Consider the following 143,569-nt stretch of genomic DNA (forward strand, 5'->3'; position numbering starts at 1 on the left):
GATTCTTTGCTGATCTTATAGACCACCACTCAAAGTTAAATCAGATCGTCTAAGAGCAAGGAAACAAGTGGACACAGTTTTTTAATTTCAGGTCAGTATTATCCATGCTGCTGCTTATTCTAATCTTAACTTTCACCCAAATATTGCATTGGTGGGTCAGGAAGATGAGGACAACATTGGAAAAGAAGAGCCAAAGGAGCACAAATAAAATGGACAGTCCACAGCCTAGAAGTACATGAGCATTACGCCAAATCCTGAACTAAGCCAGTACATGCTAATAACTACTGCTTAGGGGGTCACAGGAATCCTGATCCCCATTATCCATCTGAGAGATCGAACATTGCAATCACTGGCCATGAGATAATGAAGACATCTTTGATATTCGTGGCAGAACTGCAATCCAAGAACAGACTCACTGCAGTTGAGCCACTAGACATAGCCAGACCTTTTTTTTAAGAGGATGGCATTTGGCAAGCATCCAATATGTACACAGAGATCACATGCTACCTCCCTCTAAAGCTCTCTGTTTGCCATCTAGGTTAGATTACAAATATCTTTATATAATGTTTTAGGCATATGACTAAAAATGGACAGTATTTAGTTAGCCCTTACTCAGCGAATGGTGATCATATCACTGAATCACAGAAACAACGGTTTGTTCAACTGCAGTTTTGTATTTTGAAATTTCTGTATGATGGCTAGAGGCAAAAATTGACTTTATTATGACCTGAAATAGAATTAAAAGTTTCACATATTTTCCATTTAAAACTGATATAACACATTATTAATGTAGCAACATTGGCTTCCTCATCTCCCCAGGAGGAACACATTTAATTATTTTCACAGACCAAAAGGTCATACGGGATGAGAATTCTCGTAGAAGAGCAATCTTTGATCTAGCAGACAACAACAAAACTGGTAACCAGAAGACAAAGAAAGAAGCAAAGTAAATATTGAGTATATGTTTAAATTATGAAGATATCATATTTTGGGAAACCCAGTTATGTAGAACAGATATTTTTATAGTTAGGGACTTTCTGTAACAGGACCTAAAGAGGTTATGGCCAGGAAGGAGTAACTTCAAAGCAAAGAGTAAAGCTTTTTATTATTATTATTATTAAGTTCCTGCCTGATTTAGAAACAATCTGACAAGGGTTTTGAAACCTTCTGGCAAGGGTGGAAAAAAAAAAAAAAAAAAATCATCCAAAGTCCCACGGTATGACAGGATTATGTATAGCCCAGCCCTGAGTTAATGTCCATTTAATTTATGTGCAAAAAGCTACGGAGGAGATTCCACTGCTTCAGAAGGAAAGGGAAAGGCAGATTCTGTACTCAAGACTCCAGAAGTTGTAACCTGTGATATTTAATAATTGTATTTGGTAGAACTGGATCCTTAATCTGCATAATCTTTAAGTAAAGTTCATTGAAAACTGAAGCTAGAGACAGTAAGAAATGATTTAACATCTAAGTGCAGATTTAGCATCTAAGAACAGATTGTAACTGAGTGCCACATCAATTTGCCAGCAAAAATGAGGCAAAGAAAAACCTTATACACACACGAAGCATCACATAACTGGTTCAAAATAGGAACCAATTTCCAGGGGCTGCGAGCACCTCTAAATTTCCTTTCATTTCAGTTGGGCACACGTAAATTACTGATGCCACGCAAACACCTATATCCAGAAGTCAATTGATTCTTAGTCCGAAACTGAACGCCCCTCCAAAAAAAATTACAGAAAATCAGTAACAAGAGCTTCTGTTTCCCCAAACTTAGTCAAACTTCCTTTTATACAAAGAACATGAAGTACCAAATAAATACAGAATTTAAGAGCTAAGAGAGTAATCGTATTCTTCAGAAACTCAGAGACTTAATACAAAAGAAAGAAAACTGAGTCCACATATAAAAATCATGGGTTGATGATATGCTTAAGTATTTATATTAAAGCCAAAGCTGATGTCTGATATGTAATCATGTTAAAAACAAGTTCCAAGAAAGCTTTAGTATGAAAACAAAATTAAATTTGATGAAGTTTAACAAATTTCATAGCTTTAGCTGCAGTGTGAAAACATTACTTTACTTGAAATCTGGAGAATTCTTGATGTTTTAACTGCACAAGAATTAAATATTGTCATATTTATCAGAGTCCGACAGCATACTTGAGTGGCATCAGTTTTCACATTAGGAGATAAGAAGGCATTCAGTCATGCTCAGATTGTTGCTTGCTTGCATCACCATATAATTGCATTAAACATGGATTCCAAGGAAAACTCACCCTAAACCCCCAGGTTTCCATGAAAAAGCCTTTCTACACTGTTAAATAACCCAACATACACAAAGAATGAACAGCTCTTCAGTTCTTTCAGTGACTATAAAAAGAAGATTTTCTTTAAATTGATAGCTTAATAGTTATGCTAAATATAACTTTTGCCCCATTTCTTCTTTGTAATTCATTGTAACGCTTCTTGATACCTCAGTCATCATCTTGCTGATTTCGTTTCTGTCAAGAGAACGGAAGAGTTCATAATGTTAGGACACATTTATATGAAACAGGAGTGCTAGTAAACCACAAGTGTTTCCAGATTCATTGGATATCAGACAATGACCGCGTTTCTAAGCCATTTTTGAATGGCAAGAGGTAATGTTTCCAGCAAATACATCAACCCTTTCCCTCATCCTAAACTACTGGATTGCATTTACAGTAAAGAACAAGATTTGTCCCACACATTAACCAACAGAAGCCAGTAATCAAGATGAAGGCAACTTGCCCTCACTTCCCCAGCTTAAAAAGATGTCAAGTTTTCATGTCACTGCTATCAACGGAGCAAAGAAATAGAAGATATTAGAAAAGCACTAACTTTTTAATGCTTCTAAGAACTTTTTAATTTCAGCTCTTCAAAAAATACATTCCCATTTAGACTAATTTGTATTTACATTGCTTCCCTGAAGATAAAATTAAATGAAGTAAGATCAAAATGAGAGAGTGCTCTTAATCACTAAAGAAATATGTATATATGTATAAAATATACACATAAATATATATAAACAAACAAACAAAAACAACAGTACTTTGTATCATGGCTTCATATATGTTACAGGTACGTATGTAATCTATGCTAATTACAAAAGCACAATTCCAGGCACCTAGTTATATGTTGCCATTTCACAGAGATGAAAGGTGAGAATTTTTTTCAGTACTTCTTACCAGTTTAAGAAAGTCAATTAATTTGTGAACATCCTCTCCTGTAGAAAGGTCCACGAAATCTTTTGGCAGTCGGTAACTCAGGTATGGACTAGGCTGGACAGTTACTTGACTGTTCGTACAGCGGAAAACTGGATAGTCCTTTGGAAAAGATAATGGATACCATAAAAACAGTGCCTGAGAGTATAACCAGTAAAATCATTTGAACTCCTCCCATTGTCTGAATCACCTTGCCAAAGAGCTTGTTTAGCTCTCATTCAGCTAAACCTGCACTTTCTAACAACTGGTTATTTTTTCATGAAAAACTCTGCCCACTTAAGAACAATAATTTAAAAGTTATCAACAGTCAAACGCATTCATTTCCTCACTTCAAAATGTCTACAGAGTACTGATTGTTAATGTGTTTAATACATATACACATTTACAATGCCTCCATAGTAATGGAGCTATCAGGGAATTTAGGCACTACAATCTGTGTGAGATATGTGGATAAATATTTACAATAACATCCCTAAGCCCGTCTTCACAGGTTCCTTCTCTAAACCCGTATTTGCAAATATAGCCTTATCAGAATTATGATTTAAGCTTTCTGACATATTTTTGCCTTTTGTGAATATATTGCTCTACAGAACACCCAGACATATCTCTCAATTCTCACACCAGGCTTTAGGTAACTTGAGATAATTTTCTCTTCAACATATTGCACATTAAATATGCTCTAGACATGCAACCTAATTGGCAATTACACATCGATAAGTAACTTCATTTTAAGAGACAGACGTTCGGTAACTTTACAACAGATCCTGTGATTCAATTTAGGCTGAAGGATGCAGGTAAGTCATTCTACTTGACATACGGCCTTACACCAGAGAAATTATGTAAAGCACCTGGCACGCAGAAAAATAAATCCAAAATTCAGGTGTCCCGTGGACAAGTTGAGAATTGGGAATGTGCTTTTAACAAAGGAGGCAGGTTTTAGCAGAAAGGTTCAGTAAATGAATTTTCATACAGCAATAGCCAGACCATGACACTAAGAAAATAGCATGAAGAGTAACCTGAATAGCAGTTTATTTCCCTTTCAACGTATTATGAAAATGGTGATGGAATCACAGCAAAGCCCAAATGTTAAAAATAAGCTCTATATAGCATGATACTTCAGATACTCTTAATGCAGTTTAAGAGCTAGAAACTAAAGAAAAGCCCTATTTGACTAGCCATCTCTCCTCAGACAAACAGCAAGTGCTTCACAAGATCAGGTAACACTACTTAACATCTCCTATCCAGACATCCAAGGACTTGTTAAGATGCAAGAACTCAGTCTCAGTCACACGAGGAGGAAAAAGTTGGAGTAGAAATAAATGAAGACTACGCCTCCCTCTCAGTATTAATGGGAAGTTATTTGTTTTTAAAGAGGCAGCTTGCAACAGGGATAGAAAAGACCTGCTCTGCAAGTCGATGGAGTTCAATCAGAGGACAATGTTTCTTCCCTGAGGGCATTCAGTATGAGAGGCAGAAGTTAAGCTTCTTTTGCCTCCCACCAAACGCAAATCTGGAACTCAGGGAGAGTTTCTATGATGAGTATCAGAAACAAAGCAAAAGTTTAAGTGATTATACAGAAAAGTAACAGATTTTAAGAAGAAATTGAGAAGAATGGGAAGAAGTTTAAGATGCATCAAAGATGCATAAAACAAGTTTGGGGCATCATCTTCAATTGAATTCAGAACTGCAATACGGGTTCGTATGTTTTGAACTACAAATTCCCTTGTAGGCATCTAAAACTAGCAGGTAATATTTGTTGAGATTATCTACCACCTAAAAAGATAGATCAATTCTTCTTACAGAGTTTACATTTCAAGAGTCAAGGACATCCATTTATTTCAATGGGATTTGCATCCCAATTTGATCATAAAAAAGAAGCAGCAGAGACCATAAAGCCTTTTGGATTCACTCGCCAGCCTTCCTCACAGCACAGCCGTACCTGTTCTGTTGCTTCCTCCTCACTCTGGTCGCCTTTCAGATTTCTCCCAGAGGTCAGTTCGTCCCACGTAAACAGCAACGAATCCGTTACTTCTCCAAATGGGTTAAAATCTATTAGCCAAATCTTTCCCTGCAATGAAACAACAGAAGAATTAAAACAAGCCGTAAAATTTTAAACAAAACCAGAACACACACACACACACATTTCTTCTACTGTAGTATGCCTGATCTTTACAGACAAAAAAAAAAAAAAGTGTCAAAATCAAAATCACCTGTTCTAACACAAAAAGTATTCTAATGTACTTTACATTAGACCAATAGTTTTAAAACATAGAAAGCTTTCAATTAATATATATATTTATTATTATTACTGTTTTAGGCAGAAAATTAGTCAGAGCTCAAATAAACTGAACTCCCTTCTACACAAGATGCAGTTGTACACAAGGATGAGAGCACAGAAGATTTGCTATGGTCCTCCATGACTCACAGACAGCATGAATAAAGAAGGGAAAAAAAAAGAAATAGAAAAGAGGGATTTTGCATTCCATTAAGAGCTACCTCAGCACCTCTGTACTCTCAGAAGGGATTGTAAAACAACAGAGCACAGTCTGCAAAATGCTAGTGGAGATCGTGAAAGCTGCACGATAGATTTAAGAAATAAAATAGTAACTTAAATGCATTTTTAATATAGCTGTCACTAGTAGCCCAGACTTTCTCTTGCCTTGTCTTTAATATATTAATGTGCCAAACAATTTTAGTAGTATGCACTGAGAGCATGCCTATTTACAGCTGAAAAATGAAAGCAGGGAGACTAACACGACTTATTAAAGGTAACAGAAGTCTGCCAGGGACAAGGAAGAGCTTGAATTCCTTGAGTCATCTCGAGATACAACCCCCAGCGCACTGCCTTCTTTTCTTACCCAAGAAAGTGTCATCTATTCTAACAAAACAAATACTTTATGATCAATTATAATGAAATATGAATACAACTGGTAGTAAGAACTAGCAAAACAAGCATCACATCTGGAAGAAATCAGATCTATCAAATACAGAGAGAAAAAGTTTGTTGTAACATCTGGTACTGAAGGGTTTTATTGTGTTTAGTGAAGACCGATTGGAATTGGAAACCAAACCCGAAACTGTGTAGCTACTGAAAGATTATTTTGCTTTTTCTCTCCCTCGTTCCTAAAGGATCTTCCTTCTCTGAGCGGCTTCCTATCTTGATACAAACTGCACGTACCTTTAATGATTTACACTAGAGCCATCTGTTTTCTAACTTACAAAGATCCCTTTGAAGCCTTCAGTCAGAGTAACATGGAGACTTCCTCTCCCACCCACACTGCCTCAACCACCCTCACAGGCACTGCAGAGTGGGAACCGAGTAGAAACCCACCCAACAGCAGAGAACAGAAATGCTAGAGGCTAAAAGCAGCCTGCCATCCTCTGCACAGTTACTAATGCAGGTGGGGGGAGTCCCGGGCAGACGAAAGCAGCGATGTTTCCTGTGGACAGGAACCGTGCCAGCACGGTGACCTGTGACCATGGGGTTTGCACGCAGACTGTCACAGGTCTCACTCCCTCTGGGAAGATCAATGGGGTACAGCTGTCCCAAAATGAGTTTCAGGAAGCAAATACACTGCAACAGTGCTACCCAAAGCAGACAGCTGCAAAAGAAACGGCAAACTGCAGGGACATGGACCTGCTTCTTATTTTTGGAGGGGTGAGGAAGCACAAATCTGCTAAACTGCAACACCTCTGAACCAAAATTGACACCGTCAGTGCAGACAGCAAACAGGGCCAAGCTCTGCTATCATTTTCCGTCTCTGTTCCTGCCTGAAACACAGTCACAAATTCTCATTATAAGCAATGTTTTACTTTTGCTAATGGGGACATCTTGTTAGCTCCAAGGCACTGGGAGGAGGAATCTGAAATTTAGATTCATGCTATTGTACTAGAAAAACAAGCTAATGAACCAATTTAATCACAGGCAGAGGCAACGGCTGGCAAAGTTCATTGTACAGTTCAGAGAATCTTTCCTTGCATCAGAAATGTTTACACTTCATAAAGGACTTCCTTATGAAAGACTTTCACAGAGACTCTTCCTCACCCCAAATACATGAAATTGTTGGTGCTGTGTTTTTCTTTTTTAAATAGAAATTCAAGGTCGTTTCTCTAGGGAAGAGATGTACTGTAGAAAAAAAAAAAAAGAAAATTGGTTTGAGACACTACTGAAAGCAACATCTGTTTTTTGTGAGCACCCGAGCAGTATTTCCCTCTCTACAGACAGCAGCACTCCATCCACAACACCAATTGCCTCCTCGAGACTGTCTTAAATCTCTGCTGAGCTCCAGTAGTAGCAAACTGATGAAAAGTGGCAAACAAAATAAATACCTCATCTCAGGCCTTGTTAAAAGGGAATGTATACAACTCTGGGTTGGTAACCAAACCATCTTTTCTTCAGATTAAATACTCATTCAAGTCTTCTCTGCAATTCTGTTATTTAAATGTTGTTTAAGATGACATGCACTGTGTATCTGAAGAGCAGGAGTAAAGCTATTTATCTGCTGCCTTCTTACATTAGTAATCTTTGTCATGGGGACACAGAAATGCACAAGCCAGAGAAGCAAAGTTGTGCATACCTGGAGGGAGAAAAAAACATGTATTACGTGAGATTTTTTTCTCTCATCCTAAAACAGGAACCACTAGATTTACCATACCATGACACCTTCATGCTTTGTTTTACTGAAGCATTAAGCAGCACGCTGCTGAAAGGAAGTGCTTATGACAGAGACTGTTTAAAGGAAGTTAAAAGATAGATAAAACGCAAACCAAACTGTTACATTTCCCTAACTCCAGCTGCACCTTCATGCACGGTGACAATGCTCTAGAGCAGAGCCGCTAGCACTAGTTTGCATCTTAACAAGAAGAGTTGTGAACTAGGAGCGGTCTGGAGCCACTTATTTTGCTTTTCCTTGTCTTAATACGGTAACTTGTCTTGGACATGGTTACAAGGTGTAAGACTTGTAAGAGATAAGAAAAGGAGCAACAGCAGAGCTGAGTCTCAGGCTTCTCAGCTGTTGCACAACGATGCACGCTGCTAGCAGAAAAAAAGAAAGGTATCCAAATGAAGAGAGGCCGCTGGTCTTGCATTATGACTTCTTCAGGGCTAGGTTTCCAGCTCACTGGGCTTTGAAGACTGCATGATGGTTTTTCTTCCTTGAAAGATGACTGGTCTGCGAAGCCAGGTGCTAGCTCAGACGTGCTTGGTGAAGAGAGTGTAACAGGAGAGGCAGCCAGAGAAAAAGTTGTTCTCAATAGGGCAACTATCCTATGCCATCCTCTGACACAATGAGCTGGCCTTGTGGCAGAGCACTCTGCAGCCTCTCGAGTAACTAAAGAAAGCATGTGGAGGGGTTTGCTCTCTTCCACAACTACAGCAAAGAACAAGCTTGTCCAAGCTGAATATTTAGGGTTGAAAGAATTTAAAATAAGCAGACATTGGACATTTCTCTGATTCTGTAGGTGAGGTTGCCATGCAACCAGCCCAAAGAAGAGCATGGGCTCTGGAAATTAATCAGACCCAGCAACACTCAATATTCTTTTGCTGCCTGTAACTCGCACACAAAGGGAGCAATGAATAATACAGTTGCAAACCACAAAAGCATGTGTGAAAGGAGGAAGACTTGACACACGGGGCTATCTGGCAGTTTACAAGACCTGAGGGTAAAAGGCGCCAAGAGATAGCTACAAACAGATATATTTTATCCTGACACATGAAGAAACACTGTTCATTTGAGATCACACAGGCTGAAACCTTTTACTTGAATAATCTGTCTTCATGCTTCAGCTGTGAAGCAGAGTACCCAAAAGCAGAACTTGGTTAGATGCTAAAGCATTGATTCTCATTTTGGCTGACAGCATCCTAAAGTTTGATGATTTGAGTCCAGGCAGGTAGATTTCATTGCCACTCAGCATGGCTGTTTTCAGCCTGCAGCCTGATTTTAGGTACTTACATGAAAAGCTGTGCTGAGTAACAATACGGTAGTTACTTTTCACATGACATATTCTTATTTTCTTTCTGTTCTGCAAACAATGGCATGACTTACTATTACACTATTAAAAAATACCCCAAGCAACATTCAAAGTCATAATCAGGACTTACTAAAAATACTCCTAACTGACCTCAAAGACTCTTCTCAATCCCTTACCTGTACACGAGCCAAACAATGAGACTTTAAAAAGTATATAGCATTTGCTGTCATCATTTTCTGCATTTCCAGATAAGGATTTGGAAATAAATTTCAGCTAAAACAAATATTTAATTCTCAGGTATTAATGTTAATCCCAAAATCAGGTACTGAAACTTAAGGCTATATAATGCATTTTTTGGTTGTGGTTGCTTTTAAGATATATATATATGTGTGTGTGTGTGTGTGTGTGCGTGTGCTTTAGAGCACAGTTCATATGACCTACTCCTCCATCGACATTAGGAAAGGTGCAGGTGATTAATGCAGCTATCCGCATGCAAAGTTAAGGTAGGACTTTTCTCCCTGCTCTGTCACTATCCAGATGTTCAGGGTTCCAATTTGTTGAGCACTTGGAACCACGGCTGGAATAATTTGAGAAGAAAAAAAATTAGCTTCCATCTGCCTCAAACCAAGCGCACAACACTCATACTTTTATAGTGATCATCCCTTTGTAACCTAGAGGAAGAGTTATTTGCTAACCTCTGAAGGACAGTCTGAAGAAATGATTAGCTTGGATCAGTTCAGGTGCTATAGGGCTGACCACAGGACAAAACACTAAAGAAATCATTTTTGGAAGAAAAAGTGGTAAGAATCTCCTGCATTTTTTTAGTGAGCAAAACATCCTCCTTTTCCCCTAATTTTTGAAATATCCCAGTTATTCTGGCTGAGTGTTCAGATACATTTCTGACAAAAGCACCTACAGCAGGCACTACACAGAGGGAGCCTTAATAACAAGTACTGCTTCACTACAACTGTTTAGTGATATTGTACAATATTAAGTATCTATCTTAAAAGAAAACTCAATTGCCTTCAGTAGAAGGCAATTCAGACAGAATTGCAGCTGAAGCCAAAGGTATGTTCTTTAAAACAGATTACTTGTCTGGAAGAAGATATTTACTAAATAATTACATCACTGGCACAGACATACTTGCACCCCTAATCCTATCATTCTCTTACCGTTGACAGCAGAGAACATTGAAAAGGAACTGGGAAAGAGAATGATAAAACTAGGTAATGGGTTTTGACGTTTCTTGTTTTTACTTTTTTTGCCAGGACCACTTCTAGGAAGATGAAGCTATTATTTGCTTCATCTCTGTAATGTTTCAGGTGCAGTTTCCACAGAATAAACAATTCAATACCAAGGACATACATAATCTGTTGTTCACTTACCCTGCTGTCTCTGTAGACATCAAAAACAACTGAAAAAGAGAAATACATATGTTAATCTTTAAAGATATACAATTCCACAGAAGATGTCTAAAATTAAACAGATACTTGTGTACACGGCACAATGTGCAAAGTCAATACATCCACAGAACTGCGTGCCAGAATTAGGTTCATTTCCAAGAGGAAGTTGAAAAATTTCAAGAACTACTGTTAATGCACTGACAGCGCGTCTGCCAGGCTTTTCCATTTAATTCTGGTTTGTTCTGCTGATTTTTCCCCCAACGGAGAACATTTGATAAACTCTTAGCACCAAGAGAGGCTTATCTTCTGCATTACTGCTGTTTGTTTTGCAGCAGTACTGAGAAATTTCAAGGGAAGATCAAGACTCCATTGTGCCAGACGTGGCACAAACATGTAATAAGAGAAAGTTCCTGCTTCAGAGAGATTAGGAATTCAGCAGATAAGACAAACAGGTTGTAGGAAGGCAGAAGTCAGTGGGCACGCTGAAGATGAGGTGGCCCTGAAATGGCTATATTTAAAATAAAACAGAGCAGATACTGCAGATAGATACTGCACACCTACTGATTATCAACAGCTCTTTCAAAGAGACTCTGCTGCTCAGTGATTTAAGTCGAGCTGTCTTGCGTTGTTACATTGTTGTCTGTCCCATTGCTTAATTAAGCAGAAGTCTTTGTGGATGTATCTACCTATTAGCTTCTGTACTGTATGGTTAAACAAATCTTTGTCTTTCCATTCAGCTACAGAAAACAGAGAAGCATTCAGGCATGACCACTTGCAGAAATTGTACCAGTAGCAGGGAAAAAAAAAAAAAGCCAAATTTAGAAAAAACTCAGACAAAGCTATACTGTCACTTCCTTCGCTAATAAGGGAGGGAATAGTTCAGCTAACTAAGAGATTTCCCAATCCATGAGATATAAACTAAACTCAGGATATGACTGCAGAGCACTTGAGCCTCAGCAGCTCCTCAGGAAGCTGCTTGTCAATAGCAGACACGTTGATTGATCACATCCACACACGTAAAGCTACTCCGTAGCTTAACCTACTGTTTTGTGTGAAGTTGGCTGCGCTAAGGGCAAACCACAAGTCCGAGCTAAAGCCAATCACGTAACTGTTTTTTGGCCATATGGCCTAGAAATCCACACAGCTTTTTGCACAAGCTCGGTTATGTCAACTTAAAGTGATGCTGTAGGATTAATTGCTGTGATTTTCTCACTAAGACAAGCCCTTGGTGGCTAAGTCACCGATGCAAAGAAAAGCACAGCAACCCTAGATTTCTTCCCCAGCTGTTCAGCTGAACTTGTTGCTTTGCCACACACTCTCATTAGCCATATTTCACTAATGGAAAAACTCTCATTTCAGCTTTATGGGTGAACGATGGCTGTCAGCTTGGGGCGAGCCTATGGCAGCAGTGAACGTTAATCACCGAGGCTGACCACATTTAGTGGGATTTACATCCCCATTAAGACTGACTGCACGTTGGTGACTCATTCGGGACTTTCACAAACAGTAAACAGAGAGGAAAACTTGAACTGTGTCCCTATTCTTTAAGGAACACTTCAGAACAGGCATGTTGTGTGCCAGTGAGACGGTACCTGCAGCTGCTCAAAACTGAGGGTAAGCTAAGGCTTGACCCTACAGCAAGCATCAATACCTCTGTAGGATTGGTTTTAGTGGGCTCTTATGAGAGGATTTTAAAGGGTTCTATCACCATTTAGAAGTATTTAAAAAGCACTCGCCCATCTGTTATCTTACTGCTCTGACTCCGCAGTGCTTCAGCTGCTCTGACTCAACTCTTCCATCTGGAGATGCTACCAGACCAACTGGAAAAAGCAGAGCAAACAGCTCTGAAAGCCTCAACAAAGCAAGAAGTCAGGGAAAGAGCTGTAATACCTTTCCTTTTAAAAGCAAACAAACAAGTAAACCCAGATTTTCATTGTTAACAACACATATGCTACCAGACAGTGGATCAAGGAAGACACCAGGGGATGAATGAAGGTATGGGGGATAAAAAGAGGGCAGAAAATGTGTTCTGCATGGCATTTCTCTGCAGAAGGACAGGTCACTCATTTAGTGCCCAAGACTAAAAGGTTAACAAACCTCCATCCCAGTAGGTGACCCTGAAACCTCTTTTCCCCAGAAGGTAATTCAGATGGCACAGTTTTACTTTGCACAGGACAACACTTCAGATCTTTCAGTTCACTAGGCAGCCATTTCAGAGCCTAAATCTAGGCATCGATTTCTAAAAATAGTGCCCTGAATTCTTATCTATCAGTTGATTACATACGAGCTGAAATTATGTTGGAACACAGAGGAAAATTAAAACAGTAATCAGAACGTCAGATCTGTGTGATTGATTTTACTTCAAAATGTTAGGGCTAAAGATCTGTTAAATTAGTATACTAATTGTACGTATTATGTCCAAACTGAAATAAAGGAACTGCGCAGAGACAAATTTTTAAGAGTGTTTTAAGAATGTCAGTAAAACAGACTGGCATGAGAAGGTATCCTTTCTAAAAAAGTCCAAACAGATCTATTTGACTGTCCTGGTTACTCGGCAAAATAGTTTACCATGCTCAAAACTTACAGGTCGGGTGGTCAAAGCTTTATGAAAGACAATACAACTGACAGACAATTCTTATGTTTATGCATTTTATTAAACCGAGGCTTGGTTCATGCCAGACCAATTTAAATTCTTTCATCATATTTTTCACCAGTCCTGATCACACATCATGACAAAAACATTATCTTATTCTCACTAAACCATGTCAGGAAACTATTTCCAATAAAATTTGTAAAGGACTCTACATAAGAACTGAAACAATTTACTTTGGCTGCTCAGGTGTAGTAGAATCTCATCAAATACAATTCAAAAGTTTGAGCAGATAAAGTTCTGTACATCAATATTCTAGAAGTCTGTTTGATTTCTTGAAAAGAAACTTCAAATCCTTTCCTTGGAAAATACAACAATAATAAAGCAGCAAACATCTTTAAAACATTTTTTCTTACTTTTCCTTCTTATTTAATGTCTTGTTAAGTATTTCTTACCCATTACTCAGACTTTGATTTTTTCTTATTTAAAAACAAGTATAAGGGGGAAATACCTTCAAAAACAAACAAAAAAGCCAACAAGCAAAAAGACAAATGAACAAAAAACACATTATGTCCTCTGACGGATCTTTCACTCCTTTTTTGTGTTTTTCTGAAAAGCTTGAACCTTTTCCTTCAGGGTTTTTTGTTCTCAGTTCTATGGTCAGGCAAGAACAACTCCACTCTGAATGTACGCTGTAGCCACTAGAGATATAATACTCTCCCAAGTCAAAAAGAACCAAGCCCTGTGAGATCAATAGCTATAATGAGAGAGATGCACATCCACAGACTTAAAATATTGGGGATATCATTTCTTATTGACGTGTACCACTTTTTCCTTTGTTCTCCAGCAGTGAACTGAAGTTTAGCACACTGCGACTTGGTGCACCATGGAGGAAACAAGCCTGGCTCAGCAGGGGGACAGGACAACAGGTCTCATTTCTATAGAGGTAGTCCTGCAAGCCCTTGCAATTACAAACCTCCCAGTATCCTGCAAAGTAACTTCAAAAAGGTAGACTCTTCATTTTTAAGTCTTTGTAACCACGAATGCAGTGTCTTCTTAAAAACCTTTATAAATGCCCTTCTTCCCTGCCAATGTCCCCATAATTGAAGTGTTAAGATACTTACAGTCTTCATCCAAGAATTTATACTGTATATGTTTCTTGAAAAACTCCTGTATTGATCGACAGATCTCCTCACACTGCGTAGAGATATGATCATAGTATTGCGTGTAGTCCCTCTGTGATATACCTGTCAAAAATTTTAGTAGATTATGAAGAGCTTTAGATGTGAAAACAAACTAACAAACAGAAAAAACCCACCCCACAAACAGTCAAAACACAATTGTCCCAAGTTTTAACCATTAACAGTGACTTGCTGTTTGGCTTTATTCTCCAGTACTCGAAACACTGTCATTGTGACCTTTCTCCTTGAACAGTTCTGCCCTACATTTTGTGAGTCTCATTTTATATGTACACGCTTTGACTATTTTGTGAGTCTCATTTTATATGTACACGCTTTGACTATTTTAAGAGAATTTCAGGAGGAATCTTTGCCCGAGTTTAAGTTTCCAGTAGTTGTCCTGTCTTTTCAGTTTTATTCACCCTAGTTACTCTGGTCAAAAACCTTTTCTGTTCAGCACATCAATTGTAGAAAACAGAGTTTGGAACCATAAAATGAAAGGAGGAGAGGCCAGGTTTGCATATTAGCAAAGATGATAGAACTGAGTGTACCATAAAGATTCTCATTTAAACTATTTATTAAGCGTGGAATAGAGCGTACCTGTTTGAAAAGACACAAGAGGTGAAGCCTCAAATCCTAGAATCAACAGACTGGCATACAGCTTAATATCTTTGCCCTCCCTCACTGAGGGCTTTCTTGCATCTGACATTAGGTAAACTATTCCAATTACATCACAAGTGTTTCATTTCAGACAGTCAGACATATGTTTGTCTACAACACAATAGTTCAAGTTGACATCAACAGGATTATACACTTGCATCTTAAATGACATAAGTTCTTGTACAGGATATATCAACATAAGCCACTGCAATATCCTGCTGGACAAACGTCAGATCAAGACCTACACCATCACTGGAGAATGAGTAATGTATGCTATTCATGGAGGAAGAAAAGCCAGAAGTCCCCACGGAAGATGTATCAACGACAGCAGTTCACTATTTTAACCATACACAAAGCACAGAGATCAAGTTGTACTGTAGGACAACGCTGATTTCCTTCTGAGATCTGCCCTTTAAAGAAGTTTGTATACAGCAAAGTTAATGAAGTCAGTGGAACTTTGAATTATTAATATCACTGCAAAGCTTAACTCAGGCCTAAAAACAAACAAAAATCAAAAAAAACAAGAGATGGTGGCATCTCAGGGGATGCAGATGTCTAACTGGAAAAGCATTCACTACACTCTGCAAGTATCACTCCTTTGCTTGACTGACAGGCTCATTAATTTTAAGAGCATGGGAACATATTGTGAAAAAAACTTGGAAGGGTGCTCAGAAATGCAGCTGGAGTGCTAGCTGAAAAACCCATACTGGTAGATTCCCAAGGTTTCAAAACCTACTAATGAAATGTGCAGAGCTTTTAATTAGCCAGAGTACAAATGCGTTGGGGTATTTGAAAGTAAATATCACTCACTCTCTCTCTTGATTACGGATACATACACTCTATGATAAATCTAAAGTCAAATGTTTTAGAGGTTATTACAGCAACGTGTACCTCTGCCAGTTGTGTTCCAGCAGCAATAAACAGGACAAGATTCAGCTTTTTCCTACTTCTGAAAAGTTACATCAATACATTTAAGCAATAGTGGATTAATGGATAGTCTTCACTATTAGCGAGACAAAATCTGTTACAGAGAACTGCCACAAACCCTGCAATTGGCATGAATGGAGAGAGAACAGGAAGATGAGTGTGGAAGCACAGCCATATAAAAGGGTTTTGAGAACTGTAAGTGCTGACAGCACCTAGATTAGCAGATCCCAAAACTGAAAATGAACCTGAAACTTCCTGTGAAGCTTCACAGAACAACCAGACCAAGCGACAAAGGACAAGAAGTAAATTCCTAATGGTGGGACAGGATGGAGACAAATGGCTGACAGCTCCTAAGAGGTTCAAAACGGCACAGCCAGTACCAGCACGCAGTCACTGTGCTGAGAAGGTGCCCGGAGAAAGAATGAGGATTAAATACCTTACACCTCTTCACCTCTGTATCATCACATGGAATCCTGGACAGACCACGTACATGCATGTATCTTGGTGCTTGTGAATACGTAGGTATGAGACAAAAAGTGCAGAAATTTGTTCTTATTTTAAAGCAAAAGTCACCTTCCTTCCTATGAAGGATATTCCTTGGTTAGAGTTCAGGCAGAGTAGTTAGGGACAGGTGTGCATCAGTCCTGTGCTATTCAAATTTCCATTCATCTTTAAAGATTCCGTGGTAGACCACACCAAAAGGGAATTCAAATTGCAGAATGGTACTAAGGCTGAAATTAAACCCCTCAGTTTAAGCAGCTGTACGTGCAACTAGGTGTCTAAGCTCCAGTTATAGTCAGGAGAGGATAGTCAATACGTCTAGAGGAGCACAATTCAGCTAAATTCACCCGAAAGCTGCCTAACACACATGCTCTCATGCAATCTGCCTGTCCTCCAGTGTTCACAGGGCTTCTGATGCATCCTCCAGCTCTTTGCATGCTGTGGACACCCTAGTTGTTCAGTGCCATTTGAAACATTCTATATCTAGTTTGTTTTGTTGTTGGTTTGTTGTTTTTTTTTCCAGAGTAATAGATCAATAGATTTTTTGCCTAAGCTATGCTCCATATAATGCAAATTCAGACACCTGTGGACACATTCTGACCTCCACAACTTTCAGCATATAATATCCAAATTTGGTCACATTTTATCAGCAAAATACCCAACTGCCTCTGTATTCGTTCTGCAAGTTGGGTACAATTCAATAACCTCCTGGATATAAAGGAATCCCTTACTAAACAGCCTTCGGGTGAAGATTCTGAATTAGCAATTAGAATCAAGAATATTCCCGCTGTAATTTTGGACAGACTGTCATCAGGCCTTCAAATACCGTGAAGAGAGAAAATTGGCATGACACATTTTAAATTAGAGAAAGAAGAGAAACATTAATTCCCTGAAATGAGAGCAATAAGGAAGAAACGTCTTCAGATTTAGCACCAATCCAAGTAATCGGAGAAACTCGTTATGAACTTCATCTAATAATTTCATCACTAAAACAATTCTCACCAATAAGCTTGTTTTCCTTGACAAAGCATCTGAATTCTGCACCAGGGATTAGTTCGCACCATTTGCGAAGAACGAGCTACAAAGGGAAACAAATGACAGAGTATTGTTTCAGAACGGTCATTTTTTGTCAACACGCACAGCTTGTAGATCTTCCAACAGTTTGGCTGTAAGACAACCTCTGACGTTAATTCAGATACAAGAAAACAGAACAATCTTAGCTCACAGTTCATATAGTTATCTTAGGAAATACTTCAAAGCAATTTGACTTAATACTAATTTATACATAATGAGAATGTACAAAAAGAAATTGTCCTAATAGACTAATTTACCACTTAGAGCCCTCTTTTATGAAGCCCAACATATCTCAACACTGGTGGCCAGAAAAAAAAAAAAAAAAAAATCTATGTCTCCTCCTTCCACATTTGGAGCACTCGGTGTCAGTATACATTCTTAGAGTTCCATGTTTCAAGACCCTTGAATACATCTCCTGTGTTCATAAGCCCTCTGCCCCCAGCACTGACTCCCTAAGACGGTCACCACAACTTATCAAAAAGTATCTTTTCATAGCTTTCTATGGCTACCCGAAGGAAGGAGGCAGACACTTTTTTCTAACTCATCTACCATTAAATTTTACCTCAGCCCAGATTTATATTATGTTAATTATTTATGCATATTCTTCTCAAATTTTCTCTCTCTTTTGGCTGCAAGGCCAAGCAACACTACCAAGCCCTTGGCAGTAGAATGAGAAGTTGAAGTTGTAAGAAGAAAGGTTCAGACTGGTCACAGGAAGAAACCTTTTCACCGTGAGGACAGCCCAGCATTGGAAAAGCCCCCTCACAGAGGTGGCACAGCTTCCATCCACTGATGTTTTCAAGACCAGATTTGAGAAAACACCAAGCAACCCAAATTGATCTCAGTTTACCCAGCTTTGAGCATGAGAATGGATTGGAGAACTACAGAGGTCTCTTCTCACCTTAATTATCCTGTGCTTTTCCTCTTTGTCCAGTATTTAAATGAGAAATTATTTATGAAACAACTTCCAAGTTACATTAATGATACAGCACGGAAGACAAAAAGTCCTGCTGTACAGCACAACAAATCTGTCATGGAATTGGCAGAAGTGGCTCTCTAGTAAAAAGAGCTGATGAACAGAATTAAATTTAACCAACTCAACCTCTATTCTGGTACACACCCAAGCGCAATTCTGCAATGCCTTTGGAGGTACAAACTGGTTCAGATAAGGACGTGAGATAGAAATAGTAACCAAACTATTATTGCCAATAGGACAGAATGCCTGGTAATTAAAGCATCTCTCTGGCACTTCATCAAGTTTCTGCTTTTCCTAAGCTGAAGCATTCAGATGAATCCATTCTTTGGAGGGCTCAGTTACTGCTCACGGGTCCTGGAAACTCCCAACACCTATCAACTGCAGTAGAAAAACCTCAGTAATCAAAGGTGACACTCCTAAATACAATGTAAACATGAAACTGCTGCAAGTTTCAGAGGCCTGTCTTTAAAGCACATTAAGATAGTGCTTCAAAACACGAGGTGCATTCGCTTTTCTAAAGCCCTTTAAGACTATGGGATGATGACGAATGTTATTTTTACATTAAAATTAGAGGTATGAGTAGACGCCATCATAAAACCGACAGCACCACAAGAAGAGTTTAAAGCATTATTAATATCTAAGTCACTAACTTACCATTTTAATGCAGGAACAAGCAGATATATAACAAGATCTGATAGACCACCTCAGTTCTTAGCAAACAGCTACAAGCCCCAGCCTCTACAGCCAGCTTCTCTCTCAGCCATGATGTCCACAAGAAGCACATTACAAAGAATATATGACTTTCAGCTACTGAGCTTGTCTTTCCTGGCAAAACCTGACAGACCCTACAGGGAACTGCAAGGAAGCTTCAAAAGTCTGCACTGAGCTCATCTCTGACCTGTAGCTAAATGAACTCCTTGTGACCTGTACTTCTTCACCAGACTTCCCCCACACTGCCCAAGCAACACAATTAAAACAAACAACAAAAAGTATTGTGGGCACACGCCCAAGTACAAGTGGCAGCCTGCCCGTGCGTAATTCACTTAAATTACCTAGAAGTCATACAAAGAGTCTTACCTCATAGTCTAAGGAAGGGTCAGGGGAATCATCAGTACAGTGAATAAATCTGGAAAATAAGTCACAGGCATCAAAATCTGCTTTTACATACAAGATTTTAGCGATAGAGAGGAAAATTAACCCCAAAACGTTAATCACAAAAGATACAGATAAATTACCCCTAGGATGTATAAAGCAGGTAATTTCCGTATGGCAGTAACAAACCTCCTTTCCACAATTACCATGAAAAAAAAAAAAAAAACATCTTTTTTGATCTAGCGTAATTTGGAAGTGCTTAATGGACAGGGACTTGGCTAGTGTAAGTGCTTATTCACTGTTAAGTCCTTTGTTTGATTCGACAGCGCTGCTCCTTTTCTCTTTATTGTTATGTTGCCATCATCGTATTCTCCAAGAACCAGATAAACATTAAAAGTACAAAGGAAAACATGCTGCAATGAAACTTGATTAGGTTGTTGAAGTTTAACTTCCTAAACCAGACAACTGAGAGGCATCACTCTATCTTACAGCAGCTCAGGATTATTTTCATTTCTGTGAAAAAGGGATGCAAAACAGTGCCACTCAACACTTCTGATTCCACAGCATGGTATTCTTCTAAATTAAGAGCCTTAAGAAATGCTCTTAGAAATCTCCTGAGAGTGGGAATAAACAAAACTATTTCCATAACTGCAAGCAGATGCCAAGGTTTTGTTCCCTGCGAGTAGCTCACTCTCTGTGCCACCATTCAGCAACTACCAAGAATGGAGGCAGCTATATCCAAGACAACTTCTATGTACGTTTTTGTTGCTATACAGCAAATCTTGCAATAAATCCCGTAACTGTCCAAGGGAATTATCGGAAGAACATGCATTTTCCTTCCAGGCAGACTCCCTGACCTTATTGGCAAACGACTTTGATGCGCAGAAGAACTGTGTAAAGGGTCAGTGCTGAGCACTAAGGATAAACGCAGCCATTTAAGACATCTCCTTTTGGCACTCAGCTCAGTTAAGCAATCCAGAAGTCTCACATCTCTTCACATCTCTCCTACAAGCGCTGCATCGCAAGACACGGCTGCCCAACGTCTCTGCTCTTCATAAGAAATGCAATGCTTTGCTTAGGACACGGCTGCCCAGCCTTCAGTTTGAAGCAAAGAGCTATCATCACAGTTTTCTCAGCATGCTGCCAGAAGAAATAAGTTTTTAGATTAGGCTTTAATATCCACCACACAGAGAAGAGAAGGGTGATAGCAGGCATGCTTTCCAGAAGTACCGTAATCAAACCGATCGTATAAATCTGTAAGCCTATGTAAACAGATAACTTCCTTCAGCTACAGTTTATATCCCAGCAATTTAAGATCTGTCAAGGCAATAGAAACACTCCTAAGTGCCTGCAGTTTTGCTAGACTCAAAATTCCTCCATTACGATCGTATCTGCTTACCGTGCTCAAGAAAATATTCCCCACACACCAACATAATCATAAACTAGAGGTAAAAAGGCAGCTGAAGTCCAACACATGGTTCTGCAGCCCCTGCATTATCTTTTCAGGGTCCTCCATGTTTGAAATGGGGCTATCTATAATCTGCTCCATTCCTGTAGGATGCAGACTTTGCCATTTAGCAAAAAAAAAAAATCAAAGTTATCTCTTGTTCAACCCTCAAATATTTTAGGTGGGGGCTAAGTGGGGAAAGATATTCTCTCTTTCCTTGCCATTTTATATCTTTTACCAACTTATTCTAGCATTAACTGCTTGGACACGGCTGAATTCATCCGTTACTTACAGCATTCTGAACATCAGAGACAGAAAGCTAGCCAGGGTTTCTTTAACTTGCATCCTATTCAGGTTTTCAGGTAGCTGAAAGAGCATTCAGAGGGACTCAAGGACCACAAAACAGAAAGATCTCCCAGCTCCCTTTTCAAAAGCCTTTGACAATTAGAATTTTAAACACTAGGAGGGTGAAGGAATTAAGCTTCATTGCTTGTGCTGTGGTCAACAGCTTGCCTACAGATTTGTACTTAGATGGCAACAAGAAAAGGATCAAGGTCTCTTACTTGTAGCAGATGTTAATCTCTAAATGCCTACGCGTGACAACAGGACACACCACGTGAAGCTGTTATGCAGTTCAGCTTGCACCACAGAGACAAGTGATTTGAGGTTTGTGAGATCTCTGGTACCTATCCTGCTATAAAAACCATCAACTCATTCGCCAATAGCTGAGATTATTATTCACAGAATGAGCTATTACAGGTATAATGAGACTTGTAAAAGTCATTTTGTACCAGACAGTTCCCCTGCTACTGTCTCATAGCTTATTTTCAAACCTTAATAAAATAAAATAAAATAAGTCCAGTTTCTAACAGCAAGAAATACTCAACTTTAAGGACCACAAGCAAATACGAATTCAGGCACCACTTGAAAGAGGATTTTGAACTATACGCACTGTAAATTCCTAGGAAAAATGGGAGTGTATGTAAAAAGTATCAAAGGCCTTATTTTCCACATGAGATAATGTGGAACTGTTTACCTTGAAATAGGCCATATTAAAGTCTAAACCAACAGCTACCATTCTTACAGAAAGTATCCTGATCGCCAAGTCACATCTTTATGAGCCAACACTGCCTCCTACGTTCTGTTAGGAGAACACAGTCTCAGAAAGAACTTTGTAACTTCCTATTAAAAAACAAAAAGGATAGTTTAACTGAATGAAGTTTAGATGCAGGCAGAAACAGAGTAAATATGAAGCCTCGACTATTTTTCAGTCTCCTCTCAGAGAATGAAAATTGGAAAGAAAACAGAACAGACTGAGAATAAGAGGCAGAAGAAACACACCCAACCTGCACCTCCTGGATCGGGTTCCTCCAAGGAGATTTTGTCATATCTGACTCTTTGAGTCAGGCATTTCATCGCTCAAAAGCGAGCTTTCATGCCATGAGCGTTTCGGTAAAGCAGAGAACTTTGTGGTTCTACATCTTAAAGAGTTAAGTCTGATTTCAAAAATAAAGTCTGAGTGCTATCTTAAAGGAAAAAAAAAAATGTACTGCTTAATTTCAAAGCCTTGTTTCAGTGTCCTTATGAGCTAAACCTTACTTCACAACAGACTTTCTCAACGGCTCTGAGAAACAGGCACTCAGATGTAGGGCTTAAAAAGCCCTCCTATAAAATCCTGTATAGGAAAAGTGCATCCCCCCTCACGTTCCTTTGTGTCTTGCACATTAATGCATTTGGAAGCTTGGCTCGCTGGGAGCTGTTTCACCTGCTCCTTTAACCTAGTAGTCATTCCCTAACTACTAAAGGCCTTGCAGGTGATCCCTTCCCTCTATTTCACTTACAAAGTAGCATCCTGGGCCCAGGCAGGGTTCAGTGGCTACCCCTGGACTCTTCACCTCTCTAACAACCTTTCCAAAAAGGTTTTAGGAGTGAACATTTCTAAGCAACAGGTCCACGGGACAAGCTGGTCCAATAAAATACTGAAAACTTGTTTACAACAGTTTGAATGTGCTCAGCAGAAAACAGCACCTTCTGGCACCTAACTGCCCCTCCATGCCAGGGCAAAGGGCAGTCCCTGCAGGGAACATCTTTTGCATCAGGTTGCTTTTGGACAAGGTTGAATTTACAGGATTTCTTATTTCATCTCTACAGTAATGATTGATAAACAGCCAGAAAAATAGGAATGCTGTAGGCTTCAACATCCCAATAGTGACACCTGCAGATTTAAAATGCTCAGCACTGCAGAATAGAAACGATCTCCAAAATTCAACAAAAATTTCCAAAGTTTACATCATGCTTTTTAGCAACAACAAGCTTATCTTATAATTGAAAGGGCATTATCATATCACTAGAACTATTACTACTATTTTTAGCTGTCTGAAGGTGAGTATTCAAATCTTAACAAAACATAGCCAAACACTCTAATAACGAACAAGAAAGCTACTTACTAACACAATACACTCAACAGGATTTCAAAGGAATTTTTGTTCAAAAGAGGAGTGTTAATCGTTTAACAGAAATCCCAATTAGAAAGGGGGTTCTTTTATCACATATCCACATTAAGTTTTTGAAATCCTAGATTAAGAAATGAAAAGTTAAGGGTCACACCACCACCAAGTATTCTGCAAACTCAGCTAAGTTAAATGCAATGCTTACTTGAAGCAGAAACCACATCAGCTACAGTAACAAGCACATTGCTCTGAAGTCTTTGCTAATTTATTCCTGTTCCAAGAGGAAAGTTAATTCATTATTCTGAGCTTGAAACCTAACAAGTGTCAACATCATGAGAAAATCCAAACACTTAAATAGTTAAAGCTTATCTCGTCACATATCTGCAGTTCAGGCCATATTTTCTGATGGTTTGTATTGAAGTATTGCGTAGCTGAAATTTTCTCAGAACTTGAGCCAGTTGAGAATTACAGCAAGGGCAGTTCTCTGACCTGACCAACGTATAGATCAGTATCAGATAAGCAGACAGGAAACAGAAGAGGAAGAAAGAAGCATAAGAAGTGCTTTAAGTCCCACATCACTGGCAGAGTTGCATTAAGAAACGGATCTTCAAATTGCCAGTGTGAAGCTTTCATATTACAGCTTAGGAAATGGATTTTTAAATTAATACCATTGAACAAGAGAAAAAAAAAATAAATAAATATATATATGTGTGTGTGTGTGTATACACATTTCAGCTGTTACTTATGCAGGACAAGAAACTTTTAGACCACACTGAATATTAATGAAAGAAGCAGAAATACATTGCTTTTATCCCTTCTCCTCCCTCTGACTAGCTCTGAGTTGGGTACGTTTCCAATTTTCATTTGTTCAGTACTTCAGGTTCTTATGCCAACTGCATTTCCAGTTTCTGCTTGCTAAGGACGAGGGAGCTGGCAGCTGATTAATAGAATAACTAAGACCACCTCTGTGATTCAGCAGTAATCATTTCTGTGTTCGGATGGGGACATTTTGTATGAATAACTTAGCAATTTAGAAATACCACGCACACACTTGTCCATAATATGTGCTATCTTCAGGTACAACACACTCATAAAATATAAGGTATGCAGAAACTGAAGTGTTTTTACACTTTATGTTCACCTTGTCACATACACAACTTGCATGCAGTATTCATGAATTTGAGTGGATGTGCAAGGCAGCATTGCCCATATTAACTCTACCGTAACAAAACATCAAAGGCTGTTCTGGAGAGAAAAACAAAACAAAAAACACACTGATTTTGTACCAACATTACTTTAGACTTGATGGGAACGGAAATAAATACAATACTTCTCAAATGAAACTTCCCTTTAACTGTTAGGCTAGGTGATAATCCCACGCTCATGACACAAGGTTGGTTTATTTGCTACTCACATGTTGAGCTGCATTATCCAACTGCATCCATCTTAACCCTCAGGAAAGGAGCACAAATGGACTGAACTAGTGCAACTTCTAACCTCCTGCCTTTCTGCTGGAGGTTACTTCTCCCCCAGCAAATCACTGGAGAGAACATACCTGCTACAGGCTGCTCAGCCACTACCGCTCTTCATCTGGTGTGAATTTAAGGTGAAATTACTGATGGTTCAAGTTATCACCCATGCTGTGAAATTTCACAACAGAGGAACACATTCACTGCCTCCCCTCTAAGTCAGTGCTGTCTGCAGCGGGCAAGCTGAATAAGCTGAGGCATTAAACTTTGCCTGATATGAGATAAAACTCAGGAGAAACACACCAATTTAGATCTCAGTCATCAAACCGACTCATTCTACCATACAAACAGCATAATCTAAGAGCACAAGACCACACACACATTCATCCCCAGCTGCCACACCTTTTAATCAAACAGTGCTTGATAAATATTTGATTGTGTCCCAAACTCATTAGAATATGGCTATCCAAACAGGAATTCTCCATGGAGCTTGGGGTAGTTTTTTCTCAACTTCTTTATGCATGGGGACAGTAGAATACAAAGAAAAAGTATTCATATTCACAAAGGGCTTGATATAAAGCGTACAGATATTTTCAGACCCACACAACTTAGTCCTAAAAGCAGCTACAACAAAGGTCACATTAAATGTAAGTGTTCAACCCTTGTAGCCAACTGTCCTCAGGACACCTGGCTAAGTGGCCTGGCCCCCCATTAGCAGAAATCATGAAGAAGAGCTCCTTAGTAAGGCATCGAAGTTTCCTGAGAATCAATACAAACTGAACTCTGAATTGCAGACTGCAGACTTCTCATCTCCCGCAGCCCATTCATTCTCTACGGTCCCAGAACTTCAAATTCTCAGTCCTTAAAACTGTTTCCCTTCTCCAATATGCTTTTCAAACCATCATTACACTCCACCATCTCCTCCTTAATTTCTCACTCTCCTCCCCTTTACCTCATCATATTGTACATTAGATATACTGTAAAATCTATCATCAGAACGGGACTGACAACACTGTTAGCACTACATAAATGCAGAGATAAGGATGAAGATACTGTTACCTACTCATTTTTTTAAATGCACCAACAAACTGGGAACAAAAGTGCTATTAGAGTTGCAGGAATAAAAAGGAAGGCAGTTGCATGGCATTAATATAATTGGTTTCACGTTTTAGACAACACAATTCTTACTGGTTCATAAGCTACTTAAGACAGGACTGTTATGTTTGGTACGCCTCTACAAAGCATCTAGAACAAGGCCCCTGCCTTGGAGTCAGTCTCCTACATATTGTAGTAACATAAATAAGCATTGAATAACTACTGGAAAACAATCTCTCATGTTGAGGCATGGATTGCCCTCTCTTTGAAATTGTGTTGTTTTTCTTTCTTTTAAATGAAAAATAATAGTAGTCATAAGAAGAACATTAAATTTCAACAATTGTGTTTTCTTCCAGAAAGCCAGTATTTTAGAAATTAGTTACACAAATCAGATCCAGTTACCACAGGAGGAAACTGTTCCTATGCAATTGAATATTCCCTTTACGTATGCAGATATAATAAATACCAAGCACATTGCATTTATAAAACTTTAACTATTATCCTTAGTCACAGTTCCTGGAGTGCAGGAACTTCAGGAGCTTCAAGATCTTGGATTCTCAAGGAGCTCTATCAATACTTCAGAAGTCTCAGGTTCCTTCTAGGCAGCCACAAACTTTAATGTGTCCAAAATTGGAAGGGACATGGAAAAGTCATGCTGTATTACCATGAAAACCGGCAGTCACAAGCTAACTATCAAGAAGTGCAAAGAAAGGTGGGATGGAAAAGAAAAAAAAAAAAAAAAGTAACATTAAAATACCATTTGCCTTGGAAATCAACTCAATAAAAATGGACTTAGTCTATAGTGTCATTTCACACGCAGCACTTCAATATGACATCTCTGTGTTTTGTTTTTCACTATGTATAAAAAAAAAGAGATAATTAAGAATAAAATAAAGCTTGCTTCTCTATTGTTGATTGTAACTAGGTAAACAATTCTGCTTTACTAGAAAAATTCACTTACAGTTAAGTAACACTGAATATAATTTGCCTCACAATCCTCTGCACTAAGTTGAGCCTGGAATTTATTTCTGTGTGGTGCAAAGACAAAGATGAAGGAGAAAAGAGATGGGGTAAGTTTCAAAGAACTAACTTCCTACTGCTCTTGAAATCCGTTTGATTCACAAATTTTAGACATAAATAAGAATCTTTGTATCAGGTATTTGATGTTCTTCTGCAGTAAAGAGTGAGATCTTTCACAGGAACTGAAAAGTTACTCTCTGTGTTTTGTTCTTTTTTGACAGGGTAAGAATAAGATTCTCTGTTAGAAGTCTACTTACGGCTGAGTGAGGTCACGAGTAATGAAGTCTGAACTTTTGAAGAGGAGGAAGATGTCGCTAAGAGCTTTACATTTCAGTGAGCTATTCATTGCTATCCAGTAGGCATCCTAAAGAGGAAGAAATACATCCAAAAATTATCTTTTCTAGCAGGATCTAGTAAAGATAAAGCTACAAGATACAAGCTACAGATCTATCAGATCAAAATATTATGCAACATTAGATATACATGCAGAAAATGATTTTTGGATTTTGAGGCAAGCTTCATCTGCTGTTACAAGGATGTAGAATAGCTGTTCCTTTTCTTATGAATAGTATGCTGCAAAAATCCATTTGAAAACTAAGGTTTTGCTTCCAGGTATTTTCCTGGAATGCTTGAACACTAATTTTCCTTGTGACCATGATACAAAGTCATTTAAGGGTATCCATCCTTAAGATAGAGTCTTAACTCTATTTTAGACTCTATTTTTTTTCTCTTAATCCAAGGCAAAGTTTTCAACAAATACCCTAAATGAGGACAGTCTGACCACCAGACAGTTATCTATAACAATGACGTAGGGGGGTTGTATAACAGAGACAGAGCTGTTTTGCTTCAGGCTGACCAAGCAGCGTACCATTTAGCTCTAATCCACCAGAACAACTTGCTATATCAAACCTCACTGTCATCTATCACTCCTTTCTTTATCAGAACCCCTGGTCTCCTCTACTTTCCAATGCATTAAGATAAACCAAAAATAAAAGTAAAAATCTGTGTGATAGCATCTGTAAAAAAATTTTAGGAGTCAGCATTCTTACCCTTGGAGCACTCCAGTTAAGCTTAGGAAAAACACTACCGCCCAAGGAACTTATTGCTTCTTCAACTTTAGCTGTAAACTCAGGAAACTCTGGTGCCTTAACAAAGAACAAGAAAAAAACAAAACAATGTCATTACATGTAATAATAAATAAAGTGCATCCATCGTAAAAATTAAGATTAGCTTTTAAAATTCTTAAAAATTAGAAATGCATATCATAGAAAGAATAAACTTGTCCAAAAAAAATAGTAAACTTGTCCACTACAGACGTAATGCATTGGTAGAAACAAATCTCTTAAGAATCAATTATGACATTCTTTCCAAAGTATTTATTTCCAATGTATTTATGTATTATATATTAGTATTTTTATTTACAAAGTATTTCTAGTAATACTTTAAATACGGACTTAAAGTGGCTCTTTAATAATATATGCTAACTTGCATCCTTGCATCAAAACACACTGGAAAGCCACACATTGCACCAGAAAACTTTGACTTGTAAAGGATATTGTAAATATTGTGAAGGGGGAAAAAAACTCATCAAGAAGCTATAAATTCCACTCCTAATGTGGCACAAAGGTCAGCACCGACTGCTGACCTTTAAAAAACCTATGTAACTATTTCAGACATATGTCAAGGATTTACGGATTTATAGCGACCAGTATGTAAGAGCACCATTTCCACCTGTATTTATAAATGCAACCCATCTAGGCAAAAGCTAACCAATCTCTGAAACTAAGCCCTCACAGCCACACAAGTGGTCAAAAAAAAGTTTATTTTGTCATCTCCTTTTGGCAGCCCCTCACAAAACAGACTTAAAAAAAAAAAAAAAAAGTGCAGTGTCCTAGACTGAACTTCAAACTTTCTGAATCCTTCCTTACTTTTTCAGGTGTAGTTTCCCATGGAGACCAGGTAATGTACCAAAAAGGCTCTTATTTTATTTTTAGAGCTTCAGTCAATTCTAGAAATCATTGCTGCAAGAAGAGAAACTCTTCGTGCAGAGCATTCTGATCCCATCCCTTCTTTTGACAGGAGTGACACTACATATATAATACCAGTGCATACAAAACCTCCCTAGGGAAATGTTACCTTCATGTCATTTGATTAATACAAGTGAAGAAACATTACACAAGAAGATAGCTCTAAGGCAGCATAAATAAGCTGAATTCCAACTTTTACTGAATTATGAACATTTAACTTTGCAATCATCAATATTAACACATTTGTTTAAACACAATTTTCTATAATCCTATACTTTTCCAAATTTGTGAACACCTTAAATTTAAAAAAGTCTGTTTCAAGATCCTATTTGTAGAATGGAGATGATACTTTCTACAACAAATATGTTAACAGAGTGTTCTGAAACAGAAACTTTCACAGAAGTAGGATTCTCATTCCAGAGAAATATTTTATGTTTAAAAAATAAATTAATGACAAAGTAAAATTTCTGTTGTCCCTTGACTCTCCCTTCACATCTGGATCAAAATAATCTTGTGAACTATGGATTTCCTTCCTTGAGACATGTCTCTTGACATATAATATTATTTTTCTGGGCTATTCTGTGGTTCTAGCTCTAATTTCTCTTCAGAATATAGAAGGGGCAAGTGAAACAAGTTCTACCTGATGACTCAGGCAGGTCATCAAATTGAAATAATCAGTCACAGCCCACCTTACTGCTCCCTGAACAAAGAAACCAGTGGAGAAACCAATTATAACCCAGGATTAATTGTTAGCAAGACAGGCTGGGGGTGAACACAGAGCTGCATTCTCCAGCCTCTCTGCTATTCTTTACACATTATGTTCCCCAGAGTGTCCCTGTCCAGCTTACACATAGCTACTTGATCTGTTCCTACGTTCTGCAGTAACTCCAGGTGCAGCTCCCCACCCTTCTGCTTTCTATACAGGCTGTTTCTTCTTCTTCATCACTGCCAGAGTGGTAACAAGCAACACTTAAAAGCACCAGACTGTTCTCATTCTTTCCCTACTCTCAGAGCAGCCCCTTGTTTTCAGGTAGAGAAAATGTATTTGCCAAGGCACCTTTAGGGCTATCACCGTCCAAACTTATGAGGAGGTACAGAGCACATTGTGAAATCCCACTTCTGGACTCTTTGTATGACCAAATGTGGCCTTATTTTTGTTGTAAAGAGCCACAGGCTCAAACCATGTTCAAAATCAAACATTTTAAAAGTGCCAGGTTAGATGAAAGATGAGGTCCAGCCAGTCTCTGAACAAAAGCCGCCCTGGAAGCCAAAACATCCCTCTTCTCCCTCTACCATTTCATCGCTGGGCATCACCTTATATGTACGGAATATCCCTGAGGACAATCTGGGTCAGCTGTCCTGGCTTTGTCCCCTCCCTTACTCTTGCCCACGCCTGGCCCTGCTGCTGGAGAAAAGGGGCACAGTAACGTCTTGACACTATGTAAGGACTGCTCAGCAATAGCCAAAATGTTCACATTATGAGTACTGTTTTAGCCACAAATCCAAAACACAGCACCCAAGGGAGAGCTATGCAGAAAGGAAACTCCATCACAGCCAGTCCCAGTAAAATTGGAGTTGTAAAGCTGCACTGCACACACAGTTCACAATCCTTACCTAGGTAACCTGGAATCACCTGTACCTTTCCAGTAGCTATTATATATCTTGATTAAGGATTTTTTACTCTGTTGTACACTATGATAAAACCCAGTTCAAAAATCTGGGATTTCTTCTTTAGCAAGATAGAACAACGTGACATTTGCAAAAAAAATAAGATGAATACCGAAATCCTTGCTCTGAATTACAATCTAAGGCAGATATTTGAACTGAAGCTATTAAACCGTACAAAGTTGGCAATGTATTAGTCTTAAAATCTATGCTTTAAGTTCTACCATACGTACAACTCAAAGAAGGTGATATGGCACCCAATCCAACGTGAGCAATTCAACACCACATTTAACACTGAGGAGCTAACAGGACTGAAGCAGTAGTATCAGTGGCAGACAAGAGGTGCAAGTATATTAACTCTGACAATGGCAGGGCAATAGCAAGTTTTCAAAAAAATTAAAAAAAAAAAAAAGAAGGGAGCCTGAATCGTACGCATCATGGTCTCGATTCTAAACCGGGCATAGCACAAGGAGAGTATAAAGACAGGAAAAAGGGGAAAAAACAGTGATGGAAAGAAAGGTACCTAGGAGGAAATAATGGCAAAGGTGTAAGAGAAGAGCTGTGAAAACTGAGCTGCAGGGGCTTCATTTCTTCTGCATCCAGTCTGATTAAGTAATTGGGAGATATTCAAAGCGGTGAAAATGAAAGACAGCTATATTTAGAGCCATCCTTCAGTTCATTTCCTATAGTCTAACAAGTGTGTGATTGTTGGGGATGAAGAAAAGAAGCATTTTATTTTTAGTTAAATAAAATTAAGCCAGCAAAACAACATTTTTAAGGTTACAGGTATCTATACTGCCATCTGTCTAGAACAGTTTGAAAATGCTAACTACAATGGATATCTCTAACTGGTGAGAAGTTCCTGTCACAAGGTTTCAGGAAGAATACTGCTGACATAAACCCACATGTTGGGACCTTACCTTAAGCGTCGTGGTATTCTCATCATCTGACCACTGTTAAACATAAGAACAAATCAAAGGTCACTGCTTTCCTGTGACATCCATTATGATTTTATTTATAATTATTATGAATTTATCTATAATACTGGAAACTATAGAGCTTCCTACAACATGTCATCATTGCCCTGATTTTTCTCCAGCATGATACCATTACCCTCTAATTATTATGGTTATAAATTAACACAGAAAAAAATGCATATATCCAGCCAAAGTACTATTGTAAAGTACGGATACAAGACAACAGCTGTATATTTTAACTGTGATTTCTATTGCAGACTTGTACATTTCAGAACTCAATGGAGTCTTCCCAATCTAAACCTTGTTTGCACCTCCCTTACTTCCATCCTTAGACCCACAATCCACTAATGTTACTTATATTTCTCATCTTTTTTGCACCTTCTGTCACCTTGCATTTATAACATTTTTCAGTTTTTTATTTCTGGAATACCCCTCAGAGGCCTTACAGACTTTCATTGTTTCTTGAAGTAACTTCTCCTAATTTTTCGGGACATAAAACCATCTTAATTTCATTTCCAACATCCTTCAGCATTCCTTGGTCATTATTAGAAAAGTAATTATCATGAAATTAAAAAAAAGCTGTGTGAAAAAGCAAACATTTTAAGCCTTCCTTGGCATCATGTTTGTGTTGTCAATCATGATGTTTGTCAATTTTTTTCAAGGCAAACAGTGCGTGATTATTATTTTGGTAAAGTACTATCCTCACCTATAACGCATGCAGAAATATTCATGTTTTTCTCCAGACACTCGACATTAACTTGTGTTTTACACTGACCTGTATTTCCTCTGCATCGTCACTCCCTTCTTGAGCATGAATTGGCGGATCTTCTCTAAACCAAAAAAGTAATAGGAAAAAAAATTGAGCACCAGAGTTTGACTTGATCATATATATTACACTTCCACAGCATCTATCAGCTGTTGATCTCAAAATGTTTTCATAAGAAGATTAAGCCTCAAACCCCTGGCAGAGAAAATCAGAGCACACCAACATAGAATAACTGAAGACAAAACTCCCTGGCATTAGACTTGAGCCCTACCCAAAACACTTTGATTCTTTCCAATTAGCGGATCACGTCCTGCTCTGAAAAGACCATAATTTAAGCTTTTCAACACCTTATTAATCATTCTTTTAATTTGTGCTACTGGGTGAGTATTGTAAAGTTAGAAACTTTAAAAAAAAAGAAAGATCAACTTAGATTATGCTTTGCCTCCACACTCTTTTTCCACGTAAAACTTTATAAAACTTGTTTGAAATGCTGACTTGTGTATTTCAGGTTCTGAAAATAAAACTTCCTCACACTCCACACACAGAAAAAGAGGATCCTACTGAAAGTGATTACATGGCCATTGACGTTTTCTTGGGAAGCTCCTTTTTCTCCATGGATGAGATCTGCTCTTGCAAACATTAGCATACGTGGAGGAAAATACTTGGCTGCAAATATTCCCTTTACGTTTTACATTACTTTTCAAGTTATTTGGCCAATGTAACTGAGCGTGAAGATCTTTTAAGGTAGAAGACCCAGCTCTTGAAAAAGGCAAGTCAGCATAGCAAACAGGGTAAGCTCAAACGTACATCCTTACAACTAGGTACTGATAGCAAAAAGTCAATTCTTCAACAAGCTACATTTCTGCAGTTCCTTAATGCACCTCCACAGGGATCAAATTGTCGATTCAATTTTTGAGATATAGAGCTCAGATGGCGGCTCATTGAAGTTTAAAATTGATGTTGGCCTTGACTGTAGGAAGATCACATTGACTTCTAGCTAAGAAAGTTCAACTTAATAGAAAAACTGGGTTTTAAATTGGACTTTTAAATTAGAACTACCTTAATATAATTTAATTCAATTATAAAGCTGTCCATTTTTCCACTGAAGACAGCAGAAATTGTTCATATGGAATAGCTGTGAACTCACGTCCTCAGTTTTAATTTTTCTGAAGTCTGATTACAAATTAAATGGCTGTTGTTAAATAGATTACCAAATTCTGCAGAAACAGGTGACAGTATTGCTTCTTAACCAAATTAGTTTAAAAAAAAAAAAAAAAAAAAAAAAATACACAAACATTTCTGACCTTTCATCTCTACAAGGTGTTTAAACAGCTTCAATTTTGTACAGATTGATTCCTGAGAAATTAGGCCTAGCTCCCTTATATCCACAGTCTAATTGGTTGCCCTGTGAGAGTCAAACTACCCATCAGGAAATGACGAAGTGTGGACTGTATTCTGAGCCTGATCATTAGCAAGATATATTTGTGCAATAATCATTTTACAAGGAAGACATATGGTGAGATTCTAAGGAGAAAGCAAAGAACAAAGCCTGGATTCACATCAACTGCTTTTCACTGGTACCTATCTCACTCTTCTACATCCAAAATCTTGGCATAGGTATACATACAGTACATTCAGCCTCTTCGTAGGCACTGACTGTATGTAAACAAATGATTATATAACCTCAATAATCAGTAAGATTTTTGTACTTGGTTTATATTATTGAAAATTAAACTCAAGTAATGACATTTCACCCCTGAATAAGGCTGCAGGCATGGAAATGTTGTGGCACTGTTCAAGCCACTTAACTGGAACTAACTGTACCAAGGCAACCAAATACAAATCATCAGGCTGTACACTAAATCCTGAGAGACTAGGAGACTCTGCAAGGAAATAAATAATAATAATAATAATAAACAACTTTTTATTTTGAAAATAAAAGAATCAATTGAGCACATTGCATGGATTTTAGGAGCTGTTTTAGGCACTAGCAAGTCAAGCTTTGCTGACAGCAACAGTCTGCCCACGCACACGTTCATACAGTATGAGGTTGACTGCAGCCAGACTGGTCAAACATACAAAACTCCTTATGCAAATTATAATACATATGAATACAAAATACTATTGTGATTATAAAATAGTATTAATACTTGCACGGTGGAAGGGAAACACACTTTACCTTCCAGAAACCACAAGCGTCCCATCATCCAGTAGGTATTCTTTCACATTATCTGGGAGGGGAAGTATAACACTGGAAAAAAACAAGAGAATGAGTTCAGTAATTTATTATTAATATAACTTGCTAAAATAATAAAGAGTAGAATAAAAACAATGGTTTTTAAATGGAACAGACCTCAATATCAGTATGTTTTATTCTCTAATATATACTGTGAACAAAACAGGTTTCTCTTTCTCCCCTCCCATCCTTCCCAAAATGCAACTCTCTTTTTCCTTCCAGGGAAGTAAAGGAGAAAGAGACAACAATCTCAGACAAAATGCACAGAAATACTCCACTCCTTCAAACTTCCAAGAAATTCAAAGACTGCATGTGGCCAGTGAGAAGAGGGGTAATGTGTTGTTCAAAACAAACACTTCCCTTCTAAAACCCAAACCAAAATTTGCCTTTATCACTTGAATGTTCCAAAAAATATATGACTACAGCTAAATTGACCAAGAACCTACACTGGCTAAACACTAAAATGTGTAAAGATTAAATGTTTTGGTTACCAAATGCCTGATGTCACAGCTTTCTGACCCACCAGGGCACCTTTCTCGAGTTTGACTGCCCTGAGCTGCTGGTGGGCCTCATAACCCCTGGGTAACCTGCAGCAGCACCTCAGCAACCACAGAAGCTGCTACTTTTTCCAAAAATAAAAATAAAAAACAGGAACTTGAAGTTAACCACTTGGTTTGAGGGCACTCAGCCTGTTTTTTTTTTGAGCAACCAAGCGGGCACAAGGTGGGACGCGGACAGCCTGGGGTCCCACCAGAGCACACCATGGAGATCACCAGCACTCAGCCTGCACCTCGGGCCTCCCAGAGCTGCTCCCTCGGGTGGATGTCGAAGGCTCCAGCTCCTGGGGCAGCCCCTGGAGCCTCGATGGAGCCCCCTGTGCTTCTTCCCAGCCATCGCTGCCCCACGCAGGCCCTTATTTCTCACCCAGCCCGGCCCCAAACACCCTTTCCCTGGTCTAACCAAGCTCTCAACCTAACCCACAGGACCACAGCCAGCCTCACAGAGGCTCCCCAAACCTCCAAACCCACGCCACCCCTCACATCGCCCCACACATCGCCCTACACACCGCCCCACACCCCCCTCACACGCCGCCCCACAGGGGCTCCCCCGACCCCACGCACCTACGGATGGTGACGGTCCTGAACAGCGGGTACCACACGGAGAAACAGCAGTGCGCTACCTGCTCCTTCTTCATCCTCCCCTCAGCCCGGCAAGGCACTGCCCGACCCGTTTCGGCCCCTTTTCTCCCCAAAAAGCTCCCTTTCCGCCCGGAACCTCCCCTCCGTTCCCGGAGCCGCCCGGGCCGGCATCGGCGGCGCACCCGGCCCGGCCCCGCCTCAGCCGCCGCCATCTCGTCAGCGCCACCCGGCCGTGGCCCCGGTTCCCAGGCTCCCCTCCTGCCGCCGGGCACAGCTCGTACGTGGGTTTTTTCTGCGGGGTCACCCGCTGGGGACGGCGTCCAGACGCCCTTTCATCCCTTTCCTTAAGTATTTCGCCGGGAACCGCGGAATTACCCACGGAAATGTGGGTGGTTTTTTTAAGCCCTCCGGTTCTGCTCTGCCTTCGAGCCCTTCCTCGGTCCCGCTCGGTGCTCTCCGTGCTCAGTTCCATGTTCCCCTATTTCCTCTGATCCTTATGATTTTAATTCACCCTCCTCTGCCCCTCAGGGGAGGCTGGCAGCAACACACGGGTGCTGCTAACCCTCTTCTGCTTGCACAAAGCTGTCCTTCTCTTCCCTTTTTTCTTTTCGTCTCTTCTACGTGGCAGGAACCAGTTACTTCTCCGTATTCTATTCACTTCTGAGTGAGTGGGTCGTCCATACTGCTGAAATAAGGACAAAAATGGAATGTTTTCCTTCCCTTTTCCCCTCTTCTTAACTTCTAATCAGTGATTTTGGTGCACGAATCGTGTTGCTGAAATACAGACGAACTTCAGTGCAACCTGGTGACAAGCCGGTGAATAAAAGTCTTCCCAAACTTCAGCAATGTGTGCTTTGAGCACGTATCTTAGCACTTTGCTGGATAAATTGTGCATAAAACACCCGCCAGTGCCCCTTTTGCACATTATGTGGAAGGGATCGTGTCTCTTGTTTGAGCTTAATCTTGCCTTGGGACACTGTTGCTGAGCTTCTTTTAAATCCGGTTGGAGTCATTTGGGATGTGTAGCTTGGATCAGATAATTCCCTCTGAAAAGAGGTTTAGAAAAGCTAATCCATCTATTGTGACTTGAAGAGGTTAACTTAACGCCTGGCTCTGTAAGCTCATTCACTGGCCCCACTTGGTTTTAGATCTTAACTTTCGGGAAGGATAATGTAGGAACTGATGTCAGAAGGTTGGATATTCCCTTCTAAGGAAACCACTCAATAAAAGAATAAGCAATGGCCATAAAGTTATACCTTTTATAGACTGTATGACTTTTTTAGGTTGGAATTTGAGCCATACATGAGGCAAATGGAACGAGTAGTACAATTTGCCAGCAGTATCCAGGGATACTAACCATGAAAGTCATCAGAGAAGGTAGAAGTGGGACAACCTTTTTTTTTTTTTTTTTCTATAATTTATAGTTCAAATAGTGTTGATTCACACTAAGAAGGCTAGTAAATGTGGACATTTTGATGTATTCTTAAAGTTCTACTAATAATTATTAAGTATTTAAATTCACGGACTTCATGTAAGTGGAAGTCACGTAATCAGGTTCCTGGCTACTGTGCCAGCAGCTTTATGTTTTTTGACTCAAATGATCCAGTGGTAGATGTATGAGAAAACCTTCCTGTCCAAGGGCTGTGAGGTTTCTGTTCTGAAACTTAACACAGAGCTTTACCTTGCAGCTGTAGATTTAATTGTCAGTCGCCACTAATGTTAGTGACATAGGAGCTGTGTTGCCTTTGTCTGAGCAGCTTTGACTAATGTGAGATACTAGACCTGAAGCCTTCAATTAGCCAAGTGGTATTTCAGCTTTGTAACTGCAGAAATTTTCGATTCTACACAGTCAGTTGAATTTGGAAAAAAAATATTTTTTTGGTAGAACTTTTTAAAATGTCGCTTATATATAGTGTTATTGCACCCACTAGTGGAGAAGATCTTCAGTACAGAACCCGAGATGGATGAGTCTCATTTTCACTTAGTGCACATTTTTGTGCTATTTCAAACTGAAGCCATCTTCAATAATTCCTTGTAATTTTAGTCACAAATCATCCTTGAATCTGTCACTGCAGGAGAGAGCAAGTTCTGTTGAAAAGAGCTTCTGGCATGAGATGAGCTCCTAGGGTGTATTTGTAATTGATGTGGGTAAGTATTAATACTGTTATACAAAGTATTAATAAAGTTGTATATGACATTTTGAGAACAACTGTGGTAATCTGTTTGAGAGTGATACACAGATACAGTTAATGTAGAAGGGTTATGATGATCAATGGAATGGGACTAAAAGAGGAATCCAGTCCTAAAAAAAGTTTAAGATCAACACCGTTTGCTATCTCCTGTCTTTGATATGTATATATTGTCAATCAGAAAGCTTATAATTCTTTCCAAACATTGGAGGTGCATTTCTTGTAGATAAGTATGTAAGTTTTCTATATTTTTGAAGCTGGATATTTAGGGCATCACACAGAGCCTAGCTTGACTGTTTCTCATGGATGACCAGGAGCCTCTTCAAACCAGTATGCTGGGCTGTGATTCTTTTGCATGAGTTTGGTGGAAAGCTTAATATTGTATGTTAGACTCACAGCAAGATACTGTGACTGTTTGCCTGTCACATCTCTTAAATCCTAAGTGAGGAGGATTTGAGTTGGCTTCAGAACAAATGGGTAACACTAACTGAACTAATTTGGGATAAACGTAACATAAGCAAGTAAGGTCCTAGAACAGTTTTTCATAGTAGTGGTAATGTAGGCAATAAAACTACATAATTTTAAGATGAAGCATCATTGCCTTTAGAAAGGATAATATAATGTAATTTTAGGATTAAAATATATATATATATGTATATAATGTATTTTTGAAATGACAGAACTGGATTTAGTAAGTGAGAGTTCCTTTGCAAGTTGACAAATTGAAGACAAAGACAAATTGAAACTTTGACAACCACTACAGTGTACTTCATCCAACAAGACTGTCTTAAGATTTAAGAAGGAGCCTGTCCTTTGTACTTCCTGAGGAAATGGATTTATGTACATTAGTTGTAATCCTTCTGATAACCAGACATAGCTTGTAATGTCTAGTTCTCTGAACTACCTCGTGAAATTAAATACAAATCTTATATGTTAGAAAGCTGATAGAGCTCCATGCTCCTGTATGTTTCACAAACGTGCTGTAGATTTTATCACAGAAGGATAAAGTAAGAATGAAAGTGCTAAAATTGGGTGTGACAGAGGTGAGCACTCACAGAAGATAGTGTTTGTTGCTAGAGAATCCTTATTAAACTATAGTTGGAGTCAAGGGAAAGGTTCCTGTTGATTTCATGGAAAGATTACAACCTTAAATGAACTCTTGAGAATAACAGAGATCTCCGAGATACTTTGTTTCTCCTGGCATCTAAACTGAGTTGCCTCTTGGCACTATCTTTTTACTTCAAAATAATTTTCAGGACTTCAGTACGGCAACATAATATCAAAGATGAGCTTCCCTGGAATAACAGTTTCTGTGCTGGAAGTGCCTGCACACCTCAGCAGTGAGACAGGGCTGAGGCAGAGCCTTGCTTTGGGCACATCCCGCTGCCTTTTGCATGGTGTTGGCCACGCCGTTCCTAGTAAGGGAAACTGACGTGCTTGGATCATGCTAACTCCACATGCCGCCTCGACTTGCAACACATGGGTGACATTTTGACCTTGGAGGTTTTTGGGGAAGAATTGAGTCATTTATGTACATATCTGTGATGTATGTAGGTTCTGGTTCTGATCCTTTCTCAATAATGTGCAACTTTTACTCCTGAAAGTCCTTCTGGTGTAAGTTTTTTTTCCACTTTGACAGTGGAGTGCTTAGACTTGTCGTGCCAATGCTGCCCTGACACTTCACTGAGCAGGATAAAACAAATCTGCTAAATGGATCAACTTTGCTTCTGTGTGTGCCTGACCTTTGAACGGGTAAGGAGGGTACCTTCAGCCAGCACAGCTACTCCACAGTTGATAGGACTGTTACCAACTACGTAAGTCTGGGATTTGACCCAGACTTCCTTCGAAACCATCAGGTAGAGCTGAAAATGTGAATTGCACTTGCCATCACATGCTGTTAACTTTCTCTGGCAAGCTTGATTTGTTAATTTTGAATGCAGCAATGAACCTTTTAACTTTACTCTGAAAGCAAATATTGACTTTGTTTCATAGTAGTCTGGACTTTGCACAGGAGGGGAAAAGCCTGACATTCCTGAAAATGGCAACTGAGACATCCGCAGAAGTTCCGAAAACTGCTAGGCAATTCGTCCTTAAAGAAGAGGTATAGCATGTTTCGTTTTGACACGTTTTATTGCTAAATAACAACTAGCTGAGACAGGTCAGAATGTTTGCGGGTGCAGAATAAGAAATATTACAGATGCTGTAGGTTTGTAAAATCTGTTCAGGCAGAGCACTTCTTCCTGATGGTCAAAGAGTTTAAAGAAGGTGATGTGGATGAGGAATATGTACTTCTTTTTGTGAAACAATCTTACAAATTAGCAAGGAGAGGGAGAGAAACCAGTGCTCAGTTTTTTTAAGCTTCTGCTTCTTTTCCTAATTTTATAGCTGTTTGTTGTACTGTCTGTTCAGGCTGTTTTTAATATTAAGAAATAACATGGATTTCTCTCAGAGACTTTAGAAATGGGTAGATTGTGAAAACGTTGTCTGTTCCTTGAAGATGAACCTCTAAGAGTTGCCTTAACGTTTAGGATTTGACCTTCTCTGATGTTTTCTGGAGGGATTTGAATTTAGGTGATCGCTGTTCTAAAGGTGCTAGTAAGGAGGCAGTAAGATTTGTCAAAAACACTGTAGTTGCATTTTATCTTTACAGAATCAGAAAATATCAGGTCTTCAGAATGGAATTCTGAGGCACTTCTGGATGCTTTTTAGGAGCATTTTCACCTTAATTGAAACTACGAGTTTTATTAGACCTTAGAACATGGTGTGCTTTTTTGTTGGTGGTGGTGGTGGTGTTTTTTTTTTCCAGGTAATACTTGAATTTTATGTTCTTTTTCTTCGTCATACCTCTTAGGTTTTCTCCTTTGTAATATTGCGCTCTTCAGTGTCAGAAATTTTTAACTAGTTCTTGCATCTTCTGAGCAATTTAGCCTTTTCAGTCATTTTCTGGGCATAAATGAGGAGAATGTGTACCATGTGTCTGCCAGTCACCCTTACCTTGAAAGTGTTTTGGCCTTCAGCACTTGTGTGGCTTGATGCTGGAGAATCTTCTTCCATGAATGTAGCTGCTGATCTTACTTTCTTCTTCCTGCTTCTGGGAACCCCCAGTCAGGCTACTGTGAGCAAAAACATCTGGTATTTGCCCAGCAAAGTAATAGATCAAGCCATAAAAATTGCTTGTTCTAAAACTGAGTATGGTTAGTAGAACACGCCCTGAAAAGTGCCATTGGGCCCTAAGTAAGATGTTCTGCAAGGCAAGAATTATGTTTCTAAGCCAACTTCCAAGAGATTTTAGTTGTGCACCTGACAAGGTGGGTGACAATAAAACTTTATGTTACTTTCAAGGAAACCTGGCAGCTTTCAGTTTTCTCACCCTGTAGGCAATTAGCAGCAAGGCTTTCACCTCACTTCCATTGTAGATATTTATGCTCCTTGGCCTAGAGTACTTTTTAATTACAGTAGAGGCCAAAAGCTGTACTTAAGAATACCGGATGAAAAAGAAGACACTTTGTTTGGCACCGTTTTGTATGCCTAAAATCTGTATTTAGTCCTTCTGTTGTCTTTTTGGAGTTCGTATAGGTCAAATCTCTTACAGAGTAGTGATTTCTTTTTCCTCTAGATTCCTGGCACCTGATGTTTTCCTGTTTTTCATCCATTTTACCATTTCTGCTCAGCAAACAATAACTTGGCAACAGTGGTAGTGATCTGCCAGTTCTGTTGAACACTGCAACAAACTACAACCGATAGCCTAGCCCTTTGTGTTCTCTGCAGCATTTAAAAAATCCATTAACACAAACATTTGGCTGTGTTTGTTTCTTCAACTGAAGCATGTAGGTTCTTCTCCTTGGACAACCAGTGGGACGTGATGTTCATCTCTTTTAGGTCTTCCTGTATTCTCATTCTGCAGTGACCTAGGACCGAATGCAAAGCTATTTAAAATATATCTGAATGATACCAGGTGGAATTATTTCTTGTAGCAGATATCATAAACTTCCTGCTGGTTTCATGACCACGAATCCATTAGAAAGCCCTTTTGAGAGTACATAGCTCTCCTCTTCAGTTCCTACTACCTGGAAATATGCTTTCCAAAACAAATGCCAAAACTCTCTCCATGTATGTATGGCCGTATTTACAACCACAGAAGTGTAATTGATATGTCAATATCCAAATAATTGTTCCGAAGAACGCAGATTAAGGCCTATGTGAGTTTACTCAGCTCCATTATACTTTACTGGACACCTGTGTCACTTCCAGTTTCCATTCTGCATCCAGCCGAAGCTATTTTGTGCTTCTGTACTCTGGTTTTAGCTGTGTCACATACTACAGTTCATTTCTACATATTTGTTGGTTTAGTTGGTCAATCTCTCAGCTTAAGTTCACAATTCACATGGCTACTCACGTCCTATTTGCTCTTTGTCCTGCACTGGAGGATTGTAACTTGCTTGTTCCATGAATAGCCTCTGGAACTTCATTCTTTGCTACAATTTCATGTTTTGGAATTTTTTCAGAGCCTCTTTTCCCCTTTCTTGTACAGCCCACATTGCACTCAGCAGTATGTCTCATTGGACAATAGAAAGCAATTTGTTCATCTTGCCGATTATTCACGATCTCTGTGGTCAGACCTACGGCCAACTTGTTACAAAATTCTGGAGGCAAGCTTTTTGTCTGCCTATACAATTAGTAAGGCTTAGAATACAAGATATGCTAAAAAAAATATAAGCAGAAAGCTTAACACACATTTTCCCCTTTTAAAGGAATTACATAAAAGATAAGAAAACATCACAGGGCAAAAAAAAAATCATTTCACTCAGAACAGACAAGCTCTAATAATGCTGAGCACTCAATCAGTAGCTCTCAGAAATCCTAAAAGGTCAGGTATGCATACATCTGAAAAGGGCTCTCAGTTACAGAAGACAACAGTGACTCGAGGCCATAATAAAGGCCAAAAAAAGTTTCAAAATAGTTTGGTTTTCAGTCTTACCTTAGCTATTTCATGTATAGCTGTTAGGGCATGCTTTCTGATAAATGGCCTCTCAAAGCTCCAGTATAGCTAAATTCTATGCAGACAAGATCCTCATTTTAAGCAGAAACTTGACCTTTGCAAAGTTCTTCTCAGAAGATGAAGGGGATGGGACTTTTCCCTAAATTAAATCCTAATGAATTCATTGCAGCTTGGTTATGAAAGTCAAGTTAAAGGAATTTACCAGGCTTATTTTCTATTCCAATCCAAGAACATGGCAGAAATGTTTTTTTCCCTACCAGCTACAGGAAGTCATTAAGTGTTCCTGTGTATATTCTGATAATGAGATTTTGTTTCAAAAGTATTTCAGATGAAGTTATATTGTCTCTCCCCCCAAACCCAAATATATTTGAGATTAATCTTATAATTTATTTAACAAAGAATCTTTTTTTTTTTTTTTTTAGGTAATAGTAGAAAGAAAATGGTTGAAGCTTGAGGAAACAACTTATACTGATCCCAATGGAAAAACCAGGTAATTGCCTTCCTGGAATCTTTTCGGATTCCTATCATGTTCCCAGTTATATGGACGAGCCACAGGCTAGAGAGAATAGGAGCACTACAAACCTATTACTCAACAAAAGACAATCTATTGTGCAATGTCTTTATAGTTTTGCACTGTTCAGAGAAAAAAATCCTTCTCTAGCTAGCATGTGGGATCAAATTTGGCTCCTAAATCTTTTGGGGTGCATTAGGCCTTGCTTTACCTTGCATTTCCACCTCCTCATAAAGATGCTAGGCAGAAGGAAGTTGTAGCAGTGCAGATAAGCTGTGATGATCAGTGAGTTCGTCCTTTGACTTTTCTGGTTCCTCACTAAGGGCTCCTTTTTCCCTGTTGGAGGTGCAGGACCTTCATACTACTGACAAGTTACCATCCTCTTGTATATTGTAACACCTGTCCAATTCTTTTGTATGTTTTAGTTTTGCCACATTTATCTAGATGTGACACAGCTTTATTCCTCCTCCTCCCCCCGTTCACGTATTAGATTCCATAAATTTTGCTTTCTCCCTGTTCACCAGCAAAGTATCCTTTTAAGAAACAGCAAAGATTGGAGCTTTTGTGAATGGATTATTATTGCTGATGGGTTTTTGGATTTTGTTCATTTCATTGCTTATATCAAGAGGGAAGTTTTGGTCTTCCTTGCCTACAGGCTTCTTTTGCTCAAGAAACTGAGCTGAGAGTTCACAATAACTTAAATTATTAATGGTATGCAAAAGCAAGATAAAAGATAGAATGCAGATAGTCTTTTTTCAAAGCTAACAAAATCTGGCAGGTTTAATGCATAAATTGCTTTATTTTTCTTTTTTCCATGATGACTTTTATATGACTTGTGTGTTCCGTGACAATCATTTATGCCTTTCCCTTGTTTTTAGTGACCCCAAGCAATCAGTAGGTACCTATTTGCTCTCTCCTTTAGGTAGGCAAAACAAAATTATACCTCAGACATCTTATGGAGCCAAAACAAGAGAGGGGGATGCCTAAGGCCAGCTGCTTTCCTACAGAGCCTCACTGAATGATGGCATATTTTGCTTCTAAATGAAAGCAATGGTAGGAGACAACCTGAAAGAAATGGATATTGTTCCTTTTAATGCATCAATTTGTTCTTTTCTCTGTGCTGAACAGAACTTGGGAAACCGTAAAGCGTGCTGGCAGGAAAAAGGGAGTTTCAGCCGATGGTAAGATGATGTAAGACTTTGATTGTTTGTAGCTTTTGTGAAATTTCTGATAAACTCACACAGCAGACTGCGAGACAGTATGGTTCTGAATGCACAAATAGCTCTGCAGGGCTCCCAGGATACGCCAGACCACTGAGCAAGTGTGCTCTGGCGAGATCCCAGCTCGAGAGCTGAAGAATCAGGAACTGACTGGTAGCAGTGTTTTCCCAAGATAATTATATTCCCTTTGTAACAATGGGACAATTTCAGTGAGGGATGCCGTTATGCAGAGCAGCTCACAGGCTGATGAACTGGGTCTGCTGTTAGGGACTAGAGACACTCTTCAGGCAAAAGAGGGACACAATTCAGCCACGAAAGGAGCGTAGGTTCCATACTTTGGCATCCAAACTGTCTGCAGGTGTGAGCACCCACCAAGCTACGGGTGGGCTGACGCTCAGTCTTGCTTGGAACATGTCTCTAACATTTGTTGGGGTGTTTTGGAGATCCCATTTGGGGCTTCTACCTCTCCTCATGCATAATATTAGGTAGTTCAGGATTGCAGGGCAGGCATCCAAATGTTTGTCATTTTAATGCAGTGTTACAGTCCGTAGGTTCTTTTTTGGATCCAGCACTAACTACTCACTTTGTTATGCTCAGATATTTTGTGCTTCTGTTTTCTGTTGCTGCCTGTAGGTGTAGCAGTGATAGCTGTACTACAGAGAACCCTCCACTACGATTGCATTGTCCTGGTGAAACAGTTCAGGCCTCCAATTAACGGCTACTGCTTAGAATTTCCTGCAGGTAAGTGGTTGAAACATTAAGACAGGTCACATAAAGCTGATAGTCAAGCATGTCTAGATGTCCTTGGGGTTTCAGTTGTAATGAAATTGCTCTGAGAAATCCACGGTGGTCTCTGTAGCTCAGTGTGCTACTAAAATAAGAATATTTGGTAACGAAGAATACAAAATGAGCATCGTTTATTTTAGCAGATGAGAGACATTTCGAAAAAGGAGTCTGGTAGGACAATATTGCATTTCCCTCCACTCTTTAACAGCCACAACATTTGGCTTCTTTCCCTCCTGAGAATATTAACGCCATCTTTTGGGAAGGTGGCGTGAGGCTGGAGAGAATCAGCTGGAGATATGGGCAGCAGCAGAGATAAATCCAGGAACTGGAACCCTCCCTAATGCCTTAGTTTCTTCCTCTGTAAAATGGGGTGATGAGGATGTTTCACCTCATTTGTAAAGCCGCATTAGATCTCAGAATGGATGTTGTGGGTACACACATGCTAATTTTGAAGTTGTTCTTGTATAATTATTTATCTTGCAGGCCTCATTGAGGAAAACGAGACTGCAGAAAGTGCTGCATTGCGGGAGTTGGAGGAAGAAACGGGGTACAAGGGGGAAGTCGTTGAATGTACTCCAGGTCAGTGCTTTTTTCTTTTTCTTTCCCACCCAAAGCTAATTCTTTCTGATAAATACAACATACTTTAAACCAAAGGGAAATACCTATCCAGAAAAATCTACACAGATTAGCAGAGTACATGGCTGTACCATTGAGACTTTGGTCCTTGGTGAGTCAGTTGCTGGACTCCTGTTAAACATACAGGACTAAAGTAAGGCTGACATCTATACAGGAAAACTTTGCTATTAAATAAGTGACTTCACACAAAATCTGTGACTTAGTGATGCAACTTATGTGTGGTTTCAAGTAAATGTTGGTATAATTAAAACTTGACTCTTGATTGGATATAACTGCATGCTGGGGAAGTTTTTGTGAAATGGCAAGGTGCCTGACCTCTGCTTTTGAAAAATGAACCTGTTTGCTTGTCTGCAGCTCTCTGCTTGGACCCAGGTTTGTCAAACAGCACAACACACATTGTGAGCGTCACCATTAATGGAGATGAGGCTGAGAATACAAGACCTAAGCAGAAACTTGGTGAGTTTTCTACCATTTATATAGGAATTCTTACACAATAACAAAACTTCATAGGAACTACACCTACCACTGTGTTCTTCTCTTCCCTCCCTGCTGGTTTAGACTCTGTAAATATATCCTTCAAATCTCGTGCTGTAGTCTGGAAGAGCAGAACCATGTTTGTTTGCTAAACTCATAGCTGTTAGGTGTCAGGTACTGGCATACCCAAAATGAGAAATTCAGGTGGTAAACTTCAGTGAGTGCCATAAGCACTTGTGAACTTCAATTTTCCTTAGCTGTGGCTCAGCCTGGAAGTAAGTATGGTGTCATTCACAGTCAGGTATCAGAACTGCTTTTTTAGTTGTGAACTTTAATAGATTTCAAAACCCTTAACTTGCTTTTTTGTTTTGTTTCTTACAGACGATGGAGGTATGTTACATAATGTGCTCCCAGTGACATTTAAGGTCAAGTGTGATCTTTCTGTGTTTTACTTAGAAAGTGTCAGTTTATGTTTTTTGTTTGGGCTTGGTTAATCTGCTGACCCTAATCAAACATACATGAGACTGACTCTGCCTAGACGTGAAAATTCCGGCGGGCTGTTATCACATCAGTTGCATTCAAGCATTGCACTGGTATCTCAAGAAATACAAATTAGTGAATCCACAACAGCTATAATTAATTCAAGTACCCCCCAAATGCAACTAATTTAGACACGCTGGGCAGGTGTAAGCCAATACAAATTAACCACTAGCAAACCTTTATTCTTTAGGTAGCGTGCCGTTTTGCTCTTCAAATGCATCTAAAATCCCTTTCTGTACCAGTTAGGTCAGACAGGAATCCACTTCAACAATATGATATTTTTCCCTTCTCAGAAGGGGGCAAGTCTCCTTTTGAGAGGTTCTCACCCTCCATAGCTACCACCTTTTTCCCACCTTTGTTTAGCCAAATCTGTTTTTAATGACCCCAGTCACTGCCTTCCCTTATATAATGAGCCTTTTTATGATACTCAAAGGTTCACAACTGCTAGGTGGTGATGAGCATTAAGCCAGTTTGTTTCCTCCTGTAGGCCTTAGGAAATAGAACACTGAGACAGACTTCCTCTACTGTCCATTGATTTAGAGGTGTTTAACATTTTCTCTTCTAGAATACGTGGAAGTTATTTCACTTCCGAAGAATGACTTACTGCAAAGAATTGATGGTAAGAGCTTTCTGACACATTAAAAGCACTAATATGAGCTTCAAGAAACCCGTAGTATCTCTTCTCATAACTCTCCCTGACATTTCTCATCCCACAGTTCTGTATCTTAAAAAAAAAACTGCAGGAGACGTGGCCATATGACAGAATTACTGAGAGTCTTAGGCATTAGCCTGAAGAATTTAATTCTAGAATGCTGTAGTTAGAATCCCAGAATGGTTTGGGTCAGAAAGGACCTCAAAGCCCCCCCAGTGCCACCCCCTGCCATGGACAGGGACACCTCCCAGCAGCCCAGGCTGCCCAAAGCCCCATCCAGCCTGGCCTTGGGCACTGCCAGGGATGGGGCAGCCACAGCTCCTCTGGGCAGCCTGGGCCAGGGCCTCACCGCCCTCAGAGTGAAGAATTTCCTCCTTGTAGCTAACCTAAACCTCTCTTCTTTTAGTTTAAAGCCATCTCCCTTGTCCTATCATCTGCCTAAGCACATCTTCATTTTAGTGATTAACTTGGAGATTTATGGAGATGGAAAGTCTTAACGGCATCTCATTTTTTTCCCCTCTCCCAGAGCTAGTAGCAGAAGAGCACATTGCAGTGGATGCCAGGGTATATACTTATGCACTGGCCCTGAAGCGTGCAACAGAGAAACCGCTCCAAGTTCCTTTCATGAAGTTCTAAAATTCCACAACAACAAATGTAGTTGAAAATTGTCCAGTCTAGATGGCTTAGAACATACCTGTTCTTGTAATAAAGGCCCTTTACTTTATGTCCAGAATCGAAAAAAAAATGTTTGTTGTAACAATCCTGATATTTTTATCTGGAATTATGTAACTGACAAGAAGTATTTTTCCTAACTGCTTAATCGATCAAACCTTTAGAGAATAATCATAATAAAAACGCTGTTTAATTTTCAAAATGTCTTGCTTCATTTCATGTTCAACTCTATATCTCAGGGGAAGGAAGATGCTTAACTATAGTTGGTGTGGTGGCAACACCCATTCAAAATGAGGAAGAGCGCATTGTGCTTTTGTCCACATGCACAGGCAGCACCATTTAAATAACCATAGGTGATTTTCTGCACTAGGAGCAGCAGCAGCTGCACAAGGACACACCGTGCACACTCCAATGACAGCGTCTGAAAGACAGTTTCAGGCACTTTTATGATTTAGACCTGAAGCTCAGATTCCTACTTCCAGCCCTAATCAAACTACGTGGAAAGAGAAAATTGGTTAATTTGATCCAGGCACTGTTTAATTAAGAAAATACAGACTCTGATGACAGTAACAAAATATCAGCTGGTGCAAACTAAAACAGTGTTTGGCCCCAATAAGTAGCGCTGCTTAATGTTTGGCTTCCATACACACCCTGAGATCTGCTAGGCTGTGCTTTCTCCAATTCCCTCATGCATCTGCATAAGGAGGTGACAGTTTATTTCAAGCTAATCACTTCTAGGTAAATCTGCCAAAAAACACCTCTTCAGTGCACAGTCACCTGCTTCTAATTATCTAAACAACCACCACAACTTAAAGGTTAGGGCCTAAAAGTCATCATAAGCCTATGATGATATCAGTCTTGCCTCTGAAACACATTTGGATGAGCATGCAGAAATAAGGAAGACTTTCCTAACTTAGAAATGAAGTAGAAACCTTCCTTAAGGTTCTACCTTCCAAAACAACTCCACAAAGTTACGTACAAGTGTGAAAGACAAAAGAAATCAAAATGGAAAATCAAAGGGGGAAAAAAAAAGTGATTAAGATTTTTTTTTCAGCATCCTTTATTATATTCTAGAGAAGAAAAAGGGTAAACAGGAAAAAAAAAAAAGAGGCCTTACAGACCTACCTCCCTAACAAAGCCTGTTGGAAATTACTAAGAACTGCACATGAATTATGTATCTTGCACAGAAAAGAGACAGGAGAGAGCTTAATTAAATAAGTTTATTGTCTAACGTTTACACTTGTTACATTGCCGCTGCAAAGGGCGACAACATAAATAAATTTTCAGCAGGAACTCCACGTTCCCCCCCCCCCTTTCCCTTCTATGAACACTGCTTTAAGAACCAGGCCTTGCTCTTTAGACTCACGAAAGCAAAGTGGACATGAAGTTTCAGTGGCACAGTTTTCACAAGTACATGTTTCAAACAAAACTCTACCGGGCTGACTTGCCAGCGTGACAGCAGCTACCCCGCTGTCTCACGGGAAACCCAGGGCAAGAAACAGCAGTGCCCTGGTCCTCGTGATGCAGCAAATCCACCACAAAACCAGTGCACAGGTGAGATGAGTATCAGTCTCTGGTAAAAACATTTGCTCGCCCACCCTTAGAGCTAAAGGAAAGGTGCCTGGGTGGAGACACCACAAAGGAATAAGGAGTGCTGAGGTCAGTGATGGGGAAATGCAAGTTAAAAAAGTATAAAAATTAAGGTAAAATACAGGCTACAAACCAATTTCATTAAGAATACTGACACGTGGCAATCTGAATGGAGATCTTTTTTTTCCTATTAAGGACTGGGAAATAAATTTAACATTTTAATACTGTGCAAAAATGTTTACCAACATCGAGCTGATACATTTTACCATCTCACTGTAGTGTTTCAACAGCAAGGTAGATGAATTGGTTTCCAGCATTACAGGCAACACTAGATATACTTAAACAAGATAATGTAAACTTTATTCTTAAGGCAGCTGGTACTGATGCTGCACACAGGCATGGCTCGATGCCCGTTACGGTAACGGGACAGGGAGCACTTTAAAACAAGTAAAAAGAAAAGAGCGTTATTGGACTAAGTGACGCATGTTGTCAAAATACTTTCCCTTTCACACAAACCATGAAATGTTTGGACATCTAGAAAAATAACGCGCCTACTCCTCCAACTTCAGCTTGTTCTTTTACAAATATTTCAAAGTACTGATAAATAATGGTGACTGCAAGCAGAATGCCAGTGCCCGACCCAATGGCTCCTAGGAAGTCAGCTAAAACCGAAAGGGCGCCGATGCACAACCCACCAAATGCAGCTGCTGTCGGGATGTACCTGGAACAAAGGAAAGGATTTATCATGACATGTTTTCCTACAGGGATTCTAGCAAAACATCTCCTACTAAAAAAAAAACAAGAATATTTAGGGACGAGTTTAGCATTGCAATTGCAACTCTGCCATTACATCTTATGATCTTCTAAATCATATTTGCACAGCGTAGGAACTAAAATAAATATTCACTGACAGGAAAGCTGCATAAGTAATTGACCACTGGCAAAGCTTTTTAGTTAACAGGGTAACTTTTTCTCATTATATGAATACTTTGTAACCTCCACAGGACTGAAACCAATGACTTAAACATGCAGGGAGGAACCCGCCTTGCAATCCACACCTGTACGCTTCGCTTACTGCATCAAGTACCACTTCTGTAGCATCATCTTAGTTCAGAAATGGTAAATTAAACACCTGGGAAAATCAAGGTTTCTCCCTTTTAAAAAACATAGAAGAGATTCAACCCAAATTCCCTCCTTACTCTGCTTACACAAAAGACGCTACGGGTTAATCTCTCACCTACTGCTGTATACATCTTTTGCATTACTGGGACAGCTGACTGGGAAGGATCTTGACATTTGTACTGGAAACAATCCCGGATTTTTCCAAGCGTATCTGCTCTAGCTGACACTTCCCCAGCACTTGTGCCCACCCAGCAGAGCAGCACAGCTGGAGGTCAGCACTTCCTCACCTGTTAAGCTCGTGAACCATTGAAGTGTCCCTGTGGCCTCTCATCACCATTTGCTGCTCTTTGAGTTGCTTGGCAACCTGCGGAAACATGGTTTTATGAACCTGCTGCAGCATTTCACAGTCATCTGGTGTTTAGTCAGAGCAATAACCGATCAGTTAGGAGCTGGTCGGTTCTAAATTAGAGGCAGTGTTTGAAAATACAATCATTAGGCACGTTTAGCAGAACACCTACATCTTTTGCCGATGAACCAGACACCTCAATCCAAGTCTTGGAGAAGAATGCACAAGATCCCAACATAAAAATTATATAAACTATGACATGGACGGGATCCTCAAATATTGCACCCATGGATTCTGGAGGGGACAAGTAGTAGCACAGGCCACCAACAGGGTAAGAACGAGCAGGGCCACCGCCACTGACATCCTGTGAGAGGGGAAGAAAAGAAGCAATTAGTTCTCCCAGACCTCACCTTCCTATCCTGTGTTTACAGAGGAATTCCTCTTCTAAGTTTAAAACAGCTTTTCCCTACAAATGTTAGGAAATAAGCATTCCAGTTTTCTGCTGGTTAAATATCCAAATCTCACCATGAAGTAATATAGATATATATTTATATATAATAATTATTTTAAGTGATAAAATACTTACTGCCCACTGTCCTAATAAGTTCACCAAGAAGTTGCCACTAAAACGAACAGACAACATCTGGGAAATAACATAGAGGTTCGAAACTAAGGCAGACTGCAGAATGATGGGAATGTTGGAGGTATAAAAGAGCTTGATAGGGTAGCTGCTGTACTGTCCACGATACCGTGCAGACTTGATAGGTAAATCAACACGAAAGCCCTGCAAGAAAGAATACAAATGCATCGAGTTTATTTCTAAGATAAAAATTATTCCTAGTGTGCCTAAAAGCTATCCCTGAAGATATCTGCTAGATAAACAAGGAGTGCAAACTCGAGGACAGTAAAGCCCAAAGGCTTTCAGCTGCAGCCTGCGTTACAGATTTTAGGGATTTGTAAGTGTTACTGCTTGGTCGCGTTACATTCTTTTTATATAAACATTCTCTCTCCAATGCTAAGTAACATTCCTCTAAAACACACTTACTTTATAAAATACGGTTTGATAAAACCCTTTAATGGCTTTTAACTTAATTGGTGAGTACCAGGAGACTTACATTTGCAAGCCCAGACCTCTCTTTTCTGGGGTGGGCTCCTATCTCAGTAGGCCCCAAAAAGCCACATTAATTTGAAAACCACAGAATTCAAGGTTTTTTTGCCAGCACTCACTCTCAACAGCTTGAAAAACATCACGTTTTGGACACACCACAAAACCAAACCAAATCAAAAAAACCCTAGGGGTCTACTTTAGTATCCATTTTAGCAAATACTCATGTTTAAAAATAAACAGCTAAGTATTTCAAGAAAATCTTGGGGAAGTGGGAGTGCAGGGGAGAACACGACGCAATAAGCTATTTATTAATTACACAGTCATTTCCTGAACAAATCTGCATCATGCACGCCCCAAAGAAGCAAGGTTCTCTAGCTGTGGCCAAAAGCATTACTTTTTACCTCAACTATGAATATCATGTGCATTTCTTGTATGATACAAGCACTGCACAAGTACTCTAATAGGCTGTATGGCATCCAACAGAATGTGAAATCACATCACTGCCTGCGTACAGGTATAAAGTTTAACAGCTGTGCTGTCACAGAGGCACGGTACAGTACTGAAGTATCACTATTCAAATAAAAAGAATTCCTTACTCAAAGCTAAGATAACTCAGTTATTGTCGTTTTGCTTTTTTTTTTTCCCCCCAGCGACTGCACTCTCTGGAGTCCAAGCACTTCAACCTATGCAGTTTCACAGAGCGACTATGAGAAATTTCTTATTTTACCTGAAAATATATGACAACAGCAAACACAAATACTGTAGCAATCAGATTCATGAGATTGGGCAAATTCTGTCTGTAAAAAGCCTCCCGCAAAGCACGGACTTTGTCAGTTCGCGTAGCCAGAAGGTGAAATAAAGCAATCACAGCACCCTCAAACTCCGTTCCTACAAAAAGCAAAAAAACAAAAGAAGTTTTGAACTGTACATTTAAAACAGATTTTAAAAAATCTTCACAGCTTTCCTCAGGGAATTTTAAAAGTGATATGTCTAAAATCAGATTCAATAGGACATAAATCCTGTTACAAGAAATGTATCACAATACAGTGTTCTAATTCACAGAAGGGAGAATAAGCAAGATTATTCTTGGTTTAAAAAAAAAAAAAAAGTATCACACAAAAGAATCTTTTTTTCTTCTTTTTTCTTTCTTTCCTGGGGGTAGGATGAGGATTGGAAAGAAGAAATAATAAAAGAGGAGAAAAAAATAGCTTTAGAAAAGCAGTAATAAACCACGGCAGAGAGAAATACTGGAAGTCTGGTGAAAATGAGAGCTAACTAAAATCCTGGCTCAGAATTTCAGATAATTAACTAGATTTCATTAATCTAATTAACTTCCTGATGCAAACACAGGATGTATCCTGACTTGGTATTTCCAGAGTCTCTGGACAACCAGATATTGGCTGAGGAACAAACAGATGGCAGTCTCTGAAGACTCAAACAAGCTTTAAGTAATTTGGAGGCAATAACTGTAACAGTAACCTATAGCCACAAACAACAGTTGGATCAAAAACATCTCCCCTGAACATACAGAATTTAATCTCTTGTCTATTTCTACAGACTAAATTATGCTAAAACAAGGCTATTGCAATCTGGAAATCTAAAATCTTCAGTCAAGGGGCTACAGCTCCCATCTTAACTAGTGGGATTCAAATCTGGAAAAGAAAACTTGCAGGTAATTAATCTTCTTGCAAGTCAGATAACATTCTTATCTTCAATGTTTGACTATTTTAGAAGCTACAGCTGATAAAGTATATATATAGTATAATGTGTTTCAGTGGATATATAGCTAGTTGTAATAGCACCCATACCTCTGCCAGTGTTGATGGTAGTGGGACTAAAAGCCTTCCAGACAATGGTTTCACAGATATTGGTAGCAATAAATAGGGAAATACCGGACCCCAACCCGTAGCCTTTCTGTAGCAACTCGTCTAACAGCAGCACAATCAAGCCAGCAACAAACAGCTGTGGGAAAAGAAACAAAACTGAGCAGAAACAAGAATAAATCAAGTTAGGAATTACATATTAATTACTTGCTTCTGTTATTTTCATCATGCTGGAAAGTGATCTTTAAGGGTTTTTTTTTAACCTAAATACCATTCATGCAGTATTTCTGCCCTCTCACGTACACACCTGCACATCTCACCTGGCAATAATCTCTGTGACTTTTCAACATTGACGCAAGCAAACGGACTACTCAGAAATTTTTTCTTCAATAAAGTATTTAAGTCTGAGAATCTACTGATTTGCTCTAAAGGATAGTGAAAGTTGAATCTTTACTCCTCTGTGGTACTGCACAGCAGCTGCTGCTTTCAAAGTCTACTAATTTCTACGTTTGGAATCAAGCAGCCACTCCTTATCTGAAACATTTATGATATTAATTATCCTGACTTTCTCCCCCTTGATGGAAGATAGAGGAATTTCTCATATACAGACAGCAGATATGAAGGATGATGCTTCCTGGTATTAAAAATAAATAAAAGGCAGACAGACATTGAAAGATTTTTTCTTCCAGCCATACTGCATCTAACCAGTTTAAGTTACACACCAAATAGCTCATTACAAACCTGAATTATAATAAGAAGACAAATCCCAGCACCCATTTCAGCAGGATCTCCATACATCCCAGTCATAACATAGACGATGGCTTGCCCGATGGTAATAATCATCCCAAATACTAGAACAGGAAAGAAAGCAAATCCTTTAAAAAAAATAATCTCCTGTATTGACCTACTGAAGAAATCTCACATCTAGTATCAGTTCAGCAGACTGCTTTCCAAATAAAATGATGTTCATTAATTTTAATCGGAGCAGCACTCACATTTCTGAGCCCCATTGAACAAGGCTCTGTCCTTTGGCGTATCACCAACTTCGATGATTTTTGCTCCAGCTAACAGCTGCATGATCAAACCAGATGTCACAATCGGGGAGATACCCAACTCCATCAGCGTACCTGACCAGGAAGAAAAAACAATTATATTACAATTTAAACACCTCTCCTAAAGGATTATTCACTTATATATATTAGGCCTGTTGAAAGACTTCTGACCTATAGGGAATGTTTCATAATCCTTCAAATGTATATTCCAGTACAGACATAACCAAAACAAAAACCGTCATCTTTCCACAGAAGAGGGGTGCTGTGTTAAAAATCTGCAAGTTTGAAGGCAGCATGACAAACCTATGCAGCTTTTCACCTTAAATATCTTTATGAAACCATGTGAATGCTGCAGGTCCAGACTGAAGCTTAGCAGGTTACAGAACTAGCTTTCTGATATGTCATATCAAGGAACCTTTCACCAGAAACCATCTTCTCCTTGGTTGTTTATTCAGTCACTGCTTCAAATGTCACTTTTTGCAGAAGTTTAATTGGGAAGACCACAAGAAAGATGATGCAGATCTGCAGAGCCCGACAACAGCACTCTCAGATCCACTAACTCTAGTTAAGAGCACAAAAGTTTAGGACTAAACCAGTTCTTAACAGAACACACACATCATTACGATGTTCCACGCTGCCACCTCACTTACCGGTGCAAGGTGTCAACGTTCAACTCCAGGCAACTCAAACAGGAAAATAAAACTTTGTAAAGCACTAATTCTGCAACATATAGGTTTACGTTCCAGAAAACCTGCCTGTTTTCCCCCCAGCCACTTCATTTGGTGTAATAAAAACTGAGGCATCGTAACATTGCTTACACCCTCAGTGCCGCACACACAATAACTGACCTACCACCATGTACTTGAATTCAGATATATTCTCAGCAAGGTCTTGTTTAACTACTGATATCTGCTGGAATTGTATTACTTTGTGCTATGGGAGCAGAACTGAAGATACTCAAAGCAATTAAACTCAGGAAAATAACCCACCTTTTGCCTGTAAAATGTACTCTCTTGCCTATACAAGAAACATCTTCCATATCACCTTTTTAGAACAAGAGTATTACAAAGAAACCATTTTTGAAATTTAATTTATCCTTCAGTTCATACCAGAAAATCTTCACCAGTATGAAAATGCTGAAAGTTTATTAAAAAAAAAAAAATAGTAAAGCTGAAAACCTGGATGAAAATTAAGAAACAAACTACCAAGTGCTGAATCTTCCCACGTTTCTCAAACTAGAACGTTAAATCTAAGGAGAAAAAAAGTTTGGATAAGGACGAACTTTACGAGTTTAATATTGAATTAAGCCATACAAAATTACTTCTGAACTATATTTTACACGAACAGTGAAAGCATATAAATAAAGCATGTTTTTTCTGACATTGTCATAATATCCACCGGAGAGATTAAAAGGAGAATCAATCAGCTCACAATTTTTCATAATTCTGTATATTTAAGTGCAATTCTGCTCTTGCTTGTAGCACGGTAGCGTTCCATCATAAAACTACCAGAAAATTATTAATGAAAAAAAGCGTTTAGCTACTAGAGACTTGCAAAGTCTCAATAAGAATCAGTGACAGGGGATGCATGGTCTGTAAGGTCAAGAGGAAGGTCAAAGGAAGTAGGAACAGTATATTCATAGCTGATCAGACTAGAAGCTCATCCATTCTCACATCCCACCTCTGAAAAGGGCCCTTTCTCTAGGGGATGTATCAAGCTCTATTTCTCTCTTCCCATGCATATATTAGGAATTTGCTCTGGCAACTTCCGCTACTAATTGTTGTAGTATGTTGCTTAAAAATACCACGGGCTGCCCCTTCTCTTTTACACTAAGAGAAAAAAGTGCCTCTCCACACCTTATCAACTTTTTTATTAGAGATCAAGATCTTAATAATGATTTGGGAAAATTAGGATGTCAAAACCTTTAGCCTTTTACCTGGCATCCTCCAAAGACATCTAGTCAGTTGACTTAAGTGAAAATTAACTTTCCCACTCCTGTTTTTGTTGCCTTCACAGTCTCTCTAGTCCTTTCTCAGCCAGTTATCATTCTGTTTGGGTAGCGACCTCATTTGTAGTCACACTTGCCAGGTCCTACATTTTAGATTTCTCACATTAGTTTAAATCTTTTATGTATTTGTTTGGGCTTAGTTTGTCTATTCTACAATAAATTACTTTGGGTTTACTAAACTATAAGCCTAATCATCTCTGCCCTTAGCTTTCCAGCCTATCAAATCACCCATAATGATTTATAATCACCCAAGGCGTTACGAGGCAAAACTGATTTGCACGCATAAGGTCTTTTCTTTCTTACCTGCAGGGGGAAAGACTTGGTGTTCCATACTTTTATCAGGAAAAGGCTTTGAAACAGAATCATCCCAAAAGTTGGGAGTCAAAATGAATCTCATTTACACATCAGAGGGGACCCCATTCCTAAGATGTATGTCTCAGGTATCAGTCAGTTATTCTGTGTGAAGAACCTTACAAAGTGTTTCCACTCAACATCTGGGTTCTACGAAATTTAACATCCACCCATTTTCTTCCCCAGTCTGTTTATACTGACAAAAAAAAAAAAAAAAACAGAGAAAAGAAATAATCTACTAACCCCTGTTTGACGCAAGAATGACTCGCATCCAATAGAAAGGATCTGCAGAATCTGATGACATGATTCCAAACAACGGTATCTGTCAGAGCACACAGCAGCATTAAACACATACACAAAGAAAGCTTCCATTAACCCAAGAATCTGAACTTGTAATGACTCAACTCTTACACTCTTTAATATATTTCTTTTTTTTTTTTCTTCAATTAAACCAGAATGTACAATAACAGAGATCCTGAGACCATCTATTTTAATCCTCTAACTGGGGTATGACTCAGAGGACTATGCTATGGAACCTAAGACCCCTTCTGCAGGAAAAAAAAAACAGAACTCCCTAGAAAAAAAATGTCAGTGCACATAAGCTAGATTAGTAAAGGTGAAGATGCAAATGGCTGTCTTAGGCAGTTATGGAGTACTACAGCCCAGGTGGAGCAGGGAAAGGGGAAAAAAATAATAATAAGATAAATACGTTAGATACCATGAATGATTAACAAAATGGAGGGGAAAAAAAAACTACGTGATATTCCATTTCTTCTTTCAGCAAAACAATGGAACACACTGTAGCCAAACTTCTTTGAGAATACAGAAGAAAGGAAGGTCGTTGCTGTTTTTTGTTATTATTTTTTAAACAGCCCTAAACAAAATTTATTTTCAGTACAAATTAAAGATCAAGCGTAAATTACAACATAAATATCCTCCTCCATCAAGTTTAAATATTCAAATTCTACAGCTGGGAATATGTTTTTAAAATACCCTATATGAAACTGTCAAAGTTAGCCACGTTTATAGAAAAAAATCTTAATTACGTATCTATTTAGCAGCTAGGAAGCACAGATAAACTACATATTCTTCTATCTCCAGTATCCTTCCTGCCTAGTCCACCCAAAAAGTAGATAGGTATGAGAGCTGGGGTTTAGCCTTTCAACAGCCCTTCAGTGTTGTAAACATCCAAGTTATAAACTACTGCTACAGAGCCTGACCGGGATAGGCAAGTTCAAGATAATAAATAAATAAAGTATAACCTAAAAATTCTAGGCCTGAAGATATCTGGTTCATTCTAAATGATCTAAGAGGCCTAAAAGTTCTAAAAAATAAAATAAATCAAGTAATGCATGGATTTTCTGCAATATGTATTCTTTAACAAACAAAGCTATCTGTTCATAACCCTAGTGCAGGTTTCTAAGAACTCCTGCATTTATAAATATTAAGAATCATGTAAATGTTTACAAAGACCCTGGGGGAGGGAGGTTAGCTAACATCTTCAACAATATATTCAAAAACTCAAGTTCTAAATGTCAACTGAAACACCTCAGAAAAACATTTCCCTGCAATCTTTACAACTCATTAGTTTGTTCAAAAGGAATCAGGTAAAAACAGTCACTCCTGTTTCATTTTCAAACTTGTTACTGCTAAAATTTAAATTTAGCTATGAACAAACAGTAAAGGATTCATAAACTTGCTGCTTAGGTTACTCAATGAATAATTATCTCTGCTGTTTACCCTGTAGCCAGTATCAGTATTGCATAGGACATTTCACTTTTAAAAAGTATTTCAGATTAAATAGAAAGCATTAGCTTCATAGAAATTAATAATAAAGACTATTTCTGAAATAGTCTTATTCATTTAAATGAACTTTAAATACTTAACCACAAAAAGACAGAACTGAAACTGACAGGTCAACATGAACAGAGAACGGCTCACATTTTTAGCATTCTACACACAGAATATCTCCTTTCTGAAACGCAGAAAATATCAACACCTACCTGGCAGCATACTAAGAAAATGAAGAGTGTGATAGCTGTCCATAACACCTTCTCTCTGAACTGGATCTGCAGAACAGATTGGGGACAGAGATTATTGTACTTGTTGTAGTCAGAATTTTCACTCCACCACCACATCAGTGCTGATCATCATTCAGAGTTAGATGTGAAGACGTTGAGCCAGATGGCGTCATTTCTCATCAGAAATTATTTTTAATATGATTTCAGAGTTTTTAGAGACAGTCACGGGCTTCTGTGTAGTCAAAGAAAGCTTATATGGGATCTGGCAGACAGTGTGCCTGGTATTTGGTGAGCAGAACATGTTTTATATATAGTATCCTAATACAGGGGGTATTTACAGAAAAGCAGCAGCATGGCTAAAAACACGAACATACCAGAACAAACATGAAAGATTAATTAAAAAAAAAAACAAAAACTTATCCACAGTGATTTTATCTCTAGGTTTCAACAGATTGGAGGCACAGTTTTGTAAAGCTGAGAATTAAGTGATTAAAAACCAGAAGAACCATTAGTTTTGGACAGGAATTCAAACCATTCAGAAGGCAGCTCGTCAGAAGGTGTCACAGGAAGCTTAAATTAACCATTGCGATCACAGACACAGAGTACAACGCGACTTTAAAGGATCTTTTTCCCCTCTGAACTGTTTCTATCCATGCAGATTAGGTATAATTTTAAAAGATTGTCAGATTAATGATCATTGGTCACTAACATATTGAGGAGATTCTCATGGCCACAACTTTGAGGCAGAACACTATAACTACTGCCAGGAGCAAGAAGAGAAGAATCACAAGGTTTCCATTTGAACCAGAGTTTATCTCAAAGCCTGAGAGAGAAAGAAAGCATTTGCAGAGACCAAGAGCGAGCTGAGATGCAGCGTTATGTTCAAATCCCCACCTCTCCTCCATGGACTGCAAACCCTGGGAGAAGTGTGTTCTCTGCAGACAAGAGCACAGCAGCTACTAAAACGAGACATGAACTAACATACGAGACAGACACAGCAGAAGTAAGAGATTTCTGCCTCCAACCACTGAATCTGCCTGTAGAGAAGTAACAAGAGAAAGGATTAGTGCCTAGTTTTATAGGCCCTGCGCACCCACAAACAAGAAGCTACAGACTGAGGCAGCCGTGCAGCTTCTCAAACAAAAACTCAGAAATAATCCGTATCTTTGTAAGTGAAGACATGCACTTACTTTGAAGCAAAATAATTCCAGTAATTTAATGTATTTACTGATCCAGACTCATTGCTAAAAGAGGCCAGATGCTAAAAATACACACAGTACAAAGTTAAAAAAAGAAAAATAGTGACAGCAGCAAATAAATCCAGTGTCTTGTGTTAGATTTTATGCAGCGCTGACCCACTTTACTAAGTGCTGTTTGAATTTTATACTTTAGCTTTTAAGTACAGACTTTTAAAACAAGAAAAACGAGCAGCACTATCTCTGCAGCCCAAACTTAGCTTCTGGGGTATCAGTCTCTTAAGCTGTGTAACTGCCCGGGCTCTCACTTTAACTATGGTGAACATGAGCATTAGAGAAATTCTGCAAGATTCAAATCACAGTTCATTCACAAGGAACAGCCTCTGTGATTCAAAAAGAAAAAAGAAAAAAAAAAAAAAAAGAAAAAGAAGGCATCTGAATCTGCATGCCAAGAACAGCAAAATACCAACTGGTACCAAAATATTCCAGCCACAAATGATAACAAGCACAAAAAGAGTACATTTCATCATCTGATCAGATTCAACTGGACATTTTATTCCTTCGACATTTTTCTCACTTACAACCTGTGAAAATAAAGGGACTTGAGCATCATCATCTTGGTGTTCTGAACACTGTGTTCTACATCTTTGAAAAAAATCTGTGCATATCAGGGTAATACGAACAAATGCTACTAACTACAAAAAGCAGCACTTGCTTCTGGTAACCAGCTTGGCCTAACAACAAAAGCAACACTCCCCAGTGACAGCAACAGCCCACTTCCCGCCTCAAAAATAATGGAAAAATAGTTCAACGGGAGCACATCTGAATCAAAACTTCATCTTCACTGGACAATCAATACAAGCTAAGAGAAGAGGGCTTATTTTTTTTTTTTTTTGAATCTTCATTTCTTGTCCTGGCCTTAACCAATCCACTAAAATCATTGCTAATTATGTTTGCCCGTAAGAGATCGCAAGCAAAAAATAAATAAAAAAGAATTAAGAGTTATACAGAGTGACCTAGGCCACTTAACAGACTAGACACGAGCAAGGAACATAATGTAAAATGCTCATATGACTCTTCAGTCTAGGAACGACGTTCCCAAGTATATTTTTCACTTCAAATCTGTACAAAGCTGGCAACTGAGAGTCATTGCCTAGACAGTGACCTAGATAGTGAAAGAGACAAAGTGACCCAAGCAGCAAGGACAGGAATTTCAGCACCTCCCTGGGCATCCTTCATCAGCTGATGGAGGACATGGACAAATAAAAATAAAGTCTCTCTTCCTCTCTGGCACAGAGAAGGGTAGGAGAAAGCAGCCAAGAGAAAAATCACAACTGTTGCTGAGCTTTACAGAAACTGCAGTATCTGTAGATTTATCTTAGCTTCCTCTTCTCATCTACTTCGTTAGAAAAAATGGGACACACAGATATAACCAACCCATCAAAGATATGCCCTAAACCAGCACGAGAAGACTGCACAAAGGTTCACTGCTGCAGAAACAAAGCACTCATACTTTCTACGCAAAGCAGTTGCATCCTGATCTGAGCACAAGGTCTGGATCTGGAAACTCCTGCTCTAAAGATGCCTTTATCTGATTGATATCACTTGTTTGGAGGCCTGTCCTGAGAGGGAAAGATGTTGGGAATCAGCAAGGAATGACAGACAGGGTGAAGAGATGGAGTAAATCCCAATCTTCCTAAAAATCAGTCCCAAAGGGGGATAATTGGCAGTTTTTATCACATCATTTCCATCCAATCCAGCATATTCAGCTATGGTGATGGGAACCAACATCTCTTCATCCAGTCCTAAGCCTCAGGAATCTCTCATCAGTGTAAGAGGATTCTCTGTGATGGTATCATACTTGCAGCTATGTATTTTCTTTTAAAAATGAAAATCAACATTTAGCTTACCTAACATTCACTGGCATGAACATCCCATCAATTTGCTGCTCTAATTAGAACCTTTGTCACCTAGGCAATACCTGAGTGTTTGAGTATGAGAAGTAAAAAAAAACATTTTTTTTTTTGACGGGGCCATTCTTTCTGATCCTTCTGATCTGCAGAAATTAATTTTGATCTAGAAAATAGGCAGAGAAGTGGGTTTTAGGGCTATGGGAATAGGTAGATGAGCTGTAATGGAACTCAGTTTATTAGTTTCAAAACAAAGAGAAGTGTCACATCCAGTAGGTGAACAGGGAGCAATTATGTGAACTTTATCACAGATCACTTTCCCACCTCATCAAAGGGAAATGGTTATTGGAGTAGGAAACATTTTGTTTTGTAGAAAAGGAAGTACTAAATACAAGGTTCCTGAATTCCAGCACAGGCCTTTTAAAAGTAATACCTTAGCCAACTCAAAGCCTAGAAGTGTCACCAGGACTTAAAGCCAATACCAACAGTGTTATCCACAGGAAAAAAAGCTTCAAAACTCTGGTTTGGTATATTAACGTAGATCCCATCATAGGGAGCTGAAAGTAATAAAGTTAGTCTAGAGATAAGACATGAAACAAGATGAGTTAATACAATTACCAAGTGGAACAACTTATCAGAAGGCAGTTAAGATTTTATCATTCTGTTAATCTTTCACCTTAACATGGATTTCCTCTCCTCCAAAGAACCTGTCCTACTTTAGGGCCCACTGTCTGTGTTAGTATTGTAGTGTGGACTCGAATGGCACAACAGTCTTATCTATGAACCAATACAAATAAAAACATGATGTGGCACTCACCTTTCTTTCTGGCTTCTGGATTTCAGGTAAAACCGCACAGAAGGGCTTAATAACTTCCAGGAATTTAACTGGTACAGAAAAACACACCGAAAAAAGAATAAGAGGGAAAGAAAAAAAAAAAGAGTGAGAACAATTTATAAGGCAATTATTTAATCAACACGCACTCTAATTCGATGTCTGAAAAATAACTCCCTTTTCTTGAAGCTGTTGAAAAATGGGTAAATATGTGGAAGAGAATCCTTTTTTAACACAGATTTGGCCCATCCTCTACTCCTCTAATCATCTGAGGGGAGAAGTAACACTGGATATAGCACAAGAAGTGAACTAAATTATATTCTATTTCAAAATAAATGGAATATATTCCATATATATATAAATGGAATATATGTATTGGTCTGTGCCTGTTAAACACAGCAGCAAAGGATGCTAAAGAGTCCCTACCCAGAGACCAGTACCTTGTGGTTTACATGTGCATGTAGGTGGGAGAAAAGAAAAAAAATCACTCAAATATTTTTAGAAATCGTAACTTAAATCACTGCAACACCTATTCTGACCAGAACTTTGTGGGATTTTCCTTTAACTTTTGGTCCATCTCTGCTCACAACTTCTCCTTTAAAAACACAGAAAAGCTCAACAGTTTGAGCTCTCCTTCTGGAAAAAGAAAATAAATAAAAAAATAAAAAATAAATCCAGAATGTACAAAGGTGGGCAATTTCCCTGCCAAAACCTGCAGGGTATCGCCAGCCCCCCCCCCCCATACACACGCATTTTGGATTTCCACCAAAACCCACCAGCGGGCTCCCCTTCCACCAAACCGCACTCGTTACGCTGCGGAGCGAGGTTAGGCAGCTTTTTGGGTCGAAATCCCGTGATTTATGCTCACTTTCCCGGCTGGGCCACGCTTCTCCTTCACCCCCCTCACCGCTCATCCCACAGCCTGGCTTCACGCCCCACGGCGCGCCGGGGGGGGGGGGGGGGAGGGCATAAAAACCCACCCTAAAAAAATCTCCGACCACCCTCGCCCTGTCGGTAGGTGCTACCGACGCCCCCCTTCGTCCTGCCCTGACCCCCCCGGGCCATGTTCTCCCCTCAGGGGGGACAGCGAGGAGGATCCCCGCGGCCGCCCCCAGCCCCGCTACTCACTGCCCATGGCGGCGGCGGGGCCGGCGCTGCCTCAGCCGCTGTCACCGCCGCTCGCCCTCCCTCAGCCGCCGCCGTGACGTGAGGCCGGGCGCAGGGCTCCTCCCTGCTGGCATGGCGGCAGCCGCTCCTCCTCCTTCTCCTCCTTCTCCTCCTTTTTCTCCTCCTCCTCTCTCAGGAGCCAGGGGAAGGGGAGCGAAGCCTCTTCAGGTCCCGCTGGCGGCCGGGCTGAGGCGGCGGCGCCTCACGGCTGCCCCTCGCCGTCCGCCCCTTGAGGCGAGGAAGCTCCGGCGCTCGTTAATTATTGCTAATTATCCTAAGTTTTGGGATTGCTTTCCTCAGTGGCATGTTTACTAGGTCAAAGCAGTGCCCAACTGGTAAACGCAGCGGTTTGTTTTCTGAAGTGAGAGGCTGCTGCTTGCAGCCCAGCCTGGCTGCATCTCTCTGCCGGGTTATTAAAAAGAAATAAAGATTAGCGGTGTGTGTTCCTTTCTGTGTCTTACTAATGTCCCCAGTCAACCACATCCCAGTTTGATAAAATCATGGGTATGTCCCAGTTTAATAATACTACGGGTACATTGGTAAACTGACCCTGAAATATGAGAATATCTGGAGTGGGAATGGGTATCACAGAAACCAGTATCAAATCCTTCTAAGGAGCTTTCTGTTACAGCAGGTGATGGTCTATAAAATGATGTTTATTAGAATTTATTGCAGGATTTATGTGTGATTTAAAGCATAAGTATTCATCATTAATTGGCCTTGTGTCTTACTTGTAGATGTCTGGGTTAATAGCTGAGCTCCAGGTAGCTTCTTGCAGTTAACCTGTGTTCAGATTTTTAGCCATGCTGACACAGTCCTTAAATTACAGGTCCTCACTCACAGCAAACGTCCATACCTGTAAGTTGCTGATCCCTGTTTTGATGATTGATAAAAGATCCAGGAGGTCTCCCCAATCTGTACTAACACAGATACACCACTGCAAGTATGCTGAAGAAATATCACGGCATCATCAACAACGGGTTCCCAGTGACTGAGGTTTAAAAAAAATGCAAATTTGTTTTCTTTGCTTGTTCCAAATGAATACTTCTGGGGTGTTCAAAATTGTAAGCCTTCAAATTTCAGACTACATTTATTTCAAATCTAAAATAACATCACTTACTAAAATATTTATTGTATTTATTTTCCTGATGTTTCTTCTTCTGTAACTGAGTTACCGCTGTCTTTAATGAAATGCTCGACCTAACATCTCTTTCCTTTGATGTCTTTTCTTCCAGTCTTGCAATTCCACCTGACAATCCTGAGCATGTGTCCATGACTTGCACATTTCATCTCGCATGCTACAAGGTGCAAGTGCTGTAACACTTCCTCTCTTTCTAGTCAGTTTGTTTGTTTGTTTGTTTGTTTTTTACTATCTAACAGCACATGAAGATTCATTTCTACTTTTTAAATGACCCAAAAGTTCTCATGTGGGTCCTACTGGGTCGTACTCTGTTACCCACTCACCCAACTTTCATTGTGTTTCATCTGGCACTTTCCTGAGCACAAACAGAAAACTCACTCCCATTGTCAGTCAGCACCCCCATCTGGCGCTTTCACAATTTCTCTTTTCTGAAATACTTTCAAATTGGGTAAATTCACAAGTGTATCACCACAGAAGCAGTAAAGGTGATCTCCATCAGACGTAAGCCCAAACGCCTCCTTCTCTGCCCAGGATTTTGTATAGAACTGGGTACCCAGCCTGAACACAGGGGCACTGAGGGCCTCTAAAGGCAACGAGTCCCAGCCTTGCAAAAGCAAACCAGCATTCGTGCAGGGTGAGCCAAGTCTGCACGCAGAGGCACGTAGAAAGAAAACAGCTTTGTGTGCATCCAAAAGCAGTGGGGGAAACGGTGTTAACATCTAACTCAGCAAGGGCTTTGTCTTGCTCCTTGTAGCTGTTGGCCATCACAAGAGAGCAGCATTTTGCAGACAAATCTGCATCAGCGACACCAAGAGAGCAGTGCCAAAGCTCTCTCTTCCTTACCCCAGCATCCCTGGGTGGCTACATGGCACAGCAGCACTGGGCTTGGGGACTGAGCAGCACTACAGTAATAGCTGTGTCTGAGCACTCAAGTGTCCTTTATTTGGCTAGATAAACCTGCACAGCCTGTGTGTGAGTGGTGCATAACAAGGTCAGGTTCAGGAAATGGGACACTCAAAATGTTGGGTCTGTTCTTCCCTTTTGCGTGCTATCATAGTGAGAAAATGTGGCTTTATGTAACCATCAGTTTGGAGTCAAAGGTGATGTTTATGCTGTACAACTTTCTTAGCTACAGCTGCAGCCAAAGTAACGCTACTCTTCTGCCTCCTTTTGCTACTTACTGATACAGAGGTTCTTTGTGAGCAGAGTATGAGAGATAATTTGTACAAAAAGCACCAAGCACAACCACCGCCTGTTTGGACAAAGCCTCTGAAAAACTGAAGCACACACCCCAAGTATTCTGCTATATCCAAGCAAAATATAACCATATTTCTGTAAGAGTGCAGCTGCTGATATTACATATTTATGGTAAAAAACAGTAAGAAGTAAAGGACAGGCAGAGCTCCAGCTGTTCTCAGGAAATGGGATTTCTACATGGACGAGTACACCGCTCAGGGACCATGGAAAGAAATCCCTGGGCACTCAGAGCAGGAGTTTAAACCAGAATGTGTTTTGATTAGATAAAGCTATTCAGAATGCCTAAAAAGTTGTGAATTTTGCTACAGCAAAATGAAAGAAATATGACTTCATGTCACTGTGATGCGATAAAAAAGTTACATGAAACAGGCTACAGAACCGAGATTACAGAGGTTACTTCTGGGTCATATAGATGAATGAATGAATGAGTTAATTAGGGTACGATACCAAACTGTGCTTCAGAGCAGCTTTTGGGAGCTGTTCCCCCGGCCGTATTCTATTAGGTTAAACCCCACTTGCCTCTTCAAAAAGGTGTTTTGTGCACAGTGGCTTTGGTTTATACAGGCATGCTCCCCCAAACAACTTTGGGAGACATAGGGAGGTGCCAAACTCACACTGCCACTGAGACCATAAAAGACAAAATGCTGGGGAAAATACTGTGGTGATGGGAGCGCTGCCTTGGGACAGTCAACACTGAGGGCAGCTTTTGCCTCCTTTTGCCATTTGTCTTCATTATTCTCCTGCTTAAAGTCAACATTGTGCTCATTTATCTCTTGCTTCCCAATACTGATTTCTTGCTTTTCCCCAGCTGGCAACTGTGCTGAAACCTTCCCTCAGGGAGTGCTAAGGCTTTCCAGCCAGGAACTGCTGGGGTAGCATTTGGCTACAGAAATATCTCACCAGGTGGGAGTAGAGAGCAGTTTGGCAACTAGCAGGCAAAGGGCTTTTTTTTTTTTTTTTTTTTTTTTTAGCATTTCTTTGAAACACGTAAAGTTGAAAAAGTCACACAAGCAGAAGAAAAGGGCAGTGGTGTAACAGAGCCTTTAAGAAGCCCCTACGAATCCCTTGTGAAGCTCTGGCTGACACTGACACTAGTCCTCTGAATGCAGAGATCCCACACATCGTAGAGGAAAGGAGAATGGTTCTGGGTGGAGGGAGATGGGTTTCAAGAGAAGCAGTGAGAAGGGGAAGTCTTGTGGTCACTCCTTGTTTATGAGGGCTCAGCAGAACTTGTTTTAGCATTTCTGTCACTCTCCTCTCCTGCTCACCTTGTCTTGTTGCTGGAACAGGGCTTCTCCAAAGCCAAAAAGGCCACGCGCCTAGAGGAGCTCTGGCTTTTTAACTGTTTATTATTTATTTTAGTGCCATATGAAGAATACTGTAAATTCTGATGTTTCTGTGAAAAATAAAAGATTTGAAAAGGAACTAAGAAAAATCAAGACAGACAGTCTTTCTTTAGCTCAGCATGAGAAAATCCCTAGAAACCTGCGTGGTTCTTGGTTCTGTAGAAACATAAGGTTCTGTTGTGTTTAGTGCAAGTTGTGCATCAAAGCTTCTTTTCAGTCATTTAGGATTCTGAGTTAGAATTAGTTTTTCATTTGTACAGGTTTCCCTGTCATGCAAGAAAAGCCTTGACCATTCCACTGAAAGATGATTCAAACATTACTGCTAACAAAATGTACACATCCACCTGCAGCCCTTCCAAAGTTCACACTGCTTCAGGTGTGGGGGCTTAAAGGTTGGATCAGATGATCTTAGAGTTCTTTTCCAACCTAAATGATTCTATGAATAGAGAGAGATTACAGCAGGAGTCCCACCTGACTACCTATTCTTCAAGTAGGAACCAAATCCTGACCATTTTCCCCCTGAAGAAGGTGCTACAAACAAACAAACAAAACAAACAAACAAAAAAAAATTGCATGTTTGTTTTTCCTATGGCATATTTAAAGAAAAGAATATATGAAATTGTATATATTCAGCTTAACAGAATACAAAAAATGGCAAGCTGTTGACTGCTGCTCATGAGAAAAGCCATGCTTCTAGGAAACTTATTACCAAGGATAAGAACATCTGCTTTAGAAAAAGGGGGGAAAAAGGCAACCATACTCAGGCGTTGTTTCCAAACCCACACACAAAAGGAGTCTGAAAAGAGTGGGCTTTAGATGCAAAGACTATTTTTTTCTCTTCATTGAATGGCAGGGATCCAGAGAGCTCCAATACACAGTTTTTCTGTTGCAGCACTTCATAAATTAAAGTGAAATTCTGCCTGAGAAGTTATGGACATTATTTGTAAAGCACATTCGGGATTGCAAGTCATTTAAATGTTAAACTACTGGCTTGCCTCCAGCAAAGGTTGCTTTATTCCTTCATAGGGAAGGCTTCATATCTGCAAGTAGGAGACCATGATTTTAACACTTCATTGTAGTCTGGTTCTCTATTTCAGTTTCCTGAAAGTTTTTCAGTTAAAAAAAAAAAAAAAGGTAATAAACAGATTGAAAGTTAATAAACCATATTACTTTTAAAAACACACATCAGTTTGGGAACCAATCAATATTCTCACAAAATTTCGAAGTGTGCCACAGCATTAAAAAGAGGAAACTTTTGTCTGCTGCCAGCGTTTTAGGAACTTCATGTGGCTTGAACATCAGTATCTGTTTGAACTCCTTCAGAAAACCCACTTCACTAACCTCCTGTTGCCATTTGCTGCTATCCAAGTCACTTATTTCTTCTTTAACATGTTTTCTTCTATAACCTGTTTTGATACCACAGCTTTTCACTGCAAAGAAAAGGTTTTGCTCAGGAGCCTCACAACATGCCTCCACATGGGAACTTTGCCCAAACTAAAAACCAAACCAAAATAAGCCATGAGATTTTTTTTTTTTTTTTCCACTACAGCTTTTTTTTTTTTTTTTTTTGGTGAGAAGCCCGTTTGACCTTCTAATTCTGCCACCCCTCAACCTTCAAGCTTCTGGCGTACTCAGAACAGGCCTCACTATTATAGCTTTCAACGAAGGTTGCTCAAACTCTTTTCAGCCTGCTTTATGTCTTGCCACAGTTTTGAACTCTTTGCTCTTGGTCACACTTTCAGCCTTCTTACAGCATAAGCAAGATTTTGTATAGGAACTAGGGAAGAAGAAACTGAACAGAGGCAAGCCCTCAAAAACAATTAAGAAAATAGACAGTGGACACTGAGAAGAATTTTCTGGGTAGGGAGAAACATCACTTTTCAGGGTAGCCTCTTGGGTACCAAACTGGTAGCCAAACTCTTCGGGTAGCCAAACTGATTGGCTTCTACAAAACTGGGTTCTAAAATACACTATGAGCCTCGCTGCAGCACACCTCCCACCCTGCAAGCTTGATGTGAAAGCACTGCTTCTCCTCCTGAGAAGAAACCAGTGCCTGAAGCCTTCAGGAGAGATCCTGCTAGGTGCCCCCAGGAATCCTGCTTTAACAACCCTTATCCCTTCCGGCTATGCACATTAGAAGAATACCAACAATTGCACAGATTTAATTGCAAGTCCACAGGAAAAGAAATGAGAAAATCCACAACACTCTGCTAATAGAAATGGCTCATTCCCAGGCACAGGGGAAGCATTTACTCAACCAAACAGCACTAACACTTCTGTGGAAATGAGAAGCTGTTTCCACACATACACCATCCCAGAGAACTGACAAATGCAGATAAGTGATCGGATACAAGGTATTTTATACCTACCTCACTGATCTTCCCCCTGGACTGCAATTTTTAAAAACTTTTAAAAGATCTCTTGTAGAAAATGCTACAAAAGAACAAAAAACCTATCTAGAGTAACAGGCATTAGCTTTCATCTTTAGGTATGTCCCCATATGAAAAAATTGCTTCACCAATACAGAACTTGTTCCATTCTTTTTCCCATTTTGGAAAATTAAGAGTCCTAAGGATCTGGCTTTTGTTCTTCTTTGCAGGAGGACGGCAACAAACATGACTGACTACACGAGTAGGCTGTCCGATGAAAATTTAGATGAATGTCTTGGTAAGAATGTCTTCCTGCTGCTGCTGGTGGAGGGTTCCAATGCCAACTGCTGGGGCTGGTAAAGGAGGTCTACTCACAAGAGCGAGCTGAAATTAGAGCCAGTAGGAAAAGATTAGTGAAGCACAAACATAGCGCCACATCTTGAGGTTCTCTGATGCCATGGTGATACCTATTGTCAGATACTGGGCAGTTCCAGCTGGAGGTGCTGCAGGAAGTTTTCCTTCATCTCCCTGCGACTACAGTTCCAAGACCATTACAGTGTTCAATCTGCCGCAGCAAACAGCAGCTTCAGATTCTCCTCCTGCTCGCTGTGGCACCTTAAGCATGTTGTTTCCTACCTGGGATCTTTCATCACCCTGCCTACTTAGACTAAACAGTAAAAGAAAGCTCCAGACCTGTTCATCACTAGTAAACAGTGCTATAAAAAGCCTAAGTAGCTAAAATTAGAACACACATTCAAGTTTAGGCACTAGGTTAGGATTTATGTGTTAGGTTTTACACGTAAGCATCACAGAATTTTGCAGTCAAGAATAACTTTGAAGTTCATTTTAAAGACCAGAGCACCATGGGGACATCTTACCTTAACCCCCAGCTGCTTTTCAAACCGTGGTGACACAAAGGACCATGGACCCATGTTCTGTGGTTCTTCCTGACTCCAGGTGAAGACTAAAGGAAGGAAAATGGTACATTAGAAGCACACGTTTATCTTTTCAGTAGCTCAAGAAAGCTATGTTTTTCTGTTGTAGCACCTCTGACTTTTTTGCCTTGGTACTTTCTTTGAAATGAATTCTTATGAGACTGAATTCATTACAAGTCATCGCTTGCTGCAGTCAAACTAAAAGCATGTCCACCATTAGGGCACACTGTGGGTATGCTCTTCTATTTTACCATCATTTTCAAATAATACTTAAAGGACTGGGTAGAAAAGATCAACGCAAAAATGTCCCACACGGTTCACTCTGATTTTCAGCAGTGGTTTAGAGAAGCTAACAATAGCAGAGACAAACTCTTTTAGCACACACGGCAAACACCTGTATTATCCCACTCCAGAAACACCAGATATATGGGGGGAAGAGCAAAGAGGAAAATACCACTACAGCTCTTCACCCTAAAAGGCAAGCAACAGATTTAGTTTAGAATTTCAAAGAGGCCAGAAAGAAAAAGGTAAAAATCTTGCTTACCTTTGGCACGGCTGTATTTGTTCAACTCTTGCTGTAGAGCTTCTAGGGGGAAAGGACAGAGTTCTTCCAGTCTCAAAATAGCTACGTGGTGCTGTTTGTCTCCTAGCGTCTCCCTTTGCTTCACCAAAGCGTAGTAATGTTTACCGGAACAGAGCACCACTTGGGTGACACTAAAGAAAAATAGGAGCGTTTCCAAGTTTAGTGTTTCACAGAAACTCTCTGCCTAACATTTTCACACCTTTCATAAAAGCAACCAGCCAAACTTTAAAGATGATGTACAAATTGAGTTGTACGAAGCTGAACTGCTACCCTAGACCATCTTTTCTTTTTTTGTCTTCCTTTCCATCCCACTCCCTGACAAACTAGCTGACAAACTAACCTGTGGGCACAGTAGGCCAGGGCCCAAATGTCCTGTTTCTTCAGCTTTAACTCAGCCTTTTAACTATCTAAAATTAAATTCTTCATCTAAGTTAGTTATCTGTGCTCTCTCTGTAGAGAATAGAACAGAGTGGGAGAGAAGTGCCTCCAGAGGACAATTCTCTCCCATGCCTAAGAGCAACTGCCTTCGGGAGATATGCGATTGTTTACAGTTATCAGAGAGGTCTTAGCTGTCTGAGCTTAATGGACAAAGGCAAAGAGAGAAACCTCACCCTTTGTGCCTCAATGCTCCTCTTAAAAAACAAAGATGCTAAGACACTTCCAGCCTTGTGATTACACAACTAGGAGAGGGAACAGATAACATTAGGAGGGAAAAATATAAATTGCCCTTTGTGAACGGGGTTCTCCAAATTCATATCTTAAAGGAGGGAGATAATACACACACAAAGATTTGTTATTGCCCTAACTTCACTTCATCAGCTCAAGCGGCCTGACAGCAGAACAAAAATTCTTCTTCTCTTCACAGAACAGCTGCTCCCAGTGACTGCTAGCTCCCAGCCATGGTTCACAACAGCATCCATCAGATTAGTAACTCTGATCACAGCCTCTCACTGGAGGCAAGGGCTGAAATCCTCAACACTTTATTATTATGAAGAGAAGTATGATAACTACCAACAGGCAAGCAGAAGAAAGGGAGGGAAACAAGTAAAACCCTAAGTCACTCCCCATACAAATACTTCCCCCCTAAAAAAGTCACATCTTTCACATCACCTCAGACTTGAGCTATTAGGTAGAAGAAAGGGACAGGATTTCCTTTCTGAGCTTCCCTTGCAAGAAAATAGAGCTACCTTTTAGGATCTACTGAGGAGTCACCAATGACAGGTTTGAACGTTGTCCTTGGAGCCATTTCTTCAAAACTTGACACAGCAGCCTAAATGGGGGAGAGTCAGAAGTTACCAAATCTTGGTCCCTTTTCTCTCTGGCCCTGTCTGGGACAGGGTTTTGGTAAGTAAAAGATACATTCACTCTCCCCTCCCATTCCCACTCCCACAGGTGAAAGACAGAACGGTAAGATTCTGAAGAACACCACTGGACCCAGAATCACTCTTACTTCAGGCTCACCGCCACCCAGCTTTAATTCTCAACCTACCCTGCCCCTAACAGGCAAAACCCCATTGATTTCATCCCAAAACTGAGAGAGGAGAACACAGAGGAAAAGCAAAGAGAAAGGGGAAGAGAACACAGAAGAGGACGAAAAAAGAAAAAGGAAGTTTTCTAGCTTACAGGGAGCCTGAGTAGCACTTTGGGAGAGGCAACAATGAGAGGTTTCCTGAAGTTCCGGACCATTTGCCGTCGGAGTAAATGGAAATACTGAGCTGGGGTGGTGGGATGCACGATCGACATGTTCACCTGGTCCCCATCAACTCCTTCTTCTGAGCTGTCACACATCTACAGGGGACATAGCAATAACTTGTCAAGAAGGAATTAGTGAGCCAAATGTACAGGAGTTTAAGCCATAAGACATGCTTACTGGTGTAACAATAGGAGAAAAGTATCTCAATTCAAATGCTGACAGCAATGGAAAAGCAATTTCAGAGAAATGGCTTTACCATTTACGTGGTAATACTGTATCTGAAGGCCTCCTTCAACTACATCATAACCAAGGCATGCCAGTTCTTCTAACACTGGACAGTCATGACAATTTCATCAGAATGGCAGCACCCCTAAAGATGCTCCAAGCTCTTCCCTAAGCCATTACTCAATCAAAAAGGCTTTCATTTACTTTTTCATTTACTTACTACAGTCACAATGACATAACAACAGATTTTTTTTTTTTTTTTGCAAAAATGTGCCACAAATTTACTTACTGCTATTTAATAGCACCCAGTGTTCTGCTTGTACGATCTGTGCACAGTGGGAACATCGTGAGTGGCTTGCACAGGCGGGTGGCTGCCCATTTACAATGCCAACCCCAAAACGCTTTCTCTAAGAAGTGCCCATTAAAGGTCTGCTATTTGCAATAGAGCAATTCTGTCTTGCTACTGGACTCATTCTGCGGTACAGGACATTGCTGAAGAGCGGCAATCAGAAAAGTGACAGCAGGCAGTACTGAAGCACACCCCACTGTGTGCTTCAGTACTGCCGTTTTGACGGCAGTACTGAAAAAAAAGGGACGTTTGCACAGGGCACGGGGCCTTTGCAAACACTGAAAATCTCATTACAAAATTTCATGTTACCACACACATGGTTGGGCAGGTGACAGAGATCTAAGAGAAACAACAAGCATCTATTATTACAAAGTTCAACCAGAATCTTGCAGCAGAGCTGCTGTGGTAGTATTTAAACCAATGCTGCTTCCTCACCACTTCCAGACCTGCACCTCCTCTTCAAGTCCCCTTTCTCCCTCCACTTTCAGCCCAGCCCATTCGTATGGTGAGATCCTAGTAAGTCTCCAGCTTCTGAAGTCAGGTACATCAGGAACGTGGCATTTTGTAGCAAGACTCCCAGAGCACTGTTTGCCAGTGCTGTGATGGGGAATACATGAGTGTGAGAAGGGAGGTGGGGAGGCGTACCTGCAGGAAACGTTCCATCCGGCAGGATGAGTGCTCAGGGCCTGCACCATCGTAGCCATGGGGAAGAAGAATTACTATCCCACTCTGCAGGAGCCATTTGGCCTCCCCTAAAACAAACAATGAGAAAGAAGGAAAAATGATTTCAACAGAACATAAAGCCCCCATACAGTCATTACTTTGCACAAACTACCGAGGAAGATAAGAGTATGGCTGATTTCCACATCATTAAGTACAAACCAGAAACATGCTGTTGTATTTAGCTGTGAGATTCACAGCTGTGAAACAGCATGCATAAGATGATCTGATGTTTCTGAAATTGTCATGAAACTTTGGGCTTTCAGGGCTCTTAAGGCTTCACGTTGAGCAGCGAAAGTTTTAGAACTTACTCGGAAACATCACCACATTATGAGAAAATCCTCTTAATGGCACTGTCCTCCTTATTAACAGGCATCCACAAAATCCTTCTCCTCAGTATGAAAACTCCTAACCATAGCTCATGGCATCTTTTCTGTATACCTTGTCATTTAGTCCTGTGCAGGTATGAAGCAGGCAGCAGCCTGTCAGCCAGTCCTGCCTAACGCAGCAATGCCAGCCACAAGTGAGCTCCCCTGGGCTCTGTCAAAGCCCCTGCACTATTTAAGAGATTACAGTCAAATCCAGGAGGTAATTCATGAGGATGGGTGGGATAAGAGGGCCTCTTGCAATTACCATCTGTGGTTACAGAGTGAACATAGAGGCCTAACTGAATCTAGATGCCAATACTCTGGACTTTTACACTCAAGGAACCCCACTTCAGAAATCCATCTTAGCATTTCCTCAGCCTGTTTCAACCCCGAAAGGTCTTTTTGCAACATCTGAGCATTCGGAAAATGTGCAAAAGTCAAACCGAGACGTTGGTTTTAGCACTTTTTTTTTCTGTTTGTTTTTAAATCATCACTATTTTCTTTCTATATTGCTTCAGGAACTTTTCATATGCCTCATGAAGGAACAGTACATCCTAAGAAGCTATTAAAAATATATGCACACTGTAAAATAAATAGGGGGAGGCGGGAAGAAAGGTCATAAACATAATCAACTGTGCTTTCAGAATAACTTTTCTGTCAAGGATGAGGTCTCTCATTTTAGACGGACTGTCTTCAGAGAAAATCTGCACTGAAGTTGGGATCAAGTAGGCAAGCTCACAAGACTTATTGAGAAAACAATTCTTTTTCTCAACACATTGCCCTTTTACTTTAAAGCTAAAGGATTTTCTAAAACTATACTGGCTACAAATGATTTATTGTAAATGTATGAATTAGCTCCTTGTACACTCACCTCCAGAGATGAAAGTGTCAAATATTATCTGGGCTCCATTAAAGAAGTCTCCAAATTGAGCTTCCCAAATTGGCAGTAACTTAGGGCTCTCAATACTCATTCCATATTCAAAACCAAGCACAGCTTCTTCAGACAAGGGACTGTTACTCACCTAACAGAAAGGAAATTGTTGGGAGGGGCAGGTGAGAGAGATGACAACCCAGGGTTAAGAACCTTTGGAACCAGGCACATCAGTGCTAGGCACACTGAGGACATGCACTCCTAAACGCAATTCACGGTCACCTCTCTTTTGCTTTTGAAGGAAGGCACTGAGGGAAGAAAAATAATAGGTGATCTCTCAAGGAAAGGCAGAACCCCTTGTTAAAGAGGGTAACTAACCATGCACAACTATCAACTTGCTACAGGAAAGCACAAATCAGTCATCTGCCTTTAGCTAGGCTCTCCTTAACCCACAATCAGGTGGGTTTTATGCCTCCGTATCTGGGCTTTGTCAGAATATACAGATTACATATATGTGCCTCAGCAGTTTTAAAATCTGCACTCTTTCAGCACAACTTGAAGAAGATTGTCTTGTGGACCGCAGAACCTACCTCGAGGAAACCCTTCTGGTCTGGGGACATATGATTCAGAGGAATGTAGGTATCATCTGTTTCTTGGCAAACTAACATTGCGTGTCGCTGGCTAAAGGTTCCTCTGCCGACGTCCTGTCCACTTAGTCTGACATTAAACCCTGCCAAGCAATAAGCAAAACACTGGATTAGTTTATCATACAATAAGAAGACATGCAGGACAGTAACTTCCTGGATTTCTCCTCATCAGCAAAATCAAATCTGAGTGGGAATTCTTAACCACCATCATCTCCATCTCACAAAGATGCTCACACATCTCATTTCTCCTCTTCGCAGCCAAAAATTATTTTGGGTTAAGTGTTTGTAACTACACAGTTTGCTGAAGCAAACCGCAAAATATGTGCATCCTGTACCCCATGTAAACTGAAACACGAATTCAGACTAGAGAAGGAGGAAATTAATCACAGCATGAAACACTATAAAAGGTAAGCATGTGGGAGGCCTAACTGATGCCACATGCATTGCTCATGTGCACAGCACTGAGCACCAGCTTTTCGAGGGGATGGGAGGGAGCAACAATTCTTTGAAGAAATTTAGTAGCCAATCTACAAGTATTGGTGACATACAGGACTCACACTTACATTCTCTTGCTACCATGCAAATACAAATTGTCAAATTTACTCAGCATATCAATCTTTGGGCTTAGAAACACCTAAAAAGCTTAACATTATACTTTACAGATGTCAAAGTGAAAAATAATTCATTGTTTGCTGCCTAGTTACCTCTTACCTTGGCACAGCAAGGAACCAAACGCTAAAGTTTCAGCTGTTGCCCAGTCCAGCTTTTTTCCTTCCTCCATTTTTTGAACTCTTGACTAAAAAAGTAAATAAGAAGGAAAGGTTACTATTTTGCCTTCTTCCATCTTTATGCATCGTTGTGGCACAGATCAGTATTAGAAGTTAGGAAAAAAAATGCTGTAGAGAGAAATACTATTTTTCCAGCAGCCAATTTTGGTTGGTTTGATTTGGAATACATGCACAAACTGCAGAAGGCTGCCCCTGCAGACCACAAAACCATGTATAACCCATTTGTTCACTAACCAGTCAACAAACTTTAGATTGACAGATTAGATCTTAGTCTTGAAATACTAAAAAGTCTTAGCAGAGCAGAGAGCAGGCTATTGACAGACTTGGTGTAGTGCTGAAAGACACCAGGTGTAAGTATTTCAGTCTCCAGAATTCTCTATCTGCAGAATTGCAGATGAATGATAACACCCAGACTTCCCACTGGGGCTGGGAAGGCAAGAACCAGCCTTCTGAAATATTCAGCTCGTGGCTTCTCTACAGCTGTCGACCAGACGCCAGCCCATGGTCATCATTCATCAAAGTGAAACATTCATAAACCCAAACCAATCCAGTTATTGCACAAAATCTTATGACTCAAACACTGTGACTTTCAAACTTGGCCAAATGTGTACACAAGTTTATATATAAACACATACATTACTGGCTTTACACACTGCATACACTGTTACCAATCTCCTGATTCATTTTTTTTTTTTAAGTACTTATAATAATGAAGTTTAGATGATATTTGTAAGAACATTGTTAGAACAACAAACTGTATTTTTTACATGTTTCTTCTTCATTATATCAAAATATTGTTAAAATAACAAGTTAAATATATGGTCAGATATGAGGGAGAACGTATTTTTCTTCAAACATAAAAGAAGAATTGCGTAACAGCAGCCTTGAAAAAGAGAACAAGCTGTTTTTCCTAGAGAAGATTGTGCTGTTCTTTAACTGGCAGCCTTGTCAGTTAAAGAGTTTTTCCCTGGAACGGGTCATACCTTTAAACAACAGGACTAGAAACATCCTGACCTGTGCATAAGTCTTCAGGAGATGGCTGTGCATCTGGAGTTCTTCTGGCACCTCTACAGACTTGATTCCAATAAACTGCAGAAGCGGTATAGGCATTCCTGTGTCCCAGGTGGTGATTTTAGCAGAAGGCTCGACCAAACCTTTCCAGTGAGCCTGCAGGTTGGTAGGAGGTGGACTGTACAAAGTCATGTTGGCAAGATGATCGCTCAGTTTAGAATAGTAAGTCGTCTTTATCTCAGACACTTCAACCTCAGTCATGAGCCCAGCAGCTACTAGGTGTTCCGCATACGTGTCTGGGATACTCTTACGGGATCTGTGGGCGAGGGAATCAAACACCAGAGACATTAAGCCTGAAAAGTGTCACTGCAGAACAGGGAAATGCCACCATACTACTGTCAGGTACCAAGGAAAACTAAAATAAATGACCACCTCGTGTATTATACTAATCTGGGTCAAGTTTTCTTTCCTGGCAGTTCCAGAAGGGTAACAATTCTCCTGGATTCATACTTCACAGTCCTTTCTTTAAGAAAGTGCCTGCAGTTGGCAGCTGCAGGTAAAAGTAAGTCCAGAAAAAAAATCTCTCATTCAGGCTGTCTCTGTGCTATTATGTATTGTTCTTTAGGCAAACTGACAGTGGAATTTCACAATTAGCTGAGAATCAACGCACCTGATTCCATAAATGCTCCACATAAAATACCAGAATTCATTGGCCAGTATTTTTCTTTGGGGATCAAGATGGAATCTGACTGTATTTAAATGCTTGTAAAGATGAGGCTCCATGGAACCAGCAGGACCAGGCAAGGACACAACACACATTGTGTGTAGTTTCCTCCAAATTCTCCCACACAATCTACCTTTCCCTCTGGCACACAGTAAGCAACTTTGCCTTCTGATTAACAGCAGTCATGAACCTGAAATTCAAGGGCTATATGCAAGATTGGTCTCCACGAGGCATCAAGCTGCATATCAGAGAACCACGATCAGTGGTTATCTTTATCTCGTGCCATTATCAGACAGGGGCTGCTAACAGTGTAGCTACACTTATATTAAGACTTGTCAGTATGGCAAAGGATCATCATTATACAAAGACTATTGCAGTAGTGAACAATACTGAGCTGATGTAGAAGAAAGCAGGTTTGGGGTTCCCCCAGCAGGTGGTGGTACCCTTACCTGATGATTTTGTACATGCTGGGGTTGGTGAAGAACGGCTCATCAAGTTCATTGTGGCCCCACTGCCTGTAGCACAGCAAGTCCACTATCACATCCCTGCGGAACTGGCGCTGGTACTCGACTGCCAGCCGCGTGGCACGGACAACTTCTTCAGGATCATCCCCGTTTACGTGGATAACTGCACATCCAACGATTTTACCTGCCCAGGGATGCAAAACGTAGTCACAGCAATCACACCCAACCCCTTCCAGAGTAATGGAAACAGATATAATGCATGTGTACAGCACTTAACAAAAAGAAACCTATAAAACATGCTTTTTGTGATGACAGTTGGGATAAGGAGTCTTCCCAGAAGGTGCAATTGGCTCAACCTGTTGTATTTGTCCCAGTTTCAACACGAATTCTTTACCAGCACTAAACTCCCATTAGATTTTCTACACAAAGTCCTTAATTCTTCTTAATCTGAATGGAAGTATTCAGGAAATGGGAAAGAAGTATTTGACTGCATCTTTCAAACAAAAACAGTTTTGTTTCCTTGTTATCCTAAGCTATAAACTACTACCACAGACCCATCCAGGTGACAAAATCTTTTTGCTAGTTAGTGGTCATTCAAACCATTGCCACCCCAGGCACGAAGAAAATTCTCACTAAAGGGAATGCTGCAGAATTCACACATCTTAACACCCGTCCCTGTATTTTGGATGCAAACATTCTCAGCAATGCTCCTCTTGTGTTTTCTCTGCCCAAATTCAAGTAAACTAAGATGCTTCTGTCACTCTACCACTTCTGACCAATATCCTATTTCCTCCTGAACCCCATATGGGTAACACACCCCTCAATAACCAGGTAAGAAGAAAGAAAAACTAAGGATGGAGAAAAAACAAACAGACAAAAACTCCCCACAAAATCAGCCCACAGAAAAACTCCTAATATATGCTATATACCTTAACAGATTCATTGAAATCTAGCTGTTCATTTTGATGAAGCCATAAGAAAAACAGGTGATATTATACTTCATATATATATATATATATATATATATATATATATATATATATATATATACACACACACACTAGGTTATTCTCAATTCTAAGAGACTTACACAAAGGAAATAACTACTACGCCTGTGGTTTTGCTGATTGCAATATCTGTTTATCACCAAGAAAGATCAGCCCAAAGCAAAAGGCTTTCTAAGATTAAGCTTCGAAGTGGCATGAGCCTCTCAATTAAATGATTAATAACATTAATCATGGCCTTTCAATTAAAAGCTCAACAAGTTCACCTGACAATAAATAAACCAAGAAAATGAAGGAGTAGCTGAGTAATAAGTCTTACTCAGGAAAAAAAAAAAAAAAAAGTGGGAATAGTTTTCATTATATTTAAAAAGATATATTGAAAATATATCTATTACACATTTCACCACAATACATTTTTAAAAGCTGTCAATGACATGGCAGAAATTTAAAGACCACCTAAATTTCGCAAATATTTTATAACATTCTGTAAAAGCATGACAGGATTTTCCCTTGACAATTAGCCTTTGCCCTGGAATAGATGGGGAAGGGCATATTTTTAGAACTTGAATTTCTGCTAGTAGGAGGCAATAATCAATACTAATTTGAATTTATACTCTATTATCAAAAGGGGCATAGATTATTATAATTCTCTAGGGTTGATAGCACTTGATACAAAAAGCCCATTGCAATAGCATGCCATGGGAACCCACTGGTGTTAAAAAGCCTTCCTTACACAAGAGGCAATTTTCTTTCTGATTCAACCTATACATACCAATATCACTACAGTAGAGTGATGATCTTCCTCGCTCTGGAGGAGTGGTATAGCCCAGCTGGTTATTAACGATCAGGTGGATGCTCCCCCCAACTCTGAAATGCGGTAGATTAGAGAGGGTCAGCGTTTCAGGAACAATGCCTTGCCCAGAGAAAGCAGCATCGCCATGAACCTACGATAGGAAAGAAGATGGGAAAGTCTCATTAGAGAACACAGGAGGAATAGAAAAATCAACAAACAGTAACTCTGGATTAGGATTTGCTACTCTCTTTGCTATATAGCAGTGAGCCAAGACTTATACCTACTCCTGCCATAACAAATAGAGACAAGAACAGATACTTTAGGAAAAAAGCGTGTAAGAAACTGCAAAAAAGAGAGTATGAAGTAATTCCAGTAGGCATAAAAAGACTTACTTCAACAGTACCACGATAAAATGATAAAATTCTAAACCTTCCTGTGCATTTTTCAACCTTGTTGATAGCTCTTCTCCAAACTCATTTAATTTAAAAGAAGGCTAGCAGTGGTAGTCTAAATGGTTTAAATGCAAAAGTGGTCTGTGAGGAAAGACACACGTGGCTCTCAATGCAGGGTATTAAAATAAGTACTTTGGAAATCTAGGAAGTGGAATTGTTTGAAGACCAATACTATCATGTATGTCACCTAAAAATCCTCCTTCCTTCTCCTCCTCTTTCTTCATAAAGCAGATCCCAATTCTTCATATTCTACATTAATTCAGTTTTGTTTGATATTTTTATATACGCCATTTCTGTTCGCATGCTAGTCTAGGAAGTCTTATAAAAGGTCATTTAGAAGTTGTGAGCAAAATACCTGCAGGCAAATAACTTTGTCTCCAGGCTGTGCAGAGCTCTCTGGGGAGTAATCTCCATCAAGCAGAGACTGCTGCCTTCCTCGTGTCTTGCCCACGGCCACCGGATTGATTGCTTCTAAATGCGAGGGGTTAGGGAGCAAGGTGACATGCACAGGCCTGTGTGAACCAAAGTCAAGATCCACAGAAGATGTCAGGTGGGAGAGCACATCCCCAATGGCCGGTGAATTCTCTGGAAACTCACTCAAACCACGCATCTTACGGAACATGAGCTGCATGGAGAAAAGAAAAAAAAAAAAAAAAAAAACTTGGTTAAATCCCCTTTCCAATTCACAGACACAATAAAAGAAAAACATTTCCAAGATCATATGCTTTCCTACTCCTGAAACAGCACGTTTGCTTAAGATACTAGCACAAAAAAATAACTTTCTTACAGTTCTTTTGCCAGTCTCTCAGGCAGATGTACTGACAGGAGCGGAATACCCTCTCACAAAGGTAACTTTGATTGCTCCAGCATTCACAACAAGACAAATGTTGGGGTTATTCATTCATTGCAAATAAACCAGGCATATAGCAACTGCCAATAAATCTCTTACTTCAGGTGGAAGCTGAAGTAAGCCCGTGAGCAGGTTAAGTCTCCCACGATGGGGCATGCCGAGGATGATGTCTGTCACACCACTGTACGCACACATCTTGAACAGCTCATGGAAGAAACCCATCATACTCTCTGCTCCTTCGCCACCATATCGCTTCACTGTGGCAAACTTCGTGGCTAAGAAGCGATCAAACTCCTGTTAAAAACAGGAGAACTTCAGTATTATGCTATTCTAAGCAGTATTCTGTTCATAAAATTGAATTATTTTTTTTTTACATTTATTTTTGTACCTGGACAAACCTAAGCATACCACTTGAAAGTCCCAGCTCATTCTCCACCACCCCAAGCTAAGACCAGAAGCCATGATGCCTACATATGCTTTTCTCCTTTTAGGTAGAACAAATGTTGGATTGAGGGCTAAAGCTGCTCTAACACAGAAGGAGGTGGATACAAAACTACATGAGAGCAATTTACCAATTTCTTAACAGTTTACCTGGCTTAAGTGAAAATTAAGGAACGTTAATATAAGTAATTTTACAGTAAAACAATGGTAAAATAAGTAATTTTACAGCAGAAGTCTTAACTATCCTGAGATATCAAGTGCTAGAGAAGCAGTGTTTCACTGATTACGTTAGACACAATCTTTAGTACATAGGTACAAGAATTCTTGAAAGAAGGAAAATAAAGGAATCTATATTTCCTGTATTTTCCTTTCACTCCTCCCACTTCCCTATTCCTAGACAGCTCTCTTAAGTGACAAAGTTTTGGAAGCAATCGAAGTGTCTGCAGTGTTTTGCAACTGAAGACTGAAAATAAACGAAGACTGTAACTGAGAAGGGAAGACTGAGTCACAGCCAAAGATCCAAGCCAACTCCTGAACACCTTCTAGTTAAGCAACATTTAATTCTAAAGAACATATACAAAACTGATCACACACGGAAACATTTTTCCTGACAGTTAAAATTCTACACTCTAAGTATAGGTCATACTGAAGGTAATATGGGATTCCTCAGGGTCCTGATGTCACTTTTCACCCTCCTGTGTCATAACAAATTCTTTTAATTGCCCAAGAGGCAAAAAAAAAAAAATGAGATGTGTCATATACTTCTGTTTAGTCATTTGTTTATATTACATTTAACACTCCATACACTTGTAAAACTGGCAACATGGACACCTTCAGAAATCCTGCTCTTCTACCTTTCCATCCCTCTAGATAACACAGGGAGAGGGAAGGAGAAAACTGAACTTTTGCACAGTAAAGAAATATTTGTCTCTGCACACTTTGCAAGTACATAAATCTTTTACTTCATTACAGAATGTACTGGATACATGTTCCTCTGCTGAAAAGCAGCAAACTTACCACAACTACATGGCTAAACCCTCAGTACAACTCTGTTTTGTTCTCCCAAACTCTTGACAAACACTGTGCTTTAAAGCTAGTAAAACAGATGGAGTAAAGCTATAGCTGAGGGTGAAAGGAGAACACAGAGCACAAAATTTCATGGAGTTGTGCCCAACCTCGTGTTCCAACCAGTAACTTTTAATATACACTGTCAAATCACTAGTTGGAAAGAGTCCCACTTTCTAAGACTGATAACTCTCAGGTTTGTAGGGTCATTACTTGTGTCTCCAGATGTCAAGGAATATATATTGTCTGTGAGATGCATTCATGTAACGTATGTTCTAATTAGTTCTAAGAGCCTTTGGAGTTTGGATCTCGTTGGAAATATTTTTCTCCAAATAATTTCCAAATAAATCAATGCAAATCAAAAAGCATTGCTCTATGTTTCAATAATGGCTGCTAAGTAAATTCAGCAATGACTCCCAGTGAAGATTCCTGCATTTATGCATTGCACTTTTTGGGGCAAAACCTTGTTCTTCTTCTTCTTGGACCCTGTCAAACCTTTTAGGGTAGTGATTCTTCTTTTCCTAAGCAGATAATGTCCAGAGCAGCAGGGGATCCAAAACAGACTCTGCAACTCTGTTAGAATCAAATAATAGTTAACAAGGTACCTGGGACTCCAACATCAGTTTGCACAAGTGCTTTTTCTCTTCAGTTGTAAACGCTTCTTGTTTTAACTCTTCAAACCTTTTAGAAAACCATTTTCTCTCCTCCGAGGTTGGAAGCTGGCTTGTTTCTATGGAAATATGCCCGCAGTATATATGGTCAAGGTAAGCCAATACATCCTCCAGGGAGGCCTCTTCTTTTCCCATGTTCAGAAGCCCTGGTCAAAAATAAATGTTATTAAGTCACTTGTGGAGAGATGGGGGGAAGCACTAAGAAATAACGTGACATCTTGCAATTACATTAAGATTTTGAGAGTACAAATTCATGTCCTGATTTCCTTTCCTTCATTTAAATTAAAAATTCAAGAAAAAAATTATAAGCACACTTGAGTGTTATTAACAGGATGGTCTCATGCTTATTTGCAAGGTGCTCAAAATGTCCTGAATGAGTTTAACGTGGATGACACCGAGTGACTGTTTTTGAGACTGGTATAGCATTCATTTTGTTGCTCTGAGAGATGAATCCCAATCCTATGTGCATCAGCAGCAGTAAATGCCTATTTCGTAGATGGAGAAAATATAGCATGGAGAGAGACCCTCATTTTGTCAAGGCCACAGTAAGAGTCAAAGATCTGAGAAAAGACAAATCTTGACTTCTACCCAAGTGCCATGACAGCTTCACTACACAGTCAAAAATATGCTAAATTGTAAAATGTTACAGAAATTAATGTACAACCTCAGCAGTTTTAAGTACAATTAAAATGTTTCATGGTTACTGAAGATGCTAGGAGGTAGCCATTCATTACACAATGATTTGTGCAAACATGTAAGTAGGTTGAAGTTAATAGCCTTTTGTCCAACAATACATTACTGATTGAACTGCTCTTCAGTATTTGGCTGGTCTGCAAAGTACGCAGCCTCTCAATAAACCACCCAGGAGAAAAACTTGCTGCAATAAGGCTGCAGACTTACCTGTGGTAATGAGAGGGCCTTGAAGAACTTCTGTCAACTCTCGGATTTCAGGTACCATGTTCATAACAGCTTGGCCAGCACACAGTGGGTTTATTTTGGCTGCTTTGTGGCCATGTTCAGAGTACGCAGTTATTAACCGAGCAAGAGCATGGTCAACTAAACACAAAAAGAAAGCAGAATGGTATAGCACATGCTCACATTTAATCCATTTACAGTACCAGCAGAGGAGCACTCTGTCCATCGATAACCATCAAGCTTTGAGCTGGAAAGGTTTTTCCTAAGCAGGTTTTTAACCGTATCACCCCACAAGAGCTCCTATCATCAAACTGCTGTATCTGCTTATTTATCAGATTTTCAAGCAAGTTTACATTTCCTTCATGGCTGCCCCTGTACACATATGGAAAGCTACTTCATTTTGCTTCTAGTCTCTTTATGGCGATGGCTACATCCAACTTGAGAAAGGTAAGGTACCAGTATGCAGTCTTATTTCCTGAGCTGACTCGATCATAATACTTATGCTACCCTGTTCCTTGCTGGGATGACAGGAAGATAGGGTCTTAATAATAATTCAGTTCCTGAAACTTAAAAAAGCTTGTGTCTGCAGGAGCCACTAGCCAACGGCACATGCCAATGCCAAGCCAGACATATTAGAAATTCAAATATGTGAACATATTTTTCATCAAATATATATTGAATAAAATATACTGCAAACAACAAAGGAATTAGTTTATACTGGATCAGTTTATAATGTGTTTCTAGCACGGTCTGTTTTCTCCAATAAAGACACAGTGCTGACAGTATCCAGGTATGAAGTTTTTCATTTTCCGAAACCATGTCCTTTCGGAGCGAGAGTATTTCACAAAGTTGTTTCTTTGCTCTCTGTATTTCAGCTGCTGGCACTGGTTCAGCCACTCCACTCCTGTAGTTGGGGCCTTCAAACAGGTTGCTCCCTCAATGCTTACAGCAAGAAAGACATTTAGAAGCAATTTTAAAACATGGCATAAAAATATATTAACGCTTCCCTTCCTTCATGAGGAGACTTAATTCACATCAGTCTTCTTAGCAGTTAATGCAGGGACTATGCTTCTACGGCAGCTTTCTGCTCAAAATTATTTTTCTGTGCTATAAAAGTGGGCTAAAAGCATCACAATCACTGCTAGAGAAGAGAATTACATGTAGTTAGCTACTTTAAGCCCAATATATATTAATATAAAAGACTTAAGGCATATGACACTGGTACTTTTATGAGCAAGAAAATCTCTCCGGGAGCACATTTACTCGACTAAGGTGATTTTGGCAGTCCGTGCAGCCCAAGCACAATTATTTCTGCCCATGGAGTTTGGCAAGGTATCAGCACGCTTCACGGGGAACCGAAGAAAACAACTTTGTGATAAGGACTCGAGCTGCTCACAGACAGCTGTCGGCAGGGCAGGTAACAGAAAAACTGCCTCAGGACAAGGAAAAACAGCCCCAAGCCCCCTAAAGCTTTCAGAGAGATGTGTTGGCTCGGCAAGGCTGAGAAGAATGAAATGAAATAAAAATAATAAAAAGAAATAAAATGAAATAAAATAATAAAATGAGATGAAAAATGATGAAGTGAAATGAAAAATAATGAAGTAAAAAAAAATTAAATTAAGTAAAAAATGAAAAAGTGAAATAAAGTAAAGAATGAGATTAAAAATTAAATTGAGGTAAAACGATAAAGTATGAAAAAAAATGAGATAAAATGAGGTAAAATGAGGTAAAATAAAAATTAAAATAATAAAATGAAACAAAATTACATAAAAACGGTGAAATAAAATGAAATAACGTGAAATAAAATAAAAACGAATAGAATTAAATAAAAATTAATAAAACGAATTGAAAAACAAAGAAACAAAGTGAAATAAAATAAGAAATGGAAAAAAAAAAAAACAAAAAAAAAAAAACAAAAACCAAACCAAGCCAAGCCCGCCCCAGCCGCGGTCCCCCCGCACCGCCCGCCGCCCTCCCCTCAGCCCGGTGCCGCGGGAGGGCTGCGGGCTCCCCCTCCCCGGACCTGCTCCGCCGCTCTCCCCGGCTCTCCGGGGCTCCGCCGAGCTCTCCCCAGCCGCCTTTCGAGGCCTGTAGCCGTACACACCGCGCTCCGTGCGGTACCAGCGCCGCAGCCCGGCCCGCCACGGCCAGCCCCACACGGCGCTGCCCGCCCGGCCCGCAGCCGCCATGGCCTCCGCTAACACCGGGCTGCCCGCAGCCAACCGGCCGCCTCGCCGCCGCCACCGCCCCCGGGCTCGGCGGGGAGGAGCCCGGAGCCGCCCGCCCCGAGCACTGAGGGAGCCCGGGGGCTGGGGGAGAGGCAGGGAGCGGAGCCTGGTGGTGTGCAGCCGGCGGAGGGGGGCAGGTTTTCCGCCCGTTTTCTGCCCTGTGGGTCGGGGGCAGGCACGCTGTGGTTGTAACTGAGTTCAGTGGTCACCAAAGAGGGGCTTGGAGTGGAAGGTTTGAGCTCCTCAGGGTGTTGCTGCAAGGGTTTTCAGGCGTGTTTGTGTCACGGAATCACAGAATTGCCTAGGTTGGAAGAGACCTCCAAGATCACTGAGTCCAACCTCTGACCTAACACTAACCAGTCCTCCACTAAACCATATCCCTAAGCTCTACATCTTAATGTCTTTTAAAGACCTCCAGGGAGGTGACTCCACTTCCCTGCAATGCCTAACAACCCTCTCAGTAAAGGAGTTCTTCCAAATAGCCAACCTAAACCTCCCCTGGTGCAACTTCAGCCTGTTCCCCCTCATCCTTCCAGTCAGTATCCCAGGACCGTTATCGATTTCCAGATGTTAACTATGGCACTTGAAAGACCATGTAAAGTGAAAAACGAGAAATAAAAGACCAAAATGGCCCATTACATATTTTAGGTACTGCAGGCAGCTTTTCTCCTTCGTGCATTCAATCTGATTCCTGAGGTGATCTCCCCTGTGTATTTTGTGATTCCTTAGGTCATCTCTGTGTGATCAGTCTGACTCCTCAGGTGATCTCAGTGTGTTCAGTTTAATTCTTTAGGCGATCTCCTCTGTATATTCAGTCTGATTCCACAGGTGATCTCTGTGTTCAGTCCGATTCCTTAGGTGTTCTCTGTGTGTTCAGTCTCTTTCTGCCCCCTTAGGTGACTTCAGAAACACATCCCAGTATCCTGGAATCCCCTGTTAAAATGCCACGGTGGGTTCAGTATCAAAGTTTAACCCCGTGCATTTGTTACGCTGGATTGTGATTAGACTGGCAAAAGACACATTAACATCACCGCCTCTGGAAAACCTACCAAAAAATACAAGAGCTGAGGAGAATTGAGGTTTGAACAAAACCTAAAAGCTTCGTGTAAGCTTTGTGTGAGTGCAGGCCAGAGGCAGGAGAGGCGCCGGCTTGGCTGTGCCTGTGGAAATAAGATAACCGAGCCTGCTTTTTAGATTGCCTGCGCAACAGGGAAATCAAATCGAAGAGAGCATTTCTTTCTTCAAATCAAACAGTGGCTACGTGCTGTTGGAACAGGTGGAACTGGATTTTGCAACCGAATGGGTTGTGACAGCACAGCTGGCCAGGGATCTTACGCTATTTACAGTTCCTGGATGGGAGCCGCTTCGCTTCCTTGCAGGTGGGATGGTTGGTTTGGTGCAGGTTTGTAAAAGCCAGTCTGGGAGGGCAAAAAAAGGGAACGAGCTTCAAAGCTGCAAAGAAAACCAAAAGCTACTGCCATAGAAAGACAGATGACACCACAACAGAATAAAGGATATGGTTTTCAGTATCGATTTTTAGTGTACATTAGGATAAAGAAACCGTCATTTTGTAGAGAGGCAGAAAATTCCGATGTAGTTTAATAATTTTCTGCACTAGGGAAAACCCACAAATGTTGCAGACGGATGATGAAATACTTTTCCACAGTCCCTAAGCAAATAGCAGGTATCAGCGTGGTTTTGCGTCGAAGCAGATAAAGAGCTAGTTGAGTATTTCTCAATTAACACCGATACACATGGGGCTGAACATTAAAAATCTTCCAGAACTATGAAAGACCAAATTCGGCGGTTCAGCCACACAGTCTGGATCCCAGAGGAGTAATAAAATATTTGCATATATAAGGGTTTACTTACTGCCTTAATCAAGTCTAAGTGTGAGTTTATGGAATATATATCTCATCAAGTCTATCTGTTGAGTTGTGTGTTGGTTTTGTTTATTTGTTTGCAATTAAAAATTAAAATTAAAGATGTAAAGTGCTTTACAGACTTTTGCCAGCATAACCGTCTTGTCTGAGACGTGATTACCTGTGGGAAAAGTCTTGCTGTAACTATATCTAGGGTAATAAAAGAGAGGCTCTGTTGACTTTGGCTCATGTCTTAAGTGTCAGAAGATGGTACCCGTGCCAGCAGAAACACCACTGCTAAGTCCATGTGCTCTGGCTCCTCAACGGGACTGTTCTGGCCTGATTCTGCCAGCAGAGGCAGAGAGGCTGCCTGAGAGAAGGCTCCTGTATGAGGCTGATTCAGTTCTACCTCATGTCTTGGTTAAGAAAATTAGAAATATTTCAAAAGCAATGTGCAAAATAGAGGTGACTACCTAGCAGACTAATCTTGCAACATTTTAAATAGAAAATCATCATCAGATGGGTGCTTTTTAAAGGAATGGCACTTTAGTATTTCTATCAACCCCAAAATTTCCCATAGAGTATACCCTGACAAGGTTTGTCAGCTGGAGTTAAATGGTGAAGAGAGGTTATCTTGGCTCCGAATGCTAAACTGGACTGGATGTAAGCAAATGTGATTTAACAGGATCAGACATATGTTTGTACACCTTGAAAAAGTATGCGTACCAAAATGTAGCTCCTTTCCAGGAAACAGTGACTATAAATATTTGCAAAAAATCACAGGAATAAAACAGATGGATCTGAAAAAGTTATGTGAATATCAGCTCACTTGGCAAAAAAAGATAATTTTCTGTATTTGGCTACAAGGCAAATACTGAACACACCTACAGATTCTACATAAGGCCAGTACTTGGCACGAGTGCAATTACTCTCTGAACGGTGTGCATGTTTGGTGCCAGTAATTGAAGAAACATACTGAAAAAGTCAGGAAGAGCTTCAAGAATTAAAAAACTGAAAGACACACTTTACATCTGAAATTTAGGTAATGAGATCCACATGGATTTATTTTTTATTTTTTTAGGTAAATTAGTAGGAAAACCTGATCAGTATTTAAGCAGCCACAAATGAAACAGATACTTGATAAGAAAAAGCTTTCTGATCTATCAAAGGTAAAACAGTGTTTACGTGCAGTGCCTTTACCAAAGAGAGTTCCAACAAGTTGTAGCTGTGGCTGGTGTGATGTAAATACAGAAGGTACAACTGTTTCAAAATTTTAGTGATCATGCTTTTTATTCATGCTAGAAAAGGTGGCAATACCATTCTTCAAAATAAAAGAAGCCAACATTTCTTGATGTAAGGCCACTGAACCTGCAATTTAGCCCTAATATACTGCTGAGTCTACCTTTTTAAAACCATAACAGAAAAGCTGCATTCAGAGGCATCCACTCACAGGCTATGGTATTGGTGTTGTTCCAAAAACACCAATATGTTTGCAGATGTCCTCCCCTTTTAACCCATCTTTTCACCATTTAGCACATCACATGGATCTTCCCCATTCTAGCAAATCAGTCTAAGCAACCCAGTAACCATCTTGGGAGGCAAATGAAATCTCTGTGCCGCAAAAACACTTGAACGATCAATGTAAATAAGAAGCATGACTTCACCCCTTCAAATATTCATAAACTTTTCCAGATGGAGATTTTCAGATGTGTCTGCAAAATGAGGCATGAACAGCAGGAGGAGAGCTCTTTCCTGGAAAAAAACCTGTCCAGCCCCATACTGGCTGGCAGAGTACACCAAAAACTGAGTCGGTAAGCAGTCTTGTATTTGGGCTGCCTCTTCCCTGTGAATAAAGTGGGTTTAACAGATGAATAATCTCATTTTGGACTGCTTCTTTGCCTCTTCCTTGTGACTGAGAGTGGGTTTAACAATAATCTCATTTTGTCCCTCGAGGCCTGGCTCACATGTTGCGACCAGGTGTTTGCGTGCTCACCCTAAGCCTGGAGGAGCACAAACACCTCACTGCACCTAAGTGATGGCTCACAGGAGCCAGAGTGCTTGGTCCCCTCAGTACCAGAAGGACATCGAGGCCCTGGAAGATGTCAGAAGGGCAATGAAGCTGGTGAAGGGCCTGGAGCACAAGTCCTGTGAGGAGCGGCTGAGGGCACTGGGGGTGTTTGGTGTGGAGCAGAGGAGGCTCAGGGCAGACCTCATTGCTCTCTGCAACTGCCTGAAAGGAAAGGGTGGGGAGCTGGGGGTCAGCCTCTTCTCACAGGTAACCAGTGACAGGACCAGAGGGAATGGCCTCAAGTTGTGCCAGGGGAGGTTCAGGTTGGCAATGAGGAGCCATTTCTGCCCAGAAAGAGCAGTCAGGCACTGGGACGGGTTGCCCAGGGAGGTGGTGGAGTCACCGTCCCTGGGGGTGTTCAAGGAGAGGTTGGACGTGGTGCTTGGGGACATGGTTTGTGGGTGACAGTGGTTGTAGGGGGGTGGTTGGACCAGGTGATCTTTTCCAACATTAATGACTTTGTGATTCTATGAAAATAAACACCTGAGTGCTTAAGCAACTGGATTTTAACCCCAAAATAAACACTTATTGAGGCTGGACCGTGCCAGGGGTTTCAGGCGGGGCTAATTCGGGGCCGCCTCACAGCCAGGGCTGTACGGGACACACGTTGTGAGGGAATTTGGGGTTTTCTTCCCCAAAATTTCCTGTGGCAGAGGGCAGGCGGTCCCATAGCCTCAAGAAACAGCAGAGTTTTCCGTCAGCCCGGGCAGCGTGACGCGATGTGAGGCCGCACGGGCGAAAACCGTCACGGTGGTGACGTCACGCGGCACCACACGACGCCCCCCCCCACCTTTCCCTCAGCCACTTCCGCCTCCGCACCCCGCCGGTAACCCGAGCACGGCCGCCCTCCTTCAGGCCCCCACCTGGGGCTGCCCCGCGCGCTGCCTGTCTCTCTGCCGCCACCAACCTCCCTCCGCCGAGCCTCACGGAGCGGCCAAAAGGGCGAGCGCCGAGTCGCCGCCCTTATCCTTTATTTATCAGCTGGGCGGCGAGAGGAGAGCGGCGGGGCTCGGCCCGGGAAGCTCCGCTTCGGCTCAGGCAGCGCGGAGGGCGGCCGTGGGCACGGAGAGCGGCGTGAGGGGAGAGGGGGCCTCGGGGAGCGGCGGCGGCGGCGGCCGGGCGATGCCTGCACCGGGCCGAGGTGACGGGGGCGGGGGGGACGTGAGGGGAGCTCCGGGGCGGGGAGGGGACGGGGAGGAGAAGGGGAGGAGAAGGGGAAGCCAGGGACAGCGGGAGGGGACCGGGGGTGAGGGGCGGGAACCGGGGGTGGCGGTTGAGGGAGCCTGGGGGCGGCTGAGGGGGGCGGCGGGGCCGTGAGGTGGCACCGGGGGGGGCAGAGGGGAAGGGGGGGGAGGGGGAAGCGAAGGGGTTGGGGACGGCCCGAGGAGGAGGAGGAGGAAGAAGAAGAGGCGGGGGTGTAACGCCACAGCTGTTTTGTTGTCCCACGCGCACCGATTTGTCTTCACCCCCCCTTTTCCCCCTCCTCTTCCCCAAGGGCAGGGCAGCTCCGGCAGCGCAGCGCTGCTGGGGGAGGCGTGGAAGCGAAAGTAAAAGCGGCCCGGCCCCTGGTGGCACCGCAGCGCCTCAAAACTCCCATTTCCCAGCGCTGGGGTTGCTAACGCTGCTCGGCTCCTTCGCTCTCGGGTGCTTTTCGCGATGTTAGAAGTGGGACTTGTTGCCTGCGTTGTGTTCCCCCCCTACCTAACAGCGTACCTAACGGAGGAATGTTTGTGGTCAGTTTAAATCCCGCTAGCAGCATGAAAAGCGTCTGAAAAATCTCGGTGTTCCTACTTAGTTTAGTAAAGTTGTGTCTTCTTCCCCCTATACTTGACTAAGATTTAGGGTTGTGGTGCTGTAGTCTGTGACTACGGGTTTTCACTGACCTGAGGGGATTTAGGGCATCAGGTGAAGGCGTTGGTGTTGATCCTTTTATTCTGAATGGTGGCTGCATTAGTGGTGCTGAGTATCTCTTGTGAATCTTGTGTTTCCTTGAGGATAAGCGATTACATGGGCAATGTTTATGGGAAAGCATAAATGGAAAACTTTTTTTTATTGGTGAACTTTTACTTGTTTAAGTTTCTGAGCCTGGAGTGTTGTGAGCTGCTCCCATCAGTTTCTCAAATACTGAGATTCTTGTGAAAACAGCTAAGTAGAAATTCAGCTACAATAAAAAAAACACAACTCCTAAATAAAATTAAGATTAGAGTGAGTTAATGTAGATCAAATAGTGAAAAAGGAGGCTTAGTATTTTTCTCTGGGAAAATAGCATCTGTAAATGATGGAACCGAGAAGATAATTCCAAAAAATTTAAATGTGATTACAGGAATGCAGTGCTGAAAGCCCAGAAGAGTATGGAGGCCTTGTCTCCTGTCTGTGCTCTCCGTGCTTTCTAATTTTCATCTGTGAGTGCTGGTTCCTCCTATTTATTGGCTTTTGAAGTTTGTGTCGTTATCTTGTCTTTTCAACAGTACGTTCACAGAAGCATTGGGTACTAAACAAAAGTTTTAATCATTAAGTTTCTCTCAGAGTTGTCTTACTATTCCTTTAATCTGGACCAAGCTATGTGCAGCCTGTGGTAATGAGGCCTGGGCGAGCCTGCTGCCTATTTCCATTTCTCTCTGCTCCCCCAAATTTTTGAACCTTTAAACCAGTTTCAGCCAAATTGGGAGCTCTGAAGGTATAACATCACTACAGATCTTGTTAGAGCCAGTGACTGAGAAAAATAATTCAGTCTAAATTAACATTCTTGCTGAGGGAAGGGCTGTAGCATGCGCTCTGTGGACACCTCTGTGCTGTGCGCTGACCAGTGAAGCGGTCTGTGTATAGCTTGGAGGCAGCCGTCGTGCTGCCTGCCTCCTGCAATTAATTATTGGTAGGCTTAAATGAGCTGTCAGTACGACCAGAAGGGTTTGCAAGATAAGGAGCTGTACCTAGCAGGTAGTGAGAAGGATTGCAATGTGTGTACTGTGTGTTAGAGGACAGGATCTATCATAAAACCAACTGTTTTTTTTGTCACTGGTGTTTGCCAGTGGGGTTAAAAGTGCTTCCTATCGCCTACTGAAATCACAGTGCTCCGTCCCTTTTCTTTTCAGCCCAGCTTTTTGTCTTGCTTTTATATAAGCAAATAGGACACATATTTTAAAACAGAATTCTGAGATCCTAAAAGTAATAAGAGGATAAGTTCTGTAACGATTTCAGTGAGTGGATGTGATGTCAAACTTACATGTGTGTCTAGCTGGATACTTGGGATCTCCTCCAAATTTTGATTACCCTACTACCAACAGGTGGGAGACAAAGAGTATTGAAATTATGGTGTGCCTTTCCAATGTTTCTGTAATCAAACAACCCTTTTGCTCTCATTTTAAACTTAGCTCCTAATTCATTATCTTTGTTTAAAAACATATCACTTTAAAAAATGTGCTACTCTCTTTGTGTGTTGTTTTGTAGTCTTCCTGGAGAAAAAGTTGAACACAGTTATTGGAGAGTCTTCATGCAACGTAGTAACAGTTGTAATCTTGCTAATAGTATGTTACAGCAATGTTTAAATGCTGAGAACTTCCCGTTTTTTTGGTAGTGGGAGAGAGACTAGCCGTTTTGAACTGTTGGGAACTTCCAGTGTGGATTCATAGTGAGACAACAGTAATGAACTCTTGCTTAATGTGAGGTGTGTAGAGGATTCTCATCTCCCAGGTCAATCTGTGAAGAACAGCTCCCATTTAACCGGCCTGCAGAGCTGGAAAATTAGTCCCAACCTTTAATATGAAGCCTTTGGTACTGCTTGTGTTTTTTTCTTATTTTTTTTTTGGTGGTGTTTTAAGTATTGATTTCATAACAACACTGTTTTAAGATGATGTCAATCAGTTGGTTTTTTTTTTTTTTGAAATCGGAGTGGTTCAGAGATGCTGAGCTGTGTAACCTCTTAGCTGTAGACAAGCATTTGGGAGCCAAATGAGCTGGTACTTGTGTAAGCTGTGCTGATTTGATCGGCCCTGCTTCCATAAATCAACCTCAGAAACATCTCTCTGCTGCCGCTGCTGTCAATTGCTGTCAAAGCGGCCAAATCCTGAACAGGTTCTCTATTGCTGCGGTGTCGCTGCCCGCGCGTGACTATAATGTGGTTTTGCAACCAGTTTTTTCTTCAGAAAAAACATACAAACATCAGAGAAAATGTAACCCACATTTCCATACGGGATGGTTAGTGTATGAACTTATGCTACTGCTTTGTGTGTATGGGGAGGGAATATGGACTGCTTAGAAAGAGAGACTTCCTTCAGTCTGGTGTCTATTTTATGTTATTTTCAACTCTTTTGGAATATAGTTATTGGAAACACTCTTAGTTGGGTTGAAATGCACGTGTCTCATCCATTTTGTTAAGTAGATATGGGGAATATGGGAATCCACCTCATTTTCTTCTTCCAACCTGACTGAAATATAGCGAAGTCAAAGCAGGGTTGATAACTGGGCATTGTCCCATCACTCCTGTCTGTGTGAGCATTTAACTTCGAGGCATGTGAATATATAAAAATGACGAATACATATTTGCAGAGCTGGGACCCTAGTTCTGCTAATACACAGATACTTTACGGCTGGCCTCCCGGTGTTCCAGGACCCAAAATTATTTGAGGGTTTAGGATTTATCAACAGATTCAAACGAAAGAGCTTGGAGATGAACAAAATAAAGTTGATGATAGATTTCTGTTTGAAGACAGGAATTTAGTGTGAAGTAAATCAGGCTGGGGTGGTTCTGTATTTGGTACTTGGCCTTGGGTTTGGCACTTGCAGGATCGCACGTGGGCACCACGTCCAGCTGCGGGCTCTCTGTGCCACCAAAGGTGTTGACACGCTGCAGCCAGCCCCCAGGATCGGCAGGAGACCAGGGCACGCAGGGAGAGCTGGGTCTGTAAGAAGAGAAGGGGAGCTCTTGTTACTGTCTGCAGCTACCTGGTGGGACAGAATGGAGAAGATGGAGCCAGGTTCTTCTTAAAGCTGTGTGGGAATAGGATGAGAAGAAGGGAACATGAGTTGGGGCATAGGAAATTCAAGGATGATATTAAGAAAAGCTTTTCCAGTGTGGATGTTCGGTACGGAAGCAGGGGCCCGGAGGGGCCGTTGGCATCTCCGTTCTTGGAGCTGCTCCAAACTTAATGAGACACGTCCCTGATCTTGACCCCTTTTGAGCAGGGAGTTGAACTCGGTGACCTCTGGAGTTTCCTTCCAGTCTAAATTATTCTCTGTACTTTCTTCTTCAATGTATGTTGGGTTTTGGATCCTTTGCCAAATGCATCTATGGCTTAAAGTGCAAGAAACCCTAAAGATGATAAAGCTTCTGCAGATCATTTAGGGGAAAAAAGTAACGAGTAGAAACACAAATTAGAGCCTTTGCTAACTCCTGATAACTGTAGCCTTTCCGTTTTCATTTCCGTATGCCCTGGTGGCAGGGAGGCTCAGTCAGCACAGCACTCTCCCAGCTGCTACTTGTGCTGTGCAGAAACTTGCAATGAGTGGGGAAATCTTGGGAGGAGTGAGGAAGGAGGGTAATGCAGTGATGCCCTTTCACCATGAGGACAGCCAAGCACTGGAGCAGGTTGTCCAGCACGGCCTCCTTCCTGTGTGGATTGTAGGGCTGTAGTGGATAGAGCGTAGAGCAGTCTTGTCTGACCTCAGAATTGACCCTGCTTTAAGCAGGATGTTGGACCTCTTCAGGTCTCATCTGACCTGTGCTATCCTGTGATCCTAAATAGAGGTGTGGGAAGAGAGAGTGGTTTTAGATGTGTGGAAATCTCAGTGAGATGCAGCTGCATGCTGATGAATCAAGTACTTTTATTTATGAACTCAGGGTACTTTGCCTTCATTGGTTTTGGATTTTTTTTCAATTTTTTTTTTCTTGTTATATTCCAAGACAATGTGTTTCTCAGGCTGTAGAAACTTCAAATGTTTTTACTTCGCAGTTTGTACTGTGAAGTTGTGTTCAGTACATTCAGATAACGATTGTAATAATTTAGATTTGGAAAGTATTGTTGTGTTTTCCATCTTATCTTGAGCTAAGCTTTATAATTTGGAAGGCTGTAATAAAGTTCTTAGTTCTTACCTTCCATTACATGCATTCCATAGTTCCAGAAAACTTAGTTTAAGTCTGTAATTTATTCTGGTGTATTTTATTCTCACCTTTGTAAGAATTAACAGGCATGGGCAGGTTGTGAAAGTTGCTTTACTTATCAACAGCAAGTTAAAAGTACTTATTTTCTTTGATTCTGCAGGTTTGCCCGGGTAACACAATGCCAGCTGAGCGCAAAAAGTCAGCAAGCATGGATGAAAAAGAATCTTCGTTAAATAATAAAGAAAAAGAATTTGGTGAAAGGCGACCAGTGAGCACCAGGGAGAAGCCAAAAGAAGATGTCAAGGTTGGAGTGAAGAGAGAGACTTTAAAGGTTCCCGAAGATAAAAAGAAAAAACTGGAAGAGGATAAAAGAAAAAAAGAAGACAAGGAGCGGAAGAAGAAAGATGATGATAAAGTGAAGGCAGAAGAAGAGCAAAAGAAGAAAGAAGAGGAGGAAAAAAAGAAACTTGAAGAGGAAGAGAAAAAGAAGCAAGAGGAGGAAGTGAAACGTCAGCAAGAAGAAGCAGCTGCTCAGCTGAAGTAAGTTGTGTTTTAATGGCTTAACTGTGCCAGGTGCTGTAGTCCTGCTATGAGGACTGGGGACAGAACTACAAAAAAATAACTGTTTGAGTTATAGGAAGTTGTGTGTGGTGTTATAAATTGTATGTGCCTGGGTGAGCATGCTTTGATTTTTACGAACTTCTGAGTTTTCACCTTCTAACTTTTGTTACTTTGGTCTTTCGTATTGGTTTTTGATGGTGATCTCCATGCAATGATTGTTTGAAAGCACCTGTGTGATATAATAAGAGATGGAGAGGTGTTACTGTCTAAAATTGGGAATACAGGTTTTAAGAGTCCAAAACTGTGAGGAGAGCAAATGTGCTGTGAGTGGTGGCTGCAGTTTTTTTTTTTTACTTTGTCATAGTTGATTGATATCTGGATGGCAAACACGGAATGTAACCTAGCACTTCAGCACATGATCTTACCAAGATAATGTTTCTCAGGGTGATACCAAAAGGTATTAGAGTGTTGCAGATAGCATCTTTAGAACAAAAAAGCCAGGTTTCTGGACATTCTTGTGTGTAAAGTATGTCACTTTCAATGATGGAGGACAGTGTCATAGCCAAACTCTAGTTGGGGCAGATGTATTTCACGTCCTTAAAATTCTCTGTGTAATTCCAATAGTCTAGGAAGAAAGAGCTACAGGCTGGGAGAGGAATGGTTGGAGAGCTGCCAGGCAGAGAAGGACCTGGGAGTGATGGTGGATAGTCGGCTGAATATGAGCCAGCAGTGTGCTCAGGTGGCCAAGAAGGCCAACGGCATCCTGGCTTGTATCAGAAACGGTGTGACCAGCAGGGCTAGGGAGGTGATTGTCCCCCTGTACTCAGCTCTGGTGAGGCCGCACCTCGAGTACTGTGTTCAGTTTTGGGCCCCTCGCTACAAGAAGGACATGGAGGTGCTTGAGCGGGTGCAGAGAAGGGCAACGAAGCTGGTGAGGGGCCTGGAGAACAAGTCCTACGAGGAGTGGCTGAGGGAGCTGGGCTTGTTCAGCCTGGAGAAGAGGAGGCTCAGGGGCGATCTTATCGCTCTCTATGGGTACCTCAAGGGAGGCTGTAGCGAGGTGGGGGTTGGTCTGTTCTCCCACGTGCCTGGTGACAGGACGAGGGGGAATGGGCTTAAGTTGAGCCAGGGGAGTTTTAGGTTAGATGTTAGGGAGAACTTCTTCACTGAAAGGGTTGTGAGGCACTGGAACAGGCTGCCCAGGGAAGTGGTGGAGTCACCATCCCTGGAGGTCTTTAAAAGACGTTTAGATGTAGAGCTTAGGGATATGGTTTAGTGGAGGGCTGTTAGCGTTAGGTCAGAGGTTGGACTCGATGACCTTGAGGTCTCTTCCAACCTAGAAAAATTCTGTGATTCTGTAAAAGATTCCCCTTTAACAATAACCTGTTAATAGTTTTCTGTCCTCCCCTGTAATAGCTTTACCTCGGTCTGGAGTAAACAGAGTTTTATGTTTGTATTTTGCAAGTCTGGTGGGATTAATGTGTTCTGCGTAGAGCTATTTCGTTTTGTAACACGTGGGACTTGTTTCTCGGAGCAGTAAACTTAAGCAGTGGTTCATGAAGCAGATGCTTTAGCTTTATAGGATTAACTTGTTAAATACCAAAAGGTAGTCTTAAAAGAAACTGAGTTGAGCATTACTGAAAGATTTTGAACTGGATAACCTGAAAGAAAGGCTCTGTAACAAAAGTTACTCTTTTTTTTTTTTTTTTTTTCCTCGTAGAGAAAAAGAGGAAGCACATCAGCTCCATCAGGAGGCTTGGGAGCGCCATCAGGCAAGAAAAGAGCTTCGCAGCAAAAACCAGAATGCACCAGACAATCGCCCCGAGGAAAACTTCTTCAGCAGACTAGACTCCAGTCTGAAGAAGAACACAGCTTTTGTTAAGAAGCTAAAAACCATTACAGAGCAACAAAGGGACTCCTTGTCCCATGATTTTAATAGCCTGAATTTAAGCAAATACATTGCAGAAGCAGTAGCTTCTATTGTGGAAGCCAAACTGAAAATCTCGGATGTGAACTGCGCTGTGCACTTGTGTTCCCTCTTCCACCAGCGCTATGCTGATTTTGCTCCCTCATTACTTCAGGCTTGGAAAAAACATTTTGAAGCAAGGAAAGAAGAGAAGACTCCCAACATTACTAAGTTGAGAACTGATTTGCGTTTCATTGCAGAGTTGACAATAGTTGGGATTTTCACTGACAAGGAAGGTTTGTCTTTAATCTATGAGCAGCTTAAAAATATTATTAACGCTGACCGAGAGTCCCACACTCATGTTTCTGTGGTTATCAGCTTTTGTCGGCACTGTGGAGATGACATTGCTGGTTTGGTACCAAGGAAAGTAAAAACTGTTGCAGAGAAGTTTAACTTGAGCTTTCCTCCTAGTGAGATAATTAGCCCAGAGAAACAACAGCCCTTCCAGAATTTGTTGAAGGAATACTTTACGTCTTTGACCAAACACCTGAAAAGGGACCACAGGGAGCTACAAAATATTGAAAGACAAAACAGGTGACATTTACATGTTGCTTTTCATTTATGGAGGAAAATATATTTCATTTATGAAATGCCTAGGCTTGTTGCAGTATCTGTCACCAAACAAAAGGCTGTTAGTGGTGTGTGCAAGATAATGATGTATAAATTGTTAATTTATGAATTGAATATAAATTATTATGCTGTATACCCTAAAGTCTGAATTTCCTCTGAACACTTAAATGATCAAGCAAAAAAAAAAAAACAGACTATAAATATATTTAAAGATCATTGATGTTGACCTTGAGCTTTAATTCTCTTAACTCTATCTTTTTGGTGATGCTTCCATAGCGGCTTGAGAGTAATGCTTATTTACCAGCTGGTACAGTCTTTTCCAGTTGGCACAATCTGATTCCTCCCTTTCCACCCACATGTGTTTAACAGAGCATATGCCACAAAGTCTTTGGCTTGTTTACTCTTTTTTTAGCGTACCAGTCTCATCAATGGTAATGAGTATGGAGGAAGGATGAGGTTGGATTGACAAGGTGTCCCTTACGCTCCGTGTGCAAATATTCTATATTAAGATGTTGAGGGCATAGTCAATTTGATTCAAATCCTCCAAAATGTGCATATGAAATAAATATTAAATTATTTAAATATTTAAATATTATTACATTAAACTAGTAAACATCATTACAGTTTAATATTTATATATATTATTTAAATATTAAATATTGAATGGTGTGAGTATACATACCTTTAAGATCTGAATAATTTCTATTACAAGCATATATGTTTTTTAAGATAATTACCTGCTTTATTTTTTTAAAAGCATCATGAAATGTCATTATTGGAGCCAGCCTAAAGCCAATTGCTGGTCTTTGAACCTGGTAGTAGCTACATCCTTCTGGGAGCATTCCAGGTAGAAAGAAATGAAACCTGTGCAGACACAAGTTTCAGTTAAAATGCTGATCATCAGCACAGAGCCAAACGTACATTTAGAATATGCTCAAACATTCCCAAATCAGAGCATTGAACTTCTTCCCGCTGTGCTGATAGGTGTTGTGCTGCAGTCCTGTCCGGTAACAGCTCAGTGTTGTATTTCATGGGAGCATAAACTGACTTTTGAGCTAGCATTATTTCTCCAAGTTCCTTGTTATAAAGATATTATTGACTCAGCCGTTGTTATTTTTAATATAATCAGTATAAACTTTTGTACTTTCACAGCTATAATTGGTTCAGGTCACGTTGGTTCTGGTTAGGGTGAATGAATGAGCATTGCAGAGGCTTTATGAAAGGAATTTAAGTAGGGGAAAAAATGTTGAAAGATGTTAAGAAATAAGAGAGGAGCCCTGAGCAGGCTGGTGTGATCTCCTCATTGATCCTGCCTTGAACAGGAGATTCAGCTGGTGGCTTCTTCGTGTGCCTTCCACTTTGAATTACCCTACAAACTTAGGTGCAAAACTTTGCTTTGGTGAAAGAATGCGAAGAAGTATCATTTAACACTGGGTGAAAATTATTTCTTTCTCCCTGAAGTTTTAAACGTTTATTTTAGCTGCTTGAAAAAAAAGTTGGGGAATAAGTTTTAAGAAATGAGACATGGAAAAAAGCTTTCCTGCTGAATTTTATTCCCTTATGTTGTGTATAACATGCACTTGGCAGTTGTGTGCTATGGATTTGTAAGGCTTGAGGTCAAAGACAGAAATTTGGCTGGTAAGAAGCCTGGAAATGCTATAGAGATCTTCATAAATTGGATTTTTGAAAAATGATTGTGTTTTTTAAAGAGGCAATAATCCTATTGGAAAAAACAGCCCTCTGTGTATTGGAAACCTGATCCACTTTGCTGCCAACAACAGCTTTTAGCAACTGTTAACCCAGAGCTGGTGAAGTGAAACGGGAGCGAGCTGTTCCCTCTTGTGCCCAGCAGCCAGTTGTAGGTTTAGGTTATGCTGTGTTGTCAGGTAAGCATCTCCTGAATCCACCTATCAGGAGGGGAACTGCCACTGTGAAATAATTCAAGCTGTGCAACCTCGTTGAGTTAATTGGGAATTAATATTCTACCCTGTGTCTGATGCATCACTTAGTTAAAATTAATATTATATATTAATATATTAAAGCAATAATGCTTTAATATATAACCATAAAGGTTTCTTTGAATGGGTAGTTAGGAAAACTGCTTTGAAGTGTGCTTTGGTAGAGCCTGACAGTTGTCTGGTTTCAGAGCTAAGAGCACGGCAAAGTCCGTGCAGGCTGTATCTGTGAAGGAAGGAGCCGGCTTGATTTGCCCAGTTCTAGTGGGAGTTCTCACAAGTGGTTGTTAGGCATGGAAGAAACTTCTTAAAACATGCTTAACCTAGACAGAAGACTGATGAACGATCCTCATGGTACTTTGCAAAATTCTAAGGAGACATAGATAAAGTACCTTCTGCTGTAATACTGATTGGATGCAAAAATGAATTGTGCTTTTTAAAGATCAATTGATAGGCTTTAGCTTGAATTTGTTAACGTTTGAGTGGGAAACCAGACTGCAGTTTTACTGTTGTTACAGTGCTATGCTGTTTTTATAATAGCACAGGGTTTCAGTGTTCATGTTTAGGAGGCTATTGTTTTTATATATATATAAATATTTAATATATAATATATATATTATATATAATGATATTTTTATATAAAAATACTTAAATTTAAAATATACCTAATAGATAGCCATCTCCATGGAAAGGTTACATATTGGCACTTAACACACTTTCTTAATCCAAACTGAACTGCTGCGCTTCAGAAATTGTCCATGTTAATTTTAACTTGATATTTTTTTTTCCTGTTCTCCTTTACAGAAGCAGGTAATCTACATTATAGAGGTGTGCCTTTGTAGGAGGGACAAGAGATAGAACTACTTCTGCTGTTACTGCTTCTCGTTTTTTAGCAAGACATCTGTGTTAGGTTACAGTTCCAAGGGGCACAAGGGATTTTCTTGCTCACACTATGAATGTGCTGTTAACTAAGATGACTTTTGTTTACTCTTAACCTGCTACTAAAAACCCCAGGATGGATATCCCTGAATTTGCATTGCTTAGACTGTTAGACAATTTTTATGGTATAAAATGTTTGGGTCTGTTGGTAAGAATGCTTAGGGATATGGTTTGGAGCTTAGGGATATGGTTTAGTGGAGGGCTGTTAGAGTTAGGTTGGAGGTTGGACTCGATGACCTTGAGGTCTCTTCCAACCTAGAAAATTCTGTGATTCTGTGAAAATTCTGTAATGTTATTTATTGCTTAATAAAAGGCTGATGCTAATGTAGTCATCGGCCTTCTGGGGCAAGCTTTGTGCTAGCAGAGATTGCCTTGTTCTGTATTTTTGGTTCAAACTCTTGAAAGTTCTTAAGATTTCTTGCTTAAAATCTATGGTATTTGGAATTCCTAGCTTCTCTAGGGATGCTACTGTGTAAGAGGCTTGTTATTTGTATTTCTTCTTGAAATTGACTTTAGAAATTTGTAACTCCAGTAGCCTGTTACTCAGTGTGCTTTTTGGCTGTTTTTAATAAGTTACATAAAATGAACAGTAACTTACTGATGCTTATCAAAGTTGCTTTATAGTCCCTGAGTTTCCAAGGAACTTGAAGGAAAAATGTTCTAAGGACTTTTGTGTTAGAAATTAAATGAGAAAATACAAGAACTTACATGTGGAGAAAAGCTGTGCTACTCCATAAAAGTTGGTTAAATTGAATTCAGATTTTGGTGTTTTCCAACATAATAGATAAACTTAGGTTACTTCCATGTCCTCAGTTCAGCAGTTGAAGTGAAGCAGAGCAACCGAATGCAACAGGGAATAAAAAGGAATCCTTTTAAGTTGAGGCAAAGACTTGCCTTTTGTCAGGTGGATTTGGTGAATTTTGTAAGATGTTAAGATTGGCAAATGCCTTTTGGGTGGTGTTTGTAAGTCAAGTATTAAGGAATGTTTAATAATTGCGGTTTCCTTAATTGAAAACAAACAATTGTTAGTTTCAGAAAGCTGCAGATGACCTTTGAGACTGTCTTAAAGTATGGTTGCTGCACACTATTTGGAATTTTAGGAGAACTTGTTTTATTTTATGCGCTACCCACCTGCTGTAGAAAGAGGCAGACAAAAGAAAATGCTTGCACATAATGCTCTTTTATTAAAAAAAAAAATAAAAATAGTTTTGAACCATACTCTCTACTCTTTAAAAACAAATGAGACCATTTTTAAAGCAGGCATAAAGTGTTGAGTAATAGTGCTTATGCTCTTTCTAACAGAAGTTGCTTTTGAAAACAGATTTCAATTTGAAATTTGAGAGTTTGAGATTAGTATGGGCACTTCTTAGGAAAGAAATCAAAGAAAAGTGATAAAGCAGATCTTAATTTGGACTGATAGCTTTGAAATAACTTGGCTTGTTGGAGAAACTTATGGGCTTGCTTTCATGTACAACTGTTTTGAGCCTCTTCCTGATGATCCCCCACTTCCTTATTTGAACAGAAAGGAATCGTATTGTTACAGATGTAAAGCAACATTTATCCAGCTTTTTTGTTAGTCAAATGCTTTACTTTCCAGCACTATGCGCTCGTGTAGTACTCTTACAGCACAATCATATTTAAAAAAAAAAAAAAAAAAATTTTCATCAGTATCCAAAGAAAAGGCTACCTGAAGGCAGAACTTCTGTGACTGTGCTATGCTCAATTATATTGAACTCAATAATTCAGTATAGTTTGGGGGGAAAAAACAGCGTTGACCAAATTTTTGCTACGGCAGTCAAATCTGGGCTATGCACAGTTCTCGCAGAAGGAAGGTTAGCTTTGTGTAGTAGAGAAATTGGTAGAGGTTCAGCATAGCTTGAGTAGATTTTAAGAAAAAAGGTTGTCTTACTGTAAGTTTGGTCTTTGTAGGCGCATCCTGCACTCCAAAGGAGAACTGAGTGAAGATCGGCACAAGCAGTATGAGGAGTTTGCAATGTCATATCAGAAGCTGTTGGCCAATTCTCAGTCTCTAGCTGATATTCTGGATGAGAATATGCCTGACCTTCCTCAAGATAAACCAACTCCTGAGGGTAGGCCATCTTTTACAGCAAGTAAACAAAATGCTGGACCTGGCTTGGATGTGGTGGGAAAGCTAACAAAATCCTTTTACTGATGTGTTCTTCCCCTTCATTTATTTTAATTTAGGTTTTCCCCCTTATGGATAGAAAGAAAGAAAGACTGTTTTTTTATTAAAGTAACATGCAACTGTGACGACTATATATGCTGTATAGTCACAGTAACTTCTCTAGATTGTTTCAGGTAATACAGGAATAAATGGAAAATCAAAATTGTTCCACTTAATATACTTTTTAAAATATTTAAATTATGGTATATTAGTTTTATAATCCAATATTTTTCTAAAATGAATTTGGAGTATATTTTGTGCAATGATGTTATGAGCAGGAACATAGTGTTATGCCAGGTAAGTCACTAGGTGGCTCTGACCTCCTGAAAACAGTGTTTAATTTACAAAGTTATTCAACACCTTAATGAATTTCAAGTTTTAGATTAAGAGATGATGTTGATATCATAAGTGTAACGTTTGTTTGAGATCACTCAAAGTGATCTTGAGCTTTAAAAAGCTGTATTTCTTGAACGCCTTTAACTTTAAAAGCAAGCTTTTTAAACTTTGTTCTTTGAATACAGTTGGGTACAGTTCATCATGCTCAGAGCAATTATCTTCTTAATTTGCTTGAAGTCTATTAACTGTCCTTTCTGATACCACTTAATGTGTCTATTGTCTGTACTTCATTTAGCTTTTACTCAGGTATTGCCTTTTGTTTTTTTCTGTCAATACCCAATTTAAGAATTGAAGATAGCTTATTGATATATTCAAATTGGGTTATTAAAAGCACCTTAAAGTACACATTGCTGTATTAAAGAGAAAATAATGGCAGTAACAGGTTCTCATGTTTCTAAAAGTATTTTTAATCTTTAAAGGTGTCTCCTGTGCTAAGGTGAGAAGATTGCATAAATAACATTATTATGGTTTCACGTTTCTGCAGAACATGGACCTGGTATTGACATTTTCACACCAGGAAAGCCTGGAGAATATGACCTGGAAGGGGGTATTTGGGAAGATGAAGATGCTAGAAACTTCTATGAGAACCTCATCGACTTGAAGGCTTTTGTGCCTGCAATCTTGTTTAAAGATAATGAAAAATGTTCCCAGAGCAAGGATTCCAGCAAGGACGAATCAAGAGGTAGAATACTTTACTACAGAATATGTTTTATCACATCTAACAGAGGAGCCAAATAGATGCAAGTAATTAGTCTGTAATGAAATTTGTGGTCACTGGGACATTCCACCAGTTTGGATGAATTTTTAGGGAAGTGGCTATGTGGGATAGGTATTATCCAAGTTGAATGTAAGGACAAAAAAGTAAATATAATTTAAAATTAATGGAATTATAGGTTTTAAAGAATTGGTGATTAACCAACGTGAGTAAATATTAACTCTGTGTGAAATCTGAACGTTTACCACCTTTGAAAAATGTTAGTGAAAGAACAAAGTGAACACTAAATTGTTAATGATGGCAGTCACATTATTAAGTTGTATTAAAAGGACTGGATGATTCTTCACTTCTGATGAGACCCTAGGGTCTCAGCCAGGCATTGATGAATTTCATTTATAATGGGATAAAAGCGATATTTGTGATCACTGGCTCAAAGCATAATAGAAGATGCACGTTTAGATAAGAGCACTGCTTTGGCATTGAGGAAGTAAACAAAGACACAGGCTATGTAGTTTTCTGATACATGTATGGTAGGTCCGTGAGTAGGGGTGGAATTTCAGCTTTCCAGCTCACAAGTGTCTTTGGAATTTCTGCTTTCTAAAAGTTCCATGTGAGGGTAAAGAGTTGGAGTGGGTTGCCCAGGAAGACAGGAATCTGTTTCAAGAGATTTTCAAAACACCTAGAAAAAAAATCCCTGAGCAATTGGTTGAACACAGTATTCAAACCAACTGTGAGTAGAGGATTGAACTAGAGACCTCCTGAGGCCTATTCAAAAGTGAATTAAGTCTGTGACTTGAAATAGGTTGCCTGCTTTGAGTCTGCTATTTTTGTATCACCTTTGTTATTTCACATCTGTCATGGTTTTGTTTGAAAAGATTTTCAAGGTAAATAACATTAAAAAAAATACTTCTTATGAAGCATGATCTGCAAGTGATGCCTGAAGGAGGCCTGAAAGGATTGCAAAATGTTGGAGACAGTCTTTTGGAAAAAGATTGGACTAGTTTATTGTCCAAGAAAAATAATAGCTATTCCTTCCTGAATCTTCTAGAGATTCACAGATTTCCCTCACCTTCCCCACTCTCCCCTGCAGGAATAATGATTGTAAGATTAGTTGATCTACATCCACTTTTCAGTTGATCTACATCCACTTTTCAGTATTTTCTTGCGGTTCTGATTTTTGTGTTCATTTTTAGGTTACTTTTTGTTGAAAAGCATAAGGAGAGAAGCACTTTCTCTCTTACCTTACTTTGTCAATTTTGTTATCAGGTGTGGTATGAGGAATATGCAGTGCAAACTCTAAGTTAGTCTGTACCTGTCTCTTTTTGAATAATGTTTGCACTGTATCCTCTGAAAACCCAGTGAATGAATACCGTCTTTCTATCTGACCTTGCCAGCATGCAAGATTGTTTTGCTTGTATTTTCCATGTGATGGTTTCACCTTTTTCAAAAATTTTTTTATTTAGATGGCTACGTTTCTAAGTATCTTGCTGTGTTTGAATGCATGTGTCGTCCACATGCATTCAGGTATAGTTCAGAACATATAAAAGCAGTAAAACTGCTGGCAGTTTTTATTAGACCCCACTCTGGATAAATAATTGCAGTTTTCAAGCATGCAGGTAAAGCCAGATGAAGGATGCCAAAGCACTGAGACCTAGCAGATGAGATGTCATAGGCTCAAGAATTTTGTAGTCTTTTTAAAAGGAAATGGGGTAAGGAAGGCAGCACTAAAGAAACGTAGATTTACCAACATGAGGCTAACTGTATTCTAACCATGTCTGCGTGTATCTAAACATTTATTATTTCTACTTCTAAACAGATTCCAAAGATGCCAAAGATAATAAGGATGCACCTGGGAGTGAGGATTTGGAATTGGAGCTGGAGAATTTGGATATTAACGATGATCCCCTGGAATTAGACTGTGGCGATGAGGCGGAAGATCTTACAAAAAAGCTTCTTGATGAACAAGGTAAAAAGAATTGGTTTAGGTATTTTGTTGTTTCCTGACTCGTCTATAAAGCCTCACAAGCTCAAAGAAATGAGATAAAGCAGCTCTAGAGCTGGACTGTTTCAAACTCCTTCTGAGAGAAGAATGGTCAGCGTAATTCTGTATAATACTTTCTTAGTGTTTTCCTAAGCCATATCCTCTTCTTTGGAATCAATTTCTCTTCTGTTCTGCTCCTCTGAGTAGTCACACGATCAGCTTATTAAACTGGTTAAGATACTAAGTTTGTAATAAGCTGCAGGACTTTCACCTTTAGTGAGTTATGATCTGGTCAAGGATCTCAAAACAGTGAGGAGCCTTGGTTCCAGCTTTCTAACAGGAAATACACAGATGGGTCTCTTGGAATCAGTTCAGTGTTCCTGGAAGCAGTTCGTTCAGGATTGGTTGTAGCCTGCTAGGTAGCTCAAAAATACTGAGTCAGTGGAGATACAAAGGAATGTGGATGTTTCCATCTTGTCATTTTTGAAGGAAGTCTTGACAGGAGGATAAAGACTACCTCAAATGTAAAGACAAAGCCAAGTATGCGAGAGCGAGATGCTAGAAGTGTGGGAGGGAAAAGCAGGAAGTGGGGGCAGAAATAGAAGATGCAGTCTTTGAATAGTTCCCAGAGGGTGCGGTGCTGGTTTGGGTATGTACAGTGTCACTGAAGGGACTGATGATGCTGTTGATTGTAACAAGAAAGCTGACACGTTTTGTCACATTAGAAGTATTAACCGTCAGTACTAGTTCCTGTTTTTAAAGAAGCAGTTGATTGAGCATTAAGCATACTCTCATCTGAAAGGTTAATCTAAAATGTCTTAGAACGAAAGTTATTTTTATCATTAAACAGAAAGAAAGTCTTTTACTTTCTTCCATGTGAAAGTAAGGTCATTTGGCTCACAATGTAGGCTCTTTCTTAGTGGAGAACTGCTGCTTTGTGATTGTCTTTGCTCATTAGTTTTCTTTCATGAAACATGGAAAATAAGCTTCCTTGCAAATCCTGTACCTTTGTCAAATTTCAGTTACTGACAAGTGGCTTCAGAGGTTTATGATGGAAAGGAAAATGTGACCACTGAATCCTTTTTCTGCTAGAAAACTGGGCTGAAAAGTTAGCAGCATATATTGTTACTCAAAACATGTAAAGAAGCAGTGATTTTTTTTTTTTTTTGTGGCATTCTGATGCTCTTAGTAGGTAGCACCAGATATACAGAATTGAGAGAAATCTGAACTTAGATGTTTCAAGCTCTGATGTTTCTATTTAGTGAGTAAGTAGATTTTTTTTCCATCTCTCCTGAGTAACATTTACTGAAGTTTGACATTAAGGAAAACCAGGTGTCCTTCAGCTACAAAATATAGCTCTACATTTTCATATTTTGTGCATCTGTGTTTGAGTAAGTTAGTAATATTTTGTGGAAAGCCAGCAAAGAATGAAACCATTCTATTATGACACTATTAAAAATAAGTGTTCTTGGCTGAAGTGATAATCTTTGAGTGTGGGTTTCATTGCTAGAGGCAATAAGCTAAATTAGAGGGGAAAAAATGAAGGAAAATAGGTTAAATAAGGTAGACAGTCCAGTCAGTTGATACTGTGTGTCTTTTGTTACTTCTGCATTTCCTTCTGGTGGCTAGCTTCTCTTCAGTCTTTTCTTCCATGCCCAAATACGAGGGAGATGAGGTGTTTTTCCAAAGCGTGCATTTTCTAAGCAAATTTGTCCTGGTCTAGCATCCTTCACAGCATTTCTATGCTTATTTCTGCACTTCTTTCCTGAAGTTGGGGTCTATTGTCAGCTAAATTTAAGATAATGACATGTAAGAGGGAAGTTGATGTTGCTAGTTGAAGAGGATTGTTTACCAGGAATTCAGGTAATGAATTTTGTTTCTCTATTGTGTTAACTTTGAGTGAATCTTAATTTTCTTATTTTCAATATGCTCAGGCAAGAGAGAGGGAGCAGATAGCACCGGAGCTGACAGTAGTGACGGAAAACAAGCTGAAAGAAGTGAGTTTTGAGGTTGTTCTTAAAAGAGAAGAGAAAATGGGGAAAAAATGAAGATGTGTGAATGGAGACAAAGATGTTAAGTGAGGAATGGCCTGGGTGGAAACCATCAAGTGTATTGGGAGCAGGGGCACTCTGGTGTTAATACATACAATCTAGCCTCAGTTTTTGTAAGGTTAGTCAGCAACAGAGAGAACATGTAGAAAGGTGAGTGCTAATTCTCAACCCTGTTACTTGCTACACTGTTAAGAGAGCTGGGAAAACTCCTATTGGAAGAGCAGGAATTAAAGCAATGTATATACACACACTCATTAAAACACCTTGTGGAACTGGATGACTTGTGAGACTACATTCTATGCACAATCTTAAAATGTGGTAATGAGAGACCGGAACTCATAGGATCAAAGTGAGAAACGAGCAGAACTCATTTTTTCATTAATTGCATACTTAGAATAGTTGTTTGCCCTAAAGAAGGAAGCCCTGACCTTTTCCTATCGCTGTCAAATTCTTGATTAATATTATTTCAGTCTTAAGTCATACTTAAGGTACTACAAAAAATCCTTTCCACTTAGAACGTAAGCAGGTACTGCAATGAGAAAGAAATGCAGAAATATGATGGGAGAACATCTGTAGATTCTACAGTTGGGGGGGAAGCTAGTGAAGGAATAGATATTTGAGAAATGTTGAAATTGAATGTGGTATTAGGGCCTTCTGAAATATTATCTTAAAATAAAATAGAAGTCCTCACCTATCCAAGTCACTTTTCAAGAGCACAGAGTCAGTTTGAACAGAAAAGTGAAACGAGGCAACAAACAGCAGTAGTGGGAGAAGGGTAAGATAGGACCATTCAAAGGAGACAGGAAGGTATAGCTGTAAATATCTAGAAGGAAAAACATCTATCTTCAAAAAAAAAAAAAAAATTGCTAGTAAAATCTGTCTGGATCAAGAGCTCTCCTGCATTCATCTTAGTGAACTCTGTCATGAGAGTCAGAGTTCCATTAAATACTGAAACTTCAGAGACCTCTTTTGTCTGAGCATCTGGAAAATCTTCATTTTTTTCTTTTTTTTCCCCTCCTTTCTTAATGAGCCCTTCTCTTGTTCTTGCAACTTCTGATTGTCCATGGAAGAGAAGAGACAATGGCAGCTGCTTTGATCTGTAGCATGTTTAAGACAGGGTAGCTGAAAATGTTCCTTGGAACAATTCTCATTTTTTTTTGTCTACCTAAGCTCAATTCCTATCCATTTCCAAAACCGAGAAAAACCATCTCACAGTGCAGCATCTTAGTTTTCTCTTTGCCTTTCAGTACCTTGAAAAAGGAGCTTCAGTCTTTGCTAGTTTGTCTTTACAGACTACACAGTAAGATAAAGAACTTTTTATTGGGTATTTTGTAGGGTGTTTTTTGGATGCAATTTCTCCCCCCCACCCATACCCTGCTTTTTGAAGTTTGTCTGTGTTTTCCTTTCAAGTATCTCCTGGGCACTCCTGTTTGTTGCTGCAAGTCCTTGAACTGAAAGGAAACAAATTGGCCTGTTCCCTTTCTCAGAAAGCGGTGTTCTTTTGCCCAAGGAAGGGTCCTTTCAAGGGTTTGTTCCAGCTTTGTTCTGGCTCATGTTGTGCTAAAGAGCAAACTAGACTCTTCTTTAGGACTTCAGTAAAAAAAAAAAAAAAAAAAAAAAAAAAATCAGGATTTTTTTTTTTGAAGCATACCACTTTTCTGCAATTAGGGGGTGTCTCTAGGGGATTCATCTGTTGAGATCTTTATAGTTGGTGTCACAAAACCTGAATTTCAGTGGTAGAGTTGTCCTGTGTTCTTCTACTTGACTTAGTTAGTAGATACAGATCACTGTCACTGCTTCCTGTTGCAAAACACACTGAGCCATTTGCTTGAAAAACAAGTTGTCGCTTGCCTTGCAACTGCTACAAGATCAAACCTCTATCTTTGTCACTTTGTGGTTCTGTACTCTCGTTTCTGTACAGGTGAAGGAATAAAGTTGGCCTGCTCTAGCTTTTGCAGCCTCAAATGGCCTTAATGTTTGTTCCTTGCTCAACGACAACAAAAAAAATAAATCAGTTTCTCATTCAGGGAAACACGCATAAAAAGTAGAATCCATGATTGCACTAAGGTTTTGCTGTGCTGTTTTGCCCCACATCCAGGCCTTCTTATGGTCTTCATTTTATTGCCCAAGAAAATTACCTAGTTTTCTAGGAATATGTACTTGTTGTTGTTCCCAGCAGTATAAATTAGGAGGTAGGGAACTCTTGATTTATTATGAATTCATCAATAGGAAGATAAGTTTTAAAGGTGATCTTTTGGACAGTTGTTGGCATAAACAATCAGTGTATCAGTCAATGGATTTATATTTTGGTCATTAAAAATTAATTTTTGTGTTCATCTTTATCTAATTTTTTGGAATCGGTAGTTAAATATTTAACAATTGACCATTACAAATGTAGTGTGCTTGGAGAATGTGATAGTAAATCGCTGTATTTTGTAGCTTAAAAATATGTCCTGCTTGTTTATTTCACTCTGTTAGAACAAGAAGATGAAGAAGCCAGCACTGGATCTCACTTAAAACTTATAGTAGATGCTTTTCTTCAGCAGCTTCCGAACTGTGTCAACAGAGACCTCATAGACAAGGTATAGTCATAGTTTTCATTTTTTTCTTCTCTTAAAATCATATATTGATACATCAGATTGATCGGTAATAAAAACTGAAGCCTTGGAATTTATCAGTAGTTGAATTCACTTTTAACCTGGTGGAAATATTTTTCTCCCATTTAGTAAACTGTTGCCTAAATATAAATTATAAATATAAATATAAAAATGGAGGTTTCATCTGCCCATTCTCTTATATTTGCTCCAAAAGAAGTAGACCTGTCTTGTTTTTTTCCTTCCTTTTACTCCCTGACAAATTATTCCTCTTCTGTCTAAAGCTCTTTCTTCTTTGTGTTGATCTGAAGAATTGGTCTGTATTCTTGTAAATATACGTGTTTTCCAACTGTCTGTTCAAGACAAAAATGGAGATTTTTTGTTTATCTTTGTTTTTAAAACAGTTGCAAGTAACAAGCATGGTTCTGTAAACAAAAAAGCATGTTATGTTGTGTGATTATTTTTATATATATAAATTATATATATATTTAAAAAAAAAAAAAAAAAAAAAAGACCACCCCGTTATTTAAAGGTGAAGTATTATTTTGACTTTTCTCTTTATAGGCAGCCATGGATTTCTGCATGAATATGAATACAAAAGCCAACCGAAGAAAACTAGTGCGAGCCCTTTTCATAGTTCCTAGGCAAAGGTAAGAACTGGAGGAAAGAAATCTGGATCCACCCTTTAGTTACTTAACATATTTTTTTTTTTTTAAACTGTCTAAATTAATGAAGGCCATCGCACATTCAAGTCACTTTTTGGCTGTGTTTACTCCTGATGTGCACTTCTGGAGTGATTTTTATGCTAGAGCACAAAAGAAATATTTATTATTAATAATCAAACAATTCACCAAAATATTTTGCCATAGCATTATAGAAATTTTTTACATAGCTTCTCTTGTTTGGTGCTTGTGCATTTATAGTGGTTCTTCTCATGACTTTTTTTTTTTCTAACCATGCAAGTAACAGTGAAACTTACCAAAAGGAGGAGGATGTGTTGGAGAACTTGTGCTCTAATTATTGACAGGCTCTTATATAAAAATACACAAAGTAGTTTAGGAAGGAAGATTTCTTGTGATTTGTTAATTCTGGTATAATACATAACCATTATAGCCTTTTAACTTCTGGAACAGACTTGGTTTGAAGTCGGCCAGCTTAGAGGAACCAAACAAAACAGTTTGTGAATGACCTTTTCCCTCCATGTAGATTTATCTATGAAGAATTTTGGCATTTTTTCTTGAATGTCTCTTTGGATAAGATAGGCACTTGCAGGAAGATCCTTACTTACAGAAATTACTGCAAACATTGAGATAAAATCGTTAAATTCATTAGAATAATATTTCTCTACTTTTAACTTCTACCTTAAATAGATGCAGCTTACGTAAGTGCAATTATGGAGGAGTCGCTTTTCTTGCTCCACCTTGTCCTGTTTCTCTACAGAGGTTGTTTTGATGCTGCCTTTAGTTCCAAATGTTTCATCATCATCTTGGATTTCCTGTTATATTTCACACTACTTTTATTCCATTCCCTTTTAACACCGTGGGGCAAAAACATACTGAGTGTTCATTCATTGTCTTACTAGTGGTTGCTCTGTTATCCCCCAAATTTATTTGGGCAGTAATTATTAAAAATAAAAAATAAAGAATTGTAGCAACTCAGTAGATTATTAAATGTGGCATAGTTAGCTTAAGGAGCTGTTATGTTCTTGACAGTTTTGTTCTTAAATAGCTGGGACTAATACTGAAACAACTGGGTCAGATGATCTTCTTGCTGTTGTTCTTAAATTGTAAACATTAATATTAATATTTTACATGAATTTCTTATCTTTTAATACCTCTTTCTGCTGCGTACTCCAAGAACCTCTGCAGGAATACCATGAGTAAATAAATACTCCAGCCTCCCATTGTAAGATCAGGCCAGTTGTATGCATCTCCCTGTTCTTTTGCCTGCATTAGCGATGCCCATCTCTGGGCTACTAAACAGGAGGAATGGAGTGGTGACTGAGTTTTTTGTTTTGAACCACAAACAGTTGCTGTGAAAATACCAGCTGAACTGCCTCATAAATGCAGGCAATTTTAAAGGGCAATTGACCCTAATATTAGCTTTATTATTGTGCACAATAAAGGAACAGTTCTGCTTTCTATCCTGAAATCAATGTTTGTAATCCTTGTGAAAAAACTCTGGGTTTGTCTTAATAGCATACAGTACAGGTTACTGTGAAATGCTACAAATTGGTTTAGAAAAAATAAGTAATAATGCTTCAAAGGTTTGTATTAACAGTCTGGCTTTGTGTATCTCTTCACTGAACCGTGCTGACATCTCTTCTCTTGTTGCATAGTAGTTTTTACTAATTCCAGGAGTTTCTGTAACTTGCCTCCAGGATAACGTTGGAGCAGCAGTGTCAGAAAGCTTGCTGCAGTTAAATTCTTGATGATTTTTTAAAAAAGTTTCAGAGGAACAGTGTCCTTGTAGAATATGGATAAAGCAGTGTTTTTTCCAAATGTGTTTAGTCTACAAGCACATTAAATAATATAGTGTAAACCTGGCAATTATGTTGGCAGCCATAATAAGATATTTAAGAGTACAGTAACTTCTCTTTGTTCCCTTAAGAGATTGTAGTTTTAGGAAATATGCAGACATGATAATTGTATCAAGAAATTATAAAACTTTGGCGGGGGAATGTTTGAGGAGTAGTGCAGATACTTCTTGAAAGTTTAAGTATGTAGTTCTGCTAGGGAGCTTTCTTGCTCCTCATTGCTTGGGGAGGTTGGGATAAATGCAGGGTTCTTCAAGACAGTAAACTTAGTTTGGCAAAGAAAGGTAATTTTTCCTCAACTACCTGTAGATTAGTGTCAGAATACACCCTTATTACACTGCTTTGTTGAATGCTTATGAATGGATCACACTTTAACTTTCAGATGTAACTTGAGCCTCTTAAACCAACAGAACAAAAAGCCTTTTTTAGATTTTTTTTTTTCAATGCTAGTATAGAAGTGTCTATCGGATCAGTATTGAAGGATTGATTTTTCACTAAATATTAATATTGTAATTTAGGACTATATGGCTTGTACTAAAGTGACAGTATAATGATTTGACCATACTGTTTGCAGCTTTAGGGGATTTGTGTGTAGTTCTTTGCTATCCATCTGAATTCTTTTCCTAGACGGCCATACATAATTGTTTGTATACTGCAGCTATTATACACTAGCTATTCTTAATTCAGAAGCTAACTGCTTCATGAGCATTTTAACTCAAATATGTAAACCTCCTTTATGTTTAACTTTGAATCTTCCTATCCTGAGAACCTTTGTTAACAAGGCCTCTTTTGTTCAACTGAACTTTGACTTTACAATCTTTCAGTGGCCTTTTTCATTTGAGGATAAAATTGAGAGATTTGCTTGAGATAAAGAATTTATGCCAAGGCTAAAAAACAAAATCAAAAAGTGCTCATTTGATAGCGTGAAAATACCTATAGCATCACATTCTTCCCACTGAGTAGTGCAGGAGGCAGTTTGTAGCTGTTCAAGACACACAAGTACATCTCATTTAGCTGTGTTATGATTGTGCTTACGAGGCAGGAGTTCTGCCATGCACTGTTGCTTCGTTCTTTAAGCTTTGTAGTAGAATCTCAATTATCAATATGTACAAAATGTCGCTTTTACCCTTCTTAGTAAAACTTTGGAGGCATCAGTTCTAGAGAGATTGCAATTACAGGCTTTAATTTAATGAAGTCTTTATTTTGTTCGTAAATTCACATTTGAAATTCTACAAAAAAAGATGACGTCTTAGCTATTTCATTGATTTCATGTGGCCCCATGGGCCAGAGCTCGCTGTATTTCAGTTGAGATAAGAGTGAAAATGAAAACTGTCATAAGTAGCAGTTTCTCATGTTAGTTCATAGGGTGCAACTCGTTCCTGATGCTAGATCTCGCTTCGTAACGTGGAAGAACAAGAAGAGAAAGCGATACTGTTTGTGGGTTTTGTGGTCTTGGTGGTGGTTTTTGGTTTTGGTTGTTTTCTTGATGTTTCTTTGCCTCTTCCTCAAGAAAAAGAAATGCTTTTGCAGAAAACAGGTTACCTAAATACAGGTACCAGTAGGTGGTGCCACTGATATTGCAGTCTCTTCGCTTCTGAACACAGACTTTTTTTTGTCTCCTGAATGAGCAAGTGAACAGATTCAATATCTGATAGCCAGTTTCGCAGTAGTTGACCCAAGGCTTTTCCTTATTATATTTCACCTATTTAGAAATACCCAGTCTCAGTATTCTTCACCATGAAGAAACCTTTTGTGTTGTGTGATGGAACAACAACAATGCACTGTAAGGCTTAATTTTCCCTCAGGTATGTTCAGTTTACAGAGGTGAAGTTATTAGCTCTCAGCAGGCAGGTATTTGCTCAGATGAAAGCAAAACTTTCTTCTACTTTTTTTTTTTTTTTTTTTTTTTTTTTTTTTTTTTTAAAAGATGTCACAGAAATCCCCTCAGTCAAAATACACTCCCGCAAATGAGCCAGAGTCCTCTTAATTTAGCTCGTACATGTCTATGAAGTAACAAGACTTTCACTTCTCTGTGAGTTAATGACTAAATGCTTAAAAGCAGTAGTAATTTGCTGTGGCTAGTCATCCTTGACTATGTGTTCCAACAAGCTCGACAAATGTAAATACTGGTACAGTTATTGATTAACAGGGGCATAAAACTGTTAAATGGGTAACTGGGATACCTGTAATGTTTCACCAGGGGTTTTATGCATTGTCAGGAGGTCACTTAGAACGTGCTACATGAAAAATGCAAAGATAATGCTTCTGTTCCACAACTTAGATATGTAATTATCCCTATTTCTGTTTGTGGATGTTAAACATCTGAGAAGTGTGCTCCAGTGGCATTGCTTTGCTTCTCCTTTGTGTATGGTTTGGCTTTGGGCTTTTGTCCTGATGCTATTCTGGAATCCAGTTCCACTTTGTTACAGGGCAAGCTCTACATATTGCTTGTGCTTTTAGATTTTCTTGGCAGTGTTTTTTCTTTTCCTAGCAATAAATAAAACCTTAATGTGTCATAAAGTATAAACTCAAAATCCATTTTTTCTTTACAATTTCTCACTTTAAATATGCAAAGTTGTTTCCACTTATATAAAAGAAGGCATGTTCTAGAGTTCATCTCCTATTTACAGTGTTAACTTATGCTCTGAAAATAAGGTGAAGAAAGTACAAGACTTGTGCATTTGGTTTCTCTGTGTGTAGCAGTGGTACCTACAGAGAGATGTGAAGCAGCTCTTATATTCTGACTATTGATAGCAATGCTGTGAACTAGGATCAAGGGCACATATCCCATTTTTGCAACCAGGTTGTTTCTTCCCATCCCAGACGAAATATGAACTTAGGAGAATATAAGTTGCATGCCAAAATTCCCTAAGGGGAAACATGTTATGAAGGAATATAATTAAGGAAAGATTAAAGAAAGTAAGTTCTTAAATTCTGAAATATTGCTATCTGTGGGAATGCTAGCTGAGCATTTTAGAGAAGGGTTGCTACTTCATATCATCTACTGGGCTTTCTTCTATGTAATAACTGAACTACAGTCATTTACTAGTTCATACCTTATAAGTAGAGACATTCTTACTTGCCCTTTCACCCCCAAAAGGAATTTTGTAAGAATTTGTCGCTTTGCATATTGAAAGGGATCTGAATATTCCTTATATCTAGAATTTCTTAAGGGCAATATGTCAGATTCCACAGTTAAGATGGTGTTTGTCGTTTCACTTAAGGCAGTAATTTTGAAAGTGAATCAGCTCTGAGGTCTTCTGTTAGGATGTGGTATTATACCCTTTTGTATTGTTGTTTTTAAATAATTCTGCAATCTGAAGCATGAGCCAGTAAAGTTGCTTGGATGCAATTCCATCAGTATATGCACATTCATCCTTCTCCACAAGTAAAATGGTAGCAGTACTTGTAGACAAACACTTTTTTCTCTATAACATAAATAAGCTTTGTCTATTTTATCGTCTCACTCTGTCTGTAACCTTTGTTTGCAGGTTGGATTTGCTACCATTCTATGCAAGGCTGGTTGCCACGTTGCATCCCTGTATGTCTGATGTAGCAGAGGATCTTTGTTCCATGCTGAAAGGGGATTTCAGATTTCATGTATGTTTTGTTGGTTTAGTTTTTTGCTTTCCAATTAATATGTTAATCATCATCCTTTGGGGAAAAAATTCTTAATACTGTGTTGATGTTAATTCTGAAGTTCGTTTGACTCAATTTAGAGTGGTTATCTGTCAGCTGAACAGATTTGCTCTTGAATGATAGATTTTCGTATATTCAAAATTTTTTTGGTCTTATCAAATGTCCGTACATATATGCATTGCTTGTAGTGTCATACTTAATTTCCAGTGTTAAATAATGATAAAAATGAGCTGTGTAACAATTAAACTGAAAAGATCTGGAGCTGTGCTCCAGCTGGAAGTTTTAGCTTACTCTAAATTAGTAACTTGGAGAATGGGAACTGACCAATTCTAACAAGCCCCCATTATGAGGTTATTATTGTAATATAGCACTTAATTCTAAAGCTTTAATTTTTGCAGTTTTTACCAACCATACATTTGTGAGGAATGAAAGGTATTTTTCATTGTTCCTTTAACTATGGTTGTTGTGGTTTTGTAGTAGAACTAGTTACAGTGCACAATTATGAATTTTTCACCATTTTCTGAGTTTTATGGCACAGATTGTAATATTTTCCTAATGTTGACATTAAAATATATGAATTATTCACTGAATTCTTAAATACTTGAAGCTAACTCTTTTTATTCTTAGGAAAAGTTACTTCTGTTGTGCAGAAGTGTAATTTTGTATCTTGCTCAGTATGGTTATTTTTAGAACTAGGGATAAATTTGTGCTTTTCATTAAATTTTTGGATATCTAATTAAAAACAGCCAACGAAATGAAAAACAGGAACAAAGAAGTCTGTTCTTTGTTAAAACAGACTTGGAAAAGCTGTCAGTGTTCAGTATCTCCTTAGAGGTTTATACTAGTGGTCTTATTTGTATGGTGACTACTTTCTGAATCAAAAAGCAATAGAATCTAGAATACCTAACCACTACTTCACCATGCCCAGAGGAGATGGCATTGTTGTCTGTCTATAAATACTGGAATGTTAAAGAACTGTGTGGGTGTTGCAGGCAGGCAGGGTAAGAAATTTGAAACTTGCCGTAAAAGCATGTTGTAGAGGTAGAGAGGCTTTTAGGAAACCTGAGAGGCTAAGGATAGGTGAAGGTAGAGCATAAGAAACTGAACAAATATCAAACACTTCTGAATTCCCATGCTTATTGAGGATGCTTGTTTTATAACAAGCTGGTATTTTTGACAGCCTAAAATCAAATGCTTGTTTTTCTTTCTTTTTTAGGTAAGAAAAAAGGACCAGATCAACATTGAAACAAAGAATAAAACTGTGAGATTCATTGGTGAGCTTACCAAGTTTAAGATGTTCTCCAAAAATGATACTCTCCACTGCTTAAAGGTTGGTTTTGGTAGTTGTATACTACTGTATATACTGATAACATATCCCTATCATATTTCACTTCAGATATCTACTGATGATGGTCTGTATTAATTCACTGCACAGGATGCTTTAAGCCTTGGTGTCTGTTGTTACTGTGTGTGAGGACACTTTTATAGCCATTCTAGAAATTGGAATAACCATTCTAATTTTGTCATGGTAGTGGGACTTTAAAATATACTTCCACATTTGAACAGAACCAAATTGCTAATAAACTTCTTTTGAAATTAATGATAGACATCGCTACTTCTATGTCTGTTCTGCTGTGAAGCTGGAAGTGAGCTTTTATTTTCATTAGGTTGATTTCAACTAATGTTTTTACAGAGAAAAGAGTAAGGGAGAAAAAGCAAACCTTTTGGTGGCAAGGCAGCAAACCTTTTGGAAACATTAATCTCTAGGCAATGTCATCTCAAATTGTACGCTAATAAATATTCCAAGTTACTTTTTAATGTCAAGTCCCAAATTAAAAGTAGGTTCTAGAAAAATTAAAAGGCTTTTTTCAGAAGGTCATTGAAGGCTTACATTCCCGTGGAAATAGCTTCTATTCATAGTCCATTAGGTATTGAAGCTGAATTCTTAAAAGTTTTACTCACTCATAATTTTTTTCTACCATCTATAAAATACTGTAAAATGCAAATCTCCATTAATTTTTAGAAGTTGCTTAACTTAAACAGTGTATCAAAATTAGGCATTCTTTGATGGTATTGTGAGTCTATGCAACATTATTTGGTGACTTTCCAGTCTGGCAGCATAAACTTCAGAGTAAATATGGCAGCTGGAAGGGATAAAGAAGAGATGATAATGCTTGTTTTAATGTAGTCTTCTTTTTGTGCTAGGCTTAGGAAACATTTTATTTTTCAGATAAATTGAGCCTAAAATTTGGCTATTGACTGTTCTTATACTTTTTTAATGAGGTGATTTTTTTTTTTTTAGTTTTGTTGACATATGAACAGTGAAATTAATATGCATTGTTCTTTAACAATAAAAAAAGGAATGGGACACCACCATAGTCTAAAGTCTGGTAGTTAAGTTACTGTTTTCTGCAGCTGAAAAGCATGTTAAACATTTGTGGTTTTATATAAATGTATTCCAGATGCTTCTGTCAGACTTCTCTCATCACCACATTGAAATGGCATGTACTCTGTTGGAAACCTGTGGAAGATTCCTCTTCAGATCACCAGAATCTCACTTGAGAACCAGCGTTCTTTTGGTAGGAGAAAAACCTGTTGTCTTCTGGGCAGAAGGGCTGTTATGTACTGAATTAAACCAATTCTTTTTTTCTGGCGTTGTGTTGTGGTCTGACCTTAACAGTGAGTGCAACCAACCTTCATTGTGAGTTGCAGGGTTTGGGTACAAATAAGTGAAAAATGGAATTCACTTTTATCTTGACTGCTTGGGGCGGATAACTTCCTGAACTCTCTTAATAAAAACAGGGCTGAGTATGAGAGGAAAATAAATCAGTCTTTCTGAAATCTTGTATCCTTGTGGAATAGGATTGGGTTGGACTGGTGTAACATATATTCTAGTCTGCTTTGGTGGTATCAGCCTTTGTAAGTCCTGTGGGCTTGTATCTTTTGTTTTTTATAGCCTGTTCAGTGTTGTCTCAGCTCAGATTGCACCTCCTGTGAGAACAGCTTCCTGAGCGTGTTCTGAAGAACTCCGGTTGATCTGTAAATCCGTTCATGACTTAAAAGAAAATGTGAATAAAGGATTAAATTCCTGAAGGAAAAAGCTATTGTGCTTGAACTACAAATAACATGTTTTATAATATCTGAGGGAATAGTATTAACAAATAGAACAGGAGAAGATGCTTTAACTGGAGGTGAAGACAGTTGTGGAAACAGCTGGTTTCTGTGCCTCGAGTAACAATTGGGGGCTCTAAATTTAAAGAAAAAGTTTTTAAAGACTAGAGGAAGGGATTTTAGAAACAGAGTTTGATGGTAATTAAAGCAAAAATAGAAATGTTATCTTTGTCTAGATAAGTACTAGCAAAGATTTAAAAAGAACGGGGATTAGCTTTGGGTATCTCAGTTGTATGAATTTGAGCCCTGAATAATACGTTTCCTGGCTTGAGAGATGATCTTAAAATGTTTTGTCCAAGATAAGATACTGAGGCAAATGTGGTTGAAATGCTTCAAAGGTAGGTATTAGTAATGGGAAATGGCATTCAATTAGAAGCAGCTTAAGCAGATGCAGGCCAACTACTAAACCACTTTTTTATTACAAGTCTGATCAGATGTTTTAATGTTCCCTTCTAACCTTCAAAGGGAGGTGATCCTGCCCTTCCACCCCAGTGAGGCCACACCTGGAGCATTGTAGTAAGAAGCCCAGAACTGGACACAAGAGAGACCTTCAGCTCCTGGAGAGAGTCCTGCAGAGGGCTGTGAGGATGATCAGGGGCCTGGGAGCTTCTCTCTTAGGAGGGGAGGCTGTTTTACTGAAGAAGACAGGGGGAATCTTACCAATGTATATAAATATCTTAAGGCAAGGTGTCGAGATGACAGGGCAAGACTCCTTTCAGTGGTGCCCAGTGACAGTATGAGAGGCAACGGGCACAAACACAGGAAGTTCTATCTAAATATCAAGAAAAATCTTCATGGTGAGTGACAGAGCACTGGCGCAGGCTGCCCAGAGAGGCTGCAGAGTCTCCTCTGGAGAGATTCAAAACCCACCTGGACAAGATGCTGGGAAAGTGCTCCAGGTGACCCTGTTTGAGCAGGGGGTTGGAGTAGATGACCTCCAGTGGTCACTTCCAACCTCAGCCACTCTGTGATTCCATGAAGGGAATGGTTTAAGCATTCAGTATCTCATTCTAGAGCTATATCCCTGTCTTCTGTACACACATCTTTCCTTACCAAAGCACAGGCTTACATGTGATAGGTCTCCATTGAATCTGCAGCCTCCCTTCCTGTTCTGTGGAGTTAATAGGGCAGCAATTGTTGTGTACCTGGGTATATTGCAATACAGTTTTCCATAAAAATGCTGTTTCTTTCTGAGCCTCTTTGAATGTCATACCATTTATTGCTGTGGTGCTGTCATAAGAGGAAAGAGGTGGACAAATTAACTGCAAGTCTTAGTTGTAAAGTGCTTTGTGTCTTGAAAGGAAGCTTGAGTGCTTCAATTTTCTAAAGATTTGCCAGCTGCTGTGTTTTATTGTTAAATATATTCCTTTCCATAACCAAGTATTTTTTCCACGAAAGCACTGTTATCTTCAAAAGACGCTTCAGTTTTTGCTGGCATTTTTGTAGTTATTAATTCTTCCTAACTTCTAAAATTTTTATTATCTTTACCACAGCTTCTTTACCTAATTGACTTTTTAAAATTTCATGCACCATAAAAATGTGATTTGTCTTCACAATGAAGTCACATTTAGTATACATCCAGGGGTATAAGAACACAGCTAGCAATCAGCAATCACTGCTTCAGTAACAGAAGTATAAAGCCTCATAAGGTTTCCAGTAAATTTCCATCTCTAATGCATGAGGAACCAGGAAAAGACAGGATGGCAAAAATGTTTTGAATCCCTACTAATTGAGGTGTAAAAGGTGCTATAGAAACTACAGAAATTTTGACTTAAATACTGTTTTACAGTTTGGATCATGGGCTTATGGTGCTGGTAAGAGCTGAACACTTTCAGTGACTTGTAACAAGCAGAGAGGTTAAATGTCAGTCGTGCTGAAATACTTCTCTGAATTGGGCTTTTAGTGCTTGTTATGTTTTACTTGGTGCCTTCTTTTTCTGTGTTGCCCTGAAAAAGAATCTTTTTCATTATGTAAATGTTTAATCTTATTTTTATTTGGGGGTAGGAGCGAGACTATTAACCTGATTTTCAATGGATTTTCCTTTGGGAACGATTCTGCAACATGGAGGGATGTTTTGTGGCTGGCCTTGAAAATAAAAGCCCTGTTACTGTTTTACCTTGAGCATTTTAACATTGCTTCTGATCTGTCCCTTTTTATTAAAAGAAAAAGAGGGAAAAAAAAATCTTCAAAAGTAGTGCTTTAGTTCTATAGCTAAAATTTCATTTTATCCTAATGAAATGAAAACCCAAAATTAATTAGCAAATACCTATAGTCTTAAGTGTTCAAGCTTCTTTCTTCTGAAGTGAGTCAAGGTTTTTGTTGCTGTAGGGAGAGTATTGTTACTGTTACACATGTCTATCTGACTTGATGTCATAAATGAAAACGGACAAACACAGTTCATTAAAATGGTGATGAATTTTAATAGAGAATAGGAGTAATGCCACTCGCTTAAGAGTTTGAATTAGAATTGCTCAAAAAAAAAAAATTATGATTTTTAAGATGTGGGGTAGTGTGTATATATAGTGTCTCTTGTGGATAGACATTTTAATTAAAACCTTTATTTATAGTGTAACACAACTCTTTATAACACAAGAAAATACCCAAATGATTTATTTCTTATTAAAAAAAAATCTTCCTTTCAAGCCTATCTGCTGTCTTCTCTTATGCTTTACTTAACTCCACTTCAGTGTTCAGCTTGTAGTGCAATGTGGTTTTGCTGTCTTATAACATTTGCCATGTTTTCTCCTGATGCATCTAGAAAAGGCCAAAAAGATTTGCAAAATGATACTAGCATGATACAGTAAGGTTTTGGAACTTTCTGTTGTAACTGTTTTTTCCCTACTAAGTATAAACAGCACGTAAAACAATTTATGTAGTTGATAGTAGATGCGCAGCACTTTAGCAAAACATGGGTAAATTTGCTACTACTTGACAGGAATTTCCTATTTGGAAAGAAACACTCAGAGAATCAAAGGAGAGGCCATTTGTGTCATGGAAAAGGTTAAAAATGAAGTGCATTAGGGTTTGTGTCACATGGAGACCTCCCAGGCAACAGATGCAGGCAATCTAGGAAAATTGCCTTATGTGTTGTGTTACTGTGTTACCCCAAGTTATTCTTCCTCATTGATCTACTGGCTGAAACTCAAGGCTAAGGAGCTGTTTGAGTATCTTTACGTTTCAGTTTAACTGAGTCACTGCCTTGTAAAAGAAGTTTAAGTTTATTCAAGCTCAGTAGAAAGTTCAGCAAGATGACAAATTGTGCTGCTCCATCAAAGGAGGTTTAAATTCTTGACATTGTTTTTATGTCAATTCATGCAATCCAATAAAGCAATTGTATGCAGCAATAAATAGTGTTTGCACCTTAGTTTGGCTTACATTTGCTGTGAATTACTGTATAAGCAACCTCTGTTGAATTATGAAGTCCAAGTCTGTGCAGCTTTTTTTCCTGTTTAACTACCTTGAAGTGGTTTAGAATATATCAGTTGATGTACATAAAAAAAAAAAAAAATCTGTGCATACGTATGTATATGGAAATGTTTCATAATGGAATTAAGCTCATATACATCTCTAGCTGTAAAAATCAGCAGCTTTGAATACCACTTGTTCTTGTACAGAATTCTTAGATTCAGGAAACCTTTAAAAACCCACCAAATAAATATTGAAGTATGTATCCAAAATGGAATATGGCAAAAAGATTATGTTCATTGAGGAAAATGAGGACAGTCTTGACAATTAAATACAGTAATTAATGTTGACATATGTAGTAAGCTTTAACTTCTATGATATTTTTTTTCTTCAAACATTCCTTTATGGTAGGTATTGTTTTCTGTGCAATCTACACTGCTTTGGTAAACAGTAACAATGAAGCATGTAATAAGAAAAATGTTATTGCCTAAATCATTGAAAATTCCTGTGAAACCCTCAATATAATAATATAGAATATAAGAATATAATTCTGGAGTTGCACATTGCTGTATAGTTTGGCACTTTCATGTTGATGCAATATGTGTTAAGAAATCTGTATTTCAGCAACTTTACATCAGATGTGGTTAATGAGATAAGCCGCCCTGTTCAAAATATCTTATTGAACTAAATGAACAGCAGCATTTAAATTTCAAGTTTGACATTAGATAACTTTTTGGTAACTTTTTTTGTGGTTATCTTTCATAAAAATAGAGCTTGTAAAGAAAAATTACGATGGAAATAGCATCACAGAAACATATATATATGCATTCTTTCCTTTCTTCATCAAATGTTTTAACTTTTTTTTTGCAACCTTTTATGTTTCCTTTGTCCCAAACTTAAATATAAAAGGTTTTGTCTTGAAAATGACAATATCTCTAGCTGATCATTTGCATTTGTTTCCAGGAACAAATGATGAGAAAGAAACAAGCAATGCATCTTGACGCCCGCTATGTTACAATGGTGGAAAATGCCTACTACTACTGTAATCCCCCTCCAGCTGAAAAAACTGTGAAGAAAAAACGTCCTCCATTGCAGGAATATATTCGTAAGCTTCTCTACAAAGATCTCTCAAAGGTCACCACAGAGAAGGTAAATCCTTTAAAAATCTTGTTACAAATGTTGCTGGAAGTGATGTGGTATTAAGTTGTGAAGGGTTTGGGGACAGGTACATTTTTTTTCAATTGTAAGGAAGAAGGATCTGTTTTGTATCCTCAGTTGTTAAAGTTTCATTTCTTGTAATGCATAGTCATGGACCTATGCTCTCCAAAGCATTAAGTGCTGAACAAAGAATGAAATAAGAGTCTTTGTGCTAAGTATCTTACATTCAGAGTGAGAGATAATAGACTACAGTTACTTACAAATAGCAAGAGCAGACCGTAAGAACAATGAAATCATGGAACAGGTTGGTTAGTAGCTAGAGAACAGCATTTGGGTTACATCTGCATCTGTAGCAGCTATGAAAAGCTTTATAGATGGTGTTTGAAGAAAAGAACAAATACTGCTTTTCAGGTGCTTACAGGGATTTCATCCCAACTGTGGAAGAGGTGATGACTGTGAAAATATTGATATTTTGTCTGCTAAAATGTTCAACTTGTCTTAAAATTTGATTTAGGTCCTGAGACAGATGCGCAAGCTGCCTTGGCAGGATGCAGAAGTAAAAGATTACGTTATATGCTGCATGATCAACATCTGGAATGTGAAATATAATAGTATTCACTGTGTAGCCAACCTCCTAGCAGGGTTGGTCCTTTACCAGGAAGATGTTGGAATTCATGTTGTGGATGGAGTACTAGAGGATATTCGACTAGGAATGGAGGTAAAAAATAAATTAAAAAAGGCAATAAAATAATGGTGTTGAAGGAAAAGAATCCTTAGATTCTGTATTTTTTCTGACTTTTCTAGACATCTTTCAGTTGTTTCCTTTATATGTAGATTCATTATAAATAAAAAAAAAAAGTTTGCAAAGATTCCTAGGACAGGTTTTTTTTCCTCCTCTGTCATAACAGAACTCAATTTATTCTTGCACAGTGTAGTCAGATTTATGCAACTTCAAGTCACTGGAGATTAGTCCATGTTTTGACTGAGGTTACAATCACAATTCTCTGGGTAGTGAAAAATTATGGATTTTGGACAGAGCATGTTAAATGTATTTGAACACTTACAGTAGCTATTTCTTGACTGGCTCTCATAACTGTCTTCAGTATATTTTGATTTTGTGTAATGCATGTGGTTATATATAACCATCTTATAGTTAATTCTATCAAGCATTTATACTGCTTTTCTGTTTTTTAAAAGGGAAAAAAAAGTTTCACAAAGATTCTATTATGTCTACATGATAAAATGACTTTTTTCTTTCCTGTTAAGGTTAACCAGCCAAAGTTTAACCAGCGGCGGATCAGCAGTGCCAAGTTTTTGGGGGAGCTTTACAATTATCGAATGGTGGAATCGGCTGTAATATTTCGAACTCTATATTCATTCACATCGTTTGGTGTGAACCCTGATGGTAGTCCTAGTCCACTGGATCCCCCAGAGCATCTTTTCAGAATCAGATTAGTCTGTACGATCCTTGATACCTGCGGGCAATATTTTGACAGAGGATCCAGCAAACGAAAACTTGATTGCTTCCTTGTGTACTTCCAGGTATTGATACACTTTTGTCATAGCTCCACAGATTTCTTTAACAAGTTAATGTATGGCAGTCTGTTTGCATCTTTCTGATTGTTCTCCACTATAATTTTTTAGAATCTTCTCTGTCTAGTAACTGTTTGTATGTGAAAGTGAAGTGTATGTTGACATACAGATGTTACTGTTGATCCAACAAATCCCAAAACACTGGGGTAGCAGTTGATTCACTGGAGGTTTAGGTCTGCCAATCAGGGTGTCTCAGCAAGTGGAGAAATGGGCTTATGGAAACCCTGTGAAATCCAGTGAAGGTAAGTATCAAGTGTGGCAGCTGGGATGGAATAGCTCCCTGCAACAACACAGGCTGGTACTGCCTACCTAGAGAACAGCTTTGCAGAAAGAGAGCCAGAACTCCTGGACTGCATGACCACAAGAGCAAGAGGCAGTTCTGCACCACTGTGGTGATGAAGGCCAACAGCACACTACTCTGCATTGACGAGAGTGTAGCCAGCAGATTGAAGAAAGTGATTTTTCTTTTAATTTCCTTTCTACTTGACTTTTAAGGGCCACATCTAGAGTATTTTTTCCAGGTCAGGGTTTCCTGGTAGATGAGAGCCTAGGAACAGAGCTGATTCTAGTGGAGAGGTTCACTATAAAATGATCAGAAGGATTGTGGTTCCCACGTTATGGGGTCGCTCAGTTTGTAGAACACAATGTTATATGGGGGTGGTTAGATTGCTGTCTTCAGCTATCTAACAGAGTTTGTGAAGAAGGAAGAGTCAAATTCTTCTCAGGCACACTTATTGAGAAGATGAGCAGTAATGACCACAAGATGCAGCAAGTTCTGATGGGATAGATTTAAGGCAAAAAGATTCTACGATGGGAGTTTCACACAGTAGGATGGGTTCCCATGAGATGATGTGGAAATTCCATTCACTGAGATCATGCTGCAAGTTTCTGGACCTGATTTCTTTCTGCTTCCTTCTTGAAATTACACTAAAACAGTGTTTAGTGGTGTCAGAATATCTTCATTGTTTGAAATAGAGTAATGATGTGAAATGTTCTGCATTTCCTACTCCACAAATGTGACTAGGCATTACAAACTTGGTTGTATGCGCTCTGGCAATTATAAACTAACTTGAATATTTTTCTTTCTAGCGGTATGTTTGGTGGAAAAAAAGTCTGGATGTCTGGACAAAAGACCACCCATTTCCTATAGACATTGACTATATGATCAGTGATACACTGGAACTCCTGAGACCAAAGATAAAACTCTGCAATTCTCTGGAAGAAGCTATCAGACAGGTTCAAGACTTGGAAAGAGAATTCTTAATAAAATTAGGTAAGAGAATGCACAAGGGGAATTAAATCTTTTTTGACAGTTCCTGTATAACTTAAAGTTGTTCGCATGATGATGGTGGGTAACTATCGTTATTCTCATGGTATGATCTTTTTATTCTTGAAAGTGTGTTTTTCAATTCAATTACATTTTTCTGATCTCCATAGGGCTCATAGAATCTTCCAACTCTTAAGTGTTGGGGTGTTTTTAAAAAATAAGAATAAAAAACACAACAAGGAAGTTGATAGAAATATATTATTTATTGGTGTGTGTATGTATATAATACGTATGCAGCACTATGGTGCAGACAAAATAGTGCAAATGCTAAGACAGCTATGAATTTTATCAGAAAAAAATTAGAAATCATGCTCCAGTACAAAAAGCAAGGAGCATCTGCACATTCGATTACTGTAGCCTGGTGGTTGGTGGATGGAAACCAGCCTAAGCATTGTGGTAGATTGGTTGCTTGCAACTCATGTGTTCCTTCCCCAGTTCTGAACTTGACTACAACTGCTGTTGGCAAAGTAAGCATTAGTATAAGACTATGATAAAAGAGAGAACGGGTTTCTTTCCAGATATCATGTATTTTGATCCTTACACTTTCTTTGGAATAATTTTGAATGGGCTTTACGTTTCAATAGAGATCAAAGGATAATTTAGTTTTCACGAATTAGAACTTTGGATTATTCAGCTTACTTTTTCCTTACAATATCTAGCCTGTAGCTCCTGCAAGGGCAACAGTGATGATTTATTTATAAATAATGGAAGAGGTATTTATAAATCTTGCTTCAGTTATCTATGTTGCAATCAGTTAATGTCAGGAAAAAATGATGGACTTGCAAGCACAGCTCACAAAAAAAGTTGACAAAAAAAAGGTGAGTGTTTATCTAAAACTACCATCATACTTAAGGAGGGCTATGTACAAAACATTTTAATAGTTTTTGGACGCTACTATGCTCATTTCTCATTATGTAGAGTTTTTTAATCTTAAGTTTTTATTTGAAGATCAGATTCTTCATGACAAGCTTTTATATGTAAATTTTACATTTTTAGGTGTTAATTACAGCCTTGTAAGCATTTCATCTAGGTAGACAAGTTCAATTTTCAGAGTAATCCTTTAATCCAGTGGAATGAGTATGTGTAATTGCTGGGTAAAACATTGCAACTTACACTTTAAGAGGAATTTATTTTAATACTCTGTTCATTTAATTGATGTACCTTAAAATTACGTAGGTAGTAACTGAAATGCAGGTAAGAATTCCCTTATGGTATAATTAAATTACTAGCTTTTATGCTCTCAAAATGGTAACTAAGAAATAATTCACAACTCATTGTATAAACTGTGGTGTTCTCTGCAAGATACTGAGCATTTCCTCCACACAAATGGTAAGAACTTTTGTTCTCTGAAAAACTGCTGTTGCTGTAGCAGTTTAATTCAATGTAGTTAAATACTGGAAAAGGGGGGCGGGGGGGGGCTGCTCACTAAGTATGAGGAAGTTCCCCCTGCTCAAGTTGATTGCTCTTCCAAAATTGCTTGCTTGCTATTAAACCTCTATATAGGGTGGGGGTATTTCCAAGTCCTGCTTATTAGGACTATTTGAAGTTGGTCTCAGGGAGATTTTCATCTGCCTCTTCTGATGTACGGAGGCTGTGATGATAGATGTGAGCATATCTGAAGGGAATTGTGGTGGTTTTTTTTATATATTTTTTAAGAACTCTAGTAAAACTGCAGTTCATGATCAACTTGTACCCACAGTCCAATGGCCCACGGACAACAGTACTGAGAATGTATCGTGCTGCAGACCGTGATGTGCTTTGCTTTTGTCTGTTTGAAGTGTCATTCTAGGCAGAATTGGAGTAGTTTGTTGCATGCAGACCTTGAAATGGGGACTGTTGGTTCCTGTGCCACTCTGGTGACTTTGTGTGGGTGAGAAAATACTGAGAGTGATTCCAAAGAAACTCTTGCGTAATTCCGGAGCAGAGCAGATTTTGAAGAGCACAGTGTGTAAAGAAAAACAAACAAACAAAATAATTGAAACCTCTGGAATATGAAGAAGGAAGTATACCTTAGTTCACACAGCACTGAAATCCTCACTAGCTACTATATAGACATAAATGCTATTCACTTCACAGTTTTGTCTAATTTAAGCATGGCTGTAAGGATTCACTTCTTCCTAAAGCTGGCCTTTGTGATCTTAACTGTCAAACTTTGAGATTCTGTAAAGAAACCTGGCTGTGTGTATATGCATTTTGCACATAGATAAAAGCATCTGGAGGTAGAGCTCAATAAATAAATCTGTTATGCAGCAAGCTATTTGCCTATTGAGAATCTAGACTTCTGGTTAAGAACTACATGTTGCAGCATTTGTTCTCTGCCATATGCAGAATGCAAATAACGGGATGCCATGAGCACAGAACTGGTGTGTTCATATGCTGTCCAAAAAAACTTTAAGCTAACTTTAAACTTAAAGTTAAAAAACTTTAAGGTGTGTATGCTTAGTGACTTCAAATTTTGAAAGTAGTAATTTCAAAATACGAATGCTGAACAGTATAGTAATTGTACTGATCCCTTAGCAAAATCGTCAAAAAATGACTGGCTTGGATCTGCTGTGTTGTGGAAGGCTGACATCAACATCACTTTCTGCCACATCAAGCCGTGATCCTCTGGAGGATTAAATGACTTGGTAGATCCATGAAAATAATTAAAACAATGTATGAACAGGATAGGGTATGATAGAACTTCGTTCTGTTTTGCACAGGATGGTTTAAGTTTTGCAACAGCAGTTTTCTAAGAAGTCCTTTTTCATGAATATCAGATCAGTGCTCAATTCTCAAATATTTTCTCTGAAATAAAAATCTAATAAAAATCTGCATCCAAAACTAAAACGTACACCACAGCTCTGAAAGAAACTAAAGTTTACTCTTCACTACTGTAGGAATGGTACAGGTAAGGAATATTACACTGAAAGATATCCTGTTGAAAGAAAACAGTTTCTGGGAAGTTAGGCTTGATTCCTTGCACACAGAGTACCCTAAAACGGCTTGAGGAATAGCAGTGGCAAGCAGGTCAGTACAGGAAAGCACAAGATGAATTAAAACACAGTGAGAGAACGGTCAGTCCTTTCTGCAAGTAGGATGAGCACGTTAGCCAATAGTTTTGGAAGAGGCTCTGATTTTCTTAAGACTTCATGTGGGTACTTATATCCTCGTAGGCTCAAGTGCAGCCTCAGAGCACTAGAAAAGTCAGAAAGGTTGATTATAGACTGAGCAAATGTTTCTTTCAAAACTCTTACCTGTAACAAATAGAAATACCATCATCTATTATTTCTCTATCAACAGAAATACAGTGGAAAAGTTTGAGTACTTAAAGCGTGCTAAAGAAAATTTAATCGGATGCTTTTTGACTAATCTTTAAGAACTTGAAGATTCTCTTGAAGTAGCACAATGTACTGGAAGTAATGCTGCAGGGGTTTTTGTCTTATGGACTCTGCCACTTCAGTTGAGCATCCATGACTTAGGGCTCGTATGTAATTATTCTCCATGTTTTCCTCCTTTTCTTGAGGGAAGTTGTTACCCTTGCTACTGATTATTTATGAACAAGGTAACTATATAGAGAAAATACTTCTATTGAAAAATAAATTATGACCCATTGGAAGTTTTAGTATTCAGCAGCAGTGGACTTCTGAAGTGATCCTACCCACATCATTTTTAATATTCTAACTCTTTTCTTTGTTTTAAATCTTTCTCCAATCTACAGGGCTTGTGAATGACAAAGATTCCAAAGATTCCATTACAGAAGGAGAGAATCTGGAAGAGGATGAAGAAGAAGAAGAAGGTGGAGCAGAGACAGAGGAACAATCTGGAAATGAAAGTGAAGTAAACGAGCCAGAAGAAGAGGTGAATTTAATCATTTGCCTTGCCTTGCATAAAAAGCATGAGTAATCGATATTTTGATGCTTTCTGAAGCCCTCCTGTGTCACAGTTAACAGATGAAATGTGGATATGTGCAACCAAGTCAGTACACCAAGGGTATATTTCTGTCCCAGTTGTTTATATGTGGAAAACAGAATACAGTGGTGTCTGAGGCTTACCCAAAGAAATTTTGATGAAAAACTTGAACTGACAACTTTACTTAGGGTATATGCTGCTTTTCAATCAAAAGATGCCTTTAGTTTTTGTGGCATGAAAATACCTTCAGATCGTTATCTTTATCTGTTACAGAGGCAAACATATTGACTAGATGTCATGTAGGAAAGATAACAGGTGTTCAGAGTATACCTGCATAATGTGAACAAATAAGATTTATGGAGCATAATAAGCTTCCTTGTTTACTGTGCTGGTAATCTTCGCAATCAAAAGCGTAGCCAATAAAAAAAGGCAGACGTACATAAAAATTGTAACTTGTCACTATGATACAGCAAAGTTGACGTGATAATGTTAGCATAATGCTAACATGAATTTCATCAAGGAAATAGGAAAGACTTTTTCTCCTTATACTTGGGTTTCTCCTTATACTTGGGTTGGTTTACTAGGAATCTCGTTCCTAGTTTCAGTTGATGACTCAGCGTTAAAGTTTCTGAAGTTTGGCTGGTTTTGTGCCTTTACCCACAAATTAGTAAGATGATTAGAATCATAAATGGTTGAGGGTGTGAAAATGGACTTCTGGAGGTCTTGTCCAACCACCCAGCCCAAAGTAAGGTTACCTGTTACCTACAGCTGGTTGACCAGGGCAATGTCCAGATTGAATAACTCCAAGGATAGAGATTCCACAACCTCTGCAGGCGATCTGTACTAGTGTTTAAAAAACATTGTAGTAATAAAATCAGTATTTTAAAAAACCCTTATGTTTAAATGAAAATTTTCAACATGTTCTGCTATATGTTAATGAAAATGGTAAAATAAAGCTGGCCGAGTTCAGACTGTAGACTTGCTGTGAAACACTAAAAAAACAAAAAACACCAAAAACATTTACTAAAACTAAACTAAACAGGTTCACATGAGGGTGGGGTGTGAAAGATGCAGAAAATGTGTGAGAGGAGTCAAATGCAAGAGGGCTTTTTGCTTTTTCTCCAAGTGAAATGGAGTGTTGGGGTGTTTTTAGCATTGGAAACAGACATCAGCATGTTGTGACTGAAGATGTATAATTCAGTTGTGTAAAGCCTTGTATTCCTCAGAATACCACTGGTGAACAAGCGTAACTTTTTATCTTTAAAACAGTTAAGTTTATTTTATTCTCAAATTATAAACGTTGAATGTTTCAGGAGGGTTCTGACAATGAGGAAGAAGAAGGTGAAGAAGAGGAGGAAGAAAACACTGATTATCTTACAGACTCCAATAAGGAAAATGAAACTGATGAGGAGAATACAGTATGTATTGTTACTCCAAATAAGTAAATTAATTTATGCTGCTTTGGTTTTCTTTACTGAATGTTTTTTAGCCAGTGCTGCTCATAATGTATTGGGAAGACCCAGCAAAAACCCCTCCTGCTATTATTTCAAATACATTTAAGAGCTTATATTTTCAGACTTTCACTATTGCCTTCTGAAAATGTTAATGCCATCAACTTTACTACGTGTTTTCACAGGACTGCATTTTCAGAGGTAGCTAGACTGGAAAAAGTTGCATAAGTGATGGTTTTGCAATGCCAGTAATGGTAGCAAACTGGTACAAGGTAACCTGTACTCTGTACTACATCTCAAAACCAAAAAGGAGACAAACTAAAAAATGTGGAATACCTAAAATACGGATTTTGGAATAGCAAATTGTAATTAAGCCTGAATTGCAGTTACATAGTAATGAAAATAATGATTGTAATAGAACAATGTGTTGGGATACCGACTTTAAAAAGCAGCATATAAAAGCTTTCTTTTTTTTAACCCTGCTGTTAAATCACTGATCAGAGAATAGATTTCAGCATAGCTTATAGCAGAGGAACAAGCAGCATTGTTGCCAAAAGCCAAAATGAGTGAGGTGTGGAGCTAGCACTTATATTGCACGGTCTCCAGTTCCAGCACTATTTAGATGATGTGTTTACTTGGTGCTGGTCTGCTGCCTTAACTATGAGGCATTGGATCTTGTGCTGACAAATTTGTGCTCATGGCATCCTGTTGCCGGTTGAATTCCAGTTTCTTCACAGTTGTAGGTGTCACTGAGTAAAAGCATTTCTCTACCAGTTTTGCATTACATTTTGGTTCATTTTAAAATTGAAAATACTTAGTTATTTTTCCAAAGTTTTAAGCAGTGAACACTCTGTATACCAAAAGGTACATTAAAGTGCTGTTTTTGTTGTCACGTTTTTCTTTCCAAATACTGAAGGATGTTATTTGTCGTGAAAACATCATCTAATTTTATGGACTTCAAGGAAAAATTAGACTGTGTGTAGTACGGATAGAGATTTTTCGTTTTGATGTTGTTGTTCATAGAATATGTACATGCATGCTAGTATGTTCAGAATGTTATGAGTGACCAACCTTCGTAATGCAGTAAATGTCAGAAGATAATTCTTCAAGAAAATAATTCAAGCAAAAAACATTTTTCTTTAACTTTTTTTTAAAGCTTTTGATTATGTATATCATGGAAACAATGAAGACTTTTTTTTTTACTTCTGGACTGAATATTCATATTTCTGAAATTGATGTAATGGAGGTGTTTTTTTTTCTTCCATTGTAATAGGAAGTAATGATTAAAGGAGGAGGTCTTAAACATGTTCCTTGTGCAGAAGATGAGGACTTCATTCAGGCATTGGATAAAATGATGCTGGAAAATCTTCAGGTATAAACCTTTTTAAGGAATGTAATTAGCTGTGCAGCTACATTTATTTACTTATTTTATAAGTAAATGATTAATGCATAGGTAACCATGCTAAAAAATGTTTGTTTGTTTGTTTTTCTCATGGCCTTTCTTAAATTGGCATGCTTAGATAAGTAGCCTTCAGACATTAATAGCTTGGTCAGTGAAAATATATTACATGCTGACATCTTTTATTGGTTAAATAATAATTGCATCGGATATTAGGCAACACTTCTGACTTCATTGTAGACTACCCAAGCTTAGCTTATAACATGTCTGAAGCGTAGCTGCACTTAAATTTACATCACCTCTAAGCGCTGTATATGGTTTTCAATTGCATCTGGTAAATACTTGAGTACTGCAAGCCCTGAACAAGGACTGTATTAATCATATGCAATAAAAAACATCCTGAATGTATGATTTCCATTCTCAAGTATCACTAATCACTTCTGTAGATTTCTTTCCTTAAAAGGTTAGGTTATCCAGAATTCCTTTAAGATATGAAGTATTCTGTCCCTGTAGATTTCTTCTTTGTGAGGAAAACAAAAATGTAATAAGATCTAGTGAATTGATTTATATATTACTCTTTCTTGGAAGGTTAAACATGTTCTCAGTCATAAAGATGTGAATGTTACTAGGCTTCCTCATATATTTAGCATGGATTATTTATACAATTGACATCCTTTTAACAGCAACGGAGTGGTGAATCAGTTAAAGTACATCAGTTGGATGTGGCTATTCCCCTACACCTCAAAAGTCAGCTGAAGAAGGGTCCCCCACTTGGAAGTGGAGAAGGGGAGTCAGAGTCTGGAGACACAATGCCGTTTGTCATGTTAACACGAAAAGGCAACAAACAGCAGGTAAGAGTGTATGTAAGGTATAGGTTTTCCATTAAAAAAAAAAAAAAAAGCAGTGGGGAATATTCTTTCACTTTTTTAAAAGTCACTCTCTATATGACTTTAAAAGTCATTTTTTATTTCTTCATTTTCTCAGAATAGGATGCAGACCTTAATTTTGAAGTACAGAAAATAACACATGCAATTCCTTGGAATTCTTGCTGGTTAATAGTAACCAAGTATAACAATTCTTTGTTTAAATTGTACCGTTATTAATTTTACGTTCCCTGAGCAAACCCACAGGAACAGTGGTATGTTTTATTTTTAAATATTGTTGAAGATGAAACACGTGGTTGACAAACAGGCACTGAAAGTTCAAAGGAGTAGGAAAGAAAATGTGAAGGAATATTCCAAAATCCCAAAGATTCTGCAGATGTTGCTGAAAACCTTCAGCTTCATATCAAAATATATAATGCTTGCTAAATTCAGCTTCTGAAGTAACTGCTACTTGGCTGAATTTGTTCAGCTTGGAAAACAGTCATTATCTGAAGGTTTTTAAAGAGGATTCTTCCAGAATGAGCTGAGCGAATGTCTGTGAAACTTAAATGAAAATCCTGTTAACTTAAAACGAAAACAAAACAAACAATCAACGAAAACTACTCCTTGCTTCATGCAGCAAAGCTGTACGTTTGTCTTGGCTCTTTTCTCCAGTATATGCTGGAATGTTCCTGGATCAGCAAATGTATAATACACAAATACCTAACACTTACCCACATGAAGGACATAAACCGTGACAAGAAATTTACAGATGATTTTTAGTTGTGTTAATTGATGATAAAACTGAATGACTCTAGTGAGCTTGTGGAAAGCAAAAACAAGGCATTATTTCATTCCATCCATCTGTAGCTGTTTTTTTTTTTTATTTAGATCTGTCATTGCTTTGTTTTTGACTTCTGTTACCTGAATTTTTGCAGTAGTGCTTAGTAGTAGAGTACTTAATAGTAAGCTGAAACAGAATCTCTTTTTTCCCTCTCAAATGAAAGACTTAAAAATCTGTAGGAAGTGAGAAGGTCTGTTATCACAAAACACTAGAGAAATGTAATTTTGAATCTGTTTTTAAGCTTCATTATTCTGTTAAGAAAATGCTGTGCTAGGTACGTGCTTTCAGAGTATAAGTAATGATACCTGTTTGAGTAAGCACATACTGTGTGTATTTAGCAGTGATGATTAACTGATTTCCTTACTACATTTGTTTGGTTATTCTGCTGTTCTGGAACTTGAACATTGCGTATAAAGTTATAAGTGAGGAATTCTAACTGCTGTCATTGAGTAGGAAAGGGATTTAGAGAACACTGCAAAAAAGTGTTTGACTTCGTCAGGATAACTTACTGGGAATATCCAGTGACCAGAAATATTAGGATCTGCATATTCTTAGCAAGGGGAAAATATTGCTGGCATTCTACAGCTTGAAAAAGAAAGCACAACTTGTTCAGGAGATTTTCCTCCTTCTTCCCCTAGTATTTGCTTTTGGGAGTAGGCTCTTCCTGCCAAGACTCCTCTAAGTGTTTCTAGAAATTATTATTTTTTAAAAAGTCACTCTATACACTACTTCATTTTTTTGAGTCAATGAAAGGCTTCTTTGTCCATAATTTTGCATTCAGAAAAAATACGTCTTAGTAGTCATTTTTATAGAAAAATAAGCAGGAAAGAAGAGGTGGAGTTGAAAAGAAAATAATAGCTTCTTAAGTGCTTTATTTTAAAATCTGTGAGCAGAAATTGTACTGAGTTCTGAAGTGTTAAATATAATGTACTGGTAACTTATAGCTGTAAACTTTTCAGCATTTTCAATATAAGCACAAGGATTATGCAGACAACCTAGATGGCTGTAAGTAATTTCTTATCCTTACAGTCAATCAAATGGTGAGCATCACCACCTCATTGTAATGTCAACTAACCACTTTATATCTTATCAGTTGGCTTGATCTGTGCTCTTTGTCAAAGGTACTGCAGAAACTGGAAATCACAGCTGTAAAGGAAGTATTTATTGATGAAAATAACTGAGATTCCCTTTGGAGGTTAATATTTGATAGCTGACATCCAGTTGTTAAATGGTCCGTTCAAATGCCAGTGTTCTGCCTGATTTTAGTGGGACATTGGCTACCAGTTGTTTGAAATAACACAACTGATTGCTGTTCACCAGCAGCATATAACCTGAATTAATAGTCATTGCATGCTGATAACAGCAAGGACATCGTATTTTATCCTCCTGGGTCAGCCTGTGATCATCAACAGCAGCTGTTAGCAAGAATATCAGGTAGACCAGTGTCTTATTTTTACCTGTCACCTACGTTATCCTTGCATGACAAAACTGACAAAAGGTAGCAGCAGTAGAACTCAACATGGATGTTGAAAATCAGACTGTGGCATCATGAGTTACCCACAAGAAGTGAGAGAACAGAGGGAAGTAAAGAGATGCATCATAAGAGATGAGATCCAAGATATAATACCATTGGATGCTTTTTGAAATCATCCAAGATTTATGCCAAGTAGATCTGAACACAGGTGAGATTTAGACTGTAAAATAGAGAGTCACCCAGTAGCAAGAATTGTGGTTAGTACCTAAGGTAAGATTTCCTTTGAAAGATCTTTAGCAAGATAGCATAAAAAGGTAATATCCGTAGAATGGTCACCTGGGCTTGAATGTTAAGTTCCCTCTTCTCAGTGAAGTTTTTATCAAATCCGTAATGTAATCTGGTCTTCTGAGTGATCATTTTAAGTTCGTTCTTCAGTTTGCCATCTCAGAAGTTGAATTCTTTATAATCTGTCCCCATTTCACAGATTTTGTAAGAGTGTGTCACTACACCTCTCCTCTCTTTGCAGATTGGGAATGTTCCATGTTCCATTAGCTCAGTAGTCACATCCTTTAGTGATTGTCGTCAGTGACTTGATGATTTCAGCTGACAAGCATCAGATTGCCTTGAGATAGTGACTCAGTGATATTTTGTTAATTACCAGCCTGTTGTTTTTTGGATCCTTTGCTTTCATTTGCCCCATTATGTGTTTCACTTTTTTCTTTTTCCTACTGTGAGCAGCCTGTCTGGATACATTTACCACCCACTTAGACACGGTAAATCCATGGAATAGACAAAAAGCAAAGGGCGTATTAAGATGGCTGAGGAGCTTCATGGTGAAGCTAGGAAATGATTATTACCATGAGATACTGCTAATGGGCTGGTTAGTTTTGCTTGTGTATTGTGTGTAAACCTCATTTGAGAATAACTGGGAACTTGCAAAATCTGCTCATCAATAAGTAAGTGCAGTTTACCTTTCTCTTGGAATTTCAGGAACTTTATATTTCCTACATACGCTTTAACAACAAGCTTGTATTGGCATTCAATATAACTGATACTTTGCATAATAATAATAATAAAATCTTCTGCCTGATTTGCTTCATTAAGTAAACACTTCAGTTGATAGGGCTTTATTTTACTCTTTGTTTTTTTTTCAGTTCTTGTAAGAGTCAATCTGAACTGCTTGAAACAGTTTATTTTCAAATGTAACATCTGAGTACTTGGTATCTTCTCACACTCCTCATTAATGCACTGCCAGTGGGGCACTGCTCTGTAATAGGTACTTTGAGCTTTTTTCAGTAATTACTGCATGAAATACTACGTACATGCAGTGAAGACTCTGTTTACTACATAGCATCTCAACGGAGGTTTTGTTAATGCACCATTTCATCTGCGGTTTTGACAGCGTAGCAGAAGAGAACGCTGAAATTTGCCCGTTTCTATTTCTGTGGAAATAGATTTCAGACGATGAGACCAAGCTGCGGGATTCAGAGTAGTTCGTGGAATATGGGGTGTTATTATCTTTAAATGCATTATCCCACTTATAGCTCAAATATTTATTTCTAATGGAGATGCAACTGAAAGGGGAAGTGAAATTTTTCTGAATGTTTGCACAAACTTTAGTGTTAAAGGGTTTCTGAAAGCTATTGTTTCAGTTTCAAGTCAGATTAAAAATTACTTATATATTTTGGGATTACTCTAAAACATTTCCCTGTGGCAATATGAGCTTGAATTTTGAGTCTGAGGACAAAAAAAAAAATGTATCCATCGCTATGTGTTTTCCTAGCACCAAGGAGCCAGAATCATCCACAGAAAAGAAGGGTACTCACCAAGGAATGCTGGAGGATAGCTGAAACCCTCAGGTT

At 39.2% G+C, this 143,569-nt stretch overlaps 5 protein-coding genes across 16 annotated transcripts in view; 2 read left to right on the forward strand and 3 right to left on the reverse strand.

Annotated features, from left to right (window-relative positions):
- Positions 1–373: 373 nt before the first annotated feature.
- CDC123 (cell division cycle 123) lies at positions 374–36,156 on the reverse strand. Its single transcript, XM_082751605.1, has 13 exons — positions 35,884–36,156; positions 34,706–34,777; positions 32,536–32,590; positions 31,704–31,736; positions 28,141–28,236; positions 27,349–27,455; positions 19,596–19,644; positions 17,471–17,546; positions 14,327–14,449; positions 10,595–10,623; positions 5,179–5,307; positions 3,204–3,341; positions 374–2,498 (listed from the first exon to the last, which is right to left on the reverse strand). The coding sequence occupies exons 1-13, from the start codon at positions 36,111–36,113 to the stop codon at positions 2,472–2,474; spliced, it is 1,164 nt and encodes a 387-aa protein (XP_082607731.1). The 5' UTR covers positions 36,114–36,156; the 3' UTR covers positions 374–2,471.
- Positions 36,107–48,774, forward strand: NUDT5 (nudix hydrolase 5). Of its 9 annotated transcripts, XM_082751614.1 has the most exons (10): positions 36,150–36,286; positions 37,977–38,049; positions 40,102–40,191; positions 43,512–43,579; positions 44,729–44,781; positions 45,454–45,561; positions 46,090–46,185; positions 46,597–46,698; positions 47,822–47,875; positions 48,435–48,774. In XM_082751614.1, exons 2-10 carry the CDS (start codon positions 38,044–38,046, stop codon positions 48,542–48,544), a joined length of 687 nt encoding a protein of 228 aa, XP_082607740.1. In that variant the 5' UTR covers positions 36,150–36,286; positions 37,977–38,043; the 3' UTR covers positions 48,545–48,774. The 9 variants fall into 9 exon arrangements, with proteins under 9 accessions (XP_082607734.1, XP_082607737.1, XP_082607733.1 ...); XM_082751608.1 differs by lacking the exons at positions 47,822–47,875; positions 48,435–48,774 and adding an exon at positions 47,098–47,422 and having other exon boundaries at positions 36,107–36,178; positions 40,083–40,191; XM_082751607.1 differs by lacking the exons at positions 47,822–47,875; positions 48,435–48,774 and adding an exon at positions 47,098–47,425 and having other exon boundaries at positions 36,122–36,178.
- A 1,010-nt stretch (positions 48,775–49,784) lies between these two features.
- Positions 49,785–65,155, reverse strand: SEC61A2 (SEC61 translocon subunit alpha 2). Its single transcript, XM_082757848.1, has 12 exons — positions 65,068–65,155; positions 63,925–63,992; positions 59,984–60,049; positions 58,224–58,302; positions 55,565–55,696; positions 55,311–55,420; positions 54,555–54,708; positions 53,474–53,634; positions 52,225–52,422; positions 51,811–52,002; positions 51,580–51,656; positions 49,785–50,891 (listed from the first exon to the last, which is right to left on the reverse strand). The coding sequence occupies exons 1-12, from the start codon at positions 65,072–65,074 to the stop codon at positions 50,705–50,707; spliced, it is 1,431 nt and encodes a 476-aa protein (XP_082613974.1). The 5' UTR covers positions 65,075–65,155; the 3' UTR covers positions 49,785–50,704.
- Positions 65,156–68,562: 3,407 nt separating this feature from the next.
- Positions 68,563–89,008, reverse strand: DHTKD1 (dehydrogenase E1 and transketolase domain containing 1). Its single transcript, XM_082784312.1, has 17 exons — positions 88,812–89,008; positions 86,774–86,929; positions 85,808–86,019; positions 83,796–83,990; positions 83,202–83,471; positions 82,374–82,545; positions 80,583–80,781; positions 79,413–79,725; positions 78,322–78,406; positions 77,554–77,693; positions 76,964–77,114; positions 75,650–75,756; positions 74,361–74,525; positions 73,925–74,007; positions 72,699–72,868; positions 72,098–72,183; positions 68,563–71,603 (listed from the first exon to the last, which is right to left on the reverse strand). Exons 1-17 carry the CDS (start codon positions 88,975–88,977, stop codon positions 71,502–71,504), a joined length of 2,772 nt encoding a protein of 923 aa, XP_082640438.1. The 5' UTR covers positions 88,978–89,008; the 3' UTR covers positions 68,563–71,501.
- Positions 89,009–93,877: 4,869 nt separating this feature from the next.
- Positions 93,878–143,569, forward strand: part of UPF2 (UPF2 regulator of nonsense mediated mRNA decay) — a gene marked incomplete at its 3' end in the record, with an annotated part of 62,814 nt that continues 13,122 nt past the window's right edge. Inside the window, exons 1-21 of one of the 4 annotated variants that reach the window (XM_082776497.1) lie at positions 94,027–94,087; positions 95,270–95,348; positions 99,204–99,583; positions 101,325–102,104; positions 106,964–107,124; positions 108,100–108,297; positions 110,147–110,296; positions 112,246–112,308; positions 114,841–114,944; positions 115,521–115,606; positions 120,984–121,092; positions 122,348–122,461; positions 123,594–123,710; positions 128,671–128,856; positions 129,380–129,583; positions 130,132–130,407; positions 131,548–131,731; positions 135,486–135,625; positions 136,990–137,094; positions 138,401–138,499; positions 139,210–139,377. In XM_082776497.1, coding sequence (XP_082632623.1) covers positions 99,222–99,583; positions 101,325–102,104; positions 106,964–107,124; positions 108,100–108,297; positions 110,147–110,296; positions 112,246–112,308; positions 114,841–114,944; positions 115,521–115,606; positions 120,984–121,092; positions 122,348–122,461; positions 123,594–123,710; positions 128,671–128,856; positions 129,380–129,583; positions 130,132–130,407; positions 131,548–131,731; positions 135,486–135,625; positions 136,990–137,094; positions 138,401–138,499; positions 139,210–139,377 — 3,606 coding nt within the window. In that variant the 5' untranslated portion in view covers positions 94,027–94,087; positions 95,270–95,348; positions 99,204–99,221. Of the gene's footprint in view, positions 94,088–95,269; positions 95,349–99,203; positions 99,584–101,324; positions 102,105–106,963; positions 107,125–108,099; positions 108,298–110,146; positions 110,297–112,245; positions 112,309–114,840; positions 114,945–115,520; positions 115,607–120,983; positions 121,093–122,347; positions 122,462–123,593; positions 123,711–128,670; positions 128,857–129,379; positions 129,584–130,131; positions 130,408–131,547; positions 131,732–135,485; positions 135,626–136,989; positions 137,095–138,400; positions 138,500–139,209; positions 139,378–143,569 lie in introns of all 4 variants that reach the window. The other 3 variants (XM_082776496.1, XM_082776499.1, XM_082776498.1) reach the window with 3 other exon arrangements.

This window comes from Aythya marila (genome assembly GCF_965140915.1).
Source record: "Aythya marila genome assembly, chromosome: 1".
Lineage (NCBI taxonomy): Eukaryota > Metazoa > Chordata > Aves > Anseriformes > Anatidae > Aythya > Aythya marila.

What these genes read in the sequence shown, in the direction of transcription:
- CDC123 (XM_082751605.1), bottom strand. Translation starts at nt 36,113, where the DNA reads ATGGCGGCGGCTGAGGCGGGGCCGGGCCGGGTGCGCCGCCGATGCCGG. An exon ending in ACCCTTCCTTAGACTATGAG is followed by an intron (nt 17,547 to 19,595) that starts GTAAGACTCTTT and finishes TTCCCTTTGTAG; the next exon opens with CTCGTTCTTCGCAAATGGTG. An exon ending in AGGAGGAAGCAACAGAACAG is followed by an intron (nt 3,342 to 5,178) that starts GTACGGCTGTGC and finishes TCTTTTCCAAAG; the next exon opens with GACTATCCAGTTTTCCGCTG.
- NUDT5 (XM_082751614.1), top strand. An exon ending in AAAGGGAGTTTCAGCCGATG is followed by an intron (nt 44,782 to 45,453) that starts GTAAGATGATGT and finishes TGCTGCCTGTAG; the next exon opens with GTGTAGCAGTGATAGCTGTA. An exon ending in AGTCGTTGAATGTACTCCAG is followed by an intron (nt 46,186 to 46,596) that starts GTCAGTGCTTTT and finishes GCTTGTCTGCAG; the next exon opens with CTCTCTGCTTGGACCCAGGT.
- SEC61A2 (XM_082757848.1), bottom strand. An exon ending in TTTTCTTAGTATGCTGCCAG is followed by an intron (nt 58,303 to 59,983) that starts GTAGGTGTTGAT and finishes GTGCTCTGACAG; the next exon opens with ATACCGTTGTTTGGAATCAT. An exon ending in TACCATCAACACTGGCAGAG is followed by an intron (nt 53,635 to 54,554) that starts GTATGGGTGCTA and finishes TGCTTTTTGTAG; the next exon opens with GAACGGAGTTTGAGGGTGCT.
- DHTKD1 (XM_082784312.1), bottom strand. Translation starts at nt 88,977, where the DNA reads ATGGCGGCTGCGGGCCGGGCGGGCAGCGCCGTGTGGGGCTGGCCGTGG. An exon ending in ACCAGAAGGGTTTCCTCGAG is followed by an intron (nt 77,115 to 77,553) that starts GTAGGTTCTGCG and finishes CCTTTCTGTTAG; the next exon opens with GTGAGTAACAGTCCCTTGTC. An exon ending in TGACACTTTCATCTCTGGAG is followed by an intron (nt 75,757 to 76,963) that starts GTGAGTGTACAA and finishes TGTTTGTTTTAG; the next exon opens with GGGAGGCCAAATGGCTCCTG.